The sequence below is a fragment of the Cinclus cinclus genome, chromosome 3 (genome assembly GCF_963662255.1).
Source record: "Cinclus cinclus chromosome 3, bCinCin1.1, whole genome shotgun sequence".
Classification (NCBI taxonomy): domain Eukaryota; kingdom Metazoa; phylum Chordata; class Aves; order Passeriformes; family Cinclidae; genus Cinclus; species Cinclus cinclus.
The window spans coordinates 55,278,250-55,422,428 of record NC_085048.1 but is presented as its reverse complement, the minus strand read 5'-3'; the positions used below and the strand labels follow the sequence as shown (position 1 = coordinate 55,422,428).

At 41.2% G+C, this 144,179-nt stretch overlaps 1 protein-coding gene across 4 annotated transcripts; it reads left to right on the top strand.

Moving 5' to 3' along the window:
* Positions 1-51,985: 51,985 nt before the first annotated feature.
* Positions 51,986-120,680, top strand: SGK1 (serum/glucocorticoid regulated kinase 1). Of its 4 annotated transcripts, XM_062489990.1 has the most exons (14): positions 51,986-52,054; positions 74,654-74,869; positions 96,385-96,460; positions 115,253-115,328; positions 115,761-115,836; positions 116,248-116,352; positions 116,805-116,888; positions 116,993-117,124; positions 117,394-117,506; positions 117,710-117,833; positions 118,171-118,266; positions 118,380-118,535; positions 118,643-118,732; positions 119,449-120,680. In XM_062489990.1, exons 1-14 carry the CDS (start codon positions 51,986-51,988, stop codon positions 119,614-119,616), a joined length of 1,581 nt encoding a protein of 526 aa, XP_062345974.1. In that variant the 3' UTR covers positions 119,617-120,680. The 4 variants fall into 4 exon arrangements, with proteins under 4 accessions (XP_062345974.1, XP_062345975.1, XP_062345977.1 ...); XM_062489991.1 differs by lacking the exons at positions 51,986-52,054; positions 74,654-74,869; positions 96,385-96,460 and adding an exon at positions 112,439-112,703; XM_062489992.1 differs by lacking the exons at positions 51,986-52,054; positions 74,654-74,869; positions 96,385-96,460 and adding an exon at positions 112,734-115,160.
* The last annotated feature ends 23,499 nt before the right edge of the window (positions 120,681-144,179 follow it).

Here is a 144,179-nt window from a genome sequence, read left to right as displayed (position 1 = left end):
GTATAAAAATGTCATGAGATAACACAAAAGCAAATATAAAGGAAAAAATTGAAAATACATAAATTTACAATAAAATACCTGTCAAGTTCAAGCAAATGTGGATGGCAGTGTGACTTTACAATTTTAAGTATTGCTCTTTTTCCTTGAAGGGTTCATATGAGATCTTTATTTGGCATCCTCTGGTATTTCAGTGATTGTAGGAACACTAAAGTCAGGGAATTCAAGTCTTATTTTTGTATCACCTTTTATTACTCCCTTAGGACATTAAAACTTCAGAATAGTATAGAATGGTTATGGAGTAATGGAGTTCCTGGATTTCTTCTAATTCCACTCTTAGAGATGTAACTTCTGCATGGCTGTGACTAGATCTCAAAGATATCCAGAGGTACTTTATATGTTATAACATGAAAGTTCTTGAAATATCAGAAATTCCCATTCCTGAAAGGAAAATCTCTAAAAGCTTTGATACTTCCAGTGAAGCAGTTTGGACTTAATGCCTGGTTGGAAGCCCCCACACACCAATGCAGATTAATCTCTCTCTCCTTTCCTGTCTGAGTGCACCTGCCACCCTGGCCTCACTGCTGTTCCTCCAGCATCCAACACTCTTGATATCTGGGGTCACACAACAGGAGAGGAGATTTTTCCTGCCTCAATTTAACACCACAGGCACCCCTCAACCATGCCTTGATTTGTTGTGCCTGGGATTCACCTGACTCTGACCAGATGAACCTGTACACTCATTCCTGCCTCGTGTTCACAGTGACACAATGGGGAATTCAAGAGATATCCATGCACTCCTTTTCTTTCTTCTGCTACAGGAGGGAGTCATCCTGTCCTGTTTGCTTGGTGGACATTGAATACAGCACAGATCTGACCATTTGCTGACCTCCACCCAGGTGGAGATTAATCCTCTCTAAATCAAAGAGATCTCATAATCGGAGCATAACTCGTAATCTTCAGTTAGCTCCTTTAAAAAAGCAGTTCAGAGGAAAGTCCTGCCCTGCCTGTTGAAAACAAGATGATGTACAGCCAGAGCACGGTGGAGGTAGCCACCTTCAGTCCCCAGCTGCCCTTCAAAGAGGCAGGGGATGAAGCCTCTTCTCCTGGCAGGATGCAGCCCCCACCACTCTTTGTTCCAGCAGTGAGGTAGTGAAGTGGACGGGCAGCCAGGGAAAGAAGGTAGGAACACCCTGACTTCCACAGTCCCAGATTCCCACCCTGCATCCCTTCCCTTCTGCACCGTTTTTCCTGAATTACTTGACCTTCTCCATACATAGCAAAGGGAGTCTGAGTACCTAAATAAAGATGTTGAAACTCTGCTAAACCCTTTGGGGTTTGTGACACCAAAATCGTGTTGAATAACCAGGCATCAGTTTCCGTGCACTTTTCTGCCAATGACAGCTATAAGCAGGCTCCTGCACAACGTGGTCACACCACCTTGCTGTCCACTGGCAGAAGTATGAAGTGCAAAATTAATCACAGACAGTAAAACCAACAAGTGCTTGAGTGTGCTTGGTATCTCCCTGTCCCAGAAACGAGAATTTTCTTAAAGCCTTGCACTGATCAGATCTTCAAGCCATGAAGATCTCATTCCTTTTTATTTCTTCCTGCTGTGTAGCCCATCCAAATGCAGCATTTGTTAATGATATTGTGAAGAATACAACCTGGAAGTAGTGAAGCACGAAACTCAGGCAGAAATAAAGAGGAGGGATTTTTTTCCAGCCACAACTGAAGCAGAGGGGTTTTTTTGTTTCCAAAGGATTCTGGTCTTCAAGACCCTAAATGAATCTTTATTGACATATTATACAGCTGAAAGAAGACTGCTAGGTAATAACAGATAAATTTAAAACCTGTATTCAAAACCTGAATTCCTCTTTTAAGAAACATCATTAAAAGATAAGAAAGGACTTTGTCCTTATACCAGCCACAAATGCTTTATCGCATTAACTCCATTATCAGCCTTACTTTCTTCTCCTAAGTGGACTCTTCCAGGACACTCAGATTCCTCCTGGCAATGCCCACAGTGACAGTTTCCACAGCAGCTGGTTTTCTTCGGTGACCTGGCCACACCAGGCCTAGGTTGTACCGGGCTTACAGACTTCATGAAACACATAAAGACACCTGCCAGGCACAGCAGGATCATGGGGTGATGTCTCTCCACTGCACTCCTGAGCAGCTTAATAAGGGAGGAAATTAGGGAGCCACAGCTTATTTAGAGATGAACGGGAAGATGTGAGTGTGAGGGGCAGTCATCTTCCCCCCACCATGGGCTGCTCAGTTCCCTGGAGCGTAGTTATGGTAGAGTAACTTTGTGTATGTACACGGTTGAGTAGGGCTTGGGTACACAGCTAGTTACTTAGGGGTGCAATGAGACCATTTAAGTCAGATCCTTGCCAAAAGCAGCACTTTTACTCAATCATTTGTAAACAGGGACTTAAAGCCATCCAAATCCTACTATATACAAAGAAAGTGCCTTAGAGGCTCACAAGCTGTGTGATATGGCCTGCATTGCTCCTGCTTTTGAAACTGGTGGAATGGAATGGCAGTTTGCCATGTCTCAGCGCTCAACAATCAAAATAGTACATCAAACTTCCCCAGATATCTAACACTAGTCTGCATTCAAGAGTGCAGCATAAAGCAATTGAGTTTACAATGTTACTCCATCTCAGTTTCTGATGTTCTAAAAAAATTACACCATGTTCAGAACATTTTTTTTAAATCTTATATAGTTTTCAGGAACTACTCCATCAGCTTCCATGAAATTTAGGATTTTGTCTTTCTCTTGCATACCCCATGTTCCCAGATGAATGTTAAACTTCTAGACAGTTATGTTCAATATCCTATCGGGGCTGTAGGAGAATATTTTTATTTTTACAAGAGAAATAAATAGAAGGAAAGGTAGAAAGGAGAGCAATATATTAATCCAGGATTTACTGTCACAAGAAGTAAGCAGTGTTATTTTAGGAAGCTCTTTAGAAACAGCATTCCCTTAGCCAGTTAAGTCATTGAAAATAAAGCATTAGCCACCCCCTCTCTCAGTGTGGTGGTCACACTGGGCTATCCTCTTCCCTGAACACACGTGGGAGCAATGACCCTGACCTGCAGTGAAAGCCACCCCAATATTTGGGGGCATAACTGCGTGTAAATGACTCACTAATCCTTTAATATTTCCGTTCACAATGAGGATCAAGTCTAAATGACAATGACATGATCCTTTTTCAAAATGAAAGGGATGAGTCCTTCTTGTCTGTGCCTCACTGCCCTTGTTACTGTTCTTATATTCTAAATAAGATGGCAACTGTGGCTAAGCAAAGCAGGGAATAGTAACTCTTTAATTGGTTCCAGACGTGTCTGATGAGACAATACCTCTAAATACATGATCCTGCATCTGTAACAACTGATGTCAGCATATTGATCAGCTGAGGTGGCTGAAGTAAAATCAGGTTCCTACCACACACTGGAAAATCTGACCATGAGGTTTACAGAGGAACTGGGCTGGGCCCTGCACAGCATAGTCAGAGCTGAGTTATCTATGGAAATGCAGCACTGTCCCCCCATTCCAAGCAGGGGGTGTGTGGCTGACATCCACTCACTGTGGGAGAATGGAAACATGCTAGTTTGGCTGCATTGCTGAGGAAAATAAAACAGATGAAGCTGTGGCATAGGTCCTGTCAGTAACAATGCTGCGAGCATGAGCTGCCTGACCACAGTCCCATACAAATAACAGATGAGCGTGAAGGGAAAAGAGGTCCTGGCCATCTAATAAAGACAACCACACGGATGAAATCAAACAGACCCAGACTGAGATTTAACAATGTTACCAAAGCAACCTGCAGCCTGTAAACATCTGAAAACAAATGTATGTAGGGTTCATGCTGACTTCTGCCAATCTGCCAAGAAACCCCAGAGGAAGAGAACCTGCCTGGAGGAGCTCAGCAAGGTGGCAGGCACCATCTTCCCTGGCAGCAATGCACAGGGGAGAGCTCTTTCAGGACTGCCAAAGGATGTGCTGATTCAGGGACACCCCTCAGCCCCACCACCTGCCCATTGGTGGGGATGCTGTGGGGTAGAAGTCTCAGAAAAGATCTAACACCATGGTACTACTTCTGTAAGCAGTGACTATGCCTTGACTGGATGAAGGTGAGATTAGCTCTATCTCTCCACCCTGCTATTAGTGCGTGTGACACCAGACCTGAAGCATACTGTAGCAATGTGTCAAGACTCCATAACTACTTCACTGAATGACTCAAACATATCTGGTGTATATAAAGTGCATTTCAGAAGAGAGGCTCATCCCTTCAGAGGTTTATCTGTTGCCATTTTTAGTTTATGATGTAGGAATTCAAGGGCAGTCTGTCATCAGATCATGAAGACCATCTCCTTATGCTTTGTAGGTAAAGACAGGTTGAGGTTTTTCTTTTTAAATGTAATTGGTTTCATTACCAATTACCATGTTCCTGTTGGTCAGACTTTTGATTGAAGTTTTAGGATATATTTATGCCAAGTCCTGCTAGCACCCCTAATTTGACAGCCTCAATAAATACTATTATTTTCCAATTCAATATGACTCTACAGGGCATGCAACTTGGAGGTACTTCAGCAGTTTTACCCTTTAGTCATGTCAACACTGCTTGAAAGATCTAAAATATGTATATTTAGAGCAAAGCTCACAGCTGAGATCTTGCTGGATATCACTGAATTTAGTTTATGTTCAGAGCCAGAATTAAGAGATATTTGACATTACAAAATATTTCAAAGTATTTTTTCTTGATATGAGTAAATAAACATAATAAAATCAATAAAAGATAATACATTTTCATTTCAATCTATATTTATAAAGCAACTTGTAATCCAAAGACTAGCCCTAGAATGCAGAGTGCTGTGACATAACAATTAAGAATTGTTCTTCCCACAACCTCAGAATAGTCACCTGTGTAGTGGAGAAACAGACCTTTAACAGCATGCCAGAGTGCTCTGTGTTTGAATGTATGCTACAGTGTTTCCAAAAATGTGGAGGAATACAAAGACAAAAGGAATCTAATAACCCTAAATAGAATTTGGCAAGGAAATCATGCTGATTCCCTCTCCCACAAATGATGTTGTTGTCTTCTAGCTTTTCCTACAAAAGATTAAAATATAGTGTCTTAGAAGACATTGTCTACTTTTAATTGTCATGATATGCCTTTATTGATCAGGGAAGTTAACATTTGAAAGGACTATCCAACACAGGGCAAAATAAAAAGCAAAAATTATCCCTGAGGTATTCATTTCTGTTGTGTCCATGCCTTCTGTCTCAAGATTCTACTCCCGCTCGATGCAATGGCAAAACCAACTCTGATGACAATGATATGCTGTTGAGCTTCCCACAGCATTCTGTTGTTGGGAGAAGGGGCTGCTAGAATACTTCAGGGATGTGCATGAGCTTGTACAGGTGACAATGGCAAATGCCCAGGTAATTGTGTCACAACTCTTCTTTCAAAAACCATGAATTGCCTGGAAACATACCTTATATAAATTTCAAAACTGTTTTCAATACAGCACTCTTTTTCCATACACCTGTGCACTTTGCCTTTAATCTTCCAAGTGCTGTCATTGCAAGGTGATCTTTATAAACATTAATTCAATAGCTGGATGGCTAATACAGCATTTTGATCTCTGACAGAGTCCATGCCCATCCTGAAAATAGCAACCTGAAAACACTTTGTCTTGATGCCTGTCTCTGAATCAATGAAGTGATCCAATTCATTTGTTTCAAGCAGCTTGACCACTGAGCTGTGAAGCTCTGGCTCCAACATCTGACACACATAAAATGTTTCAAAGGGAAATCCTTTTAATGAGCCAGTCCATATGCAAGCGAATTCACCTTGCAGAACCGTCACTTGTTAATTAAAATAATTGTTTGCAACTAGAAGGAATGGTTTCATTGAACAAATGAAGAAATCCTAGCACTTTATACAGTGTTTTCGTTAAGATGATTAACAGAATAATTGAAATTCAATTATTTGGATTTGTAGTCCCAGGTAGATTCTTATTTTAACATAGATTTTCTAGACAGAGACACTAAGACCATTTAAGGCAGGAAGACTGCTAATCTTAGATTTAGTAACCCATTTAGATTACCAGAGAGGAAATGGCTCATCCTTGTTTGTGAGGCTCTAGAAATAGCCCAGACCTGATGTAACTAGTGCTTAAAAATAAAGGTGTTTACATTGATAGGAGACAAATCAAGTTATTGCAAAGAAAGTGGGAGCCCCCGAGGCACATGCTGAAGCTGACGTGACAGAGGGATTCCCTACACACAGGCTGCAAAGGAAACTCTGTGGGGTGCAGCTTGACTGCTGAAAAACAAGCAATTTTAGAGTAAGAACTATCTAAATAAAAATTGCCTCAACGATAGGAGATCACTTCTTTGAGGAATTTTAGGGGGAAATTCTATTGAAATAGATGAGTTCTTTCCACACTTGCTGCAGAGAGGCTGTTTGCTATTACACACCTCTCTCCCAAGGCATCTTCCCCATTACCAGAAAAGTCAGCTGTTCACATCGTGTCCTCTCACATAATTTTTAATCTATGATTTAGTTAAGCCAAATATTTAATTAGAGATTTCAATATAAAAGCAATTAGCAAGCTTCCTATGTATAAACCATAATTATGACGCAGCTTAGTAATAGAAGAATGACTAATAAACAACATTTTGTTAAAATTCTGTTTAGATATTTTTGTGGTATGTTTTAAACTGCTGATTTATTTTTGACTTACCAGTCTTGGCTAAAAGCAAATTAAATCCTCCCATATCTCATATTTTTAGTTGTAATTTTTATTGCTTTGAAAATGCCAGTGTGTCACTTTACTGTGCTGTGACATCACAACAGAGCAGCTTGTGGAAATGGCATCACATGCCTACACCATAACAACACAAATAAAAGTCTTGTTAGCAAGAAAAGAGTTTCCAGAGTATTAAAATATAATTGCAGGTTTCAGGACATGGACCTGCCCCAGTAAAATCAGGCTGATCCTATGAAAGCCTATGCTTTAGCCAAGGCACTTATTTGTAGCAGGATCTGTCATAAAACCAGAACAAGACAAACAGGAAATGCTCTCTATGTCATCTAAATAACAAGTATCTTCACCAGACTTCTATTCATGTAGGGGTCATCTTGCAATTATTGATAATCATGAATTATGGGGTTCAGGTGAGAGGCAAGAGCCACTTTGTTGACAGCTGAGAGGTAAGAGTTTACAAAGCAAAATGAGGTAGGAGGGATTGAGCTGCTGGAGGATGGAATAGAAGGAGGGAGAAGCAGGAGAGTGTGGAGGGAGTGGCAGCTGAGGTGCAGGACCTGTGAGCTGTGCATGCCTGTGGCTTCTTGTGTCACTGAAATGGTGCAGTGAAGACGCAGGCAAGGAATTCAGCTCTGTGTCATTTACTTTATGTCTGGTAACGCCTCAGAAAACTCTCCCCTTGGAAGCAATTTCAAAAAAATACTTACAGCAACATCTTAAGGCAATTACAAATACCAGCTTATGAAAGAGTTATCTCTTTCAAAATCTTTCAAAAATCAAAGATAAGCAAATGCTGGCTATCTTAATTTCTGCCTCCAGAAATCAGCTTCTCCAACCACTGCACATCTGTCCAGTCTGCTGTGTCCAACCCCCATTTACATATTAACTTTTACCAAGGTATAGGAAAGACATAGATCATCATTTTGTTCCCTTCCCTTCCTAAAGCAGGAAAGCTTCACTTGATTCAGGAGTTATTCAATGGCATCCATGCAAGCAGAGAGACTGGAGGCTCATGGAGGCCAGATGCTATATTCCAAGCTTCTCTCGTGCTTCTGTCCCTCCACCCCTACTTCCCTCTCTCCCTCTCCCAAAACTCAGACGTCCTCAGCAGAGTGGGAGAAATGCTCTCCAACAGAGTGGTGAAGTGCACAAAATCATCACTCTGCCTGTATCATTGTAGACTTCACCACATATTGATAGATGGCTTGGTTAGGGTAGACTACGGTCAAACACACCTAGCTTTCCACATGTAAAACCTAGTCTCCTAGCTGCCATTGTAATGTGGATTTCTAGAGGAGTTATGGGCAAAGCCTGGCCTTATGTCTGGTACTGATGCTGCAAAATAAGAAACTGCCAGCTTCTTTCCTTCTCAGATGGTCTTTTTCATCACCTTCACAGAAGGGAGCTATTCAAAACTGGAGGTAAAATCAAGCGGGTGTGGGCAGAAGAGTCATTTGTACACCAAACGCCCTTGCATGGCAGGGCATGGCTTCCTGCATTTGCATGGTGTTCTTGGATGGAGGCTCTGTCTACTGCAGCAGGAAGCAGCCATTTCTTTGGAAAAGGTGTGTTTGAACAGAGTAGTGGGTCATTTGGTTGTCGTAGCATTATTTTCACTCCACTGCTGTAAATAATCTGTAAAACTGCTAGGAATTAAAAATAATTAACAAAAATTACCCTGCACAGAACTGGTTAGAGTATGTGTCCATACCTGGTAGTAAACTCAAGTAAGCTTCATTTTGTTTGGAAGCGAGACCAAATAGCCTGGAAAAGACAGCCCATATTTGCTTAGTGGAACAGGGCTTCTTTCACAGTTTGAGCCAAATCTCTCTGAAACCCCAGGAACCTTCACGCTTGGTTTAATTGGACTCTGTGTCAGGGAAAATTGGCATAACTTTCTAATAAAAGACCTAACTCACTTAGGAATCCCTCCTAAGTTAAGGGAGAGGATAAATCATAGAGCCTGGATGTGTCCTACAGAACAACTCAGCCTTTCTACCTTCACAGCTAAATGCCAGGCTGACTTCTCTTGATTTGCTGTTTCAGAAATAGTTTTAGAAATACAAACTAGAAACAAAGACTCCAAATGTGAAAAATAGGATTTGTTTTTGAAAACTCTTACTCGTAGGAAAGTTAAATGAGCTAGTGTATTAAGCAGTGGCAGACTGTTAGATAGCCAGGTAATCTGACAGGAAACATTTCCACTTTGGAAGGATCATATGGGGGCTATGCCAGACTGAGTACTGTCAACTGAGAGAGCACACTCAATTGAAAACTCCAGGAACTAGGAAAGGCCATACACCTTAATGTTGTGTTCAATGAAGAGTGATCTGCTATCTAATCATTAATTTTGGGAAAGGCCCCAACATCCTCAGGAAAAGAGGAGTACTGATGTACGGCCAGAAACTTCTTCCACTGATATTAATGGCAAAGATATTTAAATTTTCAGTGAGGGAAGGATCAGGCCGTTAGGTGAAGGCATGAAAATGTATCTACATACTAATGAAGCAGCATCAGCAGGAGAGATGGCCTGTAGTGTGGAGACAGCTAATTGTAAATGCAAGTCCATAAGGCATTCCGTATTTATGTTTGCAAAAAGACAGAGAAGACATGAAAAACAAGCCTTTTAGCCAAGGAAAACGGATATTAATTCAGTTCCCCAGTTAGGGCACCTGTGCAAACAATACCATCCCCAGGCAATTAAAACAGAGAACTCCATAGTTAATAGGGTAATGTTGATTAACACCTGACGACTTCATGGGGATGGAAGAATAGATTTGGCAGATCTGCAAAACTAAATTATGTCACCTAAAAAGCCATTATTTTACACTCAGTGCTTCTACAAGCAATTTGAATAACTTTGCTCAAGAAAAGCAGACTATGAACTATTTTTGTGAGGTTCAAAAATATTTTCCTTTGGTAAATCTAAATATTCCATGGATGTAATTTTTAAACAAACTTTACTTCTAACCATTTTATAAAGACCAAGTATTTTTGTTGTAAAGCAAGCTAATTTTTTTAACCAGAAAAATATTTTGACACGAGTGGATACTTGAGTAGTTTAAAAACATTCTTCTAATGCTTTTCCGAATTAGATGTTTAATTAAATCAACTGATGCTCATGAGTAATTTCCATATGAACTTTTGTGTTTAATGTTCAGTACAAGACTTCTCATCAGAACAACCCTGCTCCAACAAACCCTAGGACAATAAGTTTTGATAAAGTTTTGAGAAAATCAGTTATATCACAGTCCTCACTGAAGCAGGTTACATCACCCAAAATCTTGCTGGTGGTTTTTGGGTCTTTTGTAAAAGTGGACCCTTGAAACATGTAGGAAAGTTAGACAATCTCCTTTTTATTTCCCCTTCTCTCCTTCCGTTTTCTTCTTTTTCTTTTATTTTTTTTTTCCTGTAAGGGCAGAAAGTTTCCTTGTCCAGGACTTTTAGTCCACAGCAAACATGCTTCATTTATGTTTGCATTCAGCTCTGGTTGTTTCACTTTAGGAGGGAAATAAACACTGTGTGTTGATCACTAAACAAAATACTAAACAAAAAATTATTCAGGATCTAAATAAGAGGCCTATTCTTATCCTATTGCTAGGAAGACTAGAGATTTGTGGGACCAGAATACTTTCTATCTTATATTAAGATCTGTAACTAGACTGACAGGAGTTAAAGTAATCAGAACCCTTTAGATACTTTTAGCATCAGGCACACATATATCACCCCCCCTAGCCTCAGACTGACCTCGGTTTAAGGTTAACTTGAATTTTATTACAAGTTGATTTAAAAGAAGAAGAAAACCAAACCCAAACCATGAGGTAACTGCTAACAGCTGAGCAGGGCAGCAGCCTGAGACAGCCAGCCCGCTCAAGGCATTCCTCAAAGCAGCCTATTCACAGTCCAGCAAAACACAGACAGGTTTTATTTACAGATCCCCAGCACCATCCAGACCAGCAGCTAATTGAGAATGTACTATTTTCATGCTTGATCTTTGCTGAGCTATAAATGACGAGCACGGAAGAAGTATTTTCCCTCACACGCTTAAGCAGTGCAAATTGCACTTGCACTCATGAAATTCCCAAACAGTCATTGACTACTGCCAAAAGCTCCTTAAAGATTATGGACCACTGAGTCATCATGAAACGATTTTTGAGTGACCTAGGAAAACATTTTATGTAAGAGATTTAGTGGACCGAGGAGGAAGGATGTAAGCAATCCCTTTAAGTGCAGGTTTGGAACTAGGTGTAGGACATTAGGCCTAGAGTTTGGAAACTGCTCCTTTCATTTTGTTCCAATCCCAGCTTTGCTGGGTGAGTCAGAGAAAGGCTGGCAAGCAGCTGGGTGAGAGACAACCTCACAGGAGATAAGGGAACACTGAATAACTCTATCACCTTGGTTTCCTCACTACTTAGAATGAAATTGCAGTGGAGGAGCCTACCCCAGCTTTTCCGTGTGCTGACTTCTCACAGGACTCTGCTGTTAATTAGGTTTGAAGAGCAGGATAGAAGAGAGAATTTATAGAGGGCTCTGGATGTGGAGATTGAGGAATTTGAATTTGGTCTGCAGGAGAAAGGGAAGAAAAATATGAGTAAGAAATTACTGTGCTAGAAAGATTGTTATGCACACACAGCCACATAAGACTGCCAGTGGAAGATAAAATGACAAAACACACTTAAAGAAAAATTTGCATGTAAGCAACTCAGTATAGGAAGAGAGAATTATTTTGCTTTATATTAGGAGAATTTTGGGACAAGGATCATGCTTTTGCCACTTCCCATCTAGGCAGGTAAAACTCATGTCATCCATTCTATTTACATGCTTGTTTTTCATGTTGTTAAGATTAAACTGGGAGTGGAGGTCTACTGTCCTAGGCATTGTGTGGGCGAGGAGAAGAGGACAGTCTCACCCCGAAGTGCTTACAGTCAAAACAGACAAGACAGACCAAAAATAGAGAAAGGTGATAAAACAGAGATCCACACCAGCAAACACTATGGTACCCGTGGTTTCACTGGGGGCAGAGACGGGAACGTGATAAGTGAAAGGAGAAGACAAAGTAAAGGAAGGAGAGAAAGGAGGGCAGCCAGGAGAGGCAGTGGAATCATCAGAGGCAAGTCCAGGGGAGACTGGAGACGGAGAGCCTTGGATAAGGCTTGTGATGCTCAGCAAACAGATGCTTGGCACCAGCTAGTCAAAGCTGTAGAAAATATAATCAGTGTCCGTGAGGCTCATCTCATCTTTTCTGTGGCTCCTGGCACAAATGACCAGTCCAGTCCCTGAGGGCCACGCTTCTGGAAAGACAAGAGTTCCCAAACCTACTGACAGATATAATTTTTCACTTGCACATTTCTAAATATGGAAAGAATTGGAAACATTTCTGTGTATCTTACTCTGCAAAAAAGGGGGTGTTGGATCAGGAAAAATTGCATGGAAATCCCTCGCAAGTTCTTGAAATTGTTTCAGCAAGGGAAAAAATAAAGGAATGTTCTTATTTAAGTTCAAACATTTTACTTTGAAATTTTTCAGCAAATATTACCTGGATTTATTTTTTAAATAATTGCATTAAACTGTACATTTATTTTATTGGGCCTTAAATATTTGGTTTTTTGTGTTTTTTTTAAATAATGAATAAGCTAAATAGTGTCACTATATGCAACATAAGCCTAGTTTTATTTGACATCAAATTAAAGAATGCAATGAAAAATTTGTGGCTGTACTAAGTAAAGCAGTCAAAAATTGTCATTAATGCAGTCATTAACCTCTTAACAAATGTTTTATATACTACATTTCTCTTTCTCCCTTTTTAAGGTGATCTAGACAAATGAACACCTGATTAGTTGATCCAGAAAATTCTGCTTGTTCATCACCAACAATGCTTCCTTACCCTGCTCTCAAAACAAAGCAGAACTTACTTTCAGCTTTTCAGACACTAGACCTTTCCACTCAAACACTGGAGAAAGCAGAACTGGCTAATATTATCCTGCAGGCCAAGCATTTCAAGGTGAAAAGAAAAGGAGCTCTGGAGTTCACGTCTTTCTGTGGAAATTAACTTTGCAGAAGAGTTTTTGGATAGAAAATGAGGGGTTCCTGTGAAACATCTCCACTTCCATAGTCTCACACAAGCAAAGGCACAGCATTTAAGGAGCCATTTTCAGATTTGGTGTAAGTTTAACAGCGAAAAACAATACCTTAATTTGCTCCCAGGAATGAAATGGAAGCAGAGCATAGCACAGACTGCATCCTTTGAGAAAGCCTGGCCAGCAAGCCAGCAGCAGCCTCCCACCCCAGCTGTAAGCAATCCCAACCCACAGCCAAAGTATGTAGGGCCTAAACTGTGCTCTGCACTTGGCACAGCAAATAAGCAATCTAATGGGCAAAGAATTTGCACACTAAATTTAGATGTGTTGCCACAATGAGAACAACCATCATGGTCATTATGGAATAAGGGAATATGAAAATCACAGCCTTCACCTCAAAAGGCAATTGCTTGGGTATGATGTAAGTAATGTTTTGTTGATGCTTCCATTAATTTTAAAGGTATTGTTGAATAAGCTTGGTCTTCATCACAATAGAAGCAAATTCTACTGAGATGGGGAAAGAAGGGCACAACACCTCTGTGAGTAAGACTTCAAAAGCCCTTCCACTATGGACAGCTTAGGGATGAGTAGAAGAGGTCACCCAGGCCCAGGTGAAGAATGTGACATAATGATGTGACATAATGTTGAACAAGCACAAGGGGCACATAAAGTTGCAGTCTGAGAGAGCTACATAAAGTCTTTCAGACCAGTAGAAAGAGTGGGAATGTGACATGTAGTTAATTAGGAAACCAGTGAAGGGTTTAAAGGGAAGAGACGCATGAATAAAAAATGGTTTAGATTTTTGTTTTTGTTTTGGGTTTTTTGGGTTTTTTTTCCCTCTCCTTGTAAACCAAGAGGGAACAATGAAGAAGACCATAGTGGAAACCACTGCAGTAATCATCCAACCACTCATGCATTCCTGCACCATATCCAGCGTGTGTTCCTTGCACTGTCTAATCAGGGAGGCTCCATGGCAAATGCCCCTTTTCAAATATGGCCTGGAGAAGAAGCTTGGCTCTTGCTGTGCTTGCCACAGAAAAAAGGCAAACAGAACCAAAAAAAACTTTTTGATTTCTGCAGGAATTTTAACAGATTTTGCCAATATTCTTTGTGTGAGAGGAGTTCAATAAAGTGACAAAAAGAGATTGATGCTGCTTAAGCTCCAAACACACTTCCCTCATGATTTTCATAATTGCTGCTTGAGGTGTATATATAACTCTAACTTATCAGAGGTATGCACACACTTCTGCCCATCCACTTTCAGAATGCTGAATTATTTAGTATAAATGCACATGAAGGTGGAAAATTGTTGGAGAAAAGGAACAAATTACATACAGATGCATTCCATCGATTCTGTTCATGTTTTGCTGCTTCAGGAGATCAACTTTTTAAAAATGCTACTTTAGTGACTTCACAGCAGGCTAATGTTCAAAACTGCAGCTGAGAATGAAGCAAATTATTAAAATTTGAATTTTGGGAAATACAAGTGCAATGTACAGCACAATTACATACTGCCAAATAGATACTACCCATTGCTATTATTCTGGGAGGAATTGAAAAACACTTGGAGGACAATGCAGTCATTGGTTACAGTCAGAATGGCTTCATGAGGGGAAAAGCCAGCTTACCAAACTTAATTTAGTTTTACAACAAGGTAACCCACCTAGATGACCAAGGGAATCCAGTTGTAATCTTTCAGGATTTCAGTAAACTTTTCAATACTGTCTCCCACAGGATCCTTCCAGACAAAATGTCCAGCACACAGCTGGATAAATACATCATGAGATGGGTGAGCAGCTGGCTCAGGGGTCAGACACAGGGGGTTTTAGTCAATGGGATGACATCAGACTGATGTCCTATCACTAGTGGAGTCCCACAGGGCTCCATCCTTGGCCCTGTGCTCTTCCACATCTTCATTAATTACTTGGATGCAGGACTGGAAGGGAAATGAGCAGGTTCCCAGATGATACAAAACTGTGAGGAGCTGCTGACTCCCTTGAGGGCAGGGAGGTCCTGCAGAGAGGCCTCAATAAATTGGAGGGTTGAGCTGTCACCAACCAAGTGAAGGTGAACAAGGGAAACTGCTGGATTGTGCACCTGGGGTGAGACAACCCTGCATGTACAAACAGACTGGGAAATGAGACTGGAGTGCAGTGCCATGGAAAGGGACCTGGGGGTCCTATTAGAGAGTGTCCAAAGGAGGGCCATGAGGATGGTGAAGAGCCTTGAGGGGAAGCCCTGTGAGGAATAGTTGAGGTCACTTGGTCTGTTCAGCCTGGAGAAGACTGAGGGGAGATCTCATTGCAGTTACAACTTCCTCATGAGGGGAAGAGAAGGGGCAGACAATGATTTCTTCTCTGGGGTCACCAGTGACAGGACCTGAGGGAATGGCCTGAAGGTGTTTCAGGGGAGGTTTAAGTTGGATATTAGGAAAAGGTTCTTCACCCAGAGAGTAGCTAGGTACTGGAGCAGAAGCGGTCACAGGGAAGCGGTCACAGCACCAGTGACAAAATTCAGGAGGTGTTTGAACAGTGCTCTTGGGTACATGGTGATTCCTGGGAATGATGCTGTGCAGGGGCAGGAGTTGGTCTTGATGATTCTTGTGGGTCACTTCCAACTCAACAAAATCTGTGATTCTGTGATAGAACTTTTTCATTTGCCAATCCTCATAAATGGTCATTGTGAATCAACCTGCCATTGCTGGAGTTTTATGTTTTCCAGAGAATATTTTTTCCACCTTTTTACTACCTGTAACTTCATTCTTTCTGTAGGATCATATTATGTCTATCCTCTGACACAACAGTGTAACAACCCTGGTGTGCCATAGCTGACCTAAGCAAGATATCTACAAATGCTGCCTTCTGCATCTGGTTCTGCTGGTTTAAGTCAGAATTAACCATGAGGAATAGGCAATGCCAGGACCCACACCCCTTCATCCATACCCAGATTTCTTAAAGAAGCCAGAAGCCTGTCCTCAAGAACAGAGAAGGAGAAGGCTCCTTTATTGCACTAACTGAAAAGGGAAGGACAGAGAGACCAGTCAAGAGACAAGAGAGGATACAACAGCTAAGACACTAGACACTTAAATTTTAAATACAAGAGAAAGGCATGTTGTCTTGGAAAAAAAATTTCTTCCACGTTTCAGAAGCAGAAATATTGTGTCCCTGACACTGTGCTGCTATTCCTTTTTCTTGATTTTTCTCTGTTGTATCTCTACAGTGTTAAAAACTGGGTTTCTTCCTTTTTCTCCAGGAGAAATACTTTCAGTTTTTCAAAACAGAGATGAAAAGGTATCCAAAATGAAAAAATCTGGAATAAGCAGAAGTTCAAATAATACGACTGGCTCTTTAGAGGAATAACATGATCTAAAGAACATCTAACAATCAAAACCACATCTGCAGCTTTTTATTCATATATCTTCTAGGCCAAGAGGGGAAACACAATAGTGCAGAATCGGAGCCCCATGAAAAACAAAAGGAATTTTTTCCATTGCCTTTTGTGAAAATTGGATTAGATTCTTTGTGCTCATAACAAAACATCTAGTTTGTTAGAAAAGCAGATAGGCAAAAACTCTGCAATGGGAACATATGTACATTTGACAAAGCTGAAAGCCCCTTCCCAATTCATTTCAGCCTTGGGGGCTTCATTCTAAATAATCTCATCTACAAGCAATTATAATTTTCCAGGCAGCCACCATGTTGCAAGCATTGTTCATGAACTAAAAGTCTCAGAGGACAGAAGAGAGGGAAAAGAAGACAATCTGAGTGAATGTCAGATTTATTCATTTATTAGGAATCAAAGGAAACATTTTTTGAGCATGTACAGATTGGACTTTGTGTCTATGGAACCAATTACTTTAATGCAGTTACTATATACAAGGTCATGACAGTTTTAAATAAGAAGTACTAGGGTACCACACCCAGGTGATATCCCTGTTATCTAAGGGTCTGGAAATAACCTGCTGCTTATCAGAGCTTTGAGCAGAGCAGGACATAGATCTGAAGGAGGGGGTGGGGCCCTGAAGGATGTCTCCTCTGAGCCCATGGAAGACAGATCTGCTGCCCCAGGCAGTGCCACTTGGAGATGAGCCACCATTTCTGTTGTCTCTAAACCTTCCTGGTAAATCTATGAATTTTGTCCTTTTAGGCAGGATAAAAATTATTTTCAATTTTGCTTTTCTCAAACCTGAGCTTTGCTACCCTGTGACAACCAGCATTTTTGCAAAACTCAGTTTGCAGAAAAATGGGTTGTGCAGTATCATGACAATGTGCATTTTTCCAGGTCATCTCAGCAAAGGAAGGTATGGGATGCACTTCTTTAAAGCTGGAAAATATTTGGGTTGAACATACAAAGTCTCTAAAACTGGAAGACCATCTCTGTGATGCACTGAAATACAGCCTAAATATCTGTAATCTGCTGGTGGTAATATGCTATTTTATAAACATTATTGAATGTAGTAATATTCCAGTAAATTTGTCATTTTGTGTGTGGATTTTAAGATTTTGAAAAGGAATGCCCTACTCTATGGTTACAGGCCTTTCCAAAAGGACACCTGTTTCCATTTATTCACAGTCTCTATTTCCAACCTGGGTATTGTAGAAATTATGGGAAGAGGGTATGCTCAGATCACAGTTCTTAACTGAACACCTTTCAGGATATGATACAGAATTCTATATTAATTAAGACTGAATCAGGATGGCATTCATATGGATCATTTATTCTTATTTCCAGTCTGATAAGAAAAGTATTTTAATGAGATCTTGTCCTCAGATGAACCAACTGTAGTCATGTACCTTTCATGGTTTGAATTATACATGCCACTAAAGACATGGGGACAAGTTCTTAGTGTGATAATGGTTTATATTGCTGCACACTACTGTCTTGGCATGTTGAGATCTACAGCACAAAAATTGTGAAGATTCTGTGTTTCACGTACTGATTGTTATTTAAAAACTCTGCAAGATAATCAAGCAAGTGTGAGAAATCATTACTTTATTGTCAGGTGAAAGATTTACTTCCTTTTTTTCATTATTGGTTTTCCTGAATGGTTTATCTCTAGAGCAATATGTTGTAAGCAAACACTTGATGTGAGAAGTGAGGATTGTTTGAGAGAGTTCCAGAAGTTTGCAGATTTTCCGCATATTTTTCCTGTTGAGAAGACACAAATCTGCAGTTCTGAATCATGTCAGGTTTGCAGGAGGTTTGAAAGGCCATCTGTAGTAAATGTATTCTTTTCTCTCATGCATTTTCCCAGTGCTCTAAGAGAAGACATTGAATGCTTTGTGAGAATTTTTCTGAATTTCTGATTTCATACCCTTTATAAATTTTCCAGATTAAATAAAACTAGTGCTCATTTTGACCTTATGACTGGATTTCTCAAGCACTGACAGAGTTGTATGTGCTCATCTCAATGCATTTCATTAAGGAGAAATCACTGAATTAATTTTAGTGGTACTCCTGCATAATGAGCAGATATTTTATTTGAAAGTGCACCTTCCAAGTTTGTGCTGAAGCCTAGACCCTTAAGAGAAATGATGCACTTGCTTCATGAAACTGAGGATTAGGGTCTAGGGGTTTATCCTGGTGGGTTTTTCTGCCATAAGCCAGAGAAGTGGTTGAAAACAGAGAATGACTTTCTTTTCTACTTTTAGAAATAAGTATTTGAGTTGAAGCGTTAAGCACACTGGAAGTTTCTAAGACATTCCTCTGCATAACTTAAGTATTTATCTCACTTTCATGCATTTCACTATGTTCTCAAGAAAGCATGACATTGGTTCTTGCCTTGTGCTCCTTGGGAGCCTGTGGCTTCATTTTTTTGAAGCGCAGCCATCTGACTATTTCTACCTGAGGCTTCTGATGTGCTTCTGATAAGCTACAATTACAGATGAACAGGTAAAACACGAATTCAAGGGCATTGCTGAAATGCTGGGCTCAGCATCCCTTACTCCTCCCTTGCTATTCACCACCTTTGTTTTTGTACATTAAGAATATAACAACAGCTGAGAAATAATATTCATAGACCCATGCTATTCTTTGCCTACTTACATGGAACTCATGAGTGAACCTGACATTTATATGAGAAAAAGAAATCCTGTCCACTCTCACATTCAATTTCTTGTTACCACATTTGTTTCCTTTTACTTCCTACATGCAGAAAGCACTAAACCAGGTCCCATGGGTGACACAGACTAAAGCTAATTTACAGAATAAGTAAGGGAGCAAATCTCTCCCTCCCCACTCCATCTTTCTGTCTGGTTGGACATAGATCCATAGGGAATTTGCTGGCATATAATGAGAGCTAGTAGTATGCAATTGAAGGGCAGAGGATGATAGACAGGAAAGAATGATTCTTCAAGCTATCTGCCAATGTCAGGACCCTGGGAGGGTCCAGTCACAACTCCCACACTGTGGGACCTCTTTCCTCCTCACCAAACCTCTGCAATTCTTTTTCTCACAAAACTAAATCACTGTTTGGTTTCTGGATGTAGCTGTGTGTATATGCCTATGTATGGTATAAAAACGTGTAGGAGACCCAGTATTTCAACAAGAAGGCAAACATTAGTGACCTCTACCTGGTGAGAAGTTAATTCCAGTAGTTCACCAGGGTTGTTTGAAATATAGTCATTGCTGGAATATGAGGGGCACTGCCAGCTGCTTTGAAAGGAGGGGCTTTCCCCATGAAAGCTGGGGTCATTGTGATACTGAACAGTAGAGTGATGCAGATCTGTAACACAAACATGAGGGCTCTTGCCCTTTCCTGCCACCACTCTCCCTGCTTCGCACATACATTCCCTGTCATACGATGCTGCAGTCTTGTGACTGCAGAGCCTTTCTTCTCGCCCACATCCACACTCAGATTTCACCCGTCTCTGTAACCTCTACCTCCACCTAGTCATGAAGGCTGGAAAAAATGCAAGATCAGCTACAGTGGTAGTCACAAACCAACTCACTTATATAGTAATATAAAATGGGAGTTCTGCAGAGCTCTGGTCAGTCTGTCTTCCAAGAGAATAGGGTGATCATCTGGTTACGTGTCATTGTCACCTTTGGTGACTTTTCATACAAGCTCGGAGTCTAACTGATTTCTGATAACTCCAGCTATAGTCCATGGGCAAGCAGTTCCTTCTAGAGGTAAATACCAACATGATTGTGAAGGCCTGCCTGATGAGCCTGGCTTCTCAAAGTCTGAAAGAAAAGTGCACCTGCATGCAACAACAGGACTGAAAAAGCTCAGATGATGCTGGCTGATTGCTTTCAGCTAAGTGATCCCAAGCAGGTGTCCTGGCAGCACTTACTCTTGTCCTTCAAAGTCAGCAAAAGAAGACTGAAAGAGCCTGAAGTACTTACACCCCTGACATGTGTTTCTGCTACAGGCAGGAATTAGCAAGAGATCAAGTGTGCCCAAAGATACTAATTCAGTGGCATGAAAATCATGCAATATTCTTGCTGCTACTCTCTGGATAGGCTGACACACCATGTCAGACAGACACCTATTCAGACCTTGTTGCTGGTATACATGCATATGTGTATATACATCTATCTAAACTCTGTGTTTACTGCAAACAGAGCTCAGCAAATCACTTGCACTAAGTGCCTTTCAGTGAGTATTATTGTTAACTTCTGTACACTGTTTACCCATTAATGCCTCTGCCATGTTTCCCAGATTCTTCAGTATTTGGATGAATGATGTGTAATCAACAACCAAATTTTGCTACTACCTTGGAGCTGCTTGGACAAGCTATCCACATAGTCTTTGAACCAAAAAAAAAAAAAAAAGGCAGCCAAATTACCAAGACTCCAGACAGTAAGGTTGCCTGCAGAAAGAGAAAATACTTTAATGGGGAAGGCAGAGAATAGTTTAAAATGAAGCTCATTGAAGTCATTTTCTTATGCAATCTTCTGCTTGCTTTCTCAAATCCAGAATCAGAGAGTGAAGACCGTCTACCTGGAGACATGAGGAGTCAAATTGTGACTCTCATTCCTTGTTGCCAGGTGGGCATGGGGAAAACTGAACTGACTATTGTAAGAAAGAGGAAATGCCATTATCCATTTATAAAAAAAATCAAACAATGACTACTTAAGAAAAAATGTGTACTGGTTCCTTAGGTGTGTTTTCAAGTGCAGTTTCACTGATGGACTTGTTTACTGTGGAAAGCCTCTCCCTTGTACCCTTTAAGAGCATTTAGGTCATTGCCTCATCTGAAGTGCAAGAGCTTCTTGAAGCAGTTTCCACAACAATCTCATTCTCTGATCACGATATCAGCTACATTTACAAAACTTAAGTGGCTGAAGAAACTACATACATGTACATGGGATTATGCATTATTAATCCATGCTACCGAAATTACCTAGATCAGCTTGTAATATGTGCAGAATCTCACCTTGCAGAGAGCAGAAAGAAAAATTGGCAGTGTTTATGGAAAGAGAAACAATCCCCAGATGTTTCTCTACAGCTGTCACTGCTAGCTGAGGAACTCTCTGTACAGTCCTCAATTTACTTTCCTATAGCTTGCCATAGGCATTCCTACTTGTGTAGCACCACAGCCTTTCATCCAGCCTTACAGCAGCTTTCTCCCAACCCCAGGCATAGTCCACAGCCCACCTCTGATGAACTCATCCCTTTTGCACAGATCTACAACCCATTTTGTCCCAGTCCCATAAACGACCCTACAGGTGAATTCTCTTCACCCACAGAATTCATCCTCAGCATATTTTCTCTTCAATGTGTGCTCTGCTCTCTACAGAGCTCTGCTTCACCCTCTTCACAGCCCACTTTCCAGTCATCTCATTGCTAGAGATCTGTCTACTGCTGGCACATTTTTGAAGATCACAATTCCTAGGTGTTTGGTTTGTGTGTTGTCAATTAAACAAGTCTCCAGTGAGTGTTCTAGGGCTACTTGAATAAAATATTGAAGGATATGCCTGAGTCATGAGAAGTGATGGCATTAAAGGCAGCAGAGCTGTTCACACAGTCATAAATAAACATTTGTGCCACTGCTTGGCCAGAATGGGGTTGATTTCATTCAAAAATCAGCCTTACAGATTAAGCCCTTGGTGTCTGAACTTTTCTCCTGCTGTTTTTAATAGGAAATGTCCTCATTTAGAAGCAGATCTTTCTCATGCACACCACAGGGGAGAGTAATTATATGTGATAGAAGTCATGACTTGTAAGAGGAGATATAAGGTATCTGAATTCCCTGCCTTCCTTATAGACTTATTCTTAGATCATTGCTGGTTTAATTAACTTTTAAAGTTTGATTATCCTGTGGTCTATAGTTCTGATTAAATGATCTGATGAACAAAACCTAGCCTTTAGGTCAGTATAGCAAAACTATTTTTAATGTAAGAGGGAGAAATTGCTCAATTCAATGACACATTTCTAAATCCCCATAGTCTGCTTTCACCACCTGATTTCATTAAATGCCAGAGCTATTCCCAGTAAAACAGGTCACATGCACAGGATGAAAGGAGATTCATGACTCTTGATTGTTCCTGCAGTACCTCTATCATCACACTCAGTCCCTGTATAGTCATGCTGGCAACAGCAGTCGGGTGTCAAAGGCTGACCATAATAATTAGAGAAGTAGATGATGGATGTCTGGTTTTTCTCCACCTTCCCCTCCCTTCCCTTCTCCCAGATGCCCAGTATCACAAACATCTGCAGAGCCACACCCTGCTGCTGAGATCCCTTCCACCAGTTGCAGCTGCTCAAGGGGTCACAGATCAGGTTGACCAGCTGCCTAGAGTTTAGGGAGATGGGACGTGTAGGAGATGCTTGAACACCTGGGATTTCAACAGAGAGACCACACCACTGTGACTTGCTTCAAATTTGGTGTGCAGCAGGGTGTGCAAACCAGGACAGCTTGTGCAGTCATGGACAGAGAGGTCAAGGAAAAAGAATATGGCAGGACAGAAAAGGCTGCTACATGCACTTGAGTCTTCTGTTTACCCTGCCCTTCATTGCTGATGACAGCTTCACAGATTAAGCATACACAAAGGTGTGGTGCTGTGTACTGTAAAGCCTGGCCCAGGGCCAGGACCATCATGCCCACCCAGAGCAGCTGTGCCTGTGGAGGTGACCTAAGCACAGGACAGTGTTTGCTGGCATAATGCCGACAGTCAGGCAACTTTTTACAAGCCACCTTTTCCAGGAGTGTTGCCCTTGGTCAAGTCTTGATGAGTTCATTGTTAACTGGGAGTGCTCCATACTAAAGCAGATCATTCCACTTCGGGGGTACCAATTTTAAGGTTTCATAAATAATTTTTCTGGGAAGACTCAGTTAAGATAACAGAAACTAGGAAATTAGAAAATTAGCACCTAGATCCTTCTTGCAGCTTTGCACTCTGGTCTTGCATGCCTCTGCATCCAGGATAGCCCTTCAGAGTTGTAATTCATCTATAAGGCCGAGAAACAGGTGCTCTCAGGACGTGATTTCACTTAGCCCCCAAGTAAAAGGCTGTAGTGGGATAAGAAGTCGACAGCAGCTGCTCATGTACTATCCCATCCTTGCAGAAGCCCTGGCAGGGCTGGAGGAGCACACAGGCTCAGCCAATTGACAAATTCTAGCCACTAACTATCCCTGGATCACAGTAGCAGCAGAGACCAGGTTTTTAAGATGGCACCAGTTCCCAAGCTGGTTCATGGGGCAGTACTCACTTGCCTCCCCATTCTCCTCCCACCACCACCCATCACTGGCAGATCCCATGCTCCCCTCATTCCTGCCATGGGGATGCTGGGGGCGCCAGAATGCCATCCCCAGGGGAGTTGGCACTGGCACTGGAACAGGTCAGACACGCAGCTGGGCTTCATGCTGCTTGCCCCTTGGAACGCAGCCCTGTGGCCTTTATGAGAGCCCAGCAGTGCCTCCCAGACCCCTTGGGAGGCAGGAGCCCTGACAGCCTCAAGCCTCTGCTCATGCCCCTCACCCAAACATTTCCTTTTAATAGATGATGTAGTGGAATTCTAGCTAAAATCACAGTGGCCAGAGGCAGGGGTAAACCCACAAGCAAGTGACCAAGTGATTGAGACCAGAAAACACAGCCAGAGTGGCAGTGCTCCCGGAGGAGTCACTGGCAGCCCTACAAGGAGCTCTTTGTACTTGGCCAGCCAGCACCATCAGCAACCCTGCCACGTGCCACAGTCTCCGAAAAACAAACATCTGCCCAGGCATCACAGCTCTGGGTTTTATTGGAGCATGCTAGTGCTGCCATGGGGGTTTCCCTTCCGTCTCCCCTCCCATTTCTCTGTGTTCATCCCTCCCCAGCACTGCGCACACCTGATCAGCACAGCAGCCCCAGTAGCCACACCAGCCAGTCTAGCAGGTACCCACTGATTTCCTGGGCTGTTTGCAGCTGATCAACAGCATGGCTTCTCACTTTTGATAATTTCCAGCCTTTCAGCGTTGCAGCATTATAAGCTGAGTCTGTCAGAGAGGCTTGTAATCAGTAAAAGGGACAGCTTTTATTGCATTTCTTTGTCCTTTACTCATAAAAACACTGCCTTTTCATCTTCCTGATGCACTGCTTGTCAAGTTGCTGGTCAGGGGGCGAAGGAAATGCCTACTTAGATGTCAGAGAAGGTGACATGGCTGTCAAACATGAAGTCAATTCAACATCACTGGGAATACAGGCTGGCTGCAAAGACAGAGGGAAATGTGAATACATTGTGCCAAAGGTAATATTTCATCAGTTTGGAGGGAAATTTTAAATTGATTTAAATTATATTGAGTTGTGAAGGTGCTATACTGTTACTTACACTCACCTTTCTTCATACTTGGTCCCAATCCTTACCTCTTCTTGCTGCAGCCCTGAAGATCTCTGGTGAGGTCAGTGATTTACCAGACAGACATACAGCTTTGCAAATCTGTGCAGAGCCTGATCTGCCTGCTGGGTTTGCTTACTTGCTCTGTAGAATGGTTTGGGTTGGAAGAGAACTTGAAGATCACCTATTTTCAACCCCCTTCCACTAGACCTGGTTGCTTTGAGTTCCAGTTCTCCAGACTGGCCTTGAATATTGCCATGGATGGGGCATCCACAATTTTTCTGGGCAACCTGTTCTAGTGCCACATTACCTTAACTGTGATGTATTATTTCCTAATATCTAATCTAAACCTACTCTCTTTTAGCTTGAATATGTTTCCCCTCATCCTGTAACTACATGCTGCTCTTGTAAAAAGGTCCCTGTATCCTTCCTTGTAGGCTCCCTTCATATCCAGATGAGTAGGTTATAACCACATAGCTCGTGAAGTGTGAAGGGATCCAGGGGAGGAAATATGGGAAAGCGGTATGTGGTTTAAGGCTCCTTTTCTCTTTTTTGACAGTGCATAAAGTCATTAGTGTAAACACAAACAGGGCCAGCAGAAATTTTCTCAGCAGAAGTCTAATAGAACATTGCAATCAGAGTTACTCCTGAGCAATGGCTTCATGCCTTAGCTGACATGTGGCACTGAGCTAATGCAAGTCGTGCAATTACCTTCCAAATGGTTGTCACTGAACTGAGAGCTTGTACAGTAGTAGCTTTCATAGCTAATAACTGAAAATAGAATCAAACCTCACATGAGCTGTATAAATGTGCACTGTTTAAAATTAACTTCTATTACATGGTAGGATGGGTTATATTTACACCACAGAAGCAGACACCAAACATAATTATTACTGTAATTATTTAGATTGCATTGCCTAGAAAATGATGGTTTAATTCTTTCTTCTTCGAAGTCTCTTTGAAATACATAAGGGCACAGAAAAAATGCATAAAGATAAGAAATGTGCCTTTTTAAATGAATGCACATTGGCCATCATGAATGCTCAGTAGGATTCTTACCCTGTAATGTTGGACATGAAAGTTAGTTATCAATTTGCAACCTCCTAAATATGTCTGTAATATTCAGACAGGCAGGATACAGTGATCTCTATGTATGATAGCACTGCATAGATGATCCTCTTCCATGTCTTTCCACATGCTGATCAAATTATGTTTGTTGTCCTGGAACTGGATTTCATTCACATGTTCCCTCCATCTTTACCCACTCTTTCCAAGAGAAACAGCACAGAGCTCTTTATGGCTATATTAACAGTGAGAAAGTGATGATTGGTTACATGAGTCTGGACTTGCTCTGACTCACAGCTGGCCAAACAAACCTCCCTGCATGCTGTAGCCCGCTCTTCTATTGATGAATCACAAGCAGAAGTTGAAATATTTAAAACCAATAAACCAGTTTCTGCTAGCCTGCATTTCAACCTGCGATTTTAAGGAAAATAAGTCGGAATGGGTAAAGTAGCTCGAGCCCTCCTTCTCCTTTCATTAACTCCAGCTGGTATCATGTGGTTTGTTCATGGCTTCAGGGCTGGCAAGCTTTTCTATTTCTGTCTGAACTGCACCCTGAATATATTTTCCCCTTCAGTAGTCACAGAACTTGTTGGCTGATTTGAACTGAATTTGACAACCTTTGGATATATTGCTCCTGCAAAGTTCCTGCAAGGGTCACAAGAACAGACAGCTATTGGAGGGGCCTATGAGTGAGGCTCAGACCTTCAGAAACTCTGGGTAGTAGCTGCAGTAAGGAAGAGAAAGTCAGATAAAAGAAATTAGTAAAGAACCTCAAGTCAGTCTTCATACAGACATGAATCTCTTGGTTGATTTAACAGAACAATATTTAGATTTTTCTGTCCCCTCTCATTGTACTTTTTCACCTTTCATGTCTCCTCCAGAATAATGTTCTAGCAGTAAAAAACCTTTGAGGGTTTCATTCAGTCTTGAATTCACTTCAAATCAAGGACTACATTCAAAAGCTAAGGAGAAACAGAGTATATGTATACAGTTCACTTAGATGCAGCCCATTAAAAAAAAAAAGTTTAAAATGTGACTGATAGAAACATGCCAATAATTCTTGGCTTACTCCTAAGGATTTTTTTTTTGGTGGTTTTTGTTTTGTTTTGTTTTGTTTGATTTTGGTTTTGGTTTTTTTGTTGTTGTTGGGGGTTTTTTTGTTTGTTTTTTTGTTTGTTGGTTTTTGGTTTTTTTCCTTCTCACTAAATAACTTCATTTGCAACAAAGGATTTTGCAAAAACCTAGGTATTTCTCATGAGCAGCTTATAGAAGTGACCATATACTGATCATAATTTTAGGTTACTTCTTCTGGCATAGCCTTTGTCTCTTTCTTTCTTTCTTATCCAGCTGTAAATTCCTGAAAACTTTAATCTTCAAATTCACAGAAGTCCTGGGATAAGCTCCTTACAGAGTGCTGTGGGGAGCCCTGCAAGCAACAGTGGATAAGTGCAGAAGGGAAGACAAACTGAAGGAGCACTACCACATCCACCAAAAGTCCTGTATCCCAAATATTCTTACAGACAGGTATCTGAGTACTTTTACTTAGTATTCCTGGGCTTTAATTTGCATTAGAAAGGCCGTGTCAGTGCTCTTCCTTCAATCACACTGAGTGGACATTAAAGTCTTCTTCAGTACCCTGATTGATGTTAGCATTTATCTGGTTGTAAAATGTTCTTTTCACTGCTCAGAGGAGTGCCAGAAGCAAAGATTTCTTCCTCTGAAGTTTAAATTCCCCCAGGCAAAGAAAAGACAATTGAACTTGTGTCAACTGACCACAACTCAGTTGGACATTTTAACCCTTTACCAGAAACATAAAGACGTTTTACTGGTGCAGCTGTATTTTAAATTACATTTTGAATGCAGTGTGCTCACATTGGGATATTCTTGGAATTCTGGCTAGATCAAGTTGTTAAAGGGAGATGAGCAGAAAGGGTTCAATTTTCTTTATTCTTATAGGGAACAGAAATGAGACAGGCTTCAAGATGCTCATCTCTGCCAGGGGACAAGCATGGGGAGTTTGAGCTTTGCCAGGGTGGGCTAATGGCTGAGAAGGACTTTTTGTGACTTTGTCTTAAAAGTTTACTTGGTTAGTGATGTTCTATTAATGTCTCAAAAGATTCGTTTGAATTCCTGCATGACCCAAAGGCTACAGTTATACTAAGTGTTGGTCATAAGTGTTTCAGATTTTTTGAGAAAAAGCTCTGTACAAAAAAGAAACAACCAAGTACTGAACCCTGAAGACTCCTGATAATGAAGAATTCCAGCCTGCAAACTTCAATTCTTGCTGAAGATAAAGGAAAAAAAAAAACCTCTCAAAATCCTGCTTGATTATCTTTAGGAGAAAAAAGCTTTTCCCACCCCAAATCTTCTTATTGCTGTGACCTTGAGCACCAGGGGAAGATACACAAAACAGATTGCTGAGAATGTTTAGTGCCTTCTGCCAGTGGTCTACCCTGTCATTGTCCTGTTTCCAGCTGTTGATCAGGTTCTGACACTTCAGAAAGTGGTAGGTAGATAGGGAAATAATGGAAATATATCTTGGAGGCAGGGAGAAGGAATCCTTTCATAGCCTGAAGGCAAACATGTGAGGTACTCACTCCTGATTGCAGGCTGTGATTTGGAGTTTCTTCCACCAAAGGACATTTGTCAGTGATTGCCCCTTGTCACGTCTTTGTCAGTAAAACTTTAAAAGCTCTCTACTCTCAGATATTCATCCTGTGTGCAAACACTTGTACAAAACACTTCAGGTTTTGTTGTTGTTGTTGTTTGGGGTATTTTTGTTTGTTTGTTTTTAATAAATTGTGGTCTTTACGTCTCCCCTCCTAAAGCCTGCTCGGTAACCCACAGTCCAGCTTTGTGGCTCCCCTTCGAAACCTCTGCAGTCTTTCCTCAGCCTCTCTTAACAGCAGGGACCAGAAAGGCAGCCCAGCTCACAGCAGTGGCTAACTAATGCCATACGCCCACTCCTCTGCTTCTGCTTTCTAAATTGCTGTTAAACACTTTTGACAGAGCACTTAAAGCACTTATTAAAGGTAGCAGCAATAGCGTTCCTGAAGGTAAAATTCCACTGCACTCGCAGTTACCCAAGATTCGGGAGATGCCGGGGTTCAAACACTGTGTTTGGCACACGCCCTTTGGGCATCTTAAGAAATTCATTTGACCTTCCTGTGTTGCCGTCACTGTTACCTCATTCCCATTTCTGTAGGACACGCACAGTACTCGCACTGCACCTTTCCCACCTGGTCTATCTGCAGGCACATCTGCAGCTCTGCCTTCCCTCTGTGTCACACGAGTGAAAGCCTTCTCCAGGCTGGAAGTTGTTAGGACGCGTTACTGAGGGTTGTGCCCCTGCTAGTTTTTCCTGCTTTCCCGTGGAGAAAAGAGGCGTGCCAAGGAGTTGAATTCACTGTTGTAAATACAGAATCCTGGTGCTGAAGGGGTCTCAAGTCTCACATTTCTCCTGTCCAGCATGTGATTCTTCCCCAGCTACAGCGAAACACCAAACCTCTCATATGCCATCCCTCGCTCTGCAGCTGAAGGCTTTTAGCTTGCAGTGAGTTTGGTCTGAAGTACTATATACATATATACTATATACCTATATACTATATACCTATAGTGAGACCTTAAACTTACTATTAATTTTATGATCCACTTGCAATGTTGTGGATTTTTTCCAGCTGGGTAATAAAATTATTCTCTCCAGATGGAAAGTCCTAAAGCTTTTGTCTTTACAAATAATAATTATATCGTGAGCTACAAGTCTCCTTTCCCCTACCAGCATTAATGGTGGAGCAGTGCTAAATTTACGTCTGCAACTTCACAAATGTTAAAATGATAGCTAAGGCTCTCAACACACTATGTAAAATAGCCATATGAGATTCTTGTAAAGTGTGAGCATATCCAGGCATTTCTACAGCACAGAAGCAGGAGCCATGTAATGCTTCTTTTGGCTTGCTGTGACTTCCCTACACCCTTGCTGTGTAGGCTTCTGTGGTAGCATTACAGCAGGGTTGCATCCCTGCAGCAGAGGGGATGAAAATTAAAATGGTAAACTGGTGAAGGAATGTGTAAACTAGTAAAATTTCAGGGAGAAGATTTTGGTATTGTTCCTGAAGCAGGATCTAAACTCGTTTATTCCTTTACTTATCAATTTAACCATTTATTTGTAAGGTTTAAGCCTGGGATTTTCTTGTTTAATTCCTCTGAACAGTCAACCACCAAACAGTCTCTGTGGTTCTTGTTCTTGCAAATATATGTCTAGACATAATTTAGATTAATTCTCTGTAATGAAGCTGTCAGTTTGAATATATTACAATGCAAGGGCATAATGTGCAGTTGAAATGAGAACTCCAAACAAACTTTGCTCGGGCTTACCTGGTATGTCTTAATATACTGTGATTATTCTAGTAGGAAAAAAAAAAACAGGGAACATGTTTCTTCCTCAGTTAGAAGGGGAAGTTTTACAAAGTTGTGTGGAATTTAATGAATTCAGATAACACAAGTTCAGAGACAGATCCTACAGTGTTGCATGGCTTCCTCTTTAATGGCTACCCATACTGTTTGAGCCTTCTTTTTGAGAGGGTTAAGAGTACATTTTAATAAATTATTGATTCTTGTGTCAACCTCATTGTTACAGAACACAACAAGGTATTATAGTCTATTAAGTATGGGCAAGTTCCCCTCTGAAGACAATTTCATTGCCATACATTTGGAGACTGTTCCTCCCTGCCACATGTTCAAGGTACATTTATGAGTGAGAGGAAGAGACAATGACGGCCCTTTGTAGGATGAGAAAATGGGACTTTCTTGAACTTGCCGCCCCAGGCAATTCAACACGTGGCAAACACTGTCCACAACAAAGGCTCATGGTCCTTGCACCTCTTGAAAGCTGTGAAAGAAGTAAACAGATGTAAGAAAAGCATAGTCACCTTCAACTCTGGTGGAAAGTCAGACCTTCTTATTGCAAGAGCTCTAGAAAAGCAATCCTGGAAATGGAGAACAGGGAAAGGGTTGGCTGCTCTATACTCCTACTGTACTTAAGAGGATAAACTCCATATGCCTTCTCTGACAGTGTCTGGGGTTGCAAAGTCTGATATACATAGCCATTGTAACCCATAGCAAAAACAATTCTGCCCTAATTTTATGGTACCAAATCACAGAATGATTTAGGTTTATCAGGTTAATTGACTGATCTCTGTGCATAGATAGGTATATATGTAAGTGTGCATGTGCATCTACACCAACTCTGCTCTGTAGTATGATTTAATTCTCCAGGCTTTCATGGGAGATTTTCAATTCTCTCTACTGGCACCTCAGATAGTGGAATGTGTGGCTTGGCAGCTCCCAGAGCTGTGTCCAGCTCAACTTACACCTTAGGAACTGATTATTTGAAAGTGTGATAGAAGCAGAGATTAAGTGAAACTCCCAGCCTCCTCTTGTCCCTACTATTTGTCATGTCCTAGAGTAAAAATAAGTTTTAATATCAGCTACCTCTTTGGGAGATGGACAAATTTTACAATTTCAGAGAAAATTAATTTAAGACACATAAAAAAATGAGATTACAAGATCCAGGCCCCACAAGGTGTCTGTACTGTTTACAAATCATCTAGGATTTAGGAATGTGGTCTTAGGCTTTGACCGAAGTCGTTCAATGTCCTTATGTCATCCTCCTCAGAGGTATATTGTTCAAAAGGTGTGAATGTTAAAGAAAGAACAAGTCTAACCTGCACCAGGAAGGCTTCTTGAAAATTATCTCTCTTGGAAAAAGCAATGAATTCTGTTCCAAATTCATTCTGATGGCATGAAATCACTACCGGCTTTGCAGGTATGAATCTAAATAAGCAGTGCATGCCAACCCTGCAGTACTGCAGACTTCTCACATGCCTGCCTGCATAAAACTCTGCAGGTAAAAGAGCTACATTACCCAGAACATTGTGTAAATCATTAATCCAATTTATCCTTGCAAGAGAGGTTAGTCTTACAAATGCTCTTCCCCTCAACTTCCAACAATGAACAAATCGCCCTATTAATTAGCTGCTTTCAGGTATTTGAAAAACATAGATCCCTTAAACATTTTAACTGAACCTCTCAAAAAATACTGCCTAGTGTTTGATCAGTCTTCTTCCACTTTTCACTCCAAGTATTCCAGTAACTGTGGAACCACAGTAACTTGAGTGCATTAGAAATTCTACAGGAAATCAAAAAGCTGTGTTATATTACACATAAGGTGAAGACTTGGTCTAATCAGCTTACCACAGAGACATTTAGTTGTAAGTTTTTTGCTCTGTATTTTTGAGATATAGAGCATTGTCACTGTCTAAATCATACAGAATACTCCTCAGCAGTCTAAATTCTAATACTGTAGATCACTTCTGAGAAGTTATTTCAGGTAACTACATTTTAACTTGAACTGTCATAAAAGCCTTCTTTGGTTCAAAAGGAGAAATAGGGAATTTTTTGGGGGTGCTTACTGACATGAGGAGGTACAGGGATCCTTGGGGTCCAGGGATGATGGATCTGTAATCAGCTAATGCATTATGTAAATGTGCAACCCTCTCCTACCAAATTCAAGTTTGCAGAGAAAAAAAAGGGAATAAATGGCATTAAAAGAGTTTTGGGATTTTTTTTTTAGTCTATTCTTTTTAAGTTCTCAGACACCCAGCAAGCAGCATCAGAAATAAAATTTTTGCACAATTTCTTTTCTAGACGTTTCCTTCACCAGGCCAATTTTACACGCAAAATGAAATATGTCATATAAACTATGGTCCTTTCTAGAGCTACGCAATTACTGAACGACAAGCTCAAAGATATTTACAAGAACAACAGTCCATGCCTGGTTTTCCACAGCTGTTTCTGCTCTCACCTCCCATAAGACACTTGACAGAATAATTACCAAGCATGACAGTATATCAGCTTGATATTTAGACATGATTTTTACATCTCTTGGCATGCCGATTCAACAGAAGAGGCAGTGGCAAGCAGCAGTGGTAGCCGGAGGGGGAGCTCCCATAGACAGAGTTTGTCCCAGGACACTCAAAGAGTTAAAAACCACACGGTAATCTTTCCATGCTATCACAGGCAGTTAATCTCACTTGAAGGAACACATTTTGCCTGTAGACATCATAGCCCCGGGGTGTGAGCAGGAGAGGGGCAGAACAGGAGTGGCCGAAGGGCACAAGGGAAATGGCTGGGAGAGAGCTGCCAGCTGCCTCCCCAGGGACACAGCCCGAGTGTGACCTCCTTATCCAGGTAAGGAAAGGAGCACCTGACTCTGTCCCCACATACCTCACCCCCACCCCTGCACAATGCAAACGGAGCCATTCCCCGAGCTGGATTGCTGGGGGAGCAGCTGTCAAAATGCCCAGCGGCATCAGGGAGATCAGGATTTCACTGGGATTTCTCAAAGAGGAGAGATGTAGTCTAGGCAGTGAAAAGATGTTGATGCCTCCTGGAAACGTTTTAAAGCACCCCACAACCTCCCCTCATCCTGCCCTGCAACCTTTCTTCTGCTGATACAAGAACCACGTAGGCTTCGATGCCTTCAAAGCACACACGGGTGTTACAGAGAGATTTCATTCTATAGAAGGTGATTATGAAGTGCTCGCTAATTATAGAAACTGCATTAAAGAGCTCCCAAAGAAATATCAACCTAAGGGCAGACAGAACTATTCCCAAGAAACAACATATTAGGCTACTGGGCTTTTTTTCCCCTTTTTTTCCTGCTTGCTGAACATCCTCCAGCTATATTAATTTACTTTAAAATTATTTATCTGAATGCATTTGAATTGATTATTGTCACTATCCTTCTTTCGCAGGGAATTATGGTGCATAATTGTAACTGTGCTGTCTGGTTGGAAGCGGTCACACAAGATGCAGATTTTATTCCCTGAGTGAAGAATGCAAGTATTTCCATAGCAAAGTATTCATGTTTAAAGTAAAGTCTCCTTGAGAGTGGGTGTTTATAATTCCAGATTCCTTTAGAGCAAATATTTGTGTCTATAAAATTCATTTGCAAAAGATTTGACAATATGTGTGCAGAAAATAAAGGTCAAAATCATAAAAGTGTATTGAAAAGGACAAAAGTAAAGTCCTTGAAGTATGGTATGTGAGTGTTGGTGTGCATGTGCTACAGGTAAGAGCATTTAAAAAAAGTCTGTACCTGTGTAGATGTAAGTATGCAATTAAAAAAATAGATACAGTGTAGGTTGCTGTTTCTGTACCCCTTAGAGAGAGATTGTGTGTGTGTGTGTGTGTGTGTGTGTGTGTGGATGTGCATGTGTGCATGAAGGAGAGGGAGAGAGAAAACGAGGGGGAGAGTGGGAGGAAGATAGGTATAGAGCCAGAATTTGTTTTTTTTCCCTCCCATCAAGATGATTATAGTGTCCTTAGAAATGAGAGGGCTCTACCAAATATTTTCAACTTCAAAGAAAAGTTCTCAGTGAAAGCTCATATTCTCCTTCTCTCATTAGTAGGCAGAAAACCCTTTACCATAATCTAGCATAGAAAAGCAGAAGAGTGTGCTTCCCTCCCAAGTCAAGCAGTACATTTCCCAGGCATGTGACAGTCTGAGGCTAAAGAAGAAAAAGAAGCAGTAAGACTTTTAGAGAACTGCGAATACAAACTTGAATATATTAATGCAACTTGGAGCTATTTAGTACTATCTTCATTTTTGGTGTCAGTATTCATTTTTTCTATCAAATTTGGATTGGATTTTTTTTCTTAATCTGCATTTTATTTCCCCAAATTGACTGTGTGTGTGTGTGCGTGTGTGCGTGCAAGAGGGAAAATCTCTCTTAGTTTCCTGTGTCTAGACGTGGACAATGGCTCCATGTGTTCTGTCATGCCCTAGAAGTTCCCAGCCATCTGCTGAACATGCCTGCAGCTTTGGCACAAAGTCGGCAACTGCAGGTGTGCACTGAGGCAGATCTCATGGCTGCCCACTCTTATCTGTGCAATCTGGGTTGAATCCATCCTGCACACCCTGTGTACAGCAAGGAGGATCAATGTCTTAGCAGCTGAAAAGAAACACAAAAATCACTGAGCTCCAGCTTATCAAATCACACCCAGCAGCTCTCACTTCAAAGTACTTATGAATGGTTCCTGTTTCAAATTAAATTAATCATGTTGAATAATATTGTCATAATGTTTTAAATTTAGGGCCAAGCCTAAGAATTTTACTTTGTTCAGTACATGAGATCCTAGAGAATTTCCATAGCATTTTGAATCACAGAACAGCTTGGGTTGGAAGGGACTTTTGAAGGTTACCTAGTTCCAACCCCCCTGCAATGTGCAGGGACATCTTCAGCTAGATCAGGTTGTTCAAAGCCCCATCCAGTCTGGCTCTGAACTAGGGGTGAGTCATCCACGTCTTCTCTGGGCAGCATGTTCCAGTGTGTCACAACCCTCTCCTAGTGAAAAATTTGTTCCTACTCTCTAACCTAAATGCACCCTCTTTTCAGTTTAAAGCCATTTCCCCTAGTTCTGTCACTTCATGTCCTTGTGAAAAGTCCCTCTCCAGCCTTCTTGTAGGCCTTCTTTAGGTACTGAAGGGTCACAGCGAGGTTTTGCTGGAGCCTTCTCTTCTCCAGGCTGAACAAACCCATCTCTCCCCTTTCCTCAAAGGAGAGCTACTCCCTCCCCCAATCATCTTCATGGCCCTCCTTTGGTTCCACTTCAACAAATCCATGCTCTTCTTATATTGGTGGCTCCAGTGCTGGACACAGCACTCCATGTGGGGTCTCACCAGAGAGGAGCAGAGGTGAAGAATCCCTTCCCTCACCCTGCAGGCCATACTGCTTTCAAAGCAGGGCTGGCACTCTGGGCTGCAAGTGCACACTGCCAGCTCCTGTGTAAGCTTGTCAAACACCACTATGCCTAATCCTTTTCATCAGGGCTGCTCTCAACCTCTTCACTCCCCACCTGTGTTGATATCAGGGGTGCCCTGGCCCATTTGCAGCACCCTTACTTGGCTTTGTTGAGCCTCATGAGGTCCATGCAGACTCACTTCTCAAGAGTCTTCTCTAAGAGATTCCCAGGGTCGAGCTTTATTCATTCCTCCAATTGCGCTTGCTCTTCTGCTTTCCATACGTTGTGCAAATGGATTTTGTGGCAGCTTTCTCTTCAGCATTGAATATTTTACAATCCTTTGAGTTAATACCTGCACCTCCATGTTATTATCTGGAGGTAGAAGCTACTATTTAGTGACAACAAAAATAAAGACTAAAGGAAGTTAAAAAAAGCCCCTTCCATTTTCTTCTCCCCCTTCAAGGAAGACTCCTCAAGCACAAATGGGAGTTGCAGGTCCATTTACTTCCAGAACCAAAAGCACAAATCAGACACTGATGCTGACATAATGAGCAATTCTGTACTCCTGTACACCCAGCTAGTTTGCATTACAAAAGATTCAAAGATATTTAATGGATAAATATGGGTGTATAGATGCTAGGTCTAAGGCACTACTAATCTCTGTCAAATATGAAATCAGCTGTCTAATATTAGATGGCAAGTCTTCTGGCATAAAGCCGTGTACATATGAAAGTATACTTTTCCCTGTTTATCAATATGATTCCTGTGATTGCCAAAATATATAGGAACTGTAGAAATTTTATGTGCCAGAAGAAAAGAATGAGGAGTGGCAGGCTGATAGACTGTTTGCAGTAAGTTAGCAGATCTATAGAATAAATTCTTATGAGGCATGACCAGAAAATACATGACATAATTTTTACAAAGTCATGTGTCTTGTAAACATGCTGTCACTCCCAGCCTATACTGCCCCACCTTTTGCATCACTTTTGCCAATCACCTCACAAATATAAACTGCATAATTACTTGGTTTATCTCTTTCCTAGTTAGTATTTGAAGTGCTATGAGAGCAGAACAGTAGCTGTTTACATCTCTTTTAGCTCAAATACAAAGCCATAAGACCAACAACTCCCCGCCAAACCAAACCTTGTGAATTGAACACCTTAAATACGATACATGAACTTTTCTGCATTTGCAGTTTGTATAAAATTGCAACTTTGTGTCGTAAGTCCATAAAGAAACAATATTCTCTCTGATTTTACCGTGGTACATGAGAACTCCTCAGTGTCAGTGATACCCAGAGTGAGCTTGTCCATAGTCAAACTGTTGAGTATTCTGTCACTCACCATTAGCAATTATCTCAGTATGTTTACAGTATAGTAATAGAGCAATTCTGCTGTAGGCTAGAAGAGATAAATGATATCTCTGCTCATTCATCAGTTCTTTCTTGTAAAAAATTACAGACACTTAACTGTTCCCAAAATATTCCTTAAAGACTGATGAAATAAAATTAAAGAAATATAAGTCACCCTAATTCTTCAGAAGTCACTCAGGATTGATAGAACACTATACATCTGTGTAATTTCAAATCTACAAATAGAATGGAGGGACAAGCAGAATTAAAAAGTATTTGCTTGAAAAACATTCCATAGCAAAGGTATTCATTTGAAATTAATCAGTTACTACAGCACTGCAATGTCCTGTTTCACTTCTTACCTTTAGGCAACTTTTCAAACAACAGTGGAAAAATTTAAAGGCATGGTGTAGAAAGCCAAAAAGGAAATGCAATAAAAGAGGAAAAGTAAAATACAAACAATTTTTTTAACTGTACTTTTTCATTTCCCTTGGTATTAAATAAAGATAACATAAAATAGGGGAGAGGCATTAGGTTCTTTCCTGCCAAAATAATTCAATATTACATCAGCACTGAAATTAGGATTGTAAATTGCAACCAAAGATCCCTCAGAAAAGGTAACCCTGCCCCAAACCTTTCAAAAGCTGGGCACTGGGGAGGGGAGGGGATCCAGAGAACAGTGGATGGTTGGTGTTGGGCCAGCATGCACCAGGGAGGCAGCGAGCACCCAGAGCACACCTACACTTCACTTAGGCTGTGCTGCTCAGTACTTTGAGCAGTCATTGTCACTAAGCTCCTTCATTCACTCTTGTCAGTGTGACCTTCCCAGGGTTCAGCTCTGTTCAGCACTGAATTTCCATAAAGCTGGGCAATGATGAAGAACTTTATTTTTCATGTAGCTCCAGGGGAAATGCCTAAAATTGACATTGAAGCTAAGTACATTAGATTAAAAGAAACAGCTGTATGTAATAAATCCCCAGTCACATTGTTGTAACATCAGAAGAACGTTCTGAAAACAAGAAATCTCTTCTGAACTCAGAAGAGGTTTATGGCTCTGTATTTATCATCACTAAGTGGAATTTCCATGCATAATGACAGGAAGCAGTCAAACTTCAGCATATTTCATCCAGTAACAGAATTTGGACTCTATTAAACATTACACAGTATCACATAATGTCTGTCTTGGGTGAAGCCTGAGCATACGTTGATAATTTTCTGTTATTGCTTTTGCGATCTTTATGGTTTCTGCTTGTCCTCATATCTAGATCTGTATCAGGTGGAAAACTCCTTTTTAATTTCAAAGTTGATCTGGCTCTAATTGATCCAAAATTTGTATGCATGGTCCTGAGGTCTTGTGATAATGTTTCACCTTTTAGCAGTGAGCACTGTCTAATGCTAGAGGGTCATAACCTCAAGAACACCAAACCTTCTTACCTCTTGACTCTATCTCAGAGGAGGCAGTGCTGAGAAAAGGCCAGATCTCCCTGTGTCAAAATTCAGGGTTAGAAGGTGGATGACAACTTCCAGTCAGAATTTATCCTCTCTGGTTCAACATGTTTCAAATGGGCACTCTTGGGTAGTGATGCATGGACATGCATGCTAAGACACTCACCTCCTGTTATACTACAAGCTTGGTGTAATTTTCTTATATTTAACATAACCTCAAGGGCATGGCAAATCCTGTGTAAGAGAGGCATCTGTGCTGAGAGCAATTTGAGAGGAAGGGTGCAAAATCTCTGTAATAGCAGGGTGGCTGGCTGGAGGTGAGCCATGGTATATGCTAAAGCTACAAAGCTGAAGACATCTGCCTTTGGATTTAGTTGTTAATGTGTTACTGCTAAATCGTTGCTGTCTTTAACTCTGTCATGAAGATGCCTTTGTAATTGTGTGCTCTTCTTTACACACAGTTCCATACCATTAAGGTGTTCCAATAAGGTATGTATTTTGATTTTATTTTTTGCCTGATTTCCCAGCTGGTCAGACAGGGAATATTAAAAGCAGCAATTATGGAGATGAAGAAAGCATTAGAATGTTTTTGGCCACAAAATGGATTCTTGCAGTCTGAAGGAGGCTGTTGTGGTACCTCTCTCTAGGAATCAGTAGGCTGAAAGTGTGAGTCTTTTTCGATAGAGACATTTCTTTTCTGAGAAATTAAGTTAAGAATATGGTGCATTAGGAGCCCAGGTGGTACTCAGGACAGTTCACGGTTCCTCTACAGGCTATCAGATTATGAAGTGGATGGTTGTTCTTTCAATGACAGGTTAAGCAACTGTTCGACTTCCTTCTTGCACAATCTATGGGTTGTAGCTGACTTATTTCTAGTTTATTTCTGAGAAAAGTGAAGCAAGATAGGGGCTTACTGAGTTTTGGTTTATCCTGTGTTCCGGCTGCCAGAGTCCGAGCACCTACATTAACTTGGACATGAACATCTCCCACAATTGCACCTCATCCCATGTCCTCCCTGCCCTTCACTTGTCCATCCACACTCAGAAGAGATGAAGGTCACCAGTAGCTCTCCCAGTGCCAAGAGAGCACTTCTCTCCCTAGAAAGAGCCTTACAGAGAGATTTGAAAGGTTATTTAGTGTGGGGGAGTATTTTAATCTAAATTCTATGTAGCCCAAACTTAAGCCTGCCCAGGTCCTGCAGAAAACAACCAGATTTGCTTATTTGGAGATAATGTCCAAGGTTTCCTATATGGGTTGTAAAAACTGAGACCTTGGTCCAAGTCAAAGTTAGGTTAATTCAGCTAAGTGTAGACATCAGCAGAATCTGTCAGCAGCTGACAAGGTGACCCTAATTGGTTCTTTGATGATTTGAAGCCTTTGTTCCTTTCCTTGCTAGATGCCTGAGAGGATCAGAGTTTGCTCTAAAAGCACTTTTGTGTGGCCTTGTGACCTCTTAACTGTCATGTTGAACATGCATAGGAGTTTTACTCCATTAATAGGTGATAGATATGCATCAGGATGTTAATGATTCCTGGCTCCACACAAGCCATGCCACACACCTACAGAGTGACTTGGTGCCTTCACAGATTCAGTGACTGTCCTGCCACCAGTAATTAGCTGATAAACAGACAAAGAATGAGTTACATTACAGGTCTGGCTGTCAAGAGTTTCACTGTGCCACTGGCCCAGAGGCACCATCCATTTGCATTTGGTTCTCTTATACTTTTGTGGACCTTTCCATCTGCAGCTGGTGAAGGAGGTACAAGCCTACCTTGCAGTCACTTTGGATAGGTCTACATGGCAGACAAGGAGATTGCTTTGTCTGCACTTTGAGCAGAACAAACTCGGAACAACCATGGACTCCTGGAGCTCAAAGCCAAGATGTAGCACTGGATAACAGTGCTGGTTCAGGGCCCCCAGGCATCTGCCAGCCAGGAACCCCGTGTCTTGCCTCAACACACAGCACAGGTGTTGCCTCACCCTTGACCAAAGTCATAGTCACTTTAGGCACAGGCAGCTCTCCTGCTCATGACAAAATCCTGCAGAACTGAAGCTGATGCAGCAGAGCACTGCCTCTGACTCAAGTCTCAGTTGTGCATTGAGCTAGTGCTTTGATGCTTAGGTTTGGTTCATGATAAGGATCTGTGTGAAGGTCAAAGTTTTGCTTTTATCATGTAGTCCCTGTGCTAATTTCGGAGCTGTTACTGCAAAGGCAGATTCTTCTGGTCATGACAGCACTGTAGTGTTAACTAAAAACATCCAGTTAAGCAGCAAGTAGATGAGAAGCCCAGATTTGCTGTTCTGCTAAACATTACCTGAATTTTAACATTCCTCTTAGTATGTGAAAGAGGTCAAAAAATAGATTTTTTTTTTCTTTTCTGCAGGAAAATCAGTCAATTACTTGTGATTCCAAACTAATTTATTTAAGATCAAAGGAACGACATTTAAAAATAATGACCAGCAACAGGATGTTCCGTAATAACAGAAAATCAAAGGATTTGCACATGAAATACACACTGGTGGATCAACTGTCTATTGCAGGATGATAAAGAATGGCCTAACATTACACAGTTCCTATTTTTATAATGCAATAAGGTCTAGGGAGGAAAAAAAGTGCGAAATGTTAACTGTTTTAAATTCACATCTGTCTGAAAAGAAATGCTCAAAAATATTCCCTCAAATAAAGAATTTGTAAGTTTGGATAGGTTTCGCAACACCAACATTGTCTCATGACTCCTAACTAAAACCAATGGTACAGTATGCTGAGATAATCAAATGCTGACATCTGTGCAAGAGCTGAATGCAAATGAGGTCTCTGATCTATAGGAATTTTTGAGATTTCAAAGCTCACTCAGGACAAAGAGAAAAGGAAAATAAGTTGTGTGATATCATCATAATAAAAAAGACTATTTTAGTCAAAACATATTTTTTTCCTGATAACTGACTTTTATTTTTTGAACTTTTTCATGATACAGTAGTGAAAATTGATGCAGAAAAAAAGAAATCTTATTTCAGAAAAGAAGACTTTTGCTGCAAAGAACCAAAACGAGGTATTTTGACAATTTCAAATTTAAATTATCCTGGGACTTACTAAAACCAACCGCCTTCTGTGAATAGCTTCAGTTTTGCATATGGAACTTTGTAATGAAAAGTGCTTTTTACTGGAAATGCTCTAATTAGTTTTACCTTTCTTTCTTTTCATGTTTGACATATGACATTGTAATATAATAAGAATCCTCTTTAGATTCCTAAAGCATTGTCTGAATAATTTTCCATATGTTAATTTTGCTTATGATATATTAAAATCAAATTTGCTAATTAGATTTTTACAGCATCATCAGATGTCTCTATGTTTGATTAAGTTGGATAAAATCCATTATGGTATTTATCTCAGCCCTAATGTTATTTGTTAATGGATATTTTCTATATTATCTGAACCAAGACATTTAATATAACTGAACAAAGGATTTATTTAGCCTACCTGGTGCTCCACGACATACTGAAAGATGCCGATGTATTTACTATAAATTCATCCTCTGTGTATGTTGAATTACTGAAATTTCAAGGAGATAAATATAAGAGTAACATAAAACCTTCAGAATAAAACAAAAATCACAAGAAGAAATTTGATGACAGATTTTTAATGGCGCCAGACTTCCATCATTGAGATTTTCAGAAGATTGTAAGTCCTATGTAAGGATGAAGAGACTTTTAGAAGTACCAGTTTCTCCAGCTGAGAGTACTGAGATCTAAAATAGTGACACATTTTGTTCAGCATGGTACTCAAATATTTAGAAGTGAATGCCTGTGTCACATGGATGATTTATAACACGAGTAGTGGAACATGTCATTAGTATCTATAAAACGGAAGCATAGGAAAAACCTCTACATAATCCAGGTTAAAATGATTCCACTTTTCAGTGGTTCATATAGTAACTTTCCCATCCAGAGGTATGTCACACAAAAAATTCATTAGTAATGCCAACTAAGTGCTAAAGGACATTACTGCTGAGGCCCACAACTGTTACTCAGAAGAATACAAGTCTTATTGTGGAAGAGTGTTTAATATGAAAAGGCTGAAGTCATCTGACAAAACAGCTTTATCTGGGGTGTTAATTTTCTCATATCTTGAAAACCTGTTTCATTTTCACAAAAGGATGCCCAGAAAGTGTCCTGACACATTTTCTTCACACTTTCAGACTACAGAGAGTTTATCTTGAGGAAATAGACTATTTCCCACTCCAGCGACCTGAATATTCACTTCACAGGTTTGGTGCTGATACTAGTGATATGGAAACAACACCCTTGGTCTCAGCTATGAGTCTCCCTGCTTTGGACCACAATTGCACATTGTTGTCAGTCACTTCATGCCCATATCTGTTGACATTAATTACAAATACTTCTTCCTTCACTGTGAAATGTGTAATTACCCTAGGGTTTCTAAGGAACTAAAGGAGTAGAGTTGCTCCCTTCCAATGTCACCTGATCGCTACAATATTCCTTTGTAATAGGAGAGGATGCTGGAAAAGCTGTAAAGGAAGCGGAGGTGATAAACATCAGCTTAATACTGTGTATTATTCTATGAAGCTCTCAGATCTGTAAGGACTGGACATAGAAATCCAAGAAAATTGGATCCCTTCTACAAACAGTTCAGAGTCCTAAACTGCTCTTTCACCAGTACAAACATATAGGAGAAATATCAACAGCTGTAACAATCTAAGTTGTGCCAGTAACCACCTGGAGGAGATCTTCATGTGTGAGCATGAAGCAAAACATATTACAGTGGGGAGAAGGTTGTGAGGAATGCGATTCATGCATTTAATTACCTTAGGAACAAGTTCCTGAAGGTCTTTTCAATGATGCCTTCTCATTCCAGATGTTCAGTGCAGGCATGCTCACACTTTGTAGGCAGTTACTAAATAAACTCCGGTAGGAAGTCAGAGAAGCACCTTCTGGAAGGGAAGAGTAGCTTTCTGCAACAGGAAAAGCACTAGAGGACATGTCAAGTACAAAATACTTTCGAGTAAAGTAAAAAGTATGAGTTGCTCTTTCCCCTGGGATTCTGCAGAATGTTCAGGATTTACCAGGCTATCCAAAATATTGCATTTCTGTTAGTTTTTCCAGCTAAAGGAGAGTGTTTTCGTTGAGTTTGTCCAGAATTTCAGAATCAGGCGATATGAATCACAGTTCTGGGGAAGACTAAAGATGTGTGATTACACAATACTAGTCAAGAAATATAAAAATTACTGAAGACACAGACAGAGTCTGAAAACACAGCAGAAGCCTCAGAAAATGGAATAATTTTTCTGCTAGAACAATTACAGTGTAATCAAAGTTTCCTTATAAATGAAGCTGCAATTCCCACTTTGCACATATGAGACAATTAGTGACTTTAATTTGCCTCGCTATAAAGGGAGCTTTGCTATAGCAGAGTTTACTGTGAAAATAGAATCAAGTAATTCAGTCGTAATATTACCTGAATGTTTTCAAATGGCCCATGTACAAATATTTTCTGATACAAGCCTCTTTTTTTCTTCAAAAGCATAGTCTTCTAGACAGGCAACTTATCCCCCTTTCCTCCTTAATGCCTATGCCACCTGTTCCTGTGGATCCTGCCGCTGCTTAGCTCAGGTCTTACAAGCAGGCAGAGATTGGTTGGCAGCTCTGGAGCTATAATGCAAAAATCAGCCATCCTCAGTTGCCCCTTTTGCAAGGATGGATGATGATGTGGCTTATCAGAATGTGTCAGTGTTACACTGCCTTGGAGAAAATACCATTTGCAAACACTCCTACACAGACAGCTCATACCTTGGATCTGACTGCAATGGGAAACGGTGGAACTGCAAGTCTGGGAGAGAAGCAGGGGAGACTGGGTGGATCTTGGCTCTGCCTCCCCTACATGACAGCTACTGTAACTGTACTGCACGTGGGTTGTTGAAAGGTTCAGATATTATGAGCCAATATTAATAAGTTGTTTCTCTGTTTCCCTCTCCTCAACCAACCGAAGGAGCATATGAGTAATTGCGACTCATCCGATACTTTTGAGAGATCAGGTTTCTCTAGAATATTTCTAACTTGATGCTGGTCATACCAGAATCTTTTTCTCATCCCTGTGCCAGGGAGTCATAAGCCAGCCCATTTTAGATGAACTACATACTATTGTCTACAAAATATTGATTTTGTACCATTGCATTTTTCTTCTGCTTCTACATGGCAAGGCAGAGTGAAACAAAGGAATTTTAGATCCCAAATTAAATGCAGTTATTTACTTGACTGAAGTAGCTGGCAAGTTTCTATTCTACTGAATTGTTTTTATAAAGAAATAGAGGGAAATTTCTGTACTTTAGGGAGTGTTGAGGCACTCACCTAGAATAGGTGAAGAAGAATCAAGAAGGAGATGTCTAGAGGTACTCCCCCAAGGACCAGCTGTCTAGGGAGAGGGAGCAAAAGCTGAGGGTGGCGATGATGACTGGGTTTCATTAGGCAATCCAGTACAGTTTGTGTCTAATGGCTCTGTGATATGAGTGAAAAAGTCCAGCTGAGATGAAACAACACCCTGGGAAGTGAGTAGATAGTAATAGCAGCTCATCTGCAGACAAAAAGAATTCCCTCAAAAGTGAAGGACAATGAGAGCTCACACCTTACTGCTGTGACAACCAATTTTTTTTTTTTTTTTTTTGCCTAGAGGGATGGTGGCTGTAATTCATTTCTCCACCTGCTAGTCAGAGTGAGCAGATTTCCACAGCATGAGAACTCAAGCATGCATGCTGTGCTTACTGAGGAAAAATGAACAATATCTCCACCTTGACAGCAGTGGCAAATGTCCTAGAGAAGTGTGTGTCCTAGATGTGATTCTTTTTTCTTTTTTAAAGAAAATGCCCATATTTAAATGAACTTGCAGTGGAAGCTTAGACTACCAAATCCTTACAAAATGGAGACGTCCTCCAAAGAGCATGCTTATTTGTAATGTCATCTAAACCCAGTAACGATTCCACATTTAAGTTGTCAATGGTGGAGGACTGAGACAAAGGGTATTGAGGATACAAAGGGTATTGAGGATTGAGACTGTGGGTAACTAGGTATTATTAATGATTTTCAGTCCTGGATTTTGGTCCAGGGCAGCTGCTAACCCACTCTCAAAACACCATGGATTTGTTTAAATCTGTCCCAGCTTGGACCTTTACCAAGTTCTGTCTGCTCAGAAGCTGTATGGTTCATAAATCCCCATCCCTGTAAATGTATGACACAGCTCTATCCTGGTGGATAGCAAAGAAAATAAGTGTCAGTGAAATACTCTCACAGCAAAACCTTTATTTTAGTTTCAACGCTTTTTTAATTTGTCATTTGCTAAGGTATTTTGCAGGGGCTTTACTTCCCTGCAGGCTTCCTTCTACCTGACAAGCTCTATCTGTTGGCTGGGATAAGACACCCAGCAGCAGCTTGCAGGCAGCTGGGAAAATCCCACTGCTGCTGGGCTGTGGCACAGGATGCTGTGGGTGCAGCAGGGAGAGAGAGCTGCAGGGACGGCAGGCACAGAGAGCTCGTTCAGCCCCAGCTCCGACCCCGACATTGAGTGAAGCTGTTGTGAAGGCACTGCTGGGATTGGACAGAGGTTTTGCTTTGTGTATGGCTTCAAGGAGTGAAAAAAGAAGCCAGGGAAAATTATTGACTCAATAGAGTTTCCATAAAATTCGATTTTTTTCCCCCTAATGCTTTTTGGCTCCCTATCTCTATCAGTCAAGATACAGTTAGGAAATCTAATTAAGGGCCTACGGTACTACAGTAATAATGATGACCTTCCTCTATCCTGTAATTTTTTGTTGTTTTGGTTTTTTTCTGTATTGGACTTCTCTGGGAATAACAGAGTCCTGGCACAAATGAAGCATCTCTGTCTATTCTGGCGGAGTTTTGCTTGCTTTAGAACCAGATCTCCTTTCTCTCTCTTTTGTGAATGTCTGTTTTATTTCATTTCATGGTTTCATATAGCATTTTATTTTCATTCCTCTTCTAAGTAATACTCGAGGAAATGAGATGCCTGATATAATCAAACAGTGAAAGTCAAGTATGCAAAAATTAAACTTACTTAGGCATTTTAGCTAAGCTGACTGACCTCAGACAAGGAAATTTTCACAGTTTGAATTCTGCTCAGGTCAGCAGCAAGCAAACTTCATTATTTTCTGGTGATTGTTTCCTGGCCCATAGGATATAGATTGATGTTTTCTTCCTGTGGAATAGTTTTTATATCCCCTGCTCTCTGTACGCTAGAAATGGGAACTACATACAGCTGGACAGAAGGGGATTTCAGCTGCCCTATGAAATATGGAACAACTGCTTCCAGGCCTGGAAGGATTTAAGACTATCAGACCTTCAAATTGCTTCTGATATTGTGTATGAATAGGAAGTGTTGTAAGCAATTTTTAAGAAGCTTGAAGTGCTAGGGAGGAGCTAGATTTCCTTTTCTATTCAACCAGCACAAGCTGTGAAAGACTGGCATAATCAACTGGGCCAGGTGAAGGAAAGACTGGAGTGCTCTGTCAGGGTCCAGCTCAGGAGCTCTAGCTGTGCCATATTTCTGGACAGCACTGTAAAGAAGGATCTTCATTTTTCTTTTCTCACAGCTGAGGAAATACCCCTACCCATTTTCTTCTGTCTTCCTACAATATCATGGATGCTATCTTGCAGGAAAGTACCATAACTTCCCTAGGATCCTAACCTTAGCTTTTCTTTAAATAAACTAGCGCTAGTTTTGAACAAGCTCCCAAAGTGCTAAAATGCTTTCTTCCCAACAACTTTATTAATGTTAGTCTTTTATTGCTAGGCATTGTATTGCCAGCTTTAACTTTTGTGTGTGTGAATGTGGTGGCTGTTTGTCAGGGCTGTTACCGTGTCGCTCAGTGCCCCCATTCCTCACAGTGACTGGGAGAGCATGGAACAAGCATGGAGGAAGAGCTGTGAGAAAATCTGGCTGACAAGGTGCACCACGCAGTCCACGAGGTCTCAAGGTGCATAAGGTCAGGGGCAGGGGTAGCAAATACAAGTAGAAACTGGGGGACAAGTGATGCTTGTGAGCAATGCAAGATGAAGAACACATGAGAGCTAGCCTAAGTGTAGTGTCCACACAACAGGATTTCTCAAGGTAGATGCTGACAAGGCTGATAGCTAGAGAAGCAACTGCAGAAGTGCCGGGAACTGCACTAACACTAAGGCACAGCTGACATGAAAGCCATATGGGCACTCAACTGGTCTTATTTCTGGAGACAGCATAAGGACTAGAAAATGTTCAAACACCCATTCTTCTCTCTGCAGTTATTGTTCTTACTTTCTGAGCTGGTCCTGGGGTACTCTGGTAAATGAGCTGTGCCCTTCTTCATCGTTGGATACCAAGGTAAAATAGTAGTCATGGGGGCTGGAAGTTTTCCACCTTTCCCTGCCCACAGAGGAAGTGGGGGAAGCAGCACTCACAGACTGAGCAGCTGTGTGGGAAACCATAGCATTCTCAAAATTATTTGCCACCTGTGTTTTTGGCCCCTGCCAGAGACAAAAGCAACTTTGAAAGCACAGCAAAGGGAACCACAAAATAGGGCTGTGATACTAAAAACTGTGACTTCACACTGAGCATTCTTCTTAGTCAGTGGGACAAAAAGATTTAGTCTGTTAATGTCACAACTAATTAAACTCGTCAATATAATCTACTTGTTCCATGATAAACCCTGGACTGATTTACCACCTGTTATCTGTGACATTACACTTGTAAGCATTTAAAAGCAAGGCAAATTATTGGTATGCTGTGTTTATAAGAAGCATGACAGAATGAAAATTCTGGTCCAGGCTTAGTGCCCTTTGCATACTATGTCAGTCTAAGTTTACATTATTTCTTCAATAAGATCTTCCACAGAAACACCTTCATGCTCTTCCTGTGGGGCTGCCTCACAGGGATTCAAATGTTACCATGTGTTTTGCAGCTCGCCAAAATTTTGTAGCTAGAATATATGTGTATTTCTCTCCTGACTGCCCTAATAAAAAAACTTATTTTATCACTGGGGCAGTATATGACAATTTAATGGCAACAGCTAAAGGCTGTTAAAGCATGAAGTACCTTTAGGACTTGTTGAAAGTGTTTAGTATATCTGGCAGTCCACCAAGCTGATGAAAGCCCTTGATGCTCCGTGACAATCACAATAAAGCACAGTAGAGTGGGTTGGCTTGGCTGAAGTTCTTATTTTCCTACTCAATTTTTATGCCTTTTGATTGAATTTAAATGCAGTGAACATGGAGTTTTATGCTCATTTTAGTTTTAATTATGAAGCCATGCTTTTGGCATCATAAAAAAGTTAAACACTTTTTCTTGGAATAATATCTCTGGCTTTAAATCTTTTGCTTCTGATGTAAAAACAAATATGTGGTGTTCCCCCTTTCTTCCTCTTTTAGATTTTTGATCTCCTCTGCTAGATACAAGCTCTGCAGGCACAGCATTGCCCTCTGATATCTGTAGTAAAAAGAAAAAATGTTTGCAAATAAAATCCTTGGAGGCCACAGAGCCAATGGGATTTCAGCTAAGAAGACTTCTAACCAAAATATGGATATCCTGGAGAGACCTAGGAGGGGTCTCTGTGATTCAGGGATAGCGTCCTAGGTCATTCTCCTTGCAGCAATGCACCTACATTGAAAAATAACTCCTACAGTACTTTAAAACTATCAAGCTGCTTTAAAAGCAGCTGGAGTTCTTTCCCTCTAATGGAAATATGCTTAACTTAAGTGCATATTTTGTTCAGCTGAAAAGAGGCAAGCACCCAAACAAAATAAACAGCAAAAAAGGTCTGGAGGTCAAGACTCATGAGATATCTTCACAGGGGCAGTCACCACCCCCAGCAGCCCACAGGGTGCCAGTTTTAGGAGGCTGGAAGGAGAATGGCGTTTCAGCCAGCAGTCTGGAGATCTTACGGAGGAGGCAGAGACAACACAAATGCTTTTGTGAAAGAGAGACTGTGCCCGCGGGAGAAATATCTGAGTCTGAGAGACAGATCAAAGCTGTGGCTGAATAGATCAAAGATCTCAAAAATAAATGCACATGCACAGCAAGCTGCCTGGTTTGCCTGAGTGAAAGTCATTCTTTTGACAATCATTTTCTTGCATTTCAGATTAGCCAACAAAGCACGTGGTGCTCAGAATAGAGCAGTGAGAGATGCCACCAGTAGAAATTGGGCACTCGCCATTGTCTACATCTCTATCTCTATGTAAGCACCAGAATATAGCTCTGACAGCTCTAAAGCACAGCAGAGGATTAATGAGAGATCAATGAGACTGAGGGACTAGATGCAAGGTGGAGGAGGGTGGTGCTCACTTCAGGGAAGCCTGGCTGAGGCATATTGAGAATTCCATTTTTTCTAAAAATCTCCTCACTGTCCCTCTAGCCGGACACTCTGAATTGCTGATCAGTTTTCAAGGGCTGGGCTGAATTTCTCCTTGGTAAAATCCATTAGCCGCAGACGGAGGAGGAGAGTGGAAATTTCCCTCTGTCTTTGCTACAGTGACAATTAGTTATATAAAGTGAAACAATTGTGATGAGATATTAGCTTTTCAGCTTCAGACAGTTCTGTTAGAATATCCAAAATCAAACTTATGCCTTTTGTGCAGCTTGGACATTGAACTGTAGCTCTCCCAATGAGTGCTCTCATTTGTGACCTTGGATTGGGTTGTACTTATATCTGTGACCAGAATTTTTAACCTGAGCCCAAGAAATATTTCTCAGAGTATTACTGTGACCACTGTGAATGCTGCAATTAAAGACAAAGGGGGAAGACAGGAAAGGGATGGGAAAAACAGGAAAAGGAGAAGAAAGGACAGAAAAAGGATGGGAAAGGATGGGAAATGAAAAGAAAAAAAATGGGGAAATAGGTATGAGGAAAAGAAGTTTGGAATGAATGCTGTGGTACTACATCCTTAAGAAATTCCATGTCTAAGATGAGTGCAGCCAAATCATTTATAAGTAGTGATGGAGAGCCAAAGGTACAAAGTGGGGAAATAATATTTTTTTTGACTTGTTAAAAGGTCATAGCCTACAAGCTGCTCAGCCTAGATTCTTCAACAAGTTGCAAAGGTGCACAGACCTGTGGGATTCTCTGGGGAACAGCTATGGTAGCAGATGTAAGTTCTTTGTTTCACCTCTACATGCAATAAGGGAAACTCGCACTGGGATAGGATATACAGCTTTTATTATTAAAAGATCTTCAAAAGAGGGGATAAAAGGGACAGGGAAGAGTGACACAGTAGCTTCAAAGACTACTGAAAATGGCTTCCATGGAAAAATGTGAAATTCTCAGTCCATTTACCTAAACTTAGAGATTATTTATATTAGACCACTATCCTCAAATATACTTTATATTAGAGGCTGACCAATCCTGGAAGTTACGACTAGAACCAGAAGCCAGATCAATATTAGAAATTAGGTCCTTTCTGGAAAATGAGGTTTATTAACCTGGAACACAGGCTGATAGGAGGTAATGAAAACTGTATTTCATTTTCCAAACCTTGCTGGAAAATGTAGCTTAATTAAAAGATACTTTACAGTTTAGCTAAACATATCATTGGATTCCCTGGACTTGGTGAAATTTAACTCAATTGAATTTAATAAAAAGGAAGTTAAAAAAGGTATCTTTTCAAGATTCTTTCAGTCCTGTTTTTCTTCCATGAAATAACTCTTCTGATTTTAAAGGCTATATACCTATGTTTCTACAGAAATATCTGAACAAATGTGTCTGTGTCTGCTTAGTTCACATTTATATGCATCACATATAGCAAATGTACTTTATAGGAGCTGTGGGTTTCCTTTAAGCTCATTTAACTCTCTACAGCATGTCCTGTCACATAACCCAGTGTTGCATTGATCATCAGATGGGCTTTTTTCCAAAGTGCCACTGTTTAAATGAACAACATAGGAAAAATATATTTTTTTAAATTGACCTGTATTTTTTTTCATCTTACTCAAAGACTGTTCACATATAAAATGACAGATACCCCTGTCACTCTCCCAAGGGAAAGATATTGCCTTTCAGTACTTCTTTCCGTGAGTCTTTCTACTATCCTTTGTATGGTTATTTGTGTTCGGCTGCTCTGCCTGTGCATCTCTCCCTCTCTCCCCCCTCCTTTCCCCCCCCCTTCCCCTCCCTCCCTCCCTCCCTCTCTCTCTCTCTCTCTGCTGTTGCTGAACTGCAGCTCCCACTGAAATTTGCACAATCAAAACCAGCTCTCATCTCAAACAGCAGTGAATCACACCACCTGAAGAAGGGGAATAGCAAATTGAGCAGGGTGTCCTCTGCTCCTATACAGCATGTGGTACCAGTAACTCTCACAGGATGATGGATGGACCTGGGTTTATGTGAGACCCACTTAGCCTGAGGTCTGCTGCCTGTGATCTGAGAGCTGTCGCGGGATTTTACAGGAGTGTATGTATTTAGGGGATGTTTTTAAGAAGCTAATAGACAGCTGCATCTGAAAGCTGGAAAAGGCTGCTGCTGCTGCTGCTGCAGTAGCTGGTGCAGCAGGATGAATGTGTAAAGGACAGCTGCCTGAGCCGTGCCCGTGAGCCTCCTGCCCTGCTCTGTCTTCATTAGCTGGAAGGATACAGAGGAAAACAGATGCACTAAGCAAGTGCCACACCGGCACACTGGATCTATCACTGTGTACCCTTCTCTGTGGAAAATGGTCAACAAAGACATGAATGGATTTCCAGTCAAGAAGTGCTCAGCCTTTCAGTTTTTTAAAAAGAGGGTAAGATTTTCCTCTAATTGTTTCTTTCTTTCCCCCCCCCCCACCCCCCCCCTTTTATTATTGCTGTGTTTCTTACTTAGCCAGATCAGAAAGAAAGTCATTGAAGAAAGAAAGTGCTTTACATTGGTCTCCTACTTTACGGAGTCCATGCCAAGGGCAGTTCTACTGAACACCAAGGGCAATAGCAGCGCAGGTGAAGAGGAGCTGGGCAGGGGGGACGAGGCTGGGGGCTCGAAAGGCATTACATCAGCACTCTGTGCTGTGGAATGTGTATCTCTGTCTCAGCTGACCCACGGCTTGACGCAATACAGGCAGCTATTCAGGCTGGGATAATGCACTCCAAAGCAGAGTGCAGGGATGTTGCAGCTTGTCTCTGACTCTCTCCTCCACATCCATCTAGGGTTATGACTCCCTCCACACCTTCCATTTACTTTCCTCAAGTGTGGCATTACCCACATCCATTCATCATCTCACAAAGTAGGGGGGAAAAGAGAACAAAGAAGCATTTGTGAGCTCAGGAGAATACTTCACAGCTTATAATTTGCCTGTAATAATAATTAATGCAGGAGAAAAGAGTAAGACTGAGCTACACCTGGATTTGATTTTCTTTTATATTCTTTAACTTAGATATATCAGGATTTAGAAAATATTTGCTGTGAATTTTATCTGATGATTTCATCAGGGAAATGCAAGTGTAACTCCATCTCATCATTTTTGTTAAGTGATCCTTTCTTTTATAGTGACAATACTGCACCCTATTTAACTTGAGCAACAAAGTCATTTCCTTGTGGCAGCAGGACAGGTATTCTGAGTAAATCTGGGTAGCCCCAGACAGGAGAAGCAAAGCATCAAAAAGAGATTGTTAGCAGGGACTACACTATGGAAAGGATTTCCTGAGTGATTAAAACAACCCTCTCTTTAAACAGACTGGAGTAGCAGCAGATAAGCTTCTCCATTCACTCATTAGTTCATTCATTCATTCATCCCCATTCATTCCCTCTCTTTCTCTCTCTCCCCATTATGCCAATAATTGTCAGTCCATTTAACCCTTCAGACAAAGAAAATGAAGCCCACACCAGTAACTAATTTGTAAGCTGGGGTCAAACCCTTTTGGGCACCAAGATGCCACATTTAAGGGCAGATGTGGAAAATATTACCTGGGTCACTCAGAGGAAAAAAGTGCAGTGTTAGCCAACAATTGTTGTTTCCAAGGTGGTTTGTAGAAGCCTCAGACTGATAACTCAAACAGTTTGTAAATTCAGCCCATAAAAATGGTTCTCATCCCAACATGCTACTCATCTAAGTACATTACAATTGGCATATGTTTGTCTGATACTCAGCTTACCAGCAAGACTTATCTGTTTTATTTTTTTGTTTTTTTGTTTTTTGTTTTTAACTGCTTGAAAGTTTTAATATAATTGTATTTTTAAAGAGGAAAAGAACTGGCTTGCAATTCCTGTATATGGTTCCTGTATTGGGAACTGCCTTCTATCTCTGTTTAGAGCCACTGAGAAGATACCAACGGAAACCTCTACCTAATTTTGCTCAAGAAGAAGGGAAAATTGTTATTTGTGGTGGTTTTTTTCAGAGCTGTGCTGATAATCAGTGAATTTCAGTTGAAAGAGATTATTAATTATAGTAATAATTGAAGAAACTGGCATACTGATAGAGTCCTGGACAGTGGATCAGGGAAAATAGCTGTCTTTGGTTTCTGAAGGTTTTCATTTTAACAGATGTTGCCTTTTTGCTATTGTGATGAAGATAGATGAAATCAGTAAAACCAATTTAGAGACACAAAGAAGGGAATTCTCTCCCTATACCTTTCTCTTAATAGATAAATGCATTCATTGATGTTTCTCTTACCCCTCATACCTTCCTCCCAAAAAATTGTCCAATGTCAGTGTTTGAAACACACAAACAAAAAACCTACATATTCATAACAAGTTGTTGACTCCCAGGAATATATCTTCCATTTGCTGGACAGATGATGTGTCACAGGTTAACCTCTGGGAGAACAGGGAGAGATGGTGCAAGAGTTGTTTTGGTCCCATGCCAGTGACCTGGACACTGGCTGAGCAACCACCAGAATCCTGCATGTACAGAAGTATACGTGTGAGGTTTCTTGGTCTGAGTGTAGTGTGTGGTAGAGTTGTTTGAGAGTTTGCATCCCCACAGCACAGTGCTCTGTCACCAGCAACCCAATGCATGCATCCTCCATCCAGAGCGAGAGGCAGGACTTGCACTGCAGAGCCTGGCAGTCCTGGCTGCTGGGTGAGGCATTGCTGTCCCTCTTTACTGACAGATGGAACCTGGAGAAGGAGACTTGTTACCTGGCACTGCGCAGGCTCCTCCCAGATCACCAGCAGGGTCTATGATGAAACAAGGGATGGGGCTTTGATCTTTCCAGGTTGAGATCACTGCATCTGTCTCCTCAAAATCTCACATTTCTAGTAGAGGTGCTTTCCAAGTCTAATTCTAGTAAATCCAAATCAACATAGAGTAAAACACACTCATTTTTGGGAAATGATGCTATTTTTTCAACTCTGATTTTCTTGGAAGAAAGTGTCAGATGTATCTTCATTGTTGTGATTTCCCATTGAGCCTTATGCTTTCATTAAATTGCAATCCTGTTTGTGTCCAAGAGTGCAGAAAAGACTGGCAGAGCTCTGTGGATTTAGACTAGGCTGAAAGTGCATTCAAACATTGACTTGAATTTGAGGAACAGACTTTTTAAAGCCTGGCTTATTCTCTGATGACAAAGTACTGACCCTCTGGGATGTTGCCTGCTGTGTCAGATGATTCAGGGTATGGGCTAATCATGTCCAGAGGTCAGAGAACAGGAAGGAACGGCTGAAATTAAAGGGCAGCACACTTCATTAAAATAAAAGGGGAAATAAAAACTATTTGTTTTGCAGAATAGCCTGTAGCACTCACTTCTGGTGAGGTTGGAACAACAAAACTGGGACTTCATCCACTTAAAATGAGTGCAGCTTGGAAGAAAACCAATGGCTTTACAATGCTTGTCTTTTTTTCATTGCAAGAGGTGTAACAAGTAATTGTGTTTAGAATCAGAAGTTTTAATAGTTAAATGTTGGGGTTTAATTAAAGATGGCACAGATCTAAAAAGAGGAGGAGAGAGAAGATGGGTCATATATAGGTACAAGGGGGAAATATGAAGTTAATCCAATGAAGATGAACACCATTGTTCAAATAATATTGGGTCATGGCATAAAAGGATTAGCTCCTGACAAGGCTGGGAGGTTAAAAGACCTTGTCATCTGATGGCACACAATTACCTTCATTTTTGTACCATCCTTTTCCCTGTCTACTGACATTGCATACTAGATACTGATACAAATAGCCCGTTAAACAGCTTTGGCTGTAAATGCTTGGGAAATCTCCCTTTTTCGTGCACTAGCAGCAGTTTGATTTTCCCAAGGTTAAATTAAAAGGTTTTGTTAATTGGCAGGAGTCACATTCCTCTGTTGTAAGGGGCTTGCATGTCTCATCCTTCAGAGCTGTGCAGGATTGCCCACAGAGCAGGATGCCACCAATTCAAAAGATCATTGAATAAAATGGTAGTGGATGGCAAAAACCTATGGCCAACAGTGTATCCCAGGGCAGAGAGGCTTTTCATTTTCACCTACTGCCATCCTTGCCACGTGTTTTTTGGCAAGTGGGTGTTTGTGGTATTTGCATTGTCTCTGCTGATGCATTGACTTACCTTATAGAGATTTTGGATAATATTTTACAATATATGACCTCCTTCATATCAAAATAACATGCCATGTCATGTATCACAACACAAAACAACATGGTTAAACAAGAATGAGTGATGATGGACTGCCCCTGTCACTTAAATGCTGTATTCATTATATGGTAACCTCGGTGAATATGGAAATTCATTATCCTCTTAGGTCTGGACCAAGACCAAACACAAATTTATTCAGAATATGAAGAAGATAAATGACTGATAAATGGGAAAAGGAATAGCTGTCTTCCATAAAATGAAAAAAAAAAAAAAAGAAAAAAGAAACCAGGCATGTCTTAGGGAAGAAATTTATTACAGGGATTAAGGATTTGCTAGTCTGAAACCTGATAAGGGAAAGAATATCCATAATCCTTTTTCACTGAGAAAATTTACATTAATTAGCAATTTAGGTCAAGCCAAGAATGAAGAGAAAATAGCAACCTTTGTTTCTATGCAGTTTTTTCAAACAAGTAGTTTGTGGAAGCCATGTCCTTCTCCTTTCTAGGTTGATATTTTATGGCACTACATACCAGCAGCTTTCTCCATATACAAGCTTGAAGAGACTATCTCATAAACATCATCATGCATGAAGATGACAGCTCAGGCTGCATTAGAGCTCAAGGCAATACGTGGCTGAGGGGACTGCAGAATTACCTGAATACCATTTTTAGGACTACAGTAACTATACAGAAAGCCCTTGAATGCAGTACTTCCAGCTGAGTTCCTACAGATTATGGTCCCTCTGGTAGACTCTGCTGTGGGGGTACTGCTCTCTGCTCTGCCACTTCTACAAGTCTAGAAATTAATTTCAGGGCTGGAGTTACCTTTTATTTAGGATAACTGGAAACTTACCTAGAAGAAAATGAGAGACAAGATGTCTGTACGGTGGGAAAATCTCAGATTTATGTGGGATGACTGATTATACTGCTGCTTCTCTTGGCTGCTTGGGCCAATGTCACAGAAGTACAGACTTTTTAAAGGTGATTTCCAGAGACAAGGATCCTGGCTGACTGCAAGTAAGGCAGAGACTTGCAGCAGAGAATTTTTTCCCCATCTCACTTGTTCTGTGTGTAAGCACTCAGCCTTGCCCACCACAGCCCTAAATGCCTTCATGTGTGTATAACCACAGCTACCATGGGGCTTTAAGGTAACTGAGACAAAGGTGGCCTTATATCTCTATCAGGCTTTAACTCTGCCACAGAGGGCCACTGAGCTGACCAACAGTTTTCTCATCTTCGGTCTATCAATTGTTTCCTGAAAAACCTATTAAGTAAACACACAGGATGAAATATGACAATAGGTGAGAAAAAGTGTAAGGCCCAGTACTGGTTTTCCATAAAAAATGTTGCTTTGTTCTGTCTTCCCATTAAACCAAGATGTGCTTTGGGTCAGGATTGCTGCTAATATTTTGTTTTTCATCTAGATACAGGAAAATATTTATGAGACAAAACTGCCAAAATCTAGACAATAAAATGCCCGAGTCCCTTGTTTAAAACTAAAATATGAAAGTGTTATTAGAACTAAAGTATAATATCTTGGAATAAAATGAATTAAAGGAAAAAAATAATAGGGAAGAATAGAGGAAGGACAGCAGAATGAGAGAAAAAGGAAAGAAAGAAAAAAAGATCAAGAAAGAGGAAAATCTTCTTATTTCTTATTCCTTTCTCCTTCCTCTATCCTCTTGCTTCCTCTTTCATAGAAAATTTAATACCAGAAAACACTTCCATACTCCTTAAGCTTAAGCTTATTCTACTTTCCTAAACACATCTCTTAATTCTTACCACAAATGTGTCAAGATAATACTTGAAGCTGCCCAATTCTCTTCCAGTTTTGGAAAAATCACTCTGCTTGAAAACTTAGAAATCCTCCTTTCATTTTCAGCCTAGTTTTACACATGACCAATTTATTCCCATTTGCTCTTTTACCAACACAAAGTAATAACTTATATAGCTCTTGCCCTTCCCTCATATATACAACCACTGGAGAGAGCAGTCATTTCTTCTTTCAGCTGTATTTGTCTAGGCTAAAGAAGAAACTTCCTTTAGACTCTTCCTTTAAGGTAGACCTTCCACTGCCCAGTAATTCTAGCAGACAGAGGCAGCTGTCATACTTGCTGGCTAAGAGATTTCTTTGGGGTTACCAAAGCATCCATACAGTCCTCTTTCAAAGCTCTGTCTCATGGAGTCTACTACACACTTCTAAACTCCATCCCACTCTTCTCCTCCCACTCTAGTCCTCTTTTGCTAAGCAGAACTGTGTGGCACTGACAAATTTTCTGAGCACAAGCCTAGGTTCTGTATCAAACCCATCTGCAGTAGTAACGTTCCTCTTGACAATACACTTTTAGCTTGTTCCTTTATCTCATTATTATATTTGTAAGACTATTTTTATTCTCCATATTAACTTATTTCCCCTGTGTTATCACTGTGTTACTGAGTTACCAAAGACCATATGGATTAGATTATCTGCATTGGCCTCATGGAAGGAAGATATCAGGCAAGTTTTGCATACTGGTAAATGCATGTTGTGTGTCATCTCATTTTCTACTGAACTCTTTAAAATTTGCTCTCCCTTCAGATGTGATGTTTTGTTTCTATTCACATAGTCCCATAAGTTGTTTTTTTCTTCTATGCTGTACATCAGTGTTCTCCAGGAAAACTCAGAGCACAGAATTCATCTAAATATTTACTTTTTATCTCACCTCACTTTTTCTGAGAAATGGACATCTTTATTTTTTTAATTACAGATTCTGACTTAATTTTTCCAAACACTTTCAGCTCTTTTACCACCTTCAGGTCCTCATTATCCACCATCACTAAAATCAAATAGCAATGGGGGAGGTTCCTTTGAGAGCCTGCTCCAGCTCATTCCTTTCAAGATCAGATTAGGTATTGCTTGAGCTCGAAGAGTGCTTTGGTCTGCTTTCACTACATGCCTACTACAAGAGCTGAGCTTGGCTTCTGTTTGGGGAAGGGCCAGCTGTGAGATCTCCCAGTCTCCTGCCAAGTGCATATTAACAGTGTCTTAAATGCCACAGTCAAATTCTTAGAGCAATTCTACCCCAGACACAATGTTGTCACTGCTATCATAGCTCAGCAGCCTCAGTATCACTTACCCTTAGTCTAAACATCCAAACTGTCTGAGAAACATTGCGATGCATGAAAATGTCAGCAAGAAAAACAGCACAGAGGGTTTTGGACACCCTTAGCTGTGTGGTAACTGGTGATGCAAACAGATACTAAGAAAGCAGACAGCTGCGTCTACTGAAAAATCAATGTGATTCCTCTGCCAAATGGGGAGATTGATAAATTTGATCTGTGGGGGCTGGGAAGGACTAAGAGTTTGGAGCAACTCTGTGTATATGTTACCCTATCTGCTAATTAAAGACATGGCTTTGATGAGGGTTACAAGCTCAGGGGAGGTCAAGGGTTGTGTCCATAGAGAAAGGAATCAGAGAACTGAAAGCAAGGGGAAAGCTTATATCTGTCTGACAAATTGGTTGATGTAAAGAAGAAGAAAACAGGAGGGCAGGAACCATCTCTGCAGAAAAACATGTAAATGGAGATGCTAAAGCAGCGGAAAACCAAGCAAGACCTAAACCCATGAAACAGTGTTGCAAAATCAAATCAATGACACAGAATGGGGTTCTTCTAAATAGCACCTTATCACAAAATAATTGCCAGTGGCTGTTATTTACAACAGTCGCTTTTATAGCATGATGATTAAATATAGGGAATAAGAAAAACAATAGCTCCAAAAGCAATAAATCTTACTGTTTATTGAAGACTGCACTGAGACGTTTCCAGATCAGCTCACAAGCAATTAACCAAGACTCAAAATATCCTTACAAGGTAGGATAATCATACCCATTTCACAGATAAGTGCACAAAGAAAAAAATAAGTAACTCAGTCAGTTAGACAAATTCATATACAAGGCAAAATATATTTTTCTTTCCTGACCCTTATTCTAAATTTCCACCACTAAAATAAAAATTTATTTTTCTTGAAAGACAGCAGCAAACATCTGCTTGGGTTTGTGTGGCCAAAATTTATGCAGGCATTTTAAGCAGCTTAACAACAGCAGTACCAAAATAATTTTTTTTCAAGTGGTCAGAAGTGTTTAATATAGTCTTGCTGACATGGCAGTAGCATCAGAAGATGCTAGATACTGTGTTAAATTAAAAAGCTATTATTTCCAGTCTACTCAGCTCATTAAAAAATTGCAAAAGGAAAAAGCATCACAAATTGAGATTCTGCCTGCCCTGCAAAGTCAAGAGTACCAAGGGGCATGTTTGTGTTATAAGTGTCTTCCAGCGTGACCAAGCCTGTTCCCATACTGTGGCACATCAGGAAATGGCTGAAGAGGTGACAGCCTTAGATTGGAGCCTGCTGTGCTCCATAATCCAGCGCTTATTTCACTGCTTTTGTGTCTCCACAAGCAAACCCCAGCAAGCAAGTTCTGCATAGCATCAGGAGCACAGATGTGCGCAGCCTCTTTTTGCTGTAGGTGTGCACAGAGATTGGTTTGGTGTGCACCACCAGCAGCAGCAAACCATTTAATGTCCTGACTCCACTGAAGGAGGAACTGTGTGTACAGTCAAATGCTGCAGCTCAGTAGTCAAGGGGCTGTTTTTTAAGATGCCAACAACCCGTCTACTTGTGCTCTTCAGGGCCACATACATTTGTACACTGTGCAAACCATGCCATGGGGGTTCTGCCGTCTTCTGGAAAGATCCAGAGAACAACACATGGTAAAAATCCCTGTCAGTCAAGCAGTACACATTAGGACTTAGTTCTGAAAACACTCAATATTCTAAAGGAGAAAGGGAACCCTGCATCCACTGCCCCACTGCCAGCTGACTACAGGTGTGAAATGGGGATGGAACATGACCCTGGGGTTCCCATTCTGGAAAGGCTCAATTTGTGCCTACCCACATCAGCACTCTTTCAGCAGCCCTGTAGGCTGGGGCCTTTTCAGAAGGTATTTTTAAGGAGCTACCTTGCAGCAGTACTGGGTGTTAAAAGAGTACACAGGAAAACAAACTCATTGCAACTCAGACTCTTTTGTAATATTTGACCCTGGGAATCTACCTCAACTATCCTAAGATGCATCCTTTGGCCAACTGTCTAGATTGCAAGCTCTTCAAGGTAGAGAAAAGAGACTGACAGCACCTTAATAGATCAGGTTCAAATCTCAGTTGAGACTTCATGGACACCAATAAGATAGTCAAAATCACTAGCTGCTCTTGCCATCAAAATTATTTTTATATGACTGACTGGGGAAGAGTTGGGGGCTTTTGTACTTACAGATGGGAACGATATCTTTTATTTTATGCTCTGTTTTTAATACAGATATTTGTCTTGCTTCAGTCAGTTTATATGTATTCTTTTAACTGGAGCACAAGTATTCAAGTGTGTAGCAGAAATAAGTGAAGAAGGTTATTAAGAAAAATGCTTGAATTGCAGGTCAATAATACAAATTTAGATGTATTGCAAAAAATTGCCCAAGAATAGGATCCATAAAATGGCTTAGAATTCTTTCCATGTTAATTAGTTAAGATTAGTGAAAAAAGATATACAGTTCTTTCAGTATCTTTTGTTTTTTGAAAAGACCCCTGCACTATTCCAATGAAAGACTGATAAGCTTTAATGGCCTAAACTGTAAGTAGGTTGGAATTTGAATAATGATAGTATATGTCCTGTTTTAAAATGAATGACATTTTGAAGCACATTGACATTTTTTGACACACTCCGATTCATGCAAAACTTTGAATCCCACATTCCTTAAGGGTCAGCTCAAAGGAGGTCTCCTTGCAAGGGCAGCCAATGTAATATTAACTTTTCTGGTTGGAGTGCTGGTCTAAACCTCTATGCTATGGGAACAAAGTGATTGTGGGAATCCTCTGTGTAAAACCTTTCTGACTGTTAGGCTGCAATACAAAGAATAACTACAAGAAAACTCATCTGAAGAGAAGATAATGGAAGGTAATGTTGGAGGACAGCCTATGATATTCAAACCAAAGCAACCTTTAGCTCAGTAGTGTGACCTTTTCTTCTTATGCTAGCAGACTGGAGGTGTGATGAAAACCACAACTGCTGTGCCTCCAAGTTTTTGTGTTCTGTATGCATCCTGGCTCCATGTCATCTTCTCTCCTGCTCCACACACAGCCTGTCCCTTTGTACAGCAATATCACTGACTTCAGACTGGTTTCTTGTTCATCTCAGAAACTGGTAGACGAAGTTAAATAAGAACCAAGCCTTTTTATTTGGGACAACTAGCCAGGGATGGTCTTGAACTCTCAAAAAAAAAAAAAAAACAACATAAATGCTGCTTAATGCTTAGCAGCTCTGCAGAGGGCATCTTAAAGATGCAGCAGTCATCCAGAGGTATCTTTAACACTACCAAGATCTTGAGAGAGGTGGAGAGGCAAGAAAAATCACAATCATCAAGAGGGAATTTAGAGTCTCTCTTCATTATCTTGGCCCTGACACTTCTCTTTTAGTTCCTGCATTTCAGTTTGACAATATCTCCCCAATGCATAATATCAGGAGATACAATGCATATGGTGGAGATGGGAGATGTATATTTTTGATAAGGAGATTGTAAGATTTGATTCACCCTGTCTGTCAGAAAGAAGCATTCACTAGTGTCCATTCTTGCCTAAGCCTATGGTGTCCATGCATGCATCTTCCACCAGCTCCCTGTGAGAGGAATAGGTCTCATTTCAGATTCAAAAGTTTCTTTTCTTTCATGTCTTTCTTCTTTTATGCTGTATTTTTTTTTCGTTTTGTTTTTGTACAGTGATAAGAGAGCAAAGGTGACTGCTCTGGGATATCTTGCTTGGACTAAATGAATTATTTCCTTCTCTATTTAAGATTAATTAAGAAATGTTGAAGGGAAAAAAGGTCAGAGCTACTCTGAGATTGTTCATTTCATTCCCCAATTATTCTGTATATACTAAGCCTGAAAGAGCTGTAATTAGATATCAGACAAGCCTGATGAGGTTCTCTTTCTGTGCAGTTCCAAGCAGACTGGCAGTCCTCCAGCAGTTAAATATAATATATAAATAAATCATCTTCTTTTTACCAAATTTCTTCTGTTCATCATGCTTCTCCTTTTTTTATCTCCAAGGGCTAACCAACCTGCACTTTTCCCATAGAGTAGCCTGTATACTGAATAGGCCCATACAGATCTGACAGGAGAGATTGCTGCTCCTCCATTGCTGCTTCTCTAACTTCTAGAGTTCAGCCTAGCAGTGTGCTTTATGAAGCTCTTAGAGTCACTTGTGTGAGCCTTGGAAAACTCCAGCAGCTTCTGCACCCAAATGTCTTTGCACATCTGTGTGTTTATATGGGATCCAGACAACCACACTGGATTTCTCCAGTGTAGGTATGCCACCAAAAAATTGGTTCACCTAGCAGGTGAATCAAAAGCTGGTGTGCCACATGTCCAGGCACTCTGCCAGTGAGAGAAATTATTTGCAGGGATGGAAGGGAGCTGAGATTGGCACATTTGCTGCTTTTCAAAATGTTGTCTTTAGTGAAGAAGTTACTGGCCAAGTCCACAGTGCTAGGACATCATCTGACTTCCCTTATTTCATGACCACATTACTAGGAAGACTATTCGGTCCATTTGAAAACCTGTCTCAGGAGTTTTCTCCTTCTACTTGCCTTCTTCAACCTCTGTTTGCTTTCTCCATTTTACTTATTCTCTGACACAGTAATATATATTGGTGACTAGGAGTCTTGTAAAAGGATATGCACACCAAATTGAAACCATGCAAATTGTCCTACCTGCAGGATATTTTTAACATTTTTCTCTGAGGTCATACTTATTTAACCTTTTTGACATAGAACCCTCAAAAAATTTTGGCATTCTCGGAGGAAAAATGCTTTCAGAGCTTTCAGTAGCTTTTGCCTGAAATGACTTCAGAATATTTATTTTTTATTTGCAAGAGTTAAGCAAAAGAAAATCCACACATAACCAAGCATATGGAATTAGAGACTCAAAACAAGCTGCCTCAGTCACAGTCTTCCCAAAACAAGCAACCTACACATGTGGGAGACTCCAACCCACAAGCTGATAAGTCAGCATTGGTGACTTATACTTTAGCTTGTGTTTCTAAATCAAAGCTCTTTATTGCCGTCATCTTGTAAATAAAGTGAAGACCACAAGGAATAAAAGTGCTGTGTAATATATTTCTTGCGTGTGTGAGTGTGCCCCTGGAAAAAATACTAAGCTAAGAAAGGAAATAATGTAAACGACAGAAAGAAAGCCTCCCTTGTTTCATACTTATTGAGTGTGCCTGGTTAGCATCTGTAACTATATCTGTTTCTCACTTAAGAACATTTATTTCTTTAATACATATGAATCACTGGATTTGACTGGCAGTTTGAAAATGTGGCTTTACTCTGATTAACTGTACTTTTTGTCTGTACATAGCCCTTTTTAAAACCATATTTCTCAAGCTATTTTAAAGCAAGAGCAAAAACAACACATGGAACAATTTATTGAAATGCCAGGCAGGTTTGTCAGGTGCAGGAGAAACTGCTTAGTTTCACAAATTGAAACAGCTGCAGTTTTGTAGGTGATGAAATTGCTATGGGATGGGGTTTCAGATTTGTGAGTTCATCTTGTGTTTGCTGTTTTGTTTTTGGAGCACTGAGTCACTTCCCCCTCTCCAAGGAGGACTCATAAGAACTATTTCTCAAATGGAGGAGGCATTTAGTCACCACAGAGTGATTGGAAGCTTGGTAAAAATCAAGCAGATTTCAGGGTAGAATGAAATGTAATGAGAAAATAATAGTTTCCTCCTCGTGGGATTATAAATAAGTGTTGCTTGTAGCTTTTGGAGCAGGAAATACTGTAAACATTTGGTCTACCTTTCAGATTGCCTGAGCTAAGCTTTCATTACATATCTCTAAAGAATATCATGCACAGAAAATTTTGAATCATTAACCAACAAATTTTAACCTCAGAAGAGTCTCCTGTATCAAGGAGGTTTGCTTTCAGTCTGTGCAAATGCGAGACAATGATGTATGTTTTATTTTCAAATTATTCAGGACCATATGTCCTCCTACAGCAACAGAGTATGTATCAACTGTTCTGCTTTCCATAAGTTCATTTTATCATCCTGGTGGGGAAAAAATCAGTGATGAAAATCGGTGAATTGGTCGCATTTGGCAGTCAATTAATTTGTCAAAACTCTTGAACTATAAATTCTCCTCCTAGCTTAAATCCCTGATGATGATGGTGTTTCAAGTCATAAGTTCTTGTATGGTTCAGAATAAAACAATATTTGATATCCTGATGGAAATTTATTGGTGTTTTGTATACTGCATGTCAGCTGGGAGGCCATTTGAAAATGGCTAATTTCAGTGATGCAGAATTTCTTTCTTCTCAAACACTATTCTTAGAAAAGGCAAATTGGTCAACAGAAAAAGCTAGGAAAAGAAATGGTGGATATTTTCCTGAAAGATATGCCTTTGAGCAAACACCTTGCATGTTATTTTAAACAACCAGGTCAAGTAGAAAGTCTCCCTGCCCATGGCAGAGGGCTGAGAACTAGAGGATCTTTAAGGTTCTTTTCAATCCAAACCTATTATATGATTCTATTAGTCAATGTGTCCTTTGTCTTGGAACTGAAAAGCAAAGACCTTCGCCTTGTCTGTGTTACCCAGTCTGAGAGTTGGCAGGACCACCCCAGAGTGCTCAAGTGGGGTTTGACCAAGGCTGTGACAGACTCCCTCATGGCACTGCCATGCCACACTACACATGGGCCTGCACAGGCTGCTGAAGTCCCTGCTGCCAGGTCCCAGCCCAGCCTTGCCTTGCAAAGGAGCTGACCTGTAAAAAATTACTGTCCTTTCACCGGGACCCCCTCTGGGAATACTGCGTCTTTCTAAGTTATATATGATCTGTCTCACAGCTCTGTGAATGGTTTGGCACATCTGTTTCACAGGGCCAGAAAGACCAGGTATCCTAAATCAGCTTGTTTAGTGGCTCTGGTTGCTTTAAAGACTGACAAAAAATTAGGATGCTATGCAAAGTTATATAACAAATTAGAAGGGTCACCTTCTGCCAAATCAAAAGCAAATTAGTGAAGTGCAGTGTTAGGCTCATAATTGAAATAGGAAACACAGGCCACACAAAATATGCTTCCCTGCTCTGACAGTATGAAGCTTTTGAATAGCTAAGGATGACTGTGGAATGGGACTTGGTGCTGTAACCAGCCATCCATAGTGTTCTGCCACTGCAGTCGTTATTCTTGCACTGCACTTAAACTTCATAATGCTGGGTAATTTCAGACCAGATTACTGAAGGATGCAAAACAACAGTTGCATCAGGAAACTGAGATGGAGAAAAAGTACACTGAGGTATCTTTGTTTTGCCTGGAATTTTTTCATTCACCTACCTTTGCTGCCCATTCACATCCAAGCATGCATTCCCTGGCTCCTGTGCCTGGATCAGATGCCCACAGCACCCTGCGGACTGATTTGAGGCTTTGACTAATAGATGTGGGATGTGGTGTTTATCAGAACAAGAGTTAAAATAAACATTGACTAGGTTTACTGACAATTGGCTTTGCTCACATAAAACAGAGAACAGAGAAGAGAAGGTACCAGCGAGCAGCCTCAGACTATTTGGATAGGATTTCGGGTTGTATTGTTCATGTTGTTTTTATTTGATCTAGACGAAAAGCACTTTTAACTTGGTAGCCTGGAAAGATTACACTTGCACATACACAATAAACCCCATTTTGTTTTGTTTTCCTCTTTGACATAATACGCAGAGGGTGTTTATACACCAGAATGGACAGTGAATCTTTTGTCTCATCTCATGTAGTAACAAGTGCCATCAGTGCTTGCAATTGATCCAAGAGCTCTTACCTGATTCCAACACATCAGTTATTTATTTATTCACAGAGAAAAGAATCCCATGACACTAACAATTGCTATCGAGGACAACAAGAGAGGAAAATCCTAAGTGGTGCCTATTCAGTTGTTTAGATTTTTTTGGTGCCGCACTACAAAAAAACAGTGTGAGGGTAGAGCAAAAGTTAATTTAGCTATTAATGTGAGATGTGGGTTTTACAAACTTTCTCCTCCACTACTGGAGCTGGCAAGAGTTTTCCCATTTACTGGAACAGGAAAATCAACCAGGCAGTTTGCTGTGTGCCCATTAACACTAGTTACTGGCAAGGCTGGTGTGCCTAAATTTTCTGCTGCTCTTCATACTCTGACTTACATGATTTACAACTTGTTCAGCAGAAATATTGAAACCCATATTTAGAGGATTCTGAATTCCTCAAGTCATTTTGGTACCCATCAATTTCTGGGATTAGTGCCTGAATGCAGTCACATGTTGACAATTTTTTTTTAAGAATCTTGCCTTTGCTGACTTTCTTCTGTGGCCTGGAGACATGTCATTCACACTTACGTTCAAAAAAAATCTGCCTTATTTACTTGATGTGTTAACAATCCAAGTGATGGCAACAACAAGTACTGAAAAATTTGCTCTATCTTCCCTTTGATAGATCTGATTTCTGCCAGATGCTTTATATTCCCTGCAATACCGAAGCGTGCTGGGGCTCTTGTGAAGACCATTATAATTTCCTGTGCTTCTCCATCCCGAGCTGTGGCCAATTTGTCCCTCCCCAGATCCCCCTGACATACAGGTGACCTTTCTCCTGGCACAGTTGGAGGACTGAGCTCTCCATGAATCCAGGCCATGTACATCCACTCTCGGGCAGAGACAACGTGCTCTGCTATTTGGCCTCCGTCTGCTTTTTTTGCGAGCAGCTTCTCGGCTTTGCAGGGAAAGCAGCAAACGATGACTATGCAGCGAGTTGCCCTTCACTTTCCCTTTTAAAATAGAATGTGATTATTAATCAACAAAGTGATGTGTTTCACCGACCTGCAGGGGGGGTCGGGGGGGGAAGCTCGAGGTGATTTGACAAACCGATTCTTTTGCTGTGCCGCATTTCCCGTGGGACATGACAAATTAAATGTCAGAGTCAGCTAGAGAGTAGTGCTAGATCTCAGCCGGGGCATTAATCAGCCTCCTTCTCCTTTGCCACTTTCCACTTAAGTAGATGACTGTATACAGTTTGAACAATGGGGCTTTTCATTCCCTAATCTCCCTAATTGTAATTTAAATAGGTTTCCTGACAGTCGCCCTCAAGACTGCAGGGGGGATGATTCCAAGAGCTCCGTGTCCACTTCGGTTTTACATAATGGATGAAAATTCAAATCCTTGTCCAGGGTGAAATTAGATAATGTCAGGAAAAGGAAAGAAGGGATCGGATGAACAGCAACTGGAGAAGGAGAAATGTGCATTTGATATCAGAGGGAGGCAGAACTCGAACACAGGCACATACACTGACCTAGATCACAGTCGAGGCGCTTGGTATTGGCCGGTAGGGAAAAGAATACCCAGAGACTTTGGAATTCAACATGCAGAGTAAAGGAGCTGAATAAGAGCCAAAATAACCCATAACTGATGCAAACAAACTTTCATCAAGAATGGACATTTAAGTACAGAAAATTTTCAAGGGCACTCAAGAGTGTCTTATTCAAATTTCCCACAAAAAAAAAAAAAGGGAAAAAAAAAAAAAGGTGTCCAAAGTCTTGGAGGGAGAAAATGCTGCTGTACAGAGCACTTGGTTGGACAGGCTGTCAGATTACATTTGATACTATTGTGTTGATGGGTGTGATGCTTCATTGAGAACTACCTGATAATACTGGACCTCCAAGCAGTTTTTTTCCAGTTTCCCTGAAGCCATTCCATCATTCAGTTTATGCTCAGTCCTCAGCAAATGTGTTCAATTTTAAACATCTAGTGGCCTATAAAATTTGTCTACAAACTTATGCCTTTTTTCTTTCACACAAATATTACTCCAGGATATGTGCCTTCCTACCTTATTGTCAAATCCTACTGAAATCCATGGTCTATATCAGACACTGGGTCTTAGTGGAGTGGACTGACTGCTACATCCACAAATGGCCTAATCCTGCGAGACATTATGTCCCTGCATAACCTGCTTTTTCTTTTCCTGTGTATTCATCAGTTTTGAAGGTGAACTGTTCATCTGCAAAGCCAGAAAAGAAGCTTGTCTTTGTCCTGAGAAGCACCAGGTATTTCAGAGTCTCCAGAGATAGGGAGGATGCTCCAGGATGGTCACTGATGCCACTGGCATCTTTTTTCCTCTGAGCAAGAGCCACATCTGCATTGGTAGCAGCCCTAGAGACCAGGCTGGTGTTTCTCTCATGGAAAATATTGCTCATGATTGCAGTGATGGGGACTGGCTTATGGATAACTGATTAAAGTGTAAAATGTGCTGAGTCGACTGATGCCATTGACAACTGAGCCATATGAAATTAAAAGCTTTGCTATTACATAACAGGAAAAACCAGGAGTGAAAAAAACCCTGGAACTTGGCAAATCTCATTTAATCACATCTGGCAATTTTCAAGTCTGAGATTATCACTGTTGGATATCATGTTTTCAGAAAGCAAAGCAAACAAAGAAACTTGGGCAAACAAGGTTCAGAAAATAAAGAGCCTTTAAAAAAATACTTGTGCACCTTTCAGCAATGCTACAGACCACGCTTGGGAAAAGGGTATTTAGAGCTGTTCTCTATCAAAAGTCATGTTTCAATTTAGTTTGGGATTAGTGAAACATGTCAGTGTATTAGAAGGGTGCACAACACATCTTTGAACTCACTTTTCTTGATAGAATGGGGAAAGTTTTCATCAATTTTGTTTGTTGTCATTGTAAGAAATGCCAGAAATACCAAACAATTTTGACTAGTTCCAGAGTTCCTTTGCTGGTCCAACAAAACCACCAATAGAAAAGAATTGAAAAGGGTGAAAAAATTGAAAAGAATTGAAAAATAGAATAGAATAGAATAGAATAGAATAGAATAGAATAGAATAGAATAGAATAGAATAGAATAGGGTGGAGAAGTGTTTATTCCCAGTCATTAAAGTCTGTGAGTGTGAAGTTGAGTGCATTTGTTCCAAATAATTTGTTCTATCTCAATAATAAATAATAATGAAAAGAAAGTAAAAATTTCATTTGACTTGAACATGTGAAATTTTTTATTTTGGAAAAGTTGAAATTATTCGCTTTGACAACCTCAAAAAGTACAGAAGTCGTCAGGAGTTTAGAATAAGATTGCTTCCTGCAGTTGGGAGCAAGCTCTAGTTTATTTACTGGTAGTGGGTATCATGACAAGAATAACAAAAAATAATGTATTTGAATAACAATATACTCCTTACAGTGCCACAAAGAATTATGCACCTAGCACATTGGTGTTTGAGCCCTGGGAGACCTTGTAGTGCCTTAAAGTACCTGAAGGGGCCCTACAGGAAGTCTAAAGAGAGACTTTTTACAAGGACATATAGCGACAGGAGAAGGAGTGAATTCAAATAGAAAGAGGTTTAAATTAAGTATTAGCAAGAAAATTTTGAATATGACAGTGGTGAGGCTCTGGAACAGGTTACCCAGAGAAGTTATGAATGCCCCATCCCTGGAAATGCACAAGGCCAGGCTGGATGGGGCCTGGAGCAACCTGATCTCATGGAAAGTGTCCCTGCTCACAGCAGGGAGATTGCAACTAGATAATCTTTAAGGTCCCTTCCAACTCAAATCATTCCATGATTCTATAATCATATAATGCCCCAAGTAACAAACTATCCTCTGCTACTTGTAAATCTTAATTTGTCAAATCAGAGAAATTTCTTTGAAATTCTTTTTATTTTTGTGCAATTCAGTGTAGGAAAATTTTTAGTGCAAGTGAATTCAAAATAAATTAATCTTTTGCACTTTGAATCCTTTAGCAACATTTAAGATAGCCCAAGTCAAACAGAGCTATAGATCTAAGGCATTTGTCTAATGGAAATGTAAATATTAAAACCTGAAAAAAATCTATGAAGTCTATTAAGGTTAAAGCTAGACAAAAGCCTATAGTGTGGACTTAGAATTCAGTGACTAATATATATACACATAACATTTCAATAAACTTAACTGAGGCCCTCTGTAAAGTAATATATAATCCACAAGCATCAAGAGAAACCCAAGACCTGCAGAGCAATGGGCAGGGAAATTGGTTTTCTTCCAAAGTCAGACCTTGACTTTGCTGCTATGAAGTTGCTGCCAATTCCTACTTTCAAATCAGTATTTTCAATGCTTTTGGATATGGATATATGTTGAAAGTCAGTGGTGAATCATTACATTTCCTACACTCTTCTGTGCATTTTACTTTGTGTTACCTACGAATTTCAAAATGAAAATATAGGGTTTGTCAGCAAAGGGACATTGAGGGGCATTGCTCTGAATTAGCTGAAGAAGTGAAATTAGAGGAGTTGAATGACATTAAAGTCCTCCTGAACCTCTCAATTCAGAATAAACCCCAAAATTTTGACTTAGATAAATGGAATAAATGGCTGCAGAACGCATTAAACCCCCCATAATTCTGCACCAAGCTGTCCACACAAGGGCTGGACGCGTTCGTCCATCCACGCCTTCAGCATCCACGCAGCTTGCGAGTGACTGCGGAGCGAACTTTAGCACATCCATGGAGGCAAGCCCCAGAAGCAGCCGACATGCCTGGCATTGGCAGGGCTCCTTGGCAGCCCAGCCCAGCCCAGCCCAGCCCAGCATGGCTCCTGGCGGGCGGCTGCCAGGCAGGTCTGGGCGCGTGGGCAGGCACCAAGGGCCCCGGCTCGGCGCCTCACTCGGGGGCAAAGGTTTCAGAGGAGAGAAAAACAACTTCCCTGGGTTTAGCCGTGCGGGCCCTGGGTTCCTACTGGTGTTTGTTGACTACATGTTACTTTTCAGAGTGACTCAGTTAAGTTTATTGAAATGCTACGTGTGTCTTGCTGAGTCAGCACGGTGTCCTGGACTGAGCAGACGTGGCTGGATGTTCATGAACCTGGACCTTGTCCCACCTAATGAAGGAAAAACTACTTTTAAAGCTCTCCTCTGACAGTGCGTTTGTTGGTGTGCTAATCTATTTGAACTTTTTCCAACCACTAAAAAAAAATCTTGCTGGCCCATTCAATCTCAAAGCTGGATGCTCCTGGATTTTTTCTCCACAGTTTCCCCAAAACTCTGCATTCAACAGAACAGCAGTAGGACCAGAGAAGTGTTCATGATCATGCTTATTTTTCATCTCTCAGTACAGGCCATAATGTGTAAATAATAGGGCCTATCATGTGAAAACTTTGGTTTGGCCCAACATTTTTAAACAGCAATAGGTAATTCATAAAAAAGATGTGTATCTGACTTAAAATCAGGAGTCAGCTGGGAATAAATAATAAATAAGGAAAAATTCTTTAGAATTCAGTTTGAATTCAGGAACCACTTGCTGTTGCTAGAGAAAGAAATGCCATCTACACTCTGACTCTGGAGTGTGCAGCTTCATCAAATGCACTCTGTGTTACTTTCCCTCATCATTAAAGCACAGTTGGTTAATTTTTAATTTATGATCATTATACTGCAGAATGTATATCTCACTGCCATTAAAAGTTACAGCCACAAGATCATTCAATACTAACAGATTCTGGTGCATGAGAAGAACCCAGGTCACATCTTGAATGCTTCTTCATACACAGGCAGGCTACAGATATGTAAATGGAAACACAAGACAGTGAAAAAGCAGGTGAAGTTACAATAGAAATGATTATTTAACTATATCACTGCAAATGTAATGAATTTGATATCACAAAACCAAACATCATAGGGTCTCAATGATATCTTAAATCCACGTTTACATGTGAATTCCATATGGAATTGAGAAGTCTCAAGCTAAAGACTGGCCTATGTTTCCTGAATTTTTAAGGAAAACTGAACCTGCAGCTCACTGCAGCCCCAGTCCTTTCTGCTGTTGGTTTGGTTCTTTATTCATGCACATTCCTGCACACTCTGTACACCCATGGTGAAATGACTGAAGTTGCAGCATGTCCAGGAAGAAAGGCAGAACCAGGCCTGACAACACCTAACTAATCACCAGGTAAAACTTAAAAGGAAAAAAATCAACAGAAATTTACTTCTTTCAGAATCACATTAATATATTGAACGTTTCCTGTAATAAAATTACACTGGGAAATCAAGTTGTTTTTATTTTTTAAACATGAATATAATTATTTTCAGCACACCAAAATCTGAAATTATATCAAGACACATAACCATGCATTTACTTGGGGAGAATAATTTATTTAATGATGTGCTTAACAATCACAGAATCAATTATGATTGGCAAAAAATTTTAAAGAAATGTGCCTGATTTAAAAGATCAGTTTCAATATATATTTGTTGAAATCAAATCTGAAAAAAGTAATCTGTCTCCCCTATAGCTTCAACCCATCAACATGAAGCTAAAGCAGTCTGGATATTTTGTAGGGATGCTCCAGAGCATGGAAGTAGAGGGTAATATTATCCACACAAACTGACACTAAAAAAATGTAAATGCGGAATGCACTGGAAAGTTGTTCATTTGTCCACAGAAAGAAATCTGTTTGCTTGGTTTCCATAGAGAGAAAAGAGAAATTTTCCTAATCTTGAGATTTCCGGCAGGTCAGCTCAGCAGGGACTTTGCTCACGGAGGAGTCACCAGCAGAAGGCTAGTTAGAGATGTTTCATTCTGTTTGTTTATTGTACGTGATCCTGGTTACCAGTTGCTGTGATATAGACTTCCACTGTTAATCAAGCACTTGCCATCCTGCTCATGATTAATGTAATGTAAAATGGGGTTTTTTTTCCTGATGTAAAACATCCTTTAATGGCAAATATTATCTCCTAATGAAGAATGGAGATGCTGAGGCCAGGGACACCAAGATCACAGAGCAAAGACATTGCATCCTGTCAATAAGAGGATGGACAGTTGGCTGTCAGCCCTGGCTGTCTCAGCCTTCTCCCTCCAGGCTGGGAGAGTGTGTCCTGAGACATCGCTATCCATCCTTTGCATTCAAATGACAGAGTTCTGAACAGATTCAGTGCAAATATACCACAGCTCACATAGTGGTCTTTCTGCTTTCACAGTGCAAAATAACTTGGAAAAAGAGCTCAGAAAGGTCTCTCACTCCTCACTTCTCAGAAAATCCAGTACTTTTGATTCACATGGCAGAAAAGAGACAGTCACAGAAGTAAAAGGAAAAGCAAACAAAGTGCACAAGGCTGACAGTGTGCCCTGCCAGCACAGTGCATTTTGCTCATAACCAGTGTCATTCCTAATTGTAGTGCACTGGGTCTCAGCTGGGAAGCTGCAGAGATGAGGAATAGGCAGGGGAAGGCAGGTTAGAGGAAGCAGGGTCAAAATTTGGGGCAGCCCAGAAAGAGAAACTGACTCTTGAATAGAGTGATAGGAGGCACAGAATACGCTAAGTTAGCGTATGAAGTCAGAGATGACACAGGAGATATTGCTGTTGAAAGAAGGGACTGCAGAAAGCAAGTCTTACAATTCTATTCCTGCAAAACCAGTCTGCTTTTTCTCGTGGGGAAACTGAGGGGTTTAGGCTGGAAGTACTTTCTCTGGGTAGTTTTCACTTGCTTCTTAGCAGTCTACTGTGTATTTCAATATATTTATAAAGCCTTTATTTTGTAGATAAATTTATGGAAGACTTGCATGAAGCAGCAAAAAATTCTCAGCATAAAGAGCCTGGCTATGATGATGTGTGCATTCACCCTGACTTCACCTAGTACTTTTTCCTGCAGAAAATTGATCCTGATCCTCATAACTGATTATTTTCCCCAGTTTGTGCTCCTGTCCTCTTTGGAAAACCTGTCGTGCCATCCCAACTGCTGTAAAGCAAAGAGAGTCCATAATCTCCTTCTGTATTGGCAGGTACGGAGGTGGATTAAGAGCCCGATGGTCAACGCTGAAAAGCATCCACATGCCAGCCTCAAATACCCGGGGTCCACTGTGATGAATTTACCTGCAGGGGATTCAGAGCTGGAGCCCCCGCTGTGCCAGACCTGCCTGAGTGACCACCCTTTCCAGCGAGGGATTGCTCCTCAGGAGGCCGAGTCCTGCTCCTGGGAGAGCCAGAGAAACAGCAAAGTAAGCCACTCTTTCCTCCTCACAAGCTTTGTTTACATGTTTTTTACTGATAACAGGTCTGTACTTAAAATGGTCCTGTATTTATGAGACTGTGTGCCTCCGGAAGAGAAGGGATGTTCCAAAATCTGAAACTCTGCTGACCGAGGCTGTTGTGCACATCTGGGCTCTGCTTTCTACCTTCAAATTTGGTATCCATGGAAAACAGAACACTCTTCACTGAAGTGCTGTCATAGTATTTGAACAGATTAGCAGTAATAATAAATAGTATTCCCCTGTTTTACAGAAACTGAGGTGAGGATAGGTGATATTATCTTTCCAAGGTAATGAAAAGGACACAGAGTTGTTAATTTTTTCCCTTCTCTCCCACAAGTACAAAACCACCCTTCATCTCCTCTACCCCCCAAAACCACATCTAGCTTTCTTTTTAGAAATCAGAATTTGGCACAGGGAGTTTTTCCAAACAGGAGGTGAATTATTCAGGGGGTCTTCTAGCAAAAGGGAAGCTTTGTCTCAAGTTGTGTTAGTATGTTGTAGATGACACCATCCCTCATCTAGTGCTGGCCAGTTACATGCAGGTGTGAACGTGGCAAAACTGTGAAGGCTGAGATGAAATGGTCGAGAAGGGGCTTTTCTGAAGCAGACTTTGGACCTTTTTTTCGTTGCTCAGCTCCAGATAATCCCTGTGGAGAAAAGCCAAATGCAGAACAGAAAGTTTTCCTCAGAGCCTGTCATCCCTGACAGAATTATCCCTTGCCTGGAAACGGTGTGCAAAAAAAAGGAGAGAGTTGTAGAAACATAAAAGCAAACAAATAAGAATCTTTCCAAGTACAAAGCAGAGCAAATGTGACAAAGCATTTATCAGAGCCTTAGCATACAGCTCACAGCAGATACATTTTTTCAAGTTACATCTGCTGCATTTTTAAACAGGGAGATCCAAGCTGAAGGTAAAAATGGAAGTCCTGTGCACTTCTGAAACCCAGCAAAGGAATTGTGGTTAAACATGTGCAAGTGAAGGAGCTAATTACTGCTCCATTTCACTTCATTAAGAAGATTAATTTTGCTCAGGATGAAGCATTAAGAAATGAAAGAACCAAAGACACAGGATTCTACAAATCCATTGCCTTGCTGTAAATCTCATGTACTCCTGTAGAGCTGCAGGGCCTCACAACTGATTTTCATTAGTTTTCACATGCATGTGGGGTAGATTTGGCTGAATGCAGATTCCCCTGGACCTCTCTCAGAGTCTCCTTTCTGCAGGCAGTGGAGAGGCTGCTTACTCAGCAACTGGAGTCTGCAGCGAGAGAGATATTTTGCACGCTGCATTAAAAACATCATTATCTGGCAAAAGACTTCTTGGATAAAGCTATCCTGAATAAGGAGTCTTTAAAGTAAGTTAAAGCACAGAGTCCTTGATGTGATTAAATGTAAGGTCACTACCTTTTTCGCTACAGTAAAACCAGGCAGGAAGCTTTTAATAATAAAGGCTGAAGGAGTTCTGTGTGTGACCTTTTCAAGGTGTAAAGAGAGTTTCTGGGTGAGATTCTGTTCGAGGGTTACAAATGGCACAAGCTGCATAAGTGTGAAATAACTCCCCTCACTTTAAACCAGTGAACTTGAACAGACAGTTCTGTATTTCAAGTATTGTATTTCTGCACTCTGTATTGTGATCTCCGTTAAATCAGCAGGGAGCTTGGATTGTGCCAGTCATCTCTCCTGGATAATTCTTGTTTCTTTTTCTCCACTGCTCTTCCTTCTCTGTTTTTCAGTACTGGAACCAGGTACTGGTATAATGATTATAGTTCCTTTGTGCTGTGCTCAACACCAACCTGTACAAGGGTCCTACTGACTCTGTCCTTTTACTCAAGGGCAAGTTAACTCAGAAACAAATCAGCTGTGAAATATTATTAAAGGTTTATTCTAGGCAACAAGCTTTTTCTGACAGGCTTCAGGCTATCCTAATCAGTTTGAAAAAAGCCTTATAAAAACCAACCTGATTAAAACACATCACCCAAGAGGACACGTGTCTGTATTCCCATTCTTATTTCCAGCACAGAACAAGGGAAAAAATCATTACTGCTTGTTTACTGTGATTGTAATTATGTAGAGGAGTCTTTAAAAATTGACTTAGCATAAATAAGATTATTTTGAAACTAAAAGTATTTTAAATAATGGTTTTTAATTATTATTATTATATGCCCTCATTTCCATTTCCCCAGGCTTTTCTATTAAGGCATGTGCCAGTTGGAATTTTTGTAAATTCCTGATTATAAATTACTGATGTAACCTCTACTAAGTGTCCTCTGTTATTTGTATGATAGTGTATTATCTCTGCATTTTTATGATTTTTTTTATGCTTTGTTTACAGTGGACTAGATAATTATCAAGCATTGACAGAAAATCATGCTAATTTTCACATGACTGGCTTACATAGGTATATTATTGTTTTTTTGTAACCGATGTGGATTAGTTGTATGGGAGCTTATATCTGCTCTACTAGTATAACAGCTGGAGCCCTAAGGGCTTGGACCACTGCCAGGGTAGTGATTTACAATAACCAAACCTTGCTTTTCCATGTCTATCTGCATAGTTCAGGTTGCACATAACTCCCTGGCTTGATGAGGAGGGTAAATTTGCTTTCAAAATAAATTACCATGCTGTGTAATGAATACCTCATGTGAATAAGCTGGTTTTGAAAGAGCAGGCAACCCTCTTAGAGTTACATTGCTGTCTGCTAAACAGAGAGAGGCAAACATCATGAAAATTGGGTGTGATTTAAATCTCTCAGGTGAGGGTTACCAAGTTGGATTATAAGAAGCAAATCTTACTCATATGCACACACACACATAAAATTAATGCTCTGCACAACCTGTGTATTCCACCTCCATTGTATTGTTATGCCTTTGTTTCAAACCTTTCTCTAAATAAGCAAAACATAGGACCTTGTTAGTGAGCTCAAAATATCTTTCTTTTTTTTTTTTTTTTTCTCAGAGCCACGAGCTAGGTTCAAGGTTTGTTCTGTTCTTTCCTCTTTTTCTTAAAAGCTCCTGCTGCCCTATCCATCAGCCGGTGTTTGTCCTGAAGCACCACAGACACATCTATATCTAGTAGACCAAAGACTTGAATGTCTAGAGCTGTCATTTCTTTCCACAGCTGAACGAAAGCCGAGTGCAGCCCCTAGCTAAGGGCTGAGAGGAGGGAAAGGGCGAGCTAACACCTTTACCCCATCTGGGCAACGTGACTTCCAATGGCCAGGACTGTGTCCAGCACAGCCATGGCTCCATGGGACACTCAGGGGTGCTGAGCCAGGAGGGCCCTTCCCCACATCAGGTGCCACGTGGCACATTTAGATCTCTTCACCCTCTCATATCACTTCCGTGGAGCAGGCATGGGAAAGAGATGGAGGCTCCTGAGGCAGTTGCTTTGTCTTCCTCCACCCACTACAGTCCATCCATGCCCAGTGCCTTTTGTGAAGAAGCACCAGGAAAATTTTATTTCGGGCTGCAGGGAATTAAATTTTTTTTTGATAAGTCCTTTGCAGCTTAGTGGAAGTTAATTACTCTCATGGACACTTTTGGATCATGTTATTAGATCCATAGCAGGAATTTATTTTGCTATTGAAATATGTTCAAGGCTCCTGTGTATGGCAGAGCTCTTGAATTCAGACAGATTTCAGCACTTTACTATTTTCATGTCTTGCTTCAGGGATGAGGAATGCTGAAAGAAATGTACCCAAGCCAAAGCCTGGGCAATTATTTGAGATAGTTCTACTCACAAATCTCTCCTACAAATAACTTACAGCTTCTAGAAACTTGCATTTGAGATAGGGTAGGAATATGTTTCAGATTAAATATTTTGCATAAAGGGGCATCATAAAAATAAATGTCTTTTAATGGACTAGAAAAATGTGGATATGTAAAAAAATCTGACTAGCTCTCCATAAAGAAGGAGTTCGGTGACAGATCCGAGTGGGATTTTTAGGGAAAAATGGTTTTATCACATATTTTATATAAATAACCCTCCTACATTTAATGATCCGCTTTGGTAATGAGGCACCCTGTGATTTACACTCTGGTAAGTGCTAGTTCATACACTAACACATGCACATACACAGCAGAGGAAATTAAAATTCTGAAAGCCCAGTGTGGGACAAAAATATTCCTGGAACAAATATATGTGAAAAGTGCTACAATAAAAGACAATTTGAAAAAGAAAAGTAGATTTTAAAAATGGAGTTTGGGTTACAGAATTCCAGAATTGTTCAGTGAAATCAAATCTGGAGAGGACTGTGAGAGGCTCTAACAAGCATGAGCAAATTAACAACCTGATGGCAGATTTCACTTCATAGAGAGAGAAACACAGTACTGCACTTTGATGGAATAATTGCAACTACCCAGAACACACTGTAGGATCTTGAATTAAATGGGATTGCTCTAGAAGGCAGCCTGGATGCCACAGAAAGTAGCTTGGATTTGGATCAGGTCAATCCCACACTCAGCAAAGGAAACACTCTATGCATACATTTAGGAGTACAGCCTTTCATCCACTGAATCTACTTCTGTCCCATATGGAGCAATATGGGGAAGGATGTGAAATAGGTATATCTACTGTGGGTGAGAACAGCAATACCAGGGCAACACATGCCTCTGAAAGGCCTTGCAGAGCAAATTATATCATCTTTTTTTCTTCATCTATTTAATGAAATCCACTTTGGAGTGTCTGGCAGAGACCCCAGTAAGTAGGATCCTTTGGAAATATGTTGTCAAGGAGCAAAGGACAGACAAAGAGGTCAGTGGTCCCATGAGCTTATAGCTCAGACCCATATCAGTGTGAGCTTTGTTGCCTTGCTGGCATGCCCCTTGCAGTGTTTTAGGAAAGATTTATGAAGATTATCTCAATGAGTTATGATTTCTCTTTTGTCCCTTCTTGTTCTTCTTCCAGGAAAAGGAGCTGGCAGAAAGAAAAAATTAACGTCTTTCCAGAAAAATTATAGTGCTGTATTTGCCTGCTCCATGGCAATATTGAAAAGTAGAAATAGGTCTGGAAAGAGAAAATTAAAAACAACTGAGAAATTACCATTTAAGATGAGAAACAACAGGAAAATATTATATAAAAGATTTGTGGTATAAAAGACTTAACATTATAAGCAGACTTTAAATATAAAAAGGTACAGGGATATGCAACTGTCTGCCAAAACAGAAGAATCACACTTAGTGACATCTGGCTGAAGTTTAATATATTCATGCATAGGATGTTCCTGCCTTTACAGTACATTTTTTTTACTTCAGATTTCAGAGTATGTTTTGCTATGGCCCCTAAGATTGGAAGATGGGGGCTTATCTCACTGAGCTGGGAAACTGCACCTTGTGTTCATAGAAGTGACAGACAGAGAGATAATTTTTTAGATAACCCTTTTTCAGTGCTCCATGTTATACTGAGAAGGATACTTGCAATGTAATCCTAAGGAAGAAAATGTTAAAACCATTAAAGCAAATATTTCTATACTACATGTAATTTAACTTCAGAATCTACAACCACTGAAACTCCACAGCTTCTCTGACCATTTTTAATTCACAAGTAAATCCAGACATGATACGGTGCTCCAGAAATGTATTACAGCACTATCTGAAGATTAAAGAGAGTTTAAGAGAAGAAAGTGGTTCAAGATGAGCAATTAGAACAAAAAAAAAAAAAACAACAAAAAAAGGTATTTTGTACTTGTCTTCATTCTGCAGTTTCTGCTTGAAGAAAGTCTGTCTTTTCTGCATCATCACAAGTCAAAGCTGTAGCTTAATCCTATGAGTTGACAGTTTCTAATGAAAAAGCCATTTTTCACCAGCAGCGCTTATATCTATTTCCTAAATAGCTGTTTCTAGCTGACTACACTAAAGCTCTTTCAGCTAATGATATAAATGTGTCACTAATGGGGTTTTGATGGAATTTGGAATTGAGTACTTTTGAATACTTACCTCCACCCATAAGTACAGGCTTATTTATCTGCCAATAGGTCTCTGCACATTTGGAATTTGCTCGTGTGTATATACAAAGACTGGGGACTCAAACATTATTTTATTGCAGATCCTACAGCTTTAGCAAGATGAAAGCAATCACAGATTTCTCTGTTGCTCAGATTTCTCTGCAGCTGTGAGTATCAGCTGTGAAAGCAACACATGAGTGAGGTGGGAACAGGCTTTATTTCAGGAATTAAATCTAAATGCAGTACATAGTTACATGGGTTTGTAATGGATTGATATGGGGTTATTATGGATAATATTTATTTAGACAAGTCAAAAATGTTTAACACAAAGGCATTTTCAAATGGAAATAGCAAAGCATAGTTTGCAAATGCACAGGCTAAAATTATGTGTAATTTCAGTGAATAGGAAAGACTGAATAGCAGACAATTGCCTGTGGGGGGTTTTACAGTCCCAAATGACAAAGAGAATGTCTATATAGCACAGAGCATATAAATCAGCTCCATGGCTCAAAGAAATTATGTGATACATCAATCATCTGCTTTACAAATACGCAGTGAGGCACTCAGTCATTTGTATATCCATCACAGGTCTGTTCAAGTGCCACAGACTTAGTAAATTAATTGGACAAGTCAATATCAAAATCTAAAAATACGTTCTCCTCCTTTCTAAATGCTGGTTCAACACTACTGAAGATAATTAAAATATGTCTTATTTTAAAGAAACTGTCAAGTGTTTTCCCTGAGGATATCTACAGCTGGAAAATGGTTTATTATTCTTTCCATGGGGTTTTCATAGTACCTGAACTGGAAATTACATCTTTTTCTCTCTCTTTCTTAAGTTATTTTTGTTTTTTAATATGGTTTTTATCTAGCACCTTTTGAAGTCAGCTATTCAAATGATTTTGCTGGCAGTCAAAGGGGTGACAGAAAAGTATTCCTTCCTATACTGGTGGTAGAAATACAAAAATACACAGAAGAGTGAGTGTGAGGAATCTGGGCCAAACACAGTAGACCAAATTTCTGTTTAATTTTGTCATGCAAGATAGATGAAGTTCATTTCTGATTATCAACTGGTCAGCCACTTGAGGCCAAGAGATTTTCTTACTAGAATTGAATAATGTTCTCCATTTCCTCCAAATCCAGCTTCTGGTAACATTTAGTAGCTGACCTCAAAGACGAAAGTCAACAAAACCAGTAAAAAAGCAGTTTGAGAAGAATTTTTTTTTCTTTAACAGTCAAATGCTGTGTGAGATTCCTTTGGTCTACAAAGGTTCTACTTAGCAAGAGCAACTGGAGTTGCTCTCCTCAGCTAGAGTGTGATTTTAATCTGTTTACTGCCCATCTTGTAATCATTGCTTCAGCTCATTTTGAAGATAATTCCATGCTTCACAGTAGATAAATAAAGGAGTCTGTTGCATTGTGTGATGAGGTCATAAAAACATTTTGTCGGGCAATTAATACTCCTCTCTTAAAGAGTAACAGCACTACAGATAAAACAAACTTTCATATATGTGTTGTTAAGACCACAGACAGACAGCTAAAGACTAGATCTGCAAAATAGCTGAGTGCATCCCCTGGCCAGCTTGTGTGCACCCTTCCCCACCAAGAGACACTGCATGGCCTGCCTAGACTGCTTCTGAGTATTGGCAGGGGCTGGTCTTCCTTGTCCTTTCCCTCTAAAGAAATTGATCTCTGACCTTGAAACATGTTTCTTAAATAAAAATTTGTTTCTTCCCCTGGCTACTCTGTATGCCCCGGTGTGTCTGCCCAAACAAGGCAAGACACCCGAAGTTATCTTGGTCAGTGCTCGTAACACAGTGAACAAGTTTGTTTTGGTCCTAGCATTGGAAATGTTGCATTTCTTTGCTGTTTATAAATAGGCATCACTATTTTTCTGTCTAGAAGTTCCAGATGACCCCTTATTTACTATTTCCCTCTTTGCACAAAGAGGTTATAACTGGCTAAGAACTCAATTGTAAAGTCATGCATTGTGTAAATCCTATTAAAATATTAGTTAATACAGTGCCTGCTGCTCATTTAAGGTAACTTAATGGAATCCACACCCCAGGACTCTTCAGCGTCTCTTCTCTTAATACAGTGTTCTTGCTCTATGCCTAATTATAGAGTTTCCATTTTGTGAAACCTTTTCATCCTTCTGAATAGTTAGCTCAGGATGTTCTAAAAGAGTTTCTGTAATGCACTCTCTGGATTTGACAGACGCATGATAAATCAACTTTTAAACCATTTTCATTAATGGAAGTATAATTATTTCCAAAGCAGCAGTACAGCTGCACAAAGACTTTGTTTGGCCTATACTATATCACACCATATTAACATTCACCTTTAAAACAAAATTAAACTCTGCTCAGGCTCAAAACAGACACACTCTCTCAAAATTATTTTGGAGCCTTACTGGAAAAGACATTACTGTTTTTATCATCCCATGGTAGTTTTGCATAAGTCAGAGAATTCATTTTAAAGGGGAAAAAAAATCCTGAGACAGAGCTCAGGGAGATTGTGGGATGGGTGTCATCTCATCTAATGTCTATAAAATGCATATGAGTCTGGAAGGAGTAAGGCCCATGGGACTTCCATAGATTAGAAATGCCAGTTTAAAGGAATTTAAAATGAATCCAAACCTTCTAATTAAGAAATCCTTAAATGTGAGCTGTCATGTGAATCCATGTGGGGTTTTGCTTTCCTGTGAAACCAAGAATTTTTTTGCAGAGAAGTGGACTTACAGACAGAAGTAAAATCGAAACAACACACAAATGTGTTAATTCCAATAAACATTTGACAAGTGTGCTAGCACCCGATAACTTCTGCCTTCTGGAGCAGAATCTATTGCCCATAGTTACATGCTTAAATCTTGCACATACTTAAATACTTCAGAATAGTGCTCAGCAAGCAAATAGAAAAAACGAAAAGAGATTAGATTTATTTATCTGAGCTATGAAAAAGGATTAAGAATGGTCTCGAAGAGGACGTGGTACGATCCACTCTTGCCCTTGAAATATAAGACGAGCTGCTGAGAGGGGGTGCCTCCCACATATTACTGAAAGTGTGAAGTGGAAACCTGAGGACTACAATTTAGATAAGTGTCAAATCTGTTAGGTGGGGAAGACAAATACCTCTCTACTTCCAAAGCATCTTCTAACTACCGGTCGGCAATAAACTTGTCCAGGTGAAAATGGAGGATGCTGTGAATGCCTCCTTTTGCAGTCTGTAAAGGCAAACGCACCAAACATTGTAGCTGGCTTGAACCCTGGGTAGCCTTCCTGAAACCCCTCATTTGGGTATTAAGGGATTGCGAGATGAAGTGCGGGTGGGGAGGTCCTAAAGGTCTCATTTGTGAGTGGCCGAGTTTTGCCATCAGCGATTCAGCTGCATTTCAAGCAGACTCATGGAAGGCAGGAGAAACAGATCTGATTTCTATAGGTTGGAAAGACCTGTCAAAACTGGAGCATTTGTTGACAGGCTTAGTCTATTAGATGAAAACAGGGATTGATGCTCTTGAGAAGCTTTTCAAAAGCCACTCTTAAAAGGCAGGAGTTAGATATCTGATGCTAATATTTCTCCCCCGCCTGTCAAATTATTGGCTGTTGTAACTCTTACTATGAAGCACCTAGTGCTGCTGAAGAGGTACCTGCAGAAGTTCCTATACACCTAGAGTTATAGATTATACTCTAGAAGGTTGATGTCTAAAGGCTAGCTTTTATTAATATGATGATGTTTGGTTTCTTAAGGATTTTTTTTTTTTTTTTAATCTAGCCCTCAGGAGCTGAGGCTCTTTGAGACATAAAGATATTTTGGCTTAAAAAGCTGTCTTTTCATCAAAACAATTCCCCAAGCCCCAAGATACACTTACTGAAAGAAAAATATAGCTACAATCAAAGCCAAATGCATTCAGAAATACAACACAATCTTTTTTTTCTACATAATAAATGACAGCTACTGAGGGAATGGCTACAGATGAAAAGAACAAACTAGCTTTCTTTTCAAAGCACCAAAGGGAAATACATGGAACAATGAAACTGTTCAGTAAACCCTGTCAAGATAAATATCATATATCTGGAAAGAAAAGTACCTTTAAAATCCGATTACTATAACTGGAAGAATTTCAGACATCTGTGTATTTCAGTCATCAGGGGTTTTTGTCAGAATTGGAAGCCCAGGGTTTTTCTGTTTAGTTTTGCTTTCACATGCATCACTGAAATGTTATAAGGTTTTCAGTTCCAGCTGTCTCTGAGGGTGGCTCTCGTTTTTCGAATTCAGCATGTCTGCTAACTATGCTTGTTATATTCCTAATGTGTCAAAACATCATTTACTATCAATATTTGGATTGATACTGCCGAAGTTCCACCCTGATAAAGCACCGCTTAATACTTTCCGCACTCTAGTTTTGGGTGACTCTGAAGATCAGGGTCTGGGAATTCATGCCTAGAAGACATCTCAAAAGGTTTTTATGCTCAGATAGCTCCTCCATCACAGTGTGCCTCTTCTAGGGCCCTGCATTATAGGCACAACTGGAAGAGGAAACTGCTGCAAATTCGTCATTTCCTGGGCTGGGTACAGCCACTGCCACTTCAGTCCAAGGCTTTGCCCACATTTGGTGGGGTATTTCACAACCAATTCAGAAGACAATCTAATCAGAGATCTGCCTCCTCCTTGTCCTCTCAGGCTTGCCTGTGGTGGCAGTGTTTGCAACTTTTGGTCCCTTTGTCTTCTTGGAGCTGTGGAATTGCTGCTGTAGTCTGTGAATCTGTGTTTTTACCACATTAGCACATGCTGAATTCTGTACTGAACCTGTGCTTGCCCCAGTGTATAACTGGAGTAACACAGGAAAAAGGCAATTTGGACACTCTCCAAGCCTTGTATCACTGCCATGGATGCCATCAGCAGCCTGATTCTTCCTTACATTGCATTCCTGCAGTACTGAGAAGAGTGAAAATAAAACCTGTAGGAATATTTGTGGATATATAAGCTAATACAGCTTCCTTTATGAGCTGTCAGCAGATCTTCAGAGGACGTTGTTCCTTGAAGTTTTGCAAAGAGTTTTAGGTGGGGAGTGAAGGTCTGATGCCTTCATAGAACATTTGTCAATATTATTTTTCTTTCAATGAAGCTGCTGTGTATGCTTAGTTTTGAATTTTCAGTGTTTTGGCAGCAGTCTTGTGGTGAGGCTGATTGTAACAGAATTGCTCAATTCTGTCACAACCTCAAAATCCGTTTGGCTCTGACGTGATTGTTGCCAGTTTTGGGTGGGTTGGGATCATATGTTATCATTTCACTAAGAATGCTGCTTCAATTTCTTTGAGGGAAAATCATTGCCTCTTCTTGGACCAAAGCCACAATTCATAAATCAGTTAATCCTGCTGATAGTCTTACTGATAAGGATGGACCACTGCTTATGCTACATCTGCTCTAAAGTTTTGTGGGCAGCTGGAAAAGAAAATACTTACATGCTGAATAAATCTTATGGAGGAGTGGAGAAACTAAATCTCTGGCTCTCTAGCCACAAGTAGGAACTTTCTGTATGATTCCATTTCAAGTTTTGCACTCACACAGCATACAACAGTGCCATTATTTAGACATCCATTTATATCCCCTATCCAGCTTTGCTTCATTTCTTCCTCTGCGTGTTCATGCAACAACCATAGCAACCATAAATGGACCTAAGTGAAAAAATACAGATTTTGTTAATTTGCTTTCTTTCTTTCCCTGTAGTTATTTGTAACAAAGGTCTCACTCCTGAAGACAAAGTGAGATTTTTCATTGTTTTAAACAGAGAAGAGGATTAGTTTCTCATTATGTCACTGAGTTGTCAGAAATTAATGGAAATATGATTTCAAGTATAGCACAGGTAGACAATAACTCTCCAAAAACTTTTTGCTTCTAACCTGCCTCATTTCCTTTTCATTTTCAGGTCAAATGATTCCTTAGCAGGGAATACGAAAGGGAGAATGATCAGGCACTTTAAAAAGAAAGAGTCAAACCTAAGTACGGTAGACAATCTTTTCTTGTAATAAAATGCTCTTGACCTTGCTGTGACAGTACTGACTGCAGTATTATGAAAATATCAACACTTCCCAGTCAGTAGGACATTGAAGCTTTCGATAGAGCAAGTGACATTTGGCTTCTTCAGAATATGTACATCTCGGGCAGTAGAAATGGAAGTCTTGATGCAGCAGGGCAGTTGGTGAGTGCACCATGCACTTGCTGCTGGTGGGTCCAGGTACATTTCTGCTCCTCCTGCAGCCTCACCTTCTGTTCTTCAGTCAATCATATCTGCCCCTCTTCCTGTATGAATGAGTTTGTGTTCCAGACAAGGTTAAAGGATGTGCCAACTTCCTTGTACAGAGACAGAGATGACTGTAGAGAGCTCACCACCACTGCCAGCATAGATATTGCACAGGGCTGGGGGACATAAGAGGGCTTAGGCTATGGTGACATTTGGGGCTGGAACAAGAAACATGGACGCTACTCGGAAGACTTACAGGTCTCACAGAACCCCTCAGATAAATTGCTTCTGATTCTCTCAGCAGCTGTAAATTTTAGCTGACTCTGTTGACCCTGCACACATCAGAGCCATTATCCTTCACCTCCTCTCACCCGGTTGCCAAGACCTAGAGCTGTGCTACAACAGAACTAATCATTCACGAACAAATCTAGCCCTTTTCCTGAGTAATTTACCCCTGTTTATGAGCAAATCTTATACATATATGAAGTTTTAAGGGCTTGTTAATCCTGTTGGTGGGATTTCAGATCTATTGTCTCACTTAACCGAATTCAGTCCCTTTGTATCTGAATACATGGCAAAATTACAAGCCTTGGAAAAAAGGTCCCTAAGTGCTTGATAAGCATCAAGGAATATGCAGAACAAAAGGGCTTCTCCATTGGTAAAAACCCCACCGTACCTGTAAACTGATTGTCATACTTATGTAAGACTGTATTAGGGGATATCACTTCCTCATGAAAATTAATTGGAGGATTGGAAAATAAAGCCTATTCCAGATACTTTGAACTGAGATTTGAATTCGAACAAATCTCCAAACTCTGTGTTATTTAGATTTTCCATCTGTAAAATTGAGATAATTATCCAATTAATCTTTAAGCTCAGTACTTCAAGATGCCACATATTACCAATTTTCCCTGGCTTATGAAAGGCATGCATCACTGCATGAGTGGTCACTGCTTTTATTTCTTCCCACATAGAAAAAAAGAAAAATGCAGAACAAAACAATATTGCCACTAGTTTTTTATATTAGTGCCTAGGACCGAGTGAGGATATAGTCTAGAAGGTTTCCAAATTGCCTACAGAGAAGCATACTTAGTATCTGAAGTACAATCCAATCATACCTTCTCCCTGGCAATAGGTGTTATGTGACTAGAGAACAATTATCACTGTAGGCAGATGTGATTGTTGCTGAGACATCTCACTTGCTCATCCATGGAAAAATGCTCCTTGCTCAGGCCAGAGGCAGTTCAGAGCAAGCTGGGAGCATGCAAGGTTCACTGATTATTTCTGAGGGTTTACAACCCAGGGCAGAGAATCAGTTCAGGCAATGTGGGAACCGACTCCAACATTTGCCCAAATCTTTAACCAAACCTGAAGTGAATTCAGTTAACATTCACTTTCCTGAATTAACTGTTTGCAAATGAGAGTCGGATAATGTACAGGTGAATGACTTTGCTGTGGTTAGAGACAGCAAGGACCAGAAAATAGAGTCTTATGACACTTTCATTCTGATTCCTGGAAAACAAGGAAGTGTAGTCTTGGAAGGTATCCACGGCTCTGAGGGACCCTGTGAACATGCAGGAACTCTGCCCACTCTGGTCAACATACCTTGTTCATTGTGAGTGTTGTGTCAGCTCTGCATACAGCTATCTTTTTACGCCACTGTTTACTTAAAAGTTAAATTCCACACTCAAAATTATTTCAGGCATGTTTTATAATTTTTATTATTGGGTAAAATGCATTAGTTTCTTTGTGATAGTTAAGTTTATCCTTTAGTTTGACTTCCTTAAGTCTACATAAAAAGAGAAAATTGGCAGTAAGTCCCAGTTTTGGATAGTCTAGACATAATCTCTCTTTCTATTACACCTCATATTATTTTGGAAAATATAACCGATGTTAATTAATGGTTGGGTTGCTTTTTTTTCTGAACGTGATTTAGGGTATGGGTACATGTTACTGCGAGTCAACTTGAAAGGCTCGAATTTATAGCTCTGTTTGCTACTTTGTAGGAACTTTGTGTGTGTTTTTCCCTTGTGTCAAATGCAAGATTGTTTAACCCTGGATGAGAAGGCCATGATGACTTCATCAAAAATTAATTTGAGAAGCAACTTGACTGTGGCCTGAAAATATCTCTGTGGTAGAGCAGGTACTTGTAACACAAAGCTCTTCAAAGAAAAGATATAAAAGCATTCTGTGACTGGAAGATCAAAGAAAAGCAATCGATAAGAAAAAAATGCAAAAAAAGTTCGAACAAATAACTCATACAAGGAAGGGTGGATTTTACATCACTGGAAAATCCTGAAGTCCAAACCAGGCATGAAATGCCAGAGGTGAGGGGGGTGAGGTAGCAATAAACCTGACAAGATTCTGTAGCCACATTATGCAGAATATTGAACAAGATCATTGTACCATCTACTTCTGACTCTACAGTTAGGTGCCTGAATTTACACTCCATCCATCATTTTCTGGTCTCAAGATTCCTATCCAGTCCCATGGAACAAAATAGAGATATTAATCTGAACTCAAATTCAAACTCCTTCAAAATCTGAGGCTAGAAACCTTAGATCTCATATCTTGGCTTTAATGAATTTTTAAACAAAGAGAGAAAAATGTAGTTTTGAAAAAATATTCAATTCAGTTCTTTTATTTCCACCCTCTGACATAAATAAAGATGTTAGCTGCTTTATCATGATCAATCCAAATAACATTTATATGCATTGTTTACACTAGTGTAGTTTTACTGTAGAAAAAACACTAGTGAAATTTCATGTAAATGTATGTCAGAAAAGTGCTGATTTTCACTGCTGTTTGTCCCTTGACTTTTTTTTTTTCTCATGAGGAAGGATTCTTTCACTAACTGAACAGGTGATGTAGCTACAGCATGCTGTACATTCATAATGAATTGCTGTGTGATGCAGCATTTACATTGCACTGCAGGTTTGCAGTTTCATTGTTCCCAGGACCCTCTCCTGTGAACCACAACACAGTCCTTCCTCCTGTTACATTAACCAGTCCCATTCATACTGATCTGCTTCCCAACATTATCAAATACAGCTCTGGTTTGCTCTGTTGAAGGCAATGAATCACAAAACCTCTGATTCACAGAATGTTGTTCACTTATGCCCCTGAGTTTGACTTCAGGCTGGGATAAGGTCCTTGGTTCAAAAACGCAGTTAACCCAGTGCCAAATTCAGTTAGTGCAGTCTGTCCTTCTGCAGAAAAATGCATCTTCTGTCCCCTGGCAATGGTCACAGAACCTCTGGAAGAAAGCTATGTAGTTATGTTTTTTGCAAGTTTGCTACTCCAAGTAGCTTGGACTTGTACAGATTGGCTGCATGTTTTACAATATCTTATGCATCTACTAATGCTGTTAGATCTTTGTGCTCTGCTTTAACTGAGTTTTTAGTCCACCAATAGTATCTGTTTCTCCCTTCCCTGATAGTCTTAATTGAACAAAACATTGACACAAATAATAAGCTTTCTCACAATTTGACAACTGTCAAGGCAAAAGTAAGATATTTATTGAAATTGAAAGTTGGAGTCTGAATGAAATATTGCTTTAATGAAATGAGGACACTTTCCCCAATAACTAACAGCAATTCTGAATGCTTTTTTTTTTATTTAGCAAAGATATGACAGGAATTTATTTGAATAAATCAGTAACACAGTTGAAGAACATTATTGTTTTCAGTCTCGGTGACTCTTCGTGGAAAATCATCCTTCAGATCCCACTGGGGTATCTATATTGTGGCTGTCCCACAGAAAAAAAGTATTTTGCACAACTAGTAAACTCTCTTCTCTTGAGAGATAAGTAAAGACGCCTCCTGCCTTTGCTGCTCTGTGTTGTGTGTTTATGGTAGTAACAGCCTGGGGAGCTGTGCTGGCACCTGCAGCTCGCTGTTCCCAGGACTGGCAGCCTTTGCAGAGATGCTGTGCAAGATTGCATTGCTGTGTGAAGAAACACAGAGATTGGAGAAACAGCATTACAGCACATGAAATGGCCTTCTCTCAACTTTGCAGCTCATTTAATTATGGCCCTGTGACCCAGCACAATCAAACCCAGCACACTTTTCACATTTTTTAGAAGGGCTGTGTTAACCTCTGAATATTCTTTCATAGGCAGGCTGGGAGAACCTGTCAGTAAGAAGCTCCAGGACATGTCTGTAGCCGTGTCCTAGTTTAGGTAACTGCCCTTTCCAAACTCACCTGGTGTTCTTGCTTTGGACACCAGCATGGGGACATCTGGTCTACTCTCATTTCAGAAGGTGCAGATGAAGGTGGTCACCAGCAGTGGTGACAGCCCTTCCTGGGCACTAGGCCCAGTGGTGGTGGTCTTGGCAGAAGTTTTGGACTTCCTCTCAGATAACACCACTGAGATTTCAGCAGCACTGAAGCAGCCATGCCAAGACAAGTGTGGATGGCTCCCACTCATTTCAATGCATAACTGTCTGTTATGACTGACTGCAGAAATTTTAGCCACCAACTTTATGAATTTTTTAACTTTAGGTGAGCATTTCACAAACACAATCCACAGAGCTCATGCACGCTTGGCCCTGTCACATTGTGATGTTGTCCTCATTGGAAGAGATTGTCTGTAGGAATGAAGATGTAAATCTGAACACATTAACTGTAGTAATGAATTCAGTGGCTTATTTGTATAATTGAGATCCTGAAGCAAAAACAGGACATGCATTGTCATCGCAGCAGCAAAAATATGCTGGATTCTGAGTCTGTGTCTTGCTGAACGAGGTAGATCCTCTACAGGACTCCAGAAAACAACAGTGAAAGCAGACAGTTTAAAAATAATTTTGTATCTATGAGCAACATTTTTTCTTTCTAATACAAAGTGGCTGTGGTATTTAGTCTAGATATACATTCTGCTTCCAGTGTTGATATTGATGTCCTTTCAAGTGAACAGAATATGCAGCCAGTAATGAGCTCTTGCTGTTAAGATGTTCAGCAATGAAATAATTAACAATGCTGATGTGTAAATTAGCCTTCAGAGTTGAAATTGCCTTTGCAAACCACATTTCTCTGGCTCTTGGTTCAGCAGAGCAGGTAAGGACTGGCTGAAAGCTAAACAGCAGCAATCCCTCTACAAGCACATGCATTAGAGTCGCAGGTCACTTCTAGACCAGCAGTGCTTCTTGCCTTGCTAACATTGTTATTCAAAGACTAACATGTCTTCTTTAAACTGACTTATTTCTCCCTTTTTTTGGTGGTCTCCACCTCTGGCACCTTGCTGTGTGCAGGGAAGAAAGATGGACCCCACAACACAGCGAAGGAGGAAGCAATTTCCCCAGGTCTCAGCTCCTTTGGGGCTCCCACAATCACAGAATCATAGAATGTTTTGGGCTGTAAGGGCCTTAAAAGATCATTTAGTTCCAAATTCCCTGTAATGGGCTGGGACACTTTCTACTAGACCGGGTTGCTTGGGCCCCCAGGCAATCTGGCCTTGAACTCTTTCAGTGATGGGGCATCCACAACTTCTCTGGACAACTTTTTCCCATGTCTCAACACCCCCACAGTAAAGAGTTTCTTGATAATATCCAATCTAATCCTACCCTCTTCAAGTTTAAAGCCATTCGCCCTTGCCTTGTTTCTACATGTCCTTGCAAAAAGTCCCTCTCCAGCCTTCCTCTTGGGCCCTTTTATATACTGAAAGCTGCTGTAAGGTTTCCTCAGGGCTTTATCTTCTCCAGACTGAACAACCCAACTATGTCTACCCACAGAGAAGCTTGTATGAATGTCTGGATGCCCTCAACCTTTCCCATACTTGCTGCCATGAGAAAGATGAGCTTTTTCAGAGTATCTCATGAAGTATTTAAATTTCAACAGCCTTTCCCATTGCTTTCCCTACACCAAGAATGAGCAGCCAGTCTGCCTACCTTGTCTCTTTCCCAGTCTTTGTTTTAGGGATGGTCTCCAGGCTGAGGACACACCAAGAGGCGTTACACCTGAAGAGAACTGTGTGCCTAGGTCAAAAGGAGCAGAGAAGGAAGTGATGCAGTTGCTATTTTATTAAGCATTTATAAAGACTGACATCCTTTTACTTCCTAAAACAAGAAAAAACAGGATCATTCAATTAATGGCATGCGTGCCTAAAATATGTAAAGCACGTAAGTTAGCAAAAATCCGGACTTCAATTAAGTGTTTCTTGCACTGACATATGAACTTCTGACTTCTACTTCCCTTTATCTTCTTCCAATGACACTGAGACTGGAGAAAACTCAAAACATAGTCTAGTGCTGTTAAACTCTGCTTCAGAGAAAGAGCCTCCAACATGGTTTGCCTCTTGCAAACCAAAGGATGTAGTTTTCCATAGCAGATTCCTAGGACAAGGCTTACTGGGAGCAGTCCCTTTCACCTGGTTAGTTGGTCTTTCAGGGCAACATTGTTGGAGTACAAGAAATGTGGGAGAAGTTGTGCTTTGTGGTATGAAAAAACTAGCTGATTTATATACTGTATTGCATGGATATTGTTTTAAAATATTTGACCTGGTGAAGTCTTATCTGCTGTGGTTTATGCGTACTCAGCTAGCATAAAGACCTGGCCACTCACATTATTTGTCTCTTTTTCTCTTACTAAACTTTAGACTTGAGCAATGTCAGAAAGGAAACAGACTTAGTCCAGCATTTTACAATCACCATGGTAAGCAGGTCACTGGCACAAATGAAGAGAAAAACATCTTCAGTGAAACTGTTATAGAACTGAACTACTGAATTGGTAGTATGTGAACATAATCCAGGAAAACATACAAAAGAAACATTCTGCATAGATTAACAAAGGGGCTCTTCTCAAGGAAGCCACAGGTTTTAAGAACCTCAACTGAAATGGAATCATAGACATAAAAATGGAAGGTGTGATTAAAGAGCCACTGTAGATAGAGATAATTGTGAGGAAACTAAAGGAGAAAAAAAGTAAATTAATGAAATTATTGCAATGGATGTATTTGTTAGCAATATCATATATGTTAAAGTGGGCTTAATGCTAAAGGAGTTCCACAAGCTATTTCAAATTAGGTTTCCTACCCATTTGTGTCACTTCTGTACTTCTGTGTTTCACAAGATTTAATGCTTTTACTTTCCATCCCTGCCATGGAATACAGAAATGTTACTGGCTCTGGCCCTGCAGACTGGCATGCTCAGGAGTGTGGTCAGGTTGTTGTCAGCTCTGTGACTTCCTGGCATTAGCTCGTGATGAGACGCACAAGGGTGATGCTGTTGCAGTGTCAGTGTCTGCTGTGACCCCTCCTTCTGTCAGCAGGAACAAAGGTGCACCTTCAGTCCCACCCAGAACTGCTCCTGGTTGATGGATACACTGGTGATTCAGGCCCCTTGATAAAAGCCCCAACTGCCTTTGTTTGCACATGCAGGACACTCTGTGTGCATGAGGTGAGGGAGAGACGTGTGTGATCCTCCAAGGGGTCATTGCTTTTAGTGCACTGCTCCCCTTCTGCTCTGTTCCTCTTCAGTACCTGTTTAGCATGAGTTTGCTTGCATGGGAGTCTTTCCATGCGCCCATCTGTACAACTTTCCAGACTTTTACTTTTGCAAACTTTGGCAGTGATGCCTCCTGTCTCAGGGCAGGGTAGCCAAGTGTTTCCACTTTTACTGGACTCCATTAAGTAAAAGAGTTCAGAGTTTGTTGCTTTCAGCATTCCAAGTCTGAGTTGAATTGCTCGTGGACATTGTGGACACAACACTTCTGTATTTGACACAGTGGTTCTGCCCATATGCACTTCTTTGCACATACATAAGGAAGTGCTTTTCTGTAAAGGCGGATCCAGGTCTAGAGCTTGCTTTTTCTGAAATGTTTTGCCCTGTGTTTTCTGAGCTTGTTTTTTTCTGGCCATTATCACAGTTCTTCCTGGTATGCATCAAATTAAGCACTTTCTCTCCTTTTCTTCCTTCAACCTGTGCCTACTTTCTATTCCTGTGCTGCTTCTTTCTCACAGTCCCTCTGGCTCTTTAATCAAGGAGTTTTACAGTAGCCAGAACAATGGCTGTCCTGAAGGCCTATTTATTCCATACTATTCATCATGTGTTTATAGGAATAAAAATTATCAGAAATATGCAATCAGAAGAACTAGCAACCTTTTCAATGTTTTGCAATACTGTACATCCTCCAGACAGCTTCACGTGTGTTTAGAGTGTGTGTAATGGGCGTAAATGCCATTTGAGTTGGGACTCTTTTGAAAGAAAGTATTTCTAAAACTAGCAACACAAAGATCAGCACCATTGAAAACACTACATAAACAACCCACCAGCACTCCAGACCCATGCTGACAAACTCCTCAATATGTCAGGATTGCAGACTCTGAGAAAAGTGCATTTGTATGAAGAAGTATTTAAATTTTGATACTAGCAAGAAAACTTCTCCTGTCTCTGGACACCAGAACTCTTTACCAAAAGTCAAAATTCCCATGGGAATTCCTTACCTTGTTCTTCTGCAGCACCTTGTTTGCTGTTTGACTGCTGCTTCCCATGCTAATGATGGATGAAGCTTTTCAGTAGGATGGAGAGCCTGGGAAGTACTTTGGGACAGATAGGGTTAGCAATTATGTAATCCTTCTGATGGCTTTACCCTCACACTCAGATTATCATCCAGAAACAGTACCACTGAGGTCAGAGTTTTCATCAAAGTGGTGACAGAGGGCAGTCACACTCCTAGTTCTCAAAATTCTTGCGCAGCTCTGATTGAAACCTCATATGTGAGTAAGAGAGGTCTAGAGGGCAAGCAGTTAGAGGCACTGCAATAGCAGGGATGAGGATGAGATGTTTATCAGGAAGGGGAATATGCGTCTGCAGCTCCCACATTGCTGATATCCCAAGGATATGTGAAGGGATTGCACCTGTTCATCCCCTACACCAAATCCCACCCATGAATTGTCCCTGCTGTGAAAGAAAGTGGGCAAAGTAGCTCTCTGCAAACAGTTCCATGTCAGGAGACAGACCCTCCAGGACCCTGCCCACCACTTCCTTACCCATCCCCTACCTGTGCAGGGCCAAGGCAGGAGAACGGGGCTGGACCATCTGGTCCACAGTGTAAAATCAAGATGCATGCTTTGAATGGAAAAATTAAATTCAAAATACAGTGACTCTTTTATTTGCTGAAAAATCACAGTACCTCGCACTTCATAAGTTTACCCCTGATTATAGAAACAGCTGGAGAGGAGCCTTGTACTGTAGCCTGAAATACGCACTTTCAATGGTAATTAATTTTGGGCTTAAGTGTTGTAAAGCAAAACCCACCTCAGTTAGAAGCTGTCACGACTTGATGTATTCCCTCTGTGTTTTTCAGATGAAGGAGCCCCAGAGCAAAGGAGATTCGCTGCCCAAGCCGGAGCCCAGGACCCTTTGGGGCTGTGAGGACACAGGTACGGGTGGTGCCACAGGGCGGGCAGTGAGGCTGAGCAGGCAGCGCGCTCTGCTTCGGATGCACCTTTATTCTGGGCCGAAGTGCTTTGTCTCCAAGCCAAGCTTAATTGAAGGATGTTTTTCATGTCAAAATGAGACGCAGGCTCTCACCCACTGAGTGTTTGCTGGGTGAAAACAACAACAACCTCACTTGCCTGCATGGCTGAGGAGCACAATGTGCGGCACCAGGGCTCCAGAGGAATTATGCCATGACGTAATGAGGAAAACCAACAGAATTCTAGCAGATCTGTTTAATGAGCTGTCAGACACATTTCGGCATTGACCCGTGGTGTGAGCAGAGCTCTTGTTAGCTACAGCAAGAGTCCTGTGAATGCATCTGAGGGCAAAAGTGGCCACTCAGTGACCCCTGGTCTGTATGCGGGAGAACTGAGCTGTGCACAAAGAGAAGCCTCAGTAGTTTTGGCATAGATAGAATAAGTTGAGTATGTCGAGCTCACATGCATCCTTCTTACTCTGTCTCCTCTCTGTCTTGGTGTTCTGATTTTTGGACAGATGTGGAAATGGTTTTTTGTGTGTTTTGTTTGTCTTTATTTCCCTTTGCCTAATCACAAGCTTAGATATTATTTACAAATGGAAAGTATACCAGATTAACTTGGATTGTTGGTGCTGTGGTTAGATGACATGCCAGAACTGCATTAAAGCCAAGAAAAAAATTCCCCCTAAAAATGCTGTGATTACACAGTGCAAATGTCCCAGTAAACACAAACTGCTCCTAACATGACAGTAGATTTCTGATCCTGAGGCAGATTTCACTTGGATGTTTGGCCGATTTTCTTCTTGCTTCCTTTGCCATTTTTGCAACTGTCCCCCTGGGAAAAATCCCAGAAGCCTCTGTCCCCATTAGGAGGAAATCTTTCACTTCCTTGCTTTGATTCTGAATGCTTAATGCTCTTGGTTAATTTCCCTGACCTATAACCAGTCTTGGCTTCTATGCATAGACATTAAATCCTGATCTAGATGATAAACTTCTATGAAACAAGTTTAGAAATGCATCTAATTAGCTAAACACGCTCAATCAGTCATGAGATCTCACAGTAGTGTGTGAATGTTGCAAATTACACTGATTCCTAAGCAGCAGTAGCTATAGCTATAATAATTTATTTTTTAAAAAGTGTAGGAGTCCACACAGGGAAACTGATTTAACTAATTTGTGTGGTGTTTTCTTCTGCCTGAAGTGCACTAGGCCAGTGATTACCCCACTTCGAGCTATGTGTGCAATGGGAAGGCTCTTAATGTCCTTTTTCTCGCTCCTGCTCTCTCTTCACTACCAAGTTATTGTCTTCTCAGTTAAGTCCACAGCTGTCTATATGTGAAACCACATCTGGGGAATGACCCAGTTAAAAATACAATAATTAGGCACCACTTCTTGGCAGCGGTAATGAGATGGGGACACTGGCTGTTCTTTTTCTTACTCACATTGATTGGGTATCCAGACTAATTTCAGTTAAAGCAGAAAAAGTGCTCACAGTTTACTAATCTGGGATCTCATCCCAGGGTAGTTGAAGTTTAAGGGTTCTTCTGCCAGGACAGAACTGCCAATTGCAAAGATTCCAATTTCATGCCCATGGCATTTCTCAGTTTAATGAAACATCAGCTCTTTTTCTACTTTCCCCTCATCTTTTCCAATAAAGCCTTATTTCCTGACACAAAAGCTAGCTCAATTAAAAATGTGATGAAAGTGCTCTAAAGGCACAGCTTGAAATTCTGCTTTGCAACTTGGGGAAGAGAATTATTTTACATTAGACTTTTCTTTTAATGCATTTATTTATACACTACAACATGGTAACAGATCAAAGGTCTAATAAAGCTTAATTGCAGTTAATATATCTATCTCTCTATGTGTCATACTGAACTTGCACTAAAAAGAAATGTAACAGTCTGGATTGAAGACATGGGAAGACCTTCCAGATTTACCTGCAGGACAGCCTTGAGCTGATCCTTCAGCCACTGATGTCAGGCAGGAAACAGAACTGCATGGTGATTCAGATGTTGCAATATGGAAGATCTGTGATGACTTCACGTTCTAAATTTTTTGTGAAAAATTGTGCTTCCAGTACTTGTAGCTCTGAAGAATTTTTCTCGAATAAAAACCAAAACCATAATTTCCCCTGATTTCAGAACTCTGCAAAGGGGGCGGTGCTGTCACAGCTGTCACTGTTTTTTGTGACAAAGAACAGGCATCATTCTTCTGACTTACAGGAAGGAGAACTGACTGAGGAGGAGAAGAATCAGTCCCTATCTGTGTCCTTTTCACTCCCCTGACTATGATGGAAGGCTGGATGAGCTGGGTTTAACTTATTCTTGGAGATATTCAGTAATGGGGAATACTTGATGTCCATTTTCTTGGACAACCCTTCAGATATAGCACAGAACTAAGTATTTGTGGAGTTTTACACTGTATTTGTTTTTAATTTGTATAGTTTCCCATTGATTTATAAATCTGACACCTGACCCAAAACACCATATGGTGAAGTAGCACCAAGTTGGCCAAACCAGAGCCCTGGATGATTTCTTCCAGAATGTAACATTACGTGAGTTTTCCAGAGGATCTGCTACATTGCTGCAGTTGTTGCAGAGGGATGAAAGAAAAGGAAGGCAAGAGGAAGAAAAAGACATCACTGGTGAAAATAGCAGGGTGATGAGGAGTTACCATATCCAGAGCTGACCTTTTCTCTTGCCCTAACATTTCTTTCACAGTATCCCTTCCAGAGAGTATCCAGACTGTGGCTTTAGTATGTTTGAGGTCCAGTTTCCCCAGCAGGGATCCACATTTTGGCAAGACCTCTGGGCCTTATAGGAGAGTATCATATGTTTGGAAAGCAGTACAGGGGCCATCATCTACAAGTTTTTTGTGTGTTATGGACACAGCTAAGCAATAAATCACACAAAGGCATGGGTTGTTGCAAGATTAACAGGGTAAACCCCTAGGAAAATGTGGCACAGAACAGAAGGTGAGTATCAGGGGTCTCCTGGTCATTAATTTCTATTGACTGGCTCCTGCCCAAGGAGAACTATTGCTTTGAATTTTACAGATATTGAAATAAGCTAATTAAAAAGGTCATATTGAATGAAGATCCCACTGGAAAAACTTCTGTAATTTTATAATTTTTTATGTTGCTTGTAAAATGACATTGACAGTGGGCATGTGCTTATGTTGCTTCCTCATGAGGAAAAAATACAATTTTTTTCTTTAGTAGTGGTAGCCCAAGATTTATCTGTATTATATTTTTCTGCAATACATTTTGCAAGAGAAATCTGTGTGACCGCCCTACTCAAAGGGTGAGGCTTGTCCAGGAAAGGGGAACCCTAACCAAGGCAGAATATAATGTAGCAGCATGCTGGAATCCACCAGCCCTTACCTCCACACAGCACAAACGGACCCAGTAACAGAACAGCCTGACTGAGGAAACTTTTAATCCTTTCACACCAATGCAAATACTCTGAGGTAAACGTGTTTCAGAAGAGAGAAGGGCTAACTAAGGCATGCTAGGCACTAGCCCCTAATTCCCTTTCAGGGACCTAGGCAGAGAGCAGGTTGCCCCCAGATGATTGCCTCAGGAAAGGGTTGAAAGCCTCTTCAAGGACACCTTCTTCTTCTTCAGCTCCTGCACAGGAGATGAGAGACTTCTGCTCATGTGGAGATGTTTTAAACTTTTCCATGTAAACTGTAGAAATGACTGACTCCTAAGACTGTTGGAAAACCTCAGAAATCTTCCCACTTCTCCTGAATTTGTGGACTAAGGGGTGTGATCTCAGTCACTGGCATAGATTAATTTTAAATTAGGTCAACCATCACAATGATCCTTGATACCTCTGTAGCCTTAAGTAGATACTTATATATACCTATATATGCCTATATGTCACTGTACTTCTCAGAAGGAGATTTGTAAATATGTTCAGTGGTAAGGGAAATTAATTTAAAATAATTTATTATAATCAGAATTTAACATAGTCTCACAAAATTGCTTGGTTTACCTGAGGTATGCTATAATTTTGATTTAGTCTATCACATCATTCAAACAGCACTGTCTTGAAATAATTACTGAAGAAGACAAGATCTTGTCTATGTAAAACACAGCAGCATAAAGTCATTTACTGCAAATTAAGACAAGTGGAAAATTGCTGTTGCTTTTAATATGGCTGGGTAAAAAATAATGCAAATATGTTAAAAGAAAATGCAAGAACTGTGGCTTACAGCCTACCCTAAACAAAGTATTTACAGCATCCCAGTAAAAATAAGTCAATTCATTCATACCAAGGAATTGGAAATTTTAACAGAAAAAGCATTGGATATCTGTAGACAGCCCCAGGTGAAAAAAATAATTAAACAAAGAAAGATTTCATTAGAATAACACAGAGAGAAGACACAAATATTGAAACAACAAATAAAGAACATTCATTCTAGAGGCACTTGTATACATCACTACGTGGATATGAATCATCCCACTAAAACTAAGAAGGCTACTTGTCCAGCTAAAAATAAAATCCAGTGTCTGCACTGCTTTGTAGAATAGAGAGTATACATTCTAATGCAGAGTGACCTACCATGGCCTGGGCTCTATAAGCCCTTTAAGCTCAAGACCAGCTTGGCTGGAGGACAGAGGTATTTCTCCATGCACACAAACTTTTTCCTCCTAGGTCTGTTAGTACATAAAAAATGTATCAGAATTCCAACACAGTTTTAACAAGAGAAAGTACAGGCTCTGCTCTGCTGGGCATGTTTCCTGGGCTCTCAGCATTGCGCTCTGCCTACACATCTTCCAGCACTTGCACAAATGGAGTTTTGAAAGGGAGTAAAAATTGAAGGTGCACTATCTGCATTACATATATTCTATGTAGAGCAAGAGTTAGAGATGATCTGCTTATTACTGGAATTACCTTAGCTATTCTAATTGTTTATATGACCCTTCACTTAAAAAAAAGAAAAAATATATTCTTCCTCTTCCCATTCAGGAGGGATTGGCTAAATGAGGCACAGCATATGCTCCAGGTGGGCATTTTGTTTCCGAATGGCCAAGCTGAACATTCATCTTGCTGTCATTGCCCCCTCTTGCACCTTCTGTCACCACTGGGAAGAATTTGGTTCTGGTGTCATTGTAGCTTTTGATCATGAATCCATAAGCTGCTGTTCAACTGCCTTTGGCCTCCTCTTCATCAGATTATACAAGCTCAGCTCTTCAACCTCTCCTCAATGGTCCTGGGCACTAGAACCTTGATAGCCCTCCAGTCTGGCTCCCTCCCATTTCAGAACATCTTTCTTGAAGTGGGTGGCCAAAACTGTCCCACTTTCCACATCCTATTTGACTTCACCCTATGAAGTAAAAACATGAGAAATTATCTCAAATAATTTTGAAGATGATGATGTTCCACTGAAGGTGACTGTAGCTGATGATGTTGCTTTCAGAGGGCTGGCTTCAACTTGAAGCAGCCAAGAAGAAAAGAAAGGCCTGAGAGAGAAAAGAAGGTGAAATGAAGAAGCAGATTAAGGTGAAAATATCACTCCAAGGAGTAGTGGAAAGGTTGGAAAGAAGACAGATGAAAGAAACAAAGCTGAAAAAGTAGACATGACAAAGACCAAGGGAGCACTGTACAAAATTACACCATGACACTTTTGTTACACTGTGATCCAGACAAATGTAGACTAATGTGATCTACTTAGCAAATGGGTATGGGTCAAGTTCATAATCATCTAAGCTGAGAAGTTTCATTCTCCAGAGCGGGGAAAGCCAATGGCAAAAAGAGTCCTCCAAATAATTACCCCGCTCTACATCATTGAGCATGTTGCTCAGGAGCTTTATGAAGACAGCCCTTGAAATATATCTTTCATTTATTTCAGTCTTTTATAACTCTGCAAGAGAATTGCATTTCTGTTTTTGAGTGGAAGGTCCAAAATATCCTCTTTAGGGATTTTGTCTCATCTTTCTGTGCTGGTCACTTGCACCAGCATACCCAAGCTTGCCTCTGTCCCCCAGCTGAGGAATGACTTAATAAGGGGAATCAAATTGTCCATACAAAGACTTCCTCTAAAAATTACTTCATTGCTTTGAGGGAGGGCAGTACACTACCCTCCCCACAACTCCGCAAACATCTGACTAACAGCAACTTGCTCAAGAGAACATGAATAAGCAGAACTTCACCTTACACAAGAAGAACTGTCACATTTTTGGACTTTTTCCTTGGTTCAGGAAAAAATAATAACATGACAAAACCAAAGGAGTGAACAGCCCTGACATCATGAGGGCTGGCAGTGTACTCCAGACTAGATGATGTTTATGGAAAGATGAGGGCTAAATTTCTATCCTGTCAAATCTGTGCATGGTAAAGAAATACCTTGGCAGGCAGGATCAGAAAGGGCTTTCACTGTATTCGCACCTTGCTGCCGTGCATCTTTCCCTGGAGTTTTTGTAGCACAGAGGTATCACGGAGTTTTTGGGGTAAAAGAGAACGAATTCCCCTCAGAAGATCCAGCCTGGAAAATAGCTTTCTGTTTTTATAGAAGTCAGAGCATTGTTTGTTGATTCTTGCAGCCCAGAATGGCTCTACAACACTGCTATTTCCGTGGGATGTTGTGTTTGTGCGACCTGCCTTCAGCTGTTGTGCCGTGTTGCTATGTGCAAAGGCTGACAGCTGCTGCATTTCGCTCCAAATTAGTGCCTGCCTTTCACTCTGGAGTGAAGTAATACCTAAACGCAGGGCCAGATTCCAGTTCTCTATGGAAATGCCCCCAAAACAAGTGAAAATACTACCAAAACACATGCTTTGTACCCATTTCCTGATCAGTCACACGATACTTCCTCTTTCTATATGGAGTTCTCCACACACTCCCACATTAGTTCCCTTTTTTTTTTCCTGTCTTAGCAGTCTAAACATTTTGCATTGTGAGAAGAATTCAGCATCTCAGCAGTTCCACATTTCTTGTAAGCAGGCCCCACAGAAGTGTCCGGGTGCTGAGCCATGCTCCTAGATCATGGCATATAACCTGGAAGCCTACATTTCTTCCTGTGGAGCCAATTCAGAGTAAAATGGAATTTTGAAATCTATTTTAAGATCTCCTGTGAAAATTATGGTGCCTTACAAAACAGGACTTTTTACAAGTTGATAGCTGTTATATATTGATGAAATAATTTTTAACCAGTTTAGCATTCTTAAATTGCTTAAAGAGCATTTGAATTTTCTCTTTGTTCCAAGCAAAGGTTCTTATGGTCCAGGATCTCATCTCCAGTAATGGTTCATGTTAGATACAATTCAGAGGTGTCTCACCATCTCTGACAGTATTAAAAGTCTATTGAACATCCATTGGTGACCTAAAACAACAGCTGCAAAATTTTTCTAAGTAAACAGTAAAGCAAAAGAAACATAGAAATAAATGAAAGAATAGTCTCAAAACACTCTTCACAAAGGCAAATGAATGAATGCCCAAAGCTTACCTTCATTATAGGTTTTTTTGTGAATTTGAATATTTTAGCTGTGCTGCACAAGGTGATCCACAGATAGTTTTCCAAAAAACTAAGTAATCCCTGAATCAACAAGACTTGAGAAACATTGTTAATGGCACAAGATACTGAGAAATGCTCAGAGAAGTTGATGCCCTTTATACAACAAAGTGGGATCTGATGTATCAGTCTCATAATATTCTTCAGTATTTAAAACACCACATCTGAGAATAAAAATGTGTGTAAAGAGAAAATACTCATTATATTAATGAAATAATGTTGGTTCTCACAGTTTCTAACCTCATAATAAACTTTCCCCCACTCCAAGAACAAAACACCTCTTCCTATTAAGCTGTTTTTAACAAATATGTCCACTAGTTCATTAGTCACTACTGTACATATATTTCAGTGAGCACAAATTCATGAATAGAAGTAATTTTATATTATCCTATGATTCAACTCACACAACCAAAGTGGCTTGGAAATTCGCTAATTGTGGTTGCAGCACCTAAAGACAAATATACTTGAAATAATCAAGGCAAATGCTCTGGGGTTTCAGTACTTAACAGACCTTTTATCAGTGTGACCTGAGATGAGATGAGATGAGATGAGATGAGATGAGATGAGATGAGATGAGATGAGATGAGATGAGATGGAAGAGTTGTAAGTTCTGTGTATGCTGTTCAACACAGAAGAGTCAAACAAGGTAGAATAAATATGTATTAAATGTACAATCACAGATATAGATATAGATATATATATATATACAAAATACTAAATATGATAAAACTGTTGTCTGTAGAAAGTACTCCACAGTGTTATCTCCAGACAAAGCTGAGCATCGTTTACTAGCCCGTACTATCTATTTTGAAACAGATACAGTGAAATCAAAATAGGATTAGGTAGATATATAGTTACTGCTTAGCTGAATCTAGCATATGTAGATCATTGTGTATTTCATAATTTGATATCTCAAACTGGCACTAACACCTTTTCTTCCTTTCTGAGAAATGTTTTTCCTTTCTGTGGTCCACTAAGGAACTCAAAACTGTGGATCAGGTCAAAAACAGAGTCCTACTTTCAAACCACATGAAATTTGGGAGAAGGCTGCTTTTGACTTTGATCCCGAGTCCAACGGTTGTGATTTAAACCACTCCTTTGAATCAGTCACTCTGGGTCAGTCACCAAAGAAGCAAAACTGCTGTCTAGTTTTGCTTTGTAGGAGGTGGGTTATATGTCAAATAACTTAAGCATGGGATTGAAAGTCACAAGCCTCACAAAATGTTTATTCTATTTCAAGCTCATCATATGACAGTGACCCAAGGCATCCAACTTCCCCATCTCCTCATTCTTTAGAATGTCGCTGTTAGTATTTGCCTGTTTGAAGGTTTAAAGGGCTCAGGATAAAAGCATGCATAAGTGAAAATCTTTGCTGAGTGAAAATCATGAATAACAGCGCTGGTAAGAGAGTTCCCTATAACTATAGAGAAGTCCACAGTGCTATGCTTTGCAAGTGACTAAATGCTGCCATTGGCAGCTAAATGATGCTTAGCGTTTCTGCATTCAAGTTTTAAATTTTCCCTCAGTGGTTCATCTGTCTATACTAGTGCTAGAACACCAAAGTCAGAAAGTCTTTTTTTCAACCTCCTAGCTCATTGGGCAGTACTTTGCTTAATCTCTTTATGCTTTCATTTCTTCACCTGGCACTTCATCTGTTTTTCTAAAGAACTCCAATTGTCAACAAAATACAACCTGCTTAGTAATGTTTCCTATATTGCATCAAGCTAAGACGTGTTCACAACAAGTCAGAATTTCAGGACTCAATGTTTCTGACGGTCTATTAAAAACACATAGACACATAGGTTGATTCTCTTTCTCATGTTCTTTCTTTTATTAAAAAAACAAAACAAAACCTAAAATAAAATTCTATAACATTATTAAGCCTGTCCTGTGTAAAAGACCGAGGCATTATATTCAGGTAGGCAGAGAAGTGTTGTGGTCATCTCACTGAAGGTATGCAGATTAGTGTCACACTGAGAATCATGTACCAGCCACACTGCATTCACCAGCAATCCAATAAGCTAGAGGTGCTCTTCCCCAGTCCTGCATGCATTTTCTGAAAAAAATATCGTAGTGTAAGGTTCTGAGGGAAGCATTACAGAAGTATCACAACTACTTGAAGAATGAAACACTTGCAACTCTGTATCTTTTTTTTTTTTTTACAAGTTTAAAATAACAATGCAGTGAAGGTGTGTAAGATCAATAACACTGCATTGCCCACTCACTGGGCTGGAACATGTCTGCCTCCACTGTCTCCAGCTTGAGCTGTGCCAACTGAAGAGGCTGTGCCCAGCTGCTCATCACCTGGCTGACTAATGCAAGTCAGTGGGAGCTCCCACATGGAGATCTGCCAGCTGATCCAAGGGTTGGTAACACCCACCATGTGGGTGCTGATGAGCAGATGCAGATGCACATGCACGGGGGTGAGGAAGCCTTTGCTGAAGGCTGGAAAGGTCATATACAACCAGCCTGTGGTCCACTGCATGACTGTGTATGGGTGGGTGTCTGTGCTTGTCAAACCTCCTGATTCTTATCCTTGAACTGGATGAAAATTTGGAGATAATCAAATATGAGTTAAGAGGAAGAAACAAGAAACCTCAGAGGTAAAGTTGTTGGACCTGATATGCATAGCAGCAGATGCAAGGGTTGTTATGCAGACAGCCAGGTTATATGCTCCAGCATCTTCTTTTGGTCTTGAAGTCTAGTAAACCTATGGACAAAACACTTGAGTTTTTCTTTTTGGAGTCACACAAAGCATTTACAAAAAACTAAAGGCAACTTCTAGCAAAGTAAATAAAACCTGTATCAAAGGTTTCCAAATCACTTTAGTGCTGAAGGTGTTAAAAAGTGCACTAATTGGAACACTTTGAAGAGATTCACAGTGCGGTGAGTGACTGAATAGGTCTGAAAATGGCATTTGGAATTAAAAAACATCAATTAATGTTGGGGATGTTTGTGACTTTTTCTTTCTGTTTCTGCATATGAAACAGCTGTGGGACTTCTTTATCTTACTGTAATGTTCTTTGTGTTGATTATGTGCTGTGGGAAAAGCACTTTCCTGGCATTTCCAACATGTTGGTTGGTGGCAGGTGATGCTACCAATTGCCAGTTCAGTGTGATTATGGTTATACTTCCTTCCTTCCCCACAAATCTAGATTCAGGTCCTTCCTAGCATAACAGCCTTTTAGATGGCAGTGTTCCAAGTCTCTCATTTTTCACTGTGATGGGTGGCTCCTTCTGGGAAGGGAACCACGCCTATAGAAATATCAGATATTTCAGTAGCATTCCTCCAAGGTACAGCAAATACCTGCAGGGCCTGATCTGGCTCTTGCCATCCAAAACTGTCTGTTAACAATGCATGTCATTACACAAATAAGGTTGGCAGATACAGAATATATATTGCTGTACAGTAATCTTAATCCAGATACTAGAATGGGAGAAAGTTAACTCTGCATTTAATTTTTGGTTCTGCCACAGATCATCCTCAGATGAGACACATTGTCTACCCTGTGGTTCAATTCACCTTTGTAGCATAGAACTAATATTTTCACATCTCTCTGAGATGATATCAGGCACAGTACAAGGCAAGTTAATGTCAATTAATTTCAAGAAAACTGGTATGTTTTGTATATCCACTGCAACACATGACCACACAGGGCTGCTGGCTGGAAGACATGTTTAATTGAACTTTGAGGAGCACTATGGAGAGTTATAACAATGTTACAAGTATTCTTTCAGCTCCATAACTAAATCGGCCTGAGGCTGGGGATCTCTAGCTAGCATATATGGTGTTTACACTTGCCACAGGATTTTTTCTTTTATGAAAATACATGTAGATCAAGAATGAAATGACCAGCTCAGTGCACGTTGACAAAAGGATTCTCTAAAGTGATTCCACATTTTTTACATGTAAAGCTTCAGAAATAAAAGAAGAAACACCCGTAGTTCAAATCAGCCTCTACTTATCTGTGGGTTTCAGGACCAAACTCCTTCAACTAAACAGTAGACACTGCCTGATTCAGGCCATAGATACACTGAGTTGCCTTTAGGGTGCTTATTTCTCTCTTCTGACCAAGTAGGGTACATTTGGTGACTATGTGTCTAACTTGAGTACCAAAACCTAAGGAAGGTAAATGTATTATGAATTAATATATACATATTTTACTCTATTTTGGACCAGTTAACTAGGGCAAAATCAACACTTCTTCCCTTGCTCTCTATCTTAGACAAATTAATCTACACTCAGAAATACATAACCCCAAATTGATCTGGGTTCTGAAAGGGACCCAATGTCTCCTAAAATCATACATCACTGAATACAAATCACTGCAGATAAAGCCCTGATTAGCATGCATATTTTGCGTCCTTCTGCAGGAACACCTTTTGTCACTTCTTGAAAAAAAGCTTCTACAAATAATAAGGACATTGAAACTCAATATAATGGCAAGAGTGACAACAGTATCACCAAGAGGAAAAGTATTGACACCTGGCGGTGTGCTTCTTCCTTTATCAGGCCACTGTTTTCACATCACCAAGAACTGAATTTGTTCTTTTAAGATCCAGCTGAATTCTCTAGCAAAAATTCCTTTTTGACAAATTCTACCTTTATTTACACCATTTAGTACCTTATCTCTAAGGTTGGAGGACTTACAGGCTTGAATAGATCTTTTCTTTTAAGATAATGAACTGATGATGATGACAATAATGATGATGGGGGTTTTGTATACACATAAAGGACATTGAGACATCATGGTAGCCAGCACCTAGAGGAACATTAGAGAAAGAGATAAGGGAAAAAGAAATTACCCCATAGCTAGGTTAGTTCAGCTGACATACATTCCATGCAAAAGGTGCAAGAAAACTTGTTCATATTATGTCCTTGATAGAAAATGCCTAAATACCCTTCTACTATTATCCTTTAAAAGCTAAAGTTTTGGAAGACAAAATCTGAGTGCAAGAGCCAGCTGACAGTGTATGTTTACACTGTTCATTCTGCATTTCCTCACATAAGGCTGCCTTGTGACCAAAGGAAACCAGCAGCCTGAACTCAGCATCACTAAGAATGTCCATTTTTCTCATGACTCGTTTTTCATCACTTTTCCATCATATGTTTTCACCTCCTTTTCCATATTAGCACTATTAAGTTCTGATAAGACCAGATTCTGTGCAGTCACAGCACATTAAAGTTCATAACATTAATAATGAATTTAAGTATCTGTCATCCAATGCTGTTTTATGAGAACTCTAAGCTAGACAGACTACACAATATCGCAAGGACTTTTATTAACCTTGGGGTGGCACACTCCCAGGAAGATACACTCAGAGGTAGGCATACAAATATGGTTTTTCTGCAGTCATCCCTCTCCGACTACCACAGGCTGAAACACTTGCAACACTTATTCATAAAGTCACCAGTGACAACAACTCTGTTAGACTCAAATCCATGTGCTGGAAATAAAATGGAGGTCAGGGCATTGTTTATCAGCTATTTTAACCAGAGGTCAGTTAGTCTAAAGAATGCCGTAATTTTCCACTGGTTTCTACAAGGATGGGAATTACTTTTTTCTCAGCACAGCCCTGCATCACTCTGTGATCCTGTGAGCATAATCCCTTGGCACTAAAGCCTCTTATTGACAGTGCAGTAAACCTGCTCTGTAAGCATCAGAAAAGGGAAATAAAAGATGTTCCAAATTTGTATTTCACAAATTATGACACTGAAATCAATTAGATGTTTTCAGATCAATAGGGGCTTCAGTCAATAAACCTCCTGTCAACACAATGTCTAGCAGACCTGTTGACAGCATTCTAAAGCTCCTGTTAAAATCTCTGTTGGGGTTGTTATTAAAGCTGTTAGTCAGTTCCTTATCTGTTTGCTGCTCATAGACATCATTTCTGGGGGCAGCCTGAAGGTCTTGACTGAAAGTTTTGGCTGTTGCACATGAAACTTAATTACAAGGTCGGAGAGTTTGTTGTTCAGGATTTACAGGAGGAAAATAAAAGCTTGTGAGATTTTGCTTCAGAAGACAGATGCTATTAAGGAGTGTCATTGTGTTCTGTTGTTGGGGGCTGTGTCATTCCCGCAGTCCAAAGCCTGAACTTCTTAATCATTTAATTAACCCAGAGCCAAATACTGCTGAAAATATTTGCAGAATTCGAAGAAGTTTCCTTCCAGAGTCAGCCAAGTAATTCTAGGAACCTGCTGCATCCTCAGGTCTTGATTCAGCAAGATAAGTAAGCAGGAATTCATTTATTCAGCTCTGAATTCATTGCCAAACTGAAGTTCAGAAGCCAGCAGAGGATTGAATTCCTGAGAGATTGAGGCACTGAATTACACACCAGACAATGAGGACCAGGACAGAATCAGAAGAGAGCTCACAGGTCCCAGTTACCATGTGGGCTGCTGAAGTCTCTGACCTTCATGAAGGGCAAGAGGGAGGAGTTTCTGTGTGCCCTGAAAGCAGTGTCAGGCAGGACTAACACCTGCCTGCCCACCACAGATGAATAAGCCCTCCAAACAGTGAGGCTTTTCTGGGGAGATTAATTTATGCAGCTCAGATACTGCTGAATGTGCTTTGAACTGCTTTGAGCAATACAGGCCCACTCCTATGATGAGCTGCTGTTCATTCTTTAAGATAAATCAATTCACATTCCTCCTGGCTTTACTTCAGGTTTGTCCCAGTCTCTGCATCAGCAGGACCCTGGGTTGACCCATAGCAGTAAGGCAGCACGTTGTGCCTGCTCTGCCCCTGCCTAAATCTCCCACGCAGTCTGTGTCTTTCTGCAACTCTCACAGCCTGGATGTGGGGCCCTGTTTTGGAGGCTGTCATGGTGAAGAGTTTGATGAGCATCCCTTCAACTAGCCCTACTTTTACATGGAATACAGTTACTTGGCAGAGCCAAATGCTTCACATTAGGTTACAAATCAAATCAGGTCTCTTCCTTCTTGCCAGTGAACAGTAGTTCCTGGAGTTTTCTGAGCTGGTTAAACTCTGGTACTAAAGAAGCAGTATCATGACACTCAGAAGGGCGGTATAAGATTGTCAGAAGGTCAGCATGGGCCCAAAGTCCATGCAGGTCAGTCAGGGTTACTGGGTTAGCTGGTCAGTTATCATTATCTGACATGACATTATTATATGAGAAGGAAAGGACAGGTAACTATTCAGTGATATGCTCTAACCCATCCTTGGCTTACAGGAAATTGAGGTACAGAAACACTGTAGGTCAGATATGCTGCCTGTGTAGTTAAGTCTTGGATTTTTTTTCCTACTGATTTGTCCATCCGTTCTTGAACTCATCCATTCTTTTGGAGTGTGCATATCCTGGGGCAAAGAGTTTTATAAACTTTTAATATTCTGTTTCTGGAGTCTCCCTTTCCCCTTTATTTTCAACATCTACCTTCTTCTTTATTATTATTATTCATTTTGCTTTGAAAAAAATCTCAATTTAAAATTTCAGGACAGTTAGTAAAGAGGTAGAAGAGTAACATGAGTGTGTTTCTTTTCCTGTGTTTACTTTTCAGCTGTACAGCCCTAAGCCATCGTCTGTACAAATTTTCGATGCAATTTATTGAGATATTCAGTGCCTGATGCTTCCATACAGGACTTGGGATCTCAGAAATAGGATCTTTGATTACTTGCTCCTTTCTTGTATTCTCTTATTGACTTTCAACTGTTGAGGTTTGCTGCCCTCATTGTAAGGAACAGTTTTAAAATGCAACTTTAGGACACCCCGGGCTTTGGAGAACCCAGTCCGTCGACTTAAAAAGCCCCATTAATTTTAAGTAATAAAATAATAATGATTCGTCCCTTGGCTGGCATTCCTCCCTTTCACGGTAAGAACATCTCTGCTGCTAGGCACCTCGAGCGCGGGGACAGGACCCTGTCGAGTGCGGGGACAGGACCCTGTCGAGTGCGGGAGCGGCAGGTGGGTGCCGGACGCAGGGACAGCGGCTTCCAGCGGCGGGGCGCGGCCGGGGTGCGCGGCGCCGGGCCGGGCGGTGGCGGGCGGCGGGGCAGAGGTGCCGCGCGGGCGGGGGGCGCCGCCGGGGCGCTGCCGGCGGAAGGCGCAGAGTGCCAGGTCGGAGCGGGGCGCCGGTCCCGCCCCGGCGCTATCCGGCCGTCGGAGAAGCCCGGCCGGTAGCCGCAGCCCCGCGCCCCCCGCGGGCAGCAGCAGCGGCCCCCGCCCCGCCTCTGCCCGTGCCGGAGGGGAGGGGGCGCCGTGGGTGCGCGGCCGCTCGCACCGCGCCCCGGCCGGAGGAGCGTGGGCAGCGCGAGTTTCCGTGGGGCAGGGCCGGCCGCGGCCGGCAGGTCAGGGAGGGCCGGAGCGGCCCCCCCGCCCCGCTCCGCCCGTGCGTGTGTTTGTGTGCGCGCTGATTACAGTAATTTTGAGGGTGATGTTGCAACGGGGCAGAGTGTGCGGGGCGGCCCGTGCTGAACTTTATAACGCTCCCGCATGTCAGCCGCCCTCGATAGTGCGTCCATAAAGGGGTCAGCCGGAGCGCCGGCCGGCCTCGCCGCCCTCGCCGCCTCCCTCCTGCCCGCGGGCCGCCCGGCCAGGAAGGGGAGTTATTCGGGATCGCAGCAGCGGCCGGGAGCGGGAGCACAGCCACAGCCTTCGCGCCGCCGCGCCGCGCCTGGGGTCTCGGCAGGCAGCAAGATGAGGGGCAAAGAGGAGAAGTCGTCGCTGAAAGGTGGGTTCACCGCTCCGCCCTGCCTGGAGAACTGTTCTCCACGGGGAAAAGAACACTCCCAGCAGCGGGGTCCCCGCGCGGCGATGCACCGGGGTGCGTGCGGGTACAGCCGAGGCAGCGCTCGGTACGAACATAGGCCAGGTGACTTGGCGGGAGCGGCGGAGCTCTTGCTAAAAGACCGACGCAAAGCGGGGGCGAGGGCGCTGGTGTAGCCGGCTGGAGCGGGGCAGCTTGCGGGCGGCGTGGGGGACCGCGGCTGAGCCAGGAGGACGACGGTGGGTGTCAGCCTCTGGCAAGCTGTGCAGAACTGAAGGGGGTTGTGCCGGAGACTGCCCGCGAGCTGGGAGCCGCTTGCCTCTGTGCACAGCTGGCAGGAACGTGCCGGGGGGCATCGTCATGTTGCCTGGAGATGCCAAAAGGCAGCGGCCAGGTGACTCTGGTGACCCTCCAAACTGTCGGACTCGAGTGGTTTTTAACAGCAGTACTCTGAAAACAGTACGAAGGGGCAAAGAAAACTGTCTGCGTCCCCTTCAATCTATCAGGCTTTTTTGGTTTTTTTTTGAGGATAGTTTTGAATCCTATACTTTATTGTGGGAATTTTTTTTTGTTCTCCACTTACATTAATGAGAGTGGCAATTTCTGTGTGCAACAGAGTGAGGAAAGCCAAAAATGGGAGAACCTAGAGCCCCGCCAGCTGCAAGTCCGCATTTCCTTGCTTCTCCCGTCGCCGCTTCCTTCCCTGGCGCCGGCTCCCTTCCACTTCCCCGCACCGGGACCACGGGACCGGGCAAGGGCCCCTTGCTCCAGGAAGGACGCCGGAGGCTCGGAGCGGAGCCGGCAATCTTCTCTCTTTGCTTTTTCCCTATAACGCCTTTGCAGCGCTTTTTAAAGACCTGTGCCCAGGTCGCAGGGGTCTCTCCGGGTCATCCGTCTTGCTGGTGGAAAGTGAGCTGCTGCCTTTGGCGGCTGCTCTGCTGCCGTGCTTGCCATCCCCCCTACGGGGCGGAGAGTACAGGCATCTACCAAGGGATGCCGCCCAGCGGCCGGCAGTGGTTGTGGGGGGAGGCAGCAGCAGCGGGTACAGAACAAAAAAAAAAAAAAAAAAAAAAAAAAAAAAAAAAAAAAAAAAAAAAAAAAAGATCTCCGGGCGGGGGGAGAACCGGGGGCAGGTTGCAGCTGGAGCAGCTGGCCGCAACCCAGCGCCCTTCGTTCAGACAGCGAGGCGAAACCCGCGCATGAATAACAACACCCCGTCGGGTGGAAAGTTCCAGCCGCCTGTGGGGTGCAGGAGCTCGGCACCTCCCGGACCCGTGCCAGGGCTGCGAGCGGGGATGCGCGCCGGTGGGAGGCCGTGGTAGTCCTCGCCGCGCCTTCCCGCGCCCCCCGGCAGGAGGGCCCCGGCTGCATCCTTTCACCTTGGGCTTCCTGCATGCACCAGCGCTCCTGGTGTGCCCCCGGGACGCCCGCAAGGAAGCGACTGAGCCATTAAATCCCGGGTACACAATGTTCCCAAATGACCGTGTACAGTAAAAATCTGCACAGCGGGGCTGCTTTCCTTCTTTTACACCCCACCTTTTCTAGAAGCAGATTTCTGCTTTCCTCCAAGTTCAGAGAACGGATTATTTTTCCCCCGTTGTTTCCCTTTTTGGCATTAAAAAATACTTTTTTTTTCTTTTTTTTCTTTTTTTTTTCCATGTTAGTGATGTCCCGTCCAGGATCAGGGCAGTGCACAGAAGGGAGATTTGTGTTATTGAAAACCGGGCAGGAAATTTTGTTCTTCTGAGTCACTACGGCTCCTTCAGGGAAACGTCAGCGTCCCTTATCACCGCTCACCCGGTGCGGCGGGACCGAGAGAGGACGCAGGCTGCGGGGTGGCGGTGGGGACACCCACACTTTCGGAAGAGGTGGTCGTCCTAAAGACAGAGCCAGATTTCAACTTTATATAACCGTAAAATAAGTAGGGCCGGATCAAAAAAGAGGGGGAGGGAGAGAGAGAGAGAGAGCCGGGGTTACGGGAGTTTGCTGTCTAGGGGGAGAAAAAAACCCAGGGATTTGATGCGTTTGCCTTTGGATGCTCGGCATCCTGAGGCAACGTGCTGCGGGGGTACTTGTGTGGGGGCTCCCCCGAGGGTTGCGCCCAACGTAGGGCGGTGGTAAAGTCACCGACGATTCCCTACCCCTCCCACCCTCGTCGTTCCCCAAGGCGGCCACCGGCCGCCCCCCAAAGGACGTCGAGGGGGATGCGATCGTCGCCGCCCCGCCCCAGTCCCGCCCATCGCCGCCGCCACTTAAACGCCGCCGGGTGCTTCCCCAAGTCAGTGCGGTGCTGGGAGCTGGTGGCACGGTGCGCTTGCTATTTAGCCCCCTCTCGCTTCAAAATGACCGTGAAAGCAGCTGAAGCGTCTGGTCCTACCTTGACTTACTCGAAGATGAGGGGGATGGTGGCCATCCTCATCGGTGAGCGGCGTAGGAACTTCGATGATGGTCGAGGGGCTGTGGTTTTTCTGTCAGGGTGGCTTAACAATTTTGTTTCTCCTTTTCCTTTATAGCTTTCATGAAGCAGAGAAGAATGGGACTAAACGACTTCATTCAGAAGATAGCCACCAACTCCTATGCATGCAAGCAGTAAGTATCAGAAATTTTGGGGCGATTTCAGTCACAAATATCACTAGATATTGCGAGATCTAGTTTAAAAATAATGTTTGCTTACTGTAATTCCTCCGGCATTACTGTTACGGAAGAGTTTATTTGTCTTGTTGAGGTATTACTCACTTCGCAACAATCTCCATGAGTTGGGTTTGGGACAAATAAGTCGGAGATTTCTAGTGACCAGTCCCCATTATGCGCTGTACTTAGCGCATAAATATATTTATTTGTATGATGGAACTTACTGCTTCTTAGAAGAATTTTACTCCGTAAATCGAATAGATTGTTTTCGTTGCCTTATGTAGTAGGAGCAACCAGAACTCTTCAGTGATATGTGCTTGCCCTCTGGCGGAAAGATCTGCCTGCTGCCCCTGGTAACTCTCCTAATCATGTACGCTCTTATCCTTGCAGCCCTGAAGTTCAGTCTATCTTGAAAATCTCTCAGCCTCAAGAGCCTGAACTTATGAATGCTAATCCTTCTCCTCCAGTAAGTAGATTTTACTCAGCGTGACGTTTTTAGAACATCAGTTCAGCCACTAATAGAAGTGTAGTGAAATTAGCATCATGAGTATTGCATTAGTGCATCTCATAGCACGCTAATGTAAACAAGAGAGTAATTGGCTTGGACTGAAATTTCTGCTGTTTCAAACATGAAGAAGAAATGTTTAAAAAGTGTTATGAGTTATTTCATTATGGAATGTGTCTAAGACTTCAACAATCACTTCTAAGTAAGCTATGGTTGTTAGACTTTTCTTAGGCAGTACTTACTAGTTGAAGATATCTGTTAGAGATCAAGTTTTAGGGGCAATAAGTGTTACATGTTTTTTTTTTTTTTTTAATGTTGCGACTCTTACTGTTGAACTGCTTTAATGAATGCGGTATCTGTTTGTTTTTCTAGCCCAGTCCTTCACAGCAGATTAATCTTGGTCCATCATCCAACCCACATGCCAAACCATCAGACTTTCATTTCTTAAAAGTGATTGGAAAAGGCAGTTTTGGGAAGGTAAGCATAACTTTTTATTTTAATTAAAGTTCATTTACTCTTTTTAGCTCTTCTATGAAATACAGGACAGTGGGGTTTGTACTGCCTTTGGTGAATGGTGGTCACTTAAACCAAACATGAGTACATCCAGCTGCCCAGTATGGGGAGAGGGAGAAGGAGCAGGGACGATGCATTTGAATGAGTCATAGAAGAGCCAGAGAATTCAGTAGTGCTGTGAAGAATAGATATACTTTGTTTTGGGGGTGAGAAAGAAACTAGACATAGTATCTTTGGGCTAGATTAATCTGCCCAAATGGTAACAGTGTCAGGCATCTCCAGCAAAGGGCTTGTACATTGAATCTAGATGGATGTGGTAGTGCTCAGCAGCTAATGTAAAGGCTTGTTGCTGGTTGTGTTTACAAGTTGTTCTGTATTTCAGTATTTCTCAGTTCTGGAATTTTATGCATTTTCAGGTCCTTCTTGCACGGCATAAGGCAGAAGAGCAGTTCTATGCTGTTAAAGTCCTGCAGAAAAAAGCAATCCTGAAGAAGAAGGAGGTAAGTTGCCCTTTACAATGCCATTGTAAAATGCCCATCAAAAACATTTTTACTGCTAATACTAAGCAAGTGTACTAGATATGAATGATTTCTGATGTTTTCAGGAGAAGCACATTATGTCAGAGCGCAATGTCTTGCTGAAAAATGTGAAACACCCCTTCCTGGTCGGGCTTCACTTCTCCTTCCAAACTGCAGACAAATTGTATTTTGTCCTGGACTATATCAATGGTGGAGAGGTAAGCAGTAAGAGAATTAAATAGTATTTCTTATCATGTGCGTGGTGGTAGGATAGACATTTTCACCCTTCCTTTTCAATACAAAAGAAGTCATGTGGGAGAAGTTACTAGATTGACTATTTCTGCCTGCCAAGTTTTGAGCTACCAAAGGATCGTTAGGCCATTTCCTGCTATTGTTCTCCCTTGCTATATATGTTGAGTCTAATTAAGTGCATTGTTAACAGGCTTTGGCGCCGTTTATACAACTTTGTTCTCTCTGTCTCCTGCAGTTGTTCTACCATCTCCAGAGGGAGCGTTGCTTCCTGGAGCCAAGAGCCCGATTTTATGCTGCTGAAATTGCCAGTGCACTGGGCTATCTGCACTCCCTGAACATTGTTTATCGGTGAGCAGCCTTATTCAGTTTGTCGTACAGAAGAAAACATGTGCTTCGTTAAATAAGCATTGAAAAGTTCAGCTCAGTAGGAGCTTGGAATTGCTTTTAATATTTTGTTGTGGCTTAGTGAACTTCTGTAAACAGCTGCACCTAAAATATTCTCACTGCACCTCCTCGAACTAACATTTATCTTCTTTCATCTCTTCCTACAGAGACTTGAAGCCAGAGAACATCCTGCTTGATTCACAGGGGCACATTGTCTTGACTGACTTTGGACTCTGCAAAGAAAACATAGAGCACAATGGCACGACCTCCACCTTCTGTGGCACACCAGAGGTACGTATGGCCAGCCCTCAGCCCCCACTCTCAGAGCAACAGCAATCAGTGAAAACTGACTTCTCCCATGTGTATGTAAGGCTGGTTACATGAGCATGGGGGTATTATGGGCCTTCTAATATAGGGCTGCCAGTGAGGATATGTAGGACACATGCAGCTTGCTGAGCAGGAGAGAGCAGCTCTCAATCCATCTGCCTCTTTGTAAAAATTTTGTAGCTTTCTTTCAGCTTAGATGTTGCTGGGATTCCATAAGCTGCTTTTATTCATGAATGGGGAGGCTTTCTTGATTGTAAAGATCCCTCAGAGCTCACATGGCTCTTTCCCTTCTCTTACACAGTATCTTGCTCCTGAAGTTCTCCATAAACAACCCTATGACCGGACTGTGGACTGGTGGTGCCTTGGAGCAGTCCTGTATGAGATGCTTTATGGCTTGGTAAGAAACAAATCCTTCATGACAGATCAAACTAGCTTACTCAACCTTTGCCTACAAGAAACCCCATGCCTGCCTGTCAACCTCATTAACTCCCCCTTCTCTGCTTCCCACAGCCACCCTTCTACAGCAGGAACACTGCAGAAATGTACGACAATATCTTGAACAAACCCTTGCAACTGAAGCCAAATATTACCAACTCAGCCAGGCATCTCCTGGAAGGCCTCTTGCAGAAGGACAGGACAAAGAGACTTGGTGCCAAGGAGGACTTTGTAAGTGCAATCTGACCAGTGCCCTCATGCAGTGTGGCAGGATGACTGGGCCATACTGTTTACATTAACTTGGGTCTGAATTAATCTATTTTTCTCTCTCTTAACAGATGGAGATTAAGAATCACATCTTCTTCTCCCCAATTAACTGGGATGATCTCATTAATAAGAAGATTACACCCCCTTTTAACCCAAATGTGGTACGTATCACTTCTAATTATAGAGTGCATGGAGAGTGCCTTTTTATCACTTGTCTTTGTGGGGTGCCCAGGAGCTAGGGGCAAGTGGCCGAATGGCTGTGTTTGGGGAATGCAACTTTCCTTCCTCTCTCTGTCCAAACAAAGTTAATAATAGGTGGTAATTGACTTTCTGCTGACGATCCATCTAAATTTAGCTGGTATTTTTGTTGTCTCACATGCTTCATTTGCTTGGCAATTTTATAATCCCCAGCCTCCCCATTTTACCAAAGGGGAAGTTAAGGTAAAGAGAGCAAGTAGCTTCCCTAGGGCAAAGTTACAATTGGTTTGTCGGATACTAACATGTAAAGCAAGGGATCAGGTTGTGGAAGTTTTTCTCCATTGTTTCCTGAGCATTTTATAAACTTCATTTAATAACTAGGAGATCAAAGTCCTCCCCTGCAAACTGCTGTGTGGCAGAGTGGCATGTTTGCATTTAGCTTCTGTTGCATGAGCTTAGTGGGAGTATAGCCATACTAAATCAAATCATCTTGTTTTTAGTGAGACAATGTGCAACAGGATACAAAAATGTCAAGCTAAAACTGCCAAAGGCTGCTAAACAGTGGGCCTGAGGTGGTAACACTTTGAGTCTCTGTACAAGGGTGCTTCTCTCCATATTGAATTGAATTGCACACTCACAAAATATTTGGGTCTAAATCTCTTTTCTGCCCTTTCCACAGAGTGGCCCCAGTGACCTGCGACACTTTGATCCGGAGTTTACAGATGAGCCAGTCCCTAACTCCATTGGCCAGTCCCCAGACAGCATCCTCATCACCGCCAGCGTCAAAGAAGCCGCTGAGGCTTTTTTGGGCTTCTCATATGCCCCACCCGTGGACTCTTTCTTGTGAACATTTTTCGTTTTTAATAATAATAACAACTATTATTTTTATTTTTTTGTTTGGCCTTCTGGTGGAACTGCCAGTTGACCAGTCACCTTGAAAGAGAATTTGCACATTTCCACCATGGCAGCTTTGCAGCCTTAATTTCAACTACACTGTTTGCTGGAAGCTTTTTTGAAGAGCACATCACTCTCTAAATGAGCTTTACAGGCTTTTCATTTCCATTTGTTCTTCCCCCAAAGTGGTGCTGTCTCCTTGGGAAAGGAAAAACAGAGTGACTGCTGCCATTGACTGCTATGGCAGATTGTAGGAGTAAGAACAAGCGGTTTTGTAATCGTGCTCGAAAAGCCTTGCCTGAAGATCTATCTGAACGTGATAAGGATTTTATGAAATGTGCCTTTTTTTCTGATGAGATCTTGTGAGCTCCAAAGCTTTCCCTGTTGCAGAGTGTGTTTCTCAGTTCATTTATGTGGGTTTACTATGTGAACAAATGGTATGCGTGTGGTCTGCGTACTACAGATGGACTTAGTTTAAAGCATCAGTGTGACACTTGCAGGATACCACAATGTGGGGCATTGTTTGTTTCTTCCATATTTGGAAGATAAATTAAATGTAATTTTGAAATTTCTTTTTTAAATCTATACTGTCAACTAAAATTATTGAAATGGGCTCACAATTACTTGTATCCAAATGCTTGAAGAAAGCATTGCTGCTATGAAAAAAGATTTCTATTTTTAGAAAGGGTTTTTATGGACCAAAATGCCCCAGCTGCAGTCAGTCAAAGCTGTTGGTTTCTTTTTTTTTTTTTTTTTTTTTTTCCTCTCTTTTGGTTTGGAAGATCATCTGTAAAATGGGCATTATTTATGGTCTTGGGGTTTGAGGGATTTTCATTCCTGATTGTATGTATTGTAAAAAAGATCTGTACATTCACTTGTAACTCTAGATGTATATTTAAACTTACAGACTTACTTGTAATGTATACCATCATTGTAATGTAATATAATTAACATGGTTATATGTATCATATTTTTTGTGACCAAGCCCATAGGTTTGCAGTAAAATCCTGAAAAATACTTCCATAAACTCTTGTCTTATTTTAAAACAAAGGTTTTAGCAAGGTTTAAAAAAAAAATAATTAAAAATAAATCCAAGCTGCTAATCAGCTAAGATAACTTTGCTTAAGTGTGTGATGGTTATTCCATCAAACTGCGCTCAGAACTCTTACCATGGATACAAATTGGCAAAGTACACAGATATGACTTGGTCTTCTAGCTGTGGGTGTTAAGAGTGGTTGTGTATCAGTGTGGGTGTTCTTTCATGGTACAAATGCTCCCATTTCCCTTCAACAAGTTTCTCTCTTGCAAGCAAAGTGAAGGTACTGCTCTCTGGTGTGGACACACTTGAATTATGTCCTCAGGTGACAATGACAGATGTTTTAGCACTGCCTTGTGGACATACACTAGAAACAGGCTCTGATGAGAAATATGGAAACACTCCCTAGGGGGAGTCCATCCTGGAGCATCTAACCTTGCTGCTGTTATGTGGGGCAGTCCACTGTACCCCGAGTTTACCAGTGCTGCAAAATCTATTCAGGAGCTGGGTTTATATGCACAGATCATATGCTTGCAGCTGGGGTAAAACTAAAATAGTTTATTACTGAGTACTACTACCAGATACCCTGCAAGAGGGACTTCTGGTCAAGAAGTAAGATAACCACTTGTGGGGTGATCCTATTCAGTTTCTTTTGTGTGGTGATGTATGGCTTTTTCCTCTGAGGAAATGAGCATCTGCACCTTCTTTACAGCTCCCATTTTCCATTGGCTACTTCAGTTGGTGGTCTTTGCAATTCTGAAAATCCAGATGAGCAGCTGCTGAGAAAAGTTGGACAGTCAAATGTTGCTCAGGCTGCTGTGATAACAGCAGTGTAAGCAAATCTCTAATAGGGGTGGTATTTCTGTTCATTACGCTTCTGAGATAAAAGCCTGCAGTAATTTTCCAGCTTTTATTTGTTCAGCGTAGGAACAGAAAAACGTGTATGGCTTTAGCTATAAACTGTTTCTGGGAGACCACAATCAGAGCTGAAAATGCTAATTTATAGCAGCCAAGAAATTTTTCAGATCCCATTATTATCTGAAAGAGATGCAGTCACCTCCCCATCAAACTCCCAACAAACTCCAAAATTCATGCATTCAATAACTCTTTGAATAGTGTAGTTAAAGGCTCTGCAAAGTCTTCTACTACTATAATGTTCCTGAAACATCTTTTGTGCTGATGACTGGTAGGCTAGAGATGTTAAAATATACGGTGATAATCTGCCTCTACAGAAAATGAAACTGTACTTGCTAAGCAACGAAGCTGTGAATTTACATTATCTTTGCCTCACATTTCCCAGTCATGAGCAAGGTGTTGCGTGCAGATACACGAGCAGAGAACTGCAACTCCAGGGTAACAGAACATTAAATACTGCCTATCATTTTCAAGGAAAACAACCTGCTGGAGTAATTAATAACAAAGTATAAAACTTCAGTGACTCGAAGGTGTACATCATGTACTTTTCATCTCTGCCAAGATGTAGGGTATTATTTAAATGTGTTCCTTTTAAAAAACAATGTCTGATTGTAATTCTAACTGTTCTACCATGCGTAGGTTTATTATGCTGCTGCTTTTTGCAAAAGTCTGCAACTGCTAGCAATGAATATTCAACACATGCCATCTCAATTGTTTGGTGTAGGAAAGGGGAAAAAGTTGTCCATGATTTTAGTCTTGCTGATTTTGATGTATCACAGTCATAACTGTAGGGAGAATCTGTGGAAGTCAGCTGGGTTTTGGGTTTGTTGTTTTGTTTGTTTTATGGAGTTCCATGTCTATAAGGTCTGTATTTCCTTTAGAGAAAAGTCTCTGCACTGAGAAGCAAAGGGTTAGGATTCCTGAAATCAGGTGGCATAGGCATTATGAGCTATTTTGACTAAGACCTGAATCTGTATTTTAATTTCACTCATTTGTAAAATTGAAGTAGTCATCCACACTTTCTGCTGGTGGCAGTGTTGGAACCACCACCAGCTTGGATAGCTTTATTTAGCAGAATGGTCAATGCTTCAAACACTTAATATATTATACTTGGCATAGTGAGCGTGCTTGGGCTTTCATATGCTGTTTGGGTGGAGTGTATTGGTAATACATGCAAAATATTTAAATACGTAAGTGCAGAGGTCTCACGTAGTGTGTGCTACTTATCTCCGTGTACCAAAAGCCATGAACTGTTTCGTGAGCCTTAGGGAGATAAGAGGAACTTCTTAGTGACGGTTTTTCTTGTGCTCCTTATACTCAGCAGGCTGGAGGACAGACTGGATTACAAACAGATTAGGCAGGAGGGTCCTGTTTCTCTCTCAAAAATTCCTAAAAAGTAGTTTATCCCCACCCTCTATAGACTCGTAACAAGCCTGGAGAAATTAATGAAACAAAACCAGGATTATAGTAGTCCTGCATCTCTAGTGAAACATCTCAACAGACAGATGCTAAAAATGAGGGACACTGCTTAGAAAAGAGCTTTGGCCGATGGCCCTAATTCATCATATTACCTAGGGTACCTAAAGGCAGGTTCAGATGAATCTGGACCCATCTGGGCTCTTCAAAGAAGAAAAGTTAAATACTGCACAATATTATGCTGCTATTTAACTGCAGTACCAGATCTACAGATGTTCATGTGATACCGTGTGGCTGTAGTTACCCTAGTAGGGCTGTAAAGATACAGTGAAGATGCTTTCTGATGCTCCCCACACTTGCAATTTCTGCTATGAAGGCCTAGATTTCAAGATCGGGATAAAATTTTCCATGCTGGCTAGGCCAAATTATGGAAAATTTCTGCAAAAATACACCCAAAACATTCCTAAAATGGGGGGAGGGGAAATATCTGAAAAAGAACGCTTCAAACAATTCATACAGGTATGTTCAGACACAATTTGTCCAGCAGATTGCTTGAGAGTCAGGTCAGGCTCTGAAAGAAAGGTCATAGAGAGACTGAAATGCGACAGCTCCTGGCTTTCCCGTGCAGCTACGAGGGGCCCTGCAGGGCCAGCGCATGGTCCCCAGGTGTGTCTGTGTGCTCACCCGCAGCTGTGCGGAGCCAGTCCCGCAGCTCTGGGTGTCCCCAAGCCAGTCCCACAGCTCTGGGTGTCCCCAAGCCAGTCCCGCAGCTCTGGGTGTCCCCAAGCCAGTCCCGCAGCTCTGGGTGTCCCCAAGGCCCGGGGAGAACGGGGCCCGCGCTGTGGGCCCGGGCCGAGGGTGACACCCTGCGGTGCGGCCGGGCAGCGCTCGGCTGCCGCCGGGAAAGGGAAAGGGAAAGGGAAATGGATGGTAGGTGGGTGGGTGGGGAACTCTGGAGCATGAGGGCGTGGGAGACCGCGCGCCTTGGGAATGGTGCCCTTCTCCGGCACCTGCATGAGGGGCAGGAGCGATGCCGCAGCTGCGGCTCCTCTCGCAGGCAGGCATCGACCCGTGAGGATAGAGGGGCTGCGTTCCTGGAGTTGTGCAGGCCTTACTAAGCCCACGTTTCCTTGTCAGACTCAGTCTTCCCTGTAACATCCCCATCTGGATTCGTCCGCCTCTGAGAAGAGCTAGGCTAACACAGGTGTAAAGTATTTTGTGGTGCCTGGATTGACAGCTGCTACAATGGGTGCTGCCTCTCTCCTTCTCCTCCAGCAGGAGGGATAAGCAGCACCAGGCAAGAGAAACACTGCACTGTGTCCATGGCTGCTTCAGCAGTTCCTTCTTTAGAAAGGTTGGACTATTTAGGAAATGATCTGCAGCCTTGGCCTATTGAATTGGCAGGGATCTGTCCACTGAAAGTATCTCTCCTGGTGAGTGAGGATGTGAAGAACTCGGTAGTCTGTGGACGGTCTCCTCCATGTTCATGGGCAGGAGATATCCCACAGTTCAGGCAATCTTTTATGAATGTAATAAATGAAGTGCACAAATAAATGGTTTATAGGATAAGGCCTAAGCCTTCTTGGACTTTATCCTGCTTTCTCAGTTCTTGCAAACACCCTTCTCTCTGCACTTTATACTTATGATTGGTCTCTAGTGGTTTGGTATTGAGATTTTCTACACTGGTATAGAAAATCCATATACTTACTTTTGAAATCTATAGAAATATGTCTCCCCAGGTACTAAGTATGTGCCATACAGAGTAGCTTCCTCCTGAGAACTGCTCTGTATCAATTCAATTATAGATGAAAAAATAGCCTTTGTATGGATTTAAAGAGATGTAATATAGACCATACAACCACAGCTAATGACTGATTGAGCTGAAGTGAACACTGAAGCAAAAAATAAGAATGATGTGGGGGCATACAGGGACCTAGATTTTCTGAAGGGACAAAATAATCCATATACTTCTTTTAGGTAATGACCATGAGACTATGAGATATGCTTAACTGGCTAATGCAAAAAGAGGGTCTCGGATGTGACTTAGGTTTCCAGATTTGGGTCTAAAGTTTCTCTGTATTCCAGGATCACTTTGGCTTCCAGAGGTCAGGTTGGTACTAAGGTTATATTTTACTGGTGTGCTGTGAATGATAAATTTGCAGACTTGTAAGAACCATTCTTGATTACTAAGAGATTATCCAGTTATTATTTTTTCTACTCTGAATATGGAATATCATCTCACTGAGAAACATTGGGCCACATGTTGGTTAACAGTCTATAGCTAAGCTAATTAAATCATACTTCTTGATCAGTACGGGTCAGACCTGAGCATGCAAACTAGTCTTTCTTAACAGTGACTTTCCAGGTACCCAGAGAGAGAAAGTGATCTCACTTGTCTTAAACAGACATGCTGGGCCCTCTGGAGAGGATGGTTTCTTTCCATTGCTTATAAATGGAGTTTTCACTGACTTGTAAGTGCAGTTGCTTAAAACAGATTCCTCCTCCCTCTCAGATGATCATTCAGCATGTGCATATTTTGCTCACCATCTATGTGTGTTTAGCAGATCACATCCTAGGCACATGGGATTGATATAAAAAGACATGGAACTAACTGGAAATGATGCAGCTCACTAGGGAGTTGAAGTATTTTACCTTTGCAGATGCTGATAAGCCCTGCAAGCAATTAAAATATTTAGCAGAGAAAAACTGCATTTGTTTAAATCATGACTACAAGCCAGAAGAAGGCTTAACAGATTTGACAGCCAGCTTCCAAAGCATGGATTTTTAAATTAAGGTTTACAGATGATACTGCTCCTTATTTTGCAGCTACTACAAAGAAGTATTTTAGCAACTGACAACAAGGACATGAGAAGTAGAACCAGCAGCCTATAAAAAAAATGGAAAAATGAAAAAAAATTAAAAGCAAAAAAAAAATAAAGAAAAATAAGTTTTATTTCTAAAATACTTATCAATGTGGATATCTGCCCTGTTTTATAGTAGCAATTTTTAATGTGACATTGCATCTCTTGGCATGTTGCCATCATGCACAGTATAATGACAGGTAATGGCAAAGAACTGAAAATAGATAAGACACTGAGACACTCCATTAGAAAATCAGCACAGTAGTTCTTGTATGAAATGCTGCCAAAATCTACAGGGAGTTATACTAAATCATGTAAACCTGTAAACCATTTTTTCATATAACATGAAAGCATCATTAGCAGAGCCATTCAGCTGGCATGAGTCAAACAAAACATTTGATGGGGGCCTGTTGCCATCTGGGTCAAAAACAATTCACCAACTGTTCATGCTAAAATACTGTGGTTAGTCACTCTGCGCCAGATTTTAGAGCCTTACAACACACAAAATCCATGGCATATGCAGTCCACTGGGACTATTTACATGAATAGAAGTAAATGCTTGTTAGTACCTGCTCTACTGCTGTGTGTACTATAGCTCTCGCTGATATATTCTGATGTGTATTTTTCGTATAATCATAGAATCACAGAAAGGTTTGGGTTGGAAGGGAACTTAAAGATCATCTAGTTCCAGCCCTCTTGCCATGGGCGGGGCACCTTCCACTGGACCAAGTTGCTCTGGGCTCCATCCAATATGGCTGTTAGCACTTTCTGGAATGGGGTGTCTACCGCTTCTCTATGCAGATTGCTCCAGTGCCACACCACCCTCATATTAAAGAGTTATGTATTTACTCTTTTCCTTCATTCCAACTGTGCAGCTTCTGTTGCAGTGGACAGGCCAGATGTAAAATGTTTATTGGTTTTCCTATCACCTTGACTGAAACAGCCTGGTAAGAAAAACTGCTAACAGCACTTGTGAACTCCCTCCCTTGTCTTATGGAGCCATTGCCGAGGTGGCTTTTCTCCCTGCTGGAGGCTGTAAAGTAAAACAAGGTCAAGCTGCTTAGGTGCTGTTTTACTCCAAATCTGGGTTAGACCAACAGTGCTGATGTGTTTCCAGAGACCACTGGGCCAAAATAGCAGTTCATTTAACCAAAAGAGAAAGGGTCCCATAATAGCCCTCCTTTTCCTTGTTACGGTGCAGATTAATGGTCCAGCACAGGGGTGGAGTTGTAAAGGGGAGCAGAACAGAAATATTTTGGCAAAAGTGAAACTTTGTCTCAGCACTTTCACATATGCGTTAAAGCCACTGATGGTCACACAGCTGGGCTATGGAAATCAATCCCTTTGGGTGGTGTGATTACAACTGGAGGTTAGAGATGCTGACCCTAGGCTGCAAGCTTTTGGCTGTTGGCAGAAGGACCTTTGTTGTTGTTTTGTCTGTGCACAACCCTATATGTCAGGGCCCCAGGCTATGGACCACAACAGCCGTGGTCCAGCATGCACTTGGAATGTTCATGGATTGTGCAAACTTTTGAAATAGTCCCTATGTTTCAACTATAGTGTCCACATGAAGGCTCTGAGAGAAGCAGTGTCATCTTGTAAATAAACATATATGGAAGATAATCTTCTCCTAAAGATGGTCATGCATTCAAGCTTTTCTTCTTCCCATTATGTAGTCAGGTCTCCAGTCATTTCAGAAATCCAAGCATGCTAATCTTGAATGCCCCTCACATCTTTTAACTTGATAAATTTGATAAATATAAATTGCTAAAATTATTTTGGAAACATCAATGATTGTGAAGTAAGAAAAAACAGACCCAGCTTAATTTTCACCTCTTTCTGTCAGTTGGATTCTGGCACAAGATTGACTTTATGGAAATGAGTCTGAGCTTCCTGTGCAATTAAAAAAAATTAGTCCCACAACCACTTGAAAATTACAAGCAGGATTTTATAATGAAAATATTTTTTTGGCAATATGTACTTATCATTTTCTTTTAGGGACAGTTTTATAAGACAGTTCTAAATTAGATGAACCACAAATATCTACCAAGTGTGAAGAATTACAAACAGATTACTTGCATCTATCCTCTAGCATTTTATGGATGCACGTGAACCAAGCAGTGACTACTTTTCCCATGTGTAGCCAAGTATATGGTCTCTATTGAGTGTTTTCATTTCAGCTAATGTCTTTTATCTGTTTGCAGCAAATATACCCTTATGTTATCATATCATCCTGAGAGTCCTCTTCAAGTAAAGAAGAAAAAAGAAAAGTGCTGCATCAGTTCTAGAATTGCCTTTTTGAATAGACTGTTTAAAATAGATATCCCTTCCCTGGATGAGAATACAAGAACTCAGTTTTCAGTGCTCTTGTTCTCCTGGCACAGTGTTCACTGCTGATGGATGACACTTGGGTACACTGTATTAGTCATACAGGCACATGCAGTACCCAAACCCATGACACGTGGAGATAAGATGCACATTGCTTACAGTTTAGAATCCAGCAGCTTCTCATGTAACTGTTTATCGAAAGTAGGATCTGTTGTATCGCTCTATTTATCCACCTCTGAGTAGCAAATAGTAATTAGAATTCAGTTTCACAAAGATGACACCTGAAAGCCCACCACCACAGTTGCCTGTGATCCCCTCTATTTGTCTGCCCTTTTTCACACCCTCATCTCTGAGTCCTTGTCAGATTCAGACACATTTTTTCTGCAACAAGGAAATCTCACACCTTCTCTTTTCCCTATATAGATAGTAGCTTAATGTTCTGTAGTGTACCTTTGACAGTTTTCTTTCTGAGTCTTTTGATTTGGACTCTGCCCTGTCATGGCATACCAAGACTCTACAATCTGACCCAAATTTTTTTAAGCTATAAACATCGCTAACAATATCCTATCAGACCTAAAAAGTAAGGCCTTGCACATCTCAGCTTTTCCTGACTCTATCACTCACTTTTTATTACAAGGAAAACTTTTATTCTAACTGAGATTTTTAATTCATAGACTCACAAACAACTTGTTATAGAATAATTAGGTTCCAAATTAGTCCTGGAGGCTCTAAATCCAAATAGAAATTTGTTTTTATCTGAAAGACTGAAAATGTTGTTTAAATCTTTCTCTTTTTAAATGGGCCAGTTTTCAGAGAACTTAAAATTTTAAATAAGAAAAAAAATGAGAAAAATCTGCTGTTACTTATGTCAACATAAGTTATAGTAAGGCTGAAGAGTCCTATGCATTTTCATGGTTAAAACTGAAAACAAAATGTGGCCATCATGGTTGTTATCGTCACAAAATAGGGGAGTCCTTCTTAAGAACTGAAACGTCTGACAGTACCCTGTTCCCACAATGCTATTAGCTCTGATGCTTTCTGCTACCTTTCCTAAATTTAGGCTGTTGGCCTTTACAATTTTAGATTCTCCCCTTATGTTCACCATAAATCAGGAGACTTTTTCAACCGACCTAAATAAGGTGAAGCACTAATGCCAAATTACTTGCTGGCTAAAGACAAAAATACACTGATTAAACCTTCAGGATATAAAAAGGATGTTAAGAAGCTTGTAAGTTCAATTGTGGTATTTCCAGGAAGCTTAGTCCTCTATAAATGTGGCTTTTAAAAATTATTATTATTATTATTGAAATCTGCACTTTGAAAAGGCAGCTGGAAAAGCACTGTTACTTAAAATGAAGAACTAATTCAGAACCTAGCTGATCACATCAAGTGCAAAATCTAATTCCCTTCCCTTCTTTGAATAGAATGTCAATTTGCCAATATATCTTTCAAAGCTAGGAATATAGAACTTTTCTAAACCCTTCATCAAAGAGAATTTTAATTGCATTTATTTTAAATATTCTGTACTGATTTTCTGCAAATAAATTTATCAATGACACATCCTTAATGACTTGTATTACAAGTTGATTTATACTTCAAATATAACAGAAGAGAACGTGTAGAAGCACAAACCAAAATACTGATAGCAGCTGCATCTTGAAATCAGCAGAGGTATATCCTGATATTTTCTCACTCTACATATATTACTTCTATCTTAACCCTTTTTACCTGGATAGCATGAAGAGCACAATAGGTCAGGTTTTCTACCCTCCAGGCAAGTGATGTAAGAAGCTTTTCCCATTTGGGCTAATCCAAAACCACACGACACAGGCAGCATTTTGCCATGCTTAGGAGGAGGCATGATATTGCATATCAGCAGCAGGAAACCCTCTTTCCCAAACTGTGGGACAAATCTGCCCCTGGGAGGGTGTACATCCTGTATCCAGAGCATGCCTGCATGAAGGCACAGGCAGCCTTGAACTAAATTTAAGGTACCTGTAAGCTGCTCTGTCAAAGAAGATGACGTGAGCGTCCCCAACCTTAGGCAGGGGGCTGCTAGCAGGGAGCTTGACAGGTCAAGTACTTACTGTGCTTACCTGGTTTTGACAGCCTGCACTCAATTCTGCTGTAGGGACATCGTTAGCTTGATCGATGTTTACCCTGATCAACTCTGACAGCAAGAGTGAACAAGGTGAGACAGCCAGGCTTTCAGTCTTGGCTCTGCAGCCCCCCAGGGGACATACGGTACCCACTTCAGCAGTGAGCTTGTGCAGAAATCACAGAAAATATTCCTCAGTACCACTTGTATTCCAGATCACCAGATTAAGTTTCAACAAAGTGCATTTCCCTGCCCTGTCATCACACCTTCTTGTGGCAAGAGATTTCCCACATATCCTGATATGAGAGGAAGGTGTCCAGTCCAACACCACAGATCATGTCTTGCCTGTCAGTTTCTACTGTGGGAGGACAGCCATGGTGCTTGTGCCTTTGAACTATCTCTGCTCCCAGAGCTCTTTTCTACCTCTCTTTTCCCTGATGACCTAGAATTACTGTGTTAAGAGGACAGTTAATGATCAATCCCTGTTCACTTTGTCCATGCCACTCTTGATTTATAAATAAGCTCAAGGAGAGCAAAAGTAAGGGAGGTGAACATCCATGACTTAGTGAAAGGTTAATTTTATTCCATCCAGGAGCCTTACTTAAACTGTGCATATTGGTTCTTTGACTCCGAGCAAGGAAGGGCAAAATTGATGTTAGCAATGACCAAGAGGAGAACTAGAGTAGCACCATGTCCTTCCTAAACCACAGAGACTTCATTGCAGTGACAATGTTAGTTCTGAGGGGCACTAGCTTCCATGAGATAAATACAACTGATGTTTGTATGTGGAATAAAATTGGTCACATATTCCGTGGCTTAGCTGTTCCTTCCAAAATCATGGTTCACAGTGGAGCACTATAAAGTATCTGCTTCAGTTCCTGCTCCAGCCATCCCAAACATGAGTGGCCAAGCCAAGCAAGTGAGGATTTTGCTGTTTCTGATACCTCTACACCACTCCTTGCTGCCAGAAACACTAGGAGGTTGCAGCTACATTCTCATCTCTCTGCCATGTTCCTCCCACAGCGGGTGTTGAAAGGAGTAACATTTTGGCAATGTTACTCAGCCAGAGCCAACACATTTAGTGCCCTGTCATGAATTGCTGCCTGCCGGGCACCCTGCTGCTCTCTCACAAGCAGAAGTTGAACTGCTTTGTTGCTAATGGGGAGTGTGGGGGATCTGAGTTTCATGCAGGAGGATGGTCCCCTTTCTCCTGACCTACTTTGGTGGGGCACAGGCAAGGTGATGTCCATGAAGGAGTGAGGTTAGGAATGTGGACATTCCTAACCAAAAAGACCCAAAAGTAGACAAGAGAACAAGGAGATAACTGGGCTAAGGCTTTGAAAAATGTTGGGGGCAGAACACAGAAGGGGAAGATTTCTGCAAAGGTACATATTAATTCATTAAATGGTTTGTGTGTGAACCATAGCTCATGGAGCTGCACAATGTTTGGCAGCTGTATTTGCTGTTGATATTCGTTGATTCATGAACAAGGCACAACTTTCTGGGAAGAAACTCTTTTAGTTTCCCGTTGCCTGGCCCCTGACCTGGTCAGTCAGCAAAGGTGAAGTTCCTTTTGGTGTGCTATGGGTTGTGCACCATGAACTGGGCTATTGTGCGCCCTTATTCTCCTAGAGCAGCAGGATGTGTGATGGCCCTACTCCCCTCTGGAAAAGCATGCTGAGGCCTGTGTTTGCAGTATCCATGGAAAAATACAACCTGACCAATACAGATAGGCTGCAGCTCTGCTGTAGGACCTGATCCTTTTTAAAGGATGAGATGTCAAGACAAGGCCATGCTAAGGCCTTAGGATAACAGGTGAAGTAGGGCTTCAACTTGACACTGCTGCAATGACATGGAGAGAGAAAACTGCACAGTGCAGCTCAGGGGGAAGAAAAGTGGATGCAACATTGCTGCAGGGAAGCAAGAGGGGAGCTGTGAGAAGCCTCAGGTTGCTGCAGCCAGAGGGCAGCTTTGGTGCTCCCTTTGGAATACTCCTATCTCCAAATATGTAAGGGGCAGAGAACCAACTTGACAGTTGCTGCCACCCTTGGCTCTGATAAGGGTGTTGTATAATGTATCACAATAAATTTGATATTAGCCAGCTGTGATTCCACTCACAATGTGACAACTGCTTGCTGAGCTCAGCTCCAAGCCTCCAGAAAGAGGCAAGGTAGCAGAGAGCACAGAACTACAGCAAAAGCAGTGCCTGACCTGAGTGTGTCGCACATGAGTTAAATTGTTGCTGTGATCCCAGACTAGATCCCCATATGGCTGCAGTGAGGAGGTAGCAGAAGTGCCACAGGTAGGGGTGTCAGCCCTGCCAAGAGTTACAGACTTGGAGCAACTAAAGGGCTAGTGTCAAGTCTGGGTTAAGGCATCTTGACGTAAAACAACCCCTCTGGTCCTCATCTACGGAGCTGGATACAGGAAAGGAGGAGCACAGAATCTCCTTTCAAGTCCTTATTTTACTTTACTCTGCTGTTAGTGAATATTCCCCTTTTTAGTTGTGACCTCAGCCCTTCAAAATAACTGATCAGTGCACTTATTTTGGTATGATCTAACTTTTCTAAACAATCCTATGTTGCAAACAAACTAGTAGAAAATTAAAGTGCTGGGGTTCTTTTGGTTGATTAAGAGGTGGTGGGGGTGGTATTTTGTGTTTTGGTTTGGTTTAGTTTGGTTTTTCTTTCAGACAAAATATCAGATACCAAATCAGAAATCTGTGTGAGATGGTTCTCAAAAGTAGTTCGGTACAGCCATTCTGGAATGATTAGCTGCTCAAATACATCACATTGTTAAGTCCCAAGTGAAGTTCGTGAACCGAAATTAGTTTGTATTTTCATGTAGTGCTCTTTGATAAATGTAGTGCTGGCGACCTCTAGTGGAGTAAAAAAAGAGACTAATTTTTTTAAAAAAAAAGCTCGTTCAAAAATTTCCCCATTAAAAGCAGTGGATTTTCTCCCCTTCACACTGTATTAAACTGAAACCCATAAAAAAGAAGCATATTTTGCTTGTCTATGTTCAAGGAGCTGAAAGCAACCACACAAAATCTGCTTGTGAGATCACAGTTCTGATGGATTTATGCAATGCAAAGATTATGATACAATTCTGATAAAGAAGGCACATTACATCAGTATAATGCATTTAGCTGTGGATTTTGAGAAAAGGCAAAGAACCTGTAATGGATAATTCCCTCCAAACCTCTTATGAATTCCATGTCAGCTCTCCCGTTATTCTTCCTGCCACCAGAGGATAAAGAATATAAAAGGCAATTGGTTTCTTAAAAGTAAAGCTTCAGTGGACATCCAATGAGCTTGACAGTTAGTCTTTGCACCAAGAATGTTTTCCTCTTCCTGAAAAAACCCTAGATTTGGTTAAATCAGGAGTTATGGAATGTACAGTCTTGCTAGAGCTTAAACGTTGAAGTCTCTGAAGGTGCCATCTTCAGGGAATGGGTCATGTTCTTGCTTCCCAGCTCCTGATGCACAAGAAGCTGCACCTTCTTGTGGACAGCTGCAACTGTCCTCAGGAAGAGAGAGTTGCCCCCATCCAGCCATCCCAGGAAGTTTTGAAGAGAACAGCAGGAAGAAAATTGCCCCTTGTTGGAGGTAGATGAAAGTAGAGCTCCAGCCCCTGCCTGTCTAGTGTCCAATTCTAGGGAAGTTGCTTACACCAGACTTTCCAAGTCAGTTTGTACATTGGTAGTTGCCTTGTTTCTTAAATGCATGAAAAATTATTGCAGTAGGGACACTACAATTATTTGTTATTAGTTCTTAATAAATGTTAAGAATTATTAACAAATGAATGTCAAGTTGGAGCAAAATCTGTTGTCACTTCCACAGTGGTCTCCCCTGGGTTTACTTCTTTTCTCTTGGTTACTTTTCCACCACTCATGTCATTAGCAGATGTGTGTATTAACTTTGTGTGGGAGACCACAAACAACATCCAGCTGGGAAGAGAGCTGCAGGCACACAGGAGGGCAGAAGACTGACAAATTAGTATAGAGAGTTGAAGAAGTGTGAGTAATAAGTCAGAGCACAAAATTATACATTTACGTAAGAGTAATTTGCTGCAGAATTATGAAATGGGGTGTGGCAGGCTGGCAAATAGCTCTTCAGAGAGGGAATTGAGGTTGTAGCATACCCCATGTTATTAATGAGCAATAATGTTGACACTGTTGAGTAGAAATGTGAGGATCACATCTGCTACATATAAGCAGAAAAAGTAGCAGGTAAGAGTCATGAAGAAATTTTTCTGCCTTACTCAGCAGCCCCGAGGCATCCATTGGTGTTTCATGTCCCGTTCTGGGCAACATTTCCCAAAGAGGGTGTGATTCAGTGAGGAGTCTTGTCAGAGCCAACAGCAGATATCCAACGTCTTCAAAGAGAAGAGAAATACACAGTTCTTCATGTCCCTTGGGGACAAAGCAAGGAAAGATTGACTTCCTTGTACAGAAGGTTAAACATGAGCCTAACAACGAGCATAATTGGGCACTGGAAGAGACCTGCCTCAGAAGACAATGTCTGTGTTTTGGCATTTTTAAAGAGAAGGTTAGACAGGAAAAAATTAGCAATAAATATAACCAGCAAAGACTGAGACAGCTGACATTTTGTTAAGGCAGAAAGATGGACTAGATGGCCTACAGGGGACGCTGTCAGACTTATTTTTCCCCTTGGGATGGTCTTAAACGCTTAAGCTTTATTTTCATCTGTGTTCCAGACTCTCAAGCGTGAACAAAGTCAACGGTAACTGCCTTTATATGTTTTAAGACTTGGTTAATATTAAATCAAAAGGACAGAGCCTAGGTTTCCCAAACTGGGTGTCCAAATATAAAGGATGTTTTGGGCTTTAAAACAACACATCTTGGTTCCTCAACTCCAATGCAGAGTTAATGCTATCCATTAATCTTTTTGTCATGTTGTAAAGGTGGATTAATTCAGTCTTATGAAATTTTTATATATTACTGTACCATCTAGCATTTTATGGGTAAACTGTTAACTATATTTCCATGATGGATTATCTCCATTTCCAAGGTTAATACCACAGGCTGGGAAAAAAACAAGCATCATAATGCTCACGATCACTGTAGGTTATAAAGGAAGCAGCAATGGCTGTGGTTTTGCAGACTGAGTTCTGATGTACCACACACCTCCACAATATTATTAGCAAATAATCATCTTCTTTGTGTACTGAACAAGGTGAGTGTGTGTGAAAAAAACATGTATGCAGTACAGATTTTAAACACAATCTGTTCTGCATATGCACAAATGTGCAGAGCAGCAGAAGCACGAATACCCTCTGCTTCTGGGATTTACCAAATTGCACATAGCTGCTTTTTGTATTAGTGTTTCCAGGTGCCCCCATGCATGAAATCAACCTGTGCAGTACTCAAACATGAAGAACAAATTTATAGGATCCTGAGATTGGCTCAGCTGGTCAGAGTATGGTGTTAACAAAATGAAAGTGGTGGGTTTGATCCCCACACAGGCCATTTACTTTAGAGTTGGACTTGATCCTTGTGGACTCCTTTCAACCCAGAATATCTGTGATTATCTGTGACATGACTCGTTGAGATAAACCTGTGTTATCTTCAAGAAGAAGCTGTTTGATTCCTCTCCCTGCTCAGTTAATCAGGGAGGCACAACACAAACTGTTGCTGAGATAGTTTTGAGTTGCTCCCTGGCTTCCTCTTTCCCAGAGTGGCTCAATCCAGACAGGAGCCCCATCTACAGGGAACCAAGTGGCCCCTAGCGTGTTGGGCTGCCCAGAAATCCCTTCTGTCTAAACTCACAGCAGCCTACAGAGATCAAACCTCAATTTGACCTGGCAGTCACTTGGAAATTAAGCTGGAGGGAAGGAATGATGTGGGAAGTCTCTGAAAGCAGACGTGCCAAATCTGAGAGCTGCATATGCAGCTCAGGCAGACTGCAGAGTCCATGCAGTAGGTGCAAACCTATTTGTTGGCTGCAAGCACCTGGCCAGCTGCAGTTACCATGCAGAGAAGAAGCACTTCTGCTTTTTCTCCAAAATGTTCCCTCCAAATCCCACTTGCTCCATGACACTCGTTATCTCTGAGGAACCAGGATCTAGTAAAGAGGTGGAGATTTTAATGAGATAAGTTGCTCTGCTCCTGCCCTAATTTTCCAACACCTGAGAAAAGATATAGGCAAATAGTTAAGGGGAATTCCATTGCAGCTGTGTTGCCCAGCCCTCACTGCTCTAGCTTGCCACTGGCACAGGTGTTTCCCTTGGAAGGGAGGATTTCAGGTGAATGAAGCAGCTGTAAGCTGTGTTCAGTCCCTCCCTTTTAAGTGCCAAACTGAAAACCTGCCTTTTGGGGGTGTTGTGGTTTACTCCAAGTGGGAATTAGGTGTCATACAGCCTCTCATTTGTTCATCCAGCTTGCCCCAATGTGAAGAGGACAAGAATACAAAAGTAAAATTGGTAGGTTGTGATAGGAGCATTTTAATAATTGAAACAAAATAAATAATCATTATCAAATAAGAGAGGAAGAGACAATACCTAAAAAGCCCCAAGTGATGCACCATACCACTGCTCAACTCCCACTGCCTGATGCTCAGCCCATTCCAGAGCAGCGACCAATGCCTCCCAGCCAACTCTATCTATCCAACCAAAACTGGGACCAGGGGCGTGTTGCTGCACATCTGAGCACTGTCCCAAGGGTACCTGCCCACTACTGCTCCATCCATATCAATGGTGCAAGGACTGAACTGTTCCAACAACCCTCCAGTCATAAAACTGAAGGATTAAATGTCTTGTATCCATAAAACTAGTTCTTCACCTCAATTTCAATGTCATGTATGTTTAAGCTTAAGATAAAATGTTAAACATGTAAAACTGTTAAACTTTTCAAAATGTAGTCAAAATACTGGCTTAGAAAACAAGGCTTTTAGAAATAAAAATGCTGAGTTATTTAATTCATGTTCTCACTCTTGAGTTTCTATGAATGAAGCTTAACTTACTCAGCTAAGAGGGTGGGTTGTGTAGATGTGATAATCACAAGACTCCAGGAATTAGGCACTTTAATATGTTGCCTCTTATTTCCATGGCATGTATCCAAGAGATTGAAAGCTGACACAAGTGTATTAGCTTCTAGAACTGGCAAGGGATCCAAACCCCACAGCGGTAAACACGGATATATATGTCTAAACATGCTAGTCAGAAAAAAATCTCACAGAAAGTCATTTCAAAGTCAGATGTCTTGCAGTGAACCGGGACTTTTTTCAAAAGGGTATTAAAGGTCTGATTTTCTTTTCTCACTGCTGTGGCTGCTTAACCCCTTTGGGTGGGCTCAGGTAGAGAAGAGAACATAGTCAAAGAGCTTGGAGTAAGAAACAATGAGTGTGTATGTGGTAGGCAGTATGAGGTCATATTCACTGAGTACAACTGAAATTTCAGGGCAGCTATTGGAAGGAGCAGATACTCACTGCAAAAAGCCAAGGTGCAGTTCAGGAAAGTCACACACCAGGAGGGAGAGAGTTTCCTTTGAGAGGTGGAGTGCATATTGGTAACTGCCAAATGAAAGGGTAAGATTTGGAGAAGGTGAAGCCTGAGGGATGTATTCAAAGCTCCCAGTCTGAAGAGGGAGAAGTTGAAGGCAGTGCCAAAACTCATCACCAGCTTTCCCAAAAATCAGTGAGATGAGGTTGTAGAAGGAAAAGGGGTCTTTCACTTTCTCAGAGGAGTCAGGAAGAGACTTGAAAGTTTCCTTGCTCTCTTAAGAGTAGCTGCAACTAAGCAGGCACTCTAGTGCTGCTCTGGAGTTTCTGATTACTTTTTGTGGTGTGAAATTAACCTTCAGCCAAGTCAGCAACTTTCTGCCTATTGACTCTACGTACACAAAAACCTTCCTCATGCACTATGTCCATGGTAGAAAAGCCGTTTCTAAGAGCTAAATATTATCAGAACTGACTACAAATCTATGCTTTGTTCTGTCTTGTTTGACAAGACCTGCTGAAGTTAGAAGCTGTATTGGAAGGCTAAAGCCTTGTGTGCTCTCTGTTTGCTGTGAACCCAATCTCAGACATTCTTTCCTTGGGGCATTCCTGCTCAGAGGCAGTGCAGTGCCCTTCAGGACACTGTGAGTGCCCTGCACAGCACATGCTGTACCACTGACAGTCCCTTGGGCTTTGCCAGCACCTATTTCATCAGTGTGAATTTAAACAACTAAAGCTTCAGTGATTAGTTTGCAGCAGAGAGGTTTAAGCCAAACTGAGCAGCACAGAGGCTGAATCGGAATGAGAAGGGAGGGAGGAGGGTGTCTGCTGAGTGGAGTCACCCATAGGCTGGCAGGCCCTGCCACGCAGGAGGCAAATGAGTGCACTAGGACTTCTGTAGTCTTCAGAGAGGTCCAAGTCCTGATGCTAAAGCCTCTTGTTTCACAGAAGTAAGTCAGCAAGCAGTCGTGTTGGCATGACAGGGACCTTGGTGACAGGTGGCAGCTGCCTTTACCAGGGCCATGGAGGAAGGCAGCAGAAGGCTCCACAGACTGCAGTTCTCAGCTGCTCAGGGAACTCCTTCATACAAACCATGCTGGTAAACTAAGCAGAAAATTACAAGAGAGGGTTTGCTTCATAAAAATCATCTTTGTCAGAGGTGATATGTATTTTGGGCTTATTAAAAAAAAATTAAAAAGCAAATAAAAATTCAAATGCCAGAAGATCAAATGCCAGCCCCTGAATTGCAGCAGGCTGCACTACCCACCAAGTGCTTGTGTTGGGGATCCTCTCTGAGGCCACAGCCCAGCTGAGGGTTTCTTCCCTGATGAGGTTCCCTGGGGCTCCCATGGGTGCCCACCCAACTGGTCTGTGTTGGATAACCAGGCAGCTACTGCCCAGGCAGGCACAGCTTGCCTCCAGGAGATACACATGGTGTGAGGGGCCAGAGACCTGGTGCCTAAAGGGCATCCACTCCCTTCTCATGGCAATCAGGACAAAATGTCATTTAAGTGGGAAGGAAATGAGCTGTTTTCTCCCTGGCCTCTCTCTGCCAGCAAAGTGCCTACCTGTGCCTCCAGGACATACAGCTGAGAAAGAAAACTGTCCCCTCCCCGCCGAAGTGCTGCCAGCACAGCATTTCCCTGTATTATCTGTATTACAGAAGATGGAATTTTGGTGTGTGCAGAGGAAAGGATTCTGGGGCAGAAAACTTTATTTTTTTTCTTAAGAACCTCTCCTGTTTTGTCCTGGGTTCTAAAAGATCTGTCACTCCACCTACTGAGCTTTCAGTATCTCCAGCTCTGAAGGGGAATGGTAGTCTCAAAATAAAATTGAGACACCTTCAGATGCACATAATCTAATGAAGACTGCTTTTGCTACCTGTTAATGGACTCAGGTAACAGAGGTTCTGGGGAACAGGTGACCTGAAGCAGTTATCACATTGCGGGAAAGTCCACTGCTCATTTCTTCAGGACTGCTGGGTGAACACAAATTGACCTGTGCTTTGGAGGCTAGTTTCATTTCCTGCTTGCCTGCAATGATTTGAAAGTTTTGATGGACTTTGGAAAGCTTTACCCAGACATTTGGTTTTAATGAATGCATGTAAAACTGCTTTCAGACGGCCAGCTGCGGTCAAAAATCAGCAAGAAGGCAAAGAAGGCATTAATGACATTTAGTTGTTTATTTTTGCAACAGTAAGATTTTCAGGAGAAAACAAAACACTTTGTCAGTGGAAATAATTAAAACCATGAAAATGACTGCATTTCCTGTGTGACTGACATATTCCATGTGGGAGAAAATGTTTCCCAGCAACAGAAAGAATACATTTCAGTGACTCAAACTTTTCTTAGCAGTATACATCTCTTTCCTTAACTGGAGCAGGCAAAGGGAATTTCAGCTTACACATTTTTAACAAAAATTCATCACTAGAGTAAATAACAAACTCTCCTTTCCACTGTACAATGATCTAAAAGGATTCAATTTTTTGGCCACCTTATTTGTAAATTCCTAGAAACCACCTGATTTCAAGTAGTGGGTGCCATTGCTAAACTGGCTTCTCCAGGCTTAGCCCATGCACTGGAAATGTGCAGTGCCTCCCAATTTTATTGCAGAAGGACAATTTTCTTTCAAATGTAAGGGCTGCAGTTTCTATGATTTGCTAAAAAAAGAAAAGGTAAATATAAAATATCTGAAGCAAACAGGAAAGAACATTGTGTGATGACAAGCAGGACATGTTATTCAGCAACAAAGTACAAGCGTCCCCTTCAGATGACCCAGAAGCTAAAAGACCTTTTATTTGTTGGAAAGGCAACACAGTCTTAAAAGTGGAAACCTGAACTAAAATTTATATTCTATTTTTTTTTTCTCATCTCAATTCTATCTATATTGTATTTTGCAGTCTTCAGTTGTTACCTTCAGTTTGATTTCAAGTTTCTGCCAAAACATAACTCTTAGAGTTGCTGACCAAGGCCACACTGTATTTCTAAAGAGTACTTTTAAAGGAGACTCTAACAGAAGACCAAATGATTAAATATTTGTGCAGTGAATCAGTGGGACTCTGGAGGGACTTGTGAAGTATGATGACCTCTGGACTATGTCTATGATTTGAGTTTTTTAAAGCCAGATAAAAATATATTGGTATAAATCATTGCCTCTCAATGAGTAAGAACATTACAGAAAGAGTACGACCTAGTAAGAAACCACAGGACTTAGAATGAAAAAAAATGGTGTTCTCAGTTTTCATGAATTTTCTATATGACGCAAATTGCATAGCCTAAACATTGTGTTTATGAAATATATTGTACATTTATAAAAAAACATCTTTACAAAACTGCTTTATTGTAATTCTTTTGCTGCACAACAGTAATAACAAATATCTTCATACTCAAAGCTCCTGAAGGATGGATCACTTTACTTTCTTGAAGTAGCTCTCAGGTTTTTTTCATCCAGCTCTCATTGCTCAGTAACTGGAATTTTGGTGTATTTTCCTCCTTGTGTATAGATATCAATGTGTCAACACTAATGGTAAAGGCTACTCATGCTTTTCTAGATTAGTACCTTTTTTAACAAATAGTATGGTTTTCTTTTGTTTTTTCTCCATTTCTTTCTTGTCTCTCCTCTCCATATCACTTTTATTCTTTTGTCCTTCCAGACTTCCACCTGTTGTTCCAAGCCAGCTATCTCATGAACATATTCTGCAAATGGCAAGCTTAGTTCTGAGAGCAAATCTCAACAACCAAAGATGAAAGCAAAGTAACTTAAGCTGATATGTCAAGAAAATGCTCTCCATTGTTTGCTGAAAAGCTTTGTTTCTACGCTTTAAAATAAATAATTGGGAGACTTCCACCATCTTTTTAAGAATCGTAAAATCTACAGAGAAATAAGATGACCTTCTTTACCCCAGCTCTGATAAAAGTGGTCTATGAAAATTGATTCAGAAAACTCTTCAACTTAATTAACTTCTGTTGGCTTATCACCAATTTCCCTGTCTCTCCACAGTCCCAAATTTGAGTTATCGGATCACCAGAAATACAAATACAAATCACAACTGGAGATGTCAAAGGAAATCCCCACATCAGCCTCACAGATTTCCAGATAGATTATTCAGCAATTTGATGTGACTATCTTATTTTCTTTTTCTAGCCTAATTATGTTTCTAGTGCTAAAGTGTTTGGCTGATTTTGAAAGCAAGGAACCGAGAAGTTAGTAGAAAAGGTGATTTCTTGCTGGCTGTACATGGATAAAACCAACAGGAGAACCTTATGAGAGTGCTGCACTCATACCCCTTGCCTGTCTCCTGACCCTCTTCTGCTTTGGGCTTTCAAATCTTTCCCAGTCTTGCTTCCCACTCCTGAAGGGTGTGATCTTCTGCCCAGCCTCCCACAGCACAGCTATGAAGCCAGGGCTCTTACTCCTCAGAGTATCATTAACCTGTTGCCCATCTCAGCATTTTGGATTAGTTGCCTTCTGGAAACACTTCTCCCTGCTCCTTGGTTCCAGAAGGACTCCCTTCCTGGGTAGCCATGAGAGGGGCAGAGCAGGTGCAGTCCTGTCCTAGCCTGCCACCCCCCTGGCAGGCTCCTGCCCCTGATCTGAGGGACACCTTGCTCCTGGCACAGAGCCCCAGCCAAGCAATTGTTTTGAGCATTGTGCACAGGTGAGGCAGCAACAGGAAAACAATGGAGAACTGAAAAGCATCAAAGCACAATTCCTTTTGTTCCTCCTTATCCCAGTCATGTCTATTGTACCAGATTTTTTCTTGCTTGACTGTTTATTTCTGGTGGGAAGCAGAGGGGGTTGTGGGACCAGGACCCTGTGGCCACCAGCTAGGGCTTCAGTCTCTGCATTTCACACCATCCCTCTACAGCTGGTTTGACTGCAGAGCCAGCACAGACTGTTTGCCACAGCTGTGGTAAGAGATTTTCACACTGGCTGAGCTGTGGCTTTTCACTATCAGCTGAAACTGATGACATTGCAGCCCATCCCTTGTAACAACACCATGCAAACAGCATATCTCAGGCTAAAATATTTCACATATCCACTTACTGGGAACATTTTTCTTCAAAGACCATATTACACTGATAGAGCTTTTACAGGCACAGGGTATAACTGAGGGAGCAGGTCAAAGCCCAGGAACCTTCCTGGAACTTCAGCAGCACCCACAGCTCAGCATGGCAAGGGTGCATTGGCATTTGGGCAGCCCAAACACAAGCCCTCAGGAAAAGGATGTCCTCTTTCACATTTTCTCTGGCCATTATGATTTGTACTGTGGCTGCTTTACCCTTCATGCAAACTAGGAACATACCTTCTGAGATTATCCCAGGGGGCAAAGTTAAACCATTGCTGTGTTGCAGGTGGCACGGATACCATGAAATAAAGGCAGAACTAGAAAGGGAAAATGGATTATTTGACTGGATTTCTTAGTAAACGAAGAGGCAATCATTTAAAATAATTCTAGGCTCTGGCTTTTGAGAGGACTGAACTCTAGGTGTAAACACAGTTATAAGAAATCCTAATGTTTGTCTAAAATACTTTTTTTTCCTATTAAAACAATAAATTCATTATTGTGTTCACTTAGCATTCATTTTACAAAATCTGTTCATCCTAAGATTTGATAATTCAATGTAAAGCAGTCTTTTTGTTACTTGCTCCTGGGGGTAGTATACTTCTTGTTCAGGGGAAGGTGAAGTTCCTGACAAGTTTTTAAATCCTCCTAAAGTCTATATGTTCTAGCAGCTGTGTATAATCAGCATATTTAGTTGGAGGATGGCATTTAGTTTAGTGGGTTTTCAAACAGTTGCGTTGCATCTCTTAACTTCTGTCAAAATCAGTAACACTCTATGGTTGATGAGTGATTCAGTAGGAGGAGTGAACCCCAAACCATCCTCTAGGGTCTCACATTTGGGAGCAAAACTTTCCTCCCTGCCATGTTGCCACAGGCACCTCTGCAGCTCTCTGACATCTCCAGGACCATTACACATAAAGGCACTTGGGATGTGGGAAGAGCTGTGCACCTATGGAGTCAGCTGAGTTTCCAGAGAGCTTGCACTGAGCTGAGATGTGGGTTATATGAAGTGTGGGTTGTTAGAGGATGTCGATTACACACCACATTATCACAGAGGAATCTTTTCACAGCTGAGTTTGATCTATGAAAACATTTCCTTTCCTTCCCCAGCCTAAACAGCCTCTCAAATTTTTTTTTCCAAAACATACAAACAATTTCTCTATAAGTTAACATTATGTTTTGCACATATCCCATGAAGAAACACCACCTCAATGGATGTGTCAAGAAATTGTTAGCAGCACCAGCAGTGTCCTGTACCGACTGACAGGTGGACGTTTTACTAGGAAAGTATATAACATGTGAAAACAGAGTTGGGCTGACTCATTTAACTACATGTAAAA

What these genes read in the sequence shown, in the direction of transcription:
- SGK1 (XM_062489990.1), top strand. Translation starts at nt 51,986, where the DNA reads ATGGTCAACAAAGACATGAATGGATTTCCAGTCAAGAAGTGCTCAGCC. An exon ending in TCCCTGAACATTGTTTATCG is followed by an intron (nt 117,507 to 117,709) that starts GTGAGCAGCCTT and finishes CTCTTCCTACAG; the next exon opens with AGACTTGAAGCCAGAGAACA. An exon ending in TTGGTGCCAAGGAGGACTTT is followed by an intron (nt 118,536 to 118,642) that starts GTAAGTGCAATC and finishes CTCTCTTAACAG; the next exon opens with ATGGAGATTAAGAATCACAT.